We start from the raw sequence: 102,822 nt of genomic DNA, 5'->3' as shown, positions 1-102,822 counted from the left end.
GTCCCTGAGTCTGTCAGGCCGGCCAGGACCGCCCTTCACCTCAGGGCCTCGCCACAGCTCCTCCCCCTCCCCCTCCACCTGCAGGAGCCCCCCCCCCCGCCGGTGGGTGGTGTATCTCTGTTTCCCTGGGAGCCCCCACAGTCAGGGAGACTGTGCCCACCCACCCACCTCCAGTCACGCCTGCCTGGGCCCGAGGCAGAGTGAGCCACCCCGTGCTCCCCAGGGTCGGCCCCCTTGCACCCCTCCCGTCGTCGTCACTCTTTCTCCTCTTACCAGTTGCTCCCATTAGCTACAGATATGCTGTGGAAATCCCGTCTGGTTTTTTCTCCACATCTCTGAACTCTGCTGTTTTTCCTTGAACTAGCCGTGATGAGACCCTTGCCCTCAGCTCTGCATGGAAACAGGCGTTGTCCATCATCATGGACCTCGGTGGATAAATCCCGCAGCCAATTTTCAGTTTTCTTCTCATCGGCATTCTTGGAATGTCCTCTTCATTTGGCTTTGGTGAAAAATACTCTGGTTTTCCTCCGGCTTCTCAACTTCTCTATTTTTGGTGAATCTATACTTTTCTGATACCGTAAGTGTTGGGGTTCCTGGACCTCTGCACTTTTTTCTACCTTTTCTCCTATACTGACCTCTGGGTGATCTCAAGTGTTTCCATAGTTTTTAAATATTGTGCTTAGGGCCTCACGAAGTTGCTGGGGCTGGCTTTGAACGTGTGATCCTCCTGCCTCAGCCTCCCTCGCTGCTGGGATCACTGGTGTGCGCCGCCGTGCCTGTGTTTCTAGGTCTCCCCCTGAGCCCGTTCTCATTTCTGGTTGTCTCCTCAGCATCTCTGTTTCGATATTCAGTATGCACCAGTCTTCCCATTGCCCACAGTAAGCTCTCAATTCTCAGCCCTTTTCAGACCTCCTGCTTCCAGTTTTCCTCCTTGGGATGAATCATACACTGTTCACACGGTTGCTTAGGCCGAGGGCTTTGGGGTTACCGTCGAGTCCTCATCCAGTGTATCGATGAGCCCTGTTACAGTTTGGACCTAGAATGTGTGCTGCTGCCTGCGTCTTGCACTTTCCGTCCTCTAGAACTATGACAGAATACACTGGTTTTCTATTAACGACCCACAGCGCTCTGTCCTAACAGACTGAGTCAACAGCACATCGCTGTCACCCCATGCCCTATGCCGTATAACAGGTCACTGAACCTTGTTCTCCTAACGGCACGTCTGTACATTGGCCAGCATTTGCCCTGACGCCACCCTCCTATCCCTTCTCACCATTCCTGACCTGGAGTGGACCAGATCGCCCCTGAACGTAGTTAGCCATTCCCCCCTCACCCAGCGTCTTCCCACAGGCGGTTCGCCCCTCCCAGGATGCCCCTAGACACCTGGGGCTCTCAGCTCTCCGTGGTCTCAGAGGCCCCCACACTGTCCCGTGTAGCGGATCTCCGTCCCTCCCCTCCCCTCCCCTCCCTCTAGCCTTAGTTACAAAGACTCCGACCCTCCCAGCTAAGTGGGTTTCTCTGCAGATCACATTCTTGCTGGAGGTTTTGAAAGGTTTGCTTTCTCATCATCAGAGAGCCCAGCCAGGGACATGGTTGTCAGTTTTATCACCTTGTGTGTGAGCCATCTTGTGTCCTCCAAAGAGGACATTACCACCGTTAGAGGCAGAGTTTTTACCTTGATGCAGAATTTCACCACCTTGTATTATGGGCTGCACTGTGTCCTCCAAAATTGTGTAGTGATATCCTAACCCTTAATACTGGAGATGTATTAAAGAAGTAATTGAGGCCACAGGGGTGGGCCCTACTCCAACAAGAGCCTTGTCCCTATAAGAAGAGGAAATTAGGGCACAGACCCAGGGAAGACCATGGGAAGACCCTGAAGGACGAGACCTCTACAGGCTGAGGCAACCTGCCCACACCTGATCTTGGACTTCCAGCGCCACCAGGAGGAAGTTAGCTTTGTTGTTCTAGCTTCCGCCCTGTCCTGCTTTCCCATGCCCTTGGAAACGATGGGCTGCACCCTGGCTTTTTCCCTCAGGACTTATCTGTGCGGATATCACCCATCAGGGCACTTATTGGTGTAGTCCCCTGCCCAGGGTAAGTTCCAAGAAGGCAGACTGCCTCGCTGCTCGCCGGTCCCCAGCTCTAGAAGAGAGCCTAACATAGGGCAGTGCCCAAACCTGTGAACACTCAGTGACATGCCCCGTCACTCCTGTCTCGTGCCCACCCTCCTCGTGTACTGTGGTGGTTTCCTGGTGGGCCATGCCCTCTCGCCTTCCTCCACCCTCCGTCTCTGGGCCTGCTCACCTCTCCAGGCTGACCGTGGAGACTCGTCCTCTTTGCCTGGTTCGACCCTCCTGTGTCTCCGTCTCGTCTGTTAATGTCAGTCTGCAGCCTATTTCAGGATTGGTACAAAGTAGACCTCAGCCAAGCTGTCCCCAGTAACTACAGGAATGCAGCACGAGGAAGACCGCTCGCCTGCACACTTCCCCGTCCACCACCAGTGGGAGGCCTGGGGCAAAGGAACCACCCAGGCTTCTTCTGGGGGTCGGGTTCTGATCTGAATCTGTTTTTCTCTGTGACCTTGGGTGGGTGTCTCTGAGCCTTTTCCCTGTCCTGTAAAATGGGGGCAGTTATGCGTAATAACTAGGTGCTTGTGAGGATTCATTTTAAACACTCGGGGCCTCAGGTTCTTTCCCTTTTTCTGCTCCTTCCTCTTCTGATTGTCTTCACTGTGAGTCTTCCTCAATGGAAGGAAGCCTCCAGGGTCCCGCTCCCCCGCCCTCTTCAGGTGGCCTTCTGTCTGCTGCCCTCCTGGGCAGAGTGCCTGAGCGTTCAGGGGTCGCAGTCAGAACGCGCTCCCTCACCTCTTGTGTGGCTGGGCCAGTCACTCACCACTGTGAGCCTGCTTCCCCGGGCACGAAGCGGGGCTCGTGTTGGCCACCGGCAGTTCGACCTGAGGAAGGAAGAGGAGGACGGGAGTGGACTCCCTCCAGCCCCGTCCTGACCCCCTTCTCCAAGGAGTCCTCAGAGTGCGCTCAGGTTGGGAGAGTCTCTAGGAAGGGCCTCCGTGCAGAGAGTGGTCACCCTGTTCCCCTCATAGCTGGGCTGGCGTGGGTGGGAGCCATCGATTCGAGGTTCGTCACACAGATCTTTCTGAGGGTCTCGGCTTAATTCACAGACTTCTGGCTCCAGCAGTCAGTGGAATGAAATGGCGGTCACTAGAGAAGGTCAGCCACTGCCATGAGTGATTCCCCTTTAACAGTTTCTCCTGGACAGTTAAAAAGGGACCCACCTGGAGAGCGGGGAGGAGCGAGTTCCCATTGCATCCCACCGACCCCAGTCCCCAGGGCAGGGGACCAGGCAGCTGACCTGCTGGTGTTCATGGTAAGAAGCTCAGGAGTTTGTAAGTTATCTGCACCCTTTTCTCCTCAGCTGGAAGCTTCCAGAACAGTGCCCTCTGCCTGCAGAAGAGGGCGGTAGCTCGGTTTGCTCCGGGCTAGGGAAGTACCATTTTCAGCCTTGGGACTGCTGTGCCAGCGACCTGAAGTGCTGGGCGGAGGGTGAGGTTCTGGGCTGCTGGGAATCCCTCTGGGAGCCAGCGGTGTGCTGCCCTCTAGTGGCCAAGGGACTTGAGGCTCTGGCCCTCCCAGTCCACCTGCCAGCCTCTAGCAACCTGGGACTGTCCAAAGCTGTCTGCAGGGAAGACCAACACTTGCCCCAGTAAAGGAAAAGGTCCTGTCTGCCTGGCCCATGGCGTCCACCTGAAGGGAGAGGTGGGAGGGGCCTCAGCAGGAGTCCTGGAGCAAAGGTCCAAACGAAGGTCTGAGAACCAAGGAAGCATTGAGTCGTGAGTTCTGAGTTAAATCCTGTCTCATGTGCACTATTTGTTATTTGTGTGACTTTAGGTGAGTCTATTAATCTCTGATAATAAGTCTGCACAGAGCTGGGGCATAGCTCAATGGTAGAGCATGTGCTTAGCATCCCAAAAATAAAAACAACCAATCAATCCATCAGTCTGCCCATCTGCATTTTTAAGTAGGACTCTAGCATCCCACTGCATCATGGCTTTTGCAGGTGTGTGAAGCACTTCCTAAGACACAAAGGGTCATATCATGGGAGGCTTTGTTCATGCTATTGTCAGAAAGAGCCTCTTCTGGGCTCCTCCCAAGTGTCCTTCAGGCAGCTATGGGTAGCCAGCGCCCGTCCAGGATGGATTGCCACTTGGTGGTAAGATTTGGTGACAGAACCTTTGAGGTTTGTAGGGTTGTTGAAGCCACACAAAGGTGGTAGAGGAAGCATCTCCTTTGCTTGGAATTGAGAGCCATGTACTGAATTCCAGATCTGCCACTTCCCTGGGCCCTCCGACCTCGGCCATTCCTGTGTGTTGAGGGCAAAGATGCTGACTGCTGGGTGGGGCGGGGTGAGGCGGACCACTGGGAACTCGTCTGGAACCCGCTATCTGCTCAAACACAGATGTCACATCTGCATCTTGAATCTGGGGCTTACAGAACTCAGCAGCTATGAATGCCCGGAAGCTTGAGTCATTCCTCGTGGTGCAGAGATTCTTAGAGAAGGCAGGACTGTGCTTTGACAGTCGAGGTACAGCCCAGGTAAACCAGCAAAGAAAGTGGGCGTGAGGTCAGGGCCAGTGGAGGTGGAGCCCTTGGTACTGGTAGGAGTGAGGCGGGCGAGATGTGGGGAAGGGCCTGCTCTGAATCACGGCAAAGGACAGCATTCGTCAGAGACTGATCTGGAAGGAAACTGTGAAGTAGCAGCCAGGCTCTCCACTCTGGGCACCGTGGCTTAGGAACCCGGGCAGAGCTTCAGAGGCTTGCCAACGCCCAGCCTGGGGGCACCTCCGGAAAGCAGCCAGGGGATGCCCAGACACAAGAGCCGAGCTCGGGGACTGAGTGTGTGATCAAGGGGAGGGCTGTGTAACCCTCAGTAAGTGGAACTGGATGGGGTCAAACCAGCAGGGCTTCTGGGAGAGGAGAGCAGCCCAAGGCGGATAGGCGACCTACACGACGGTAGGCACAGCTTACCTGGCCTTGGGAGGAGAGGGCCAAAGGCTGAGGGAGCGGTGGCCCCTGGGTCAGAGTGCCCACAGTGCCTGACGCTTCAGCTCTCAGGGAGAGGTCATATCACGGAGCCACGGAAACCGACAATCAGACAGACCGACTTGGCCAAGATCACTTGGCGGGATGGAGACTTAATGGAGTCCGGTCCTGGCTGGGCAGCAAGTGTGTGTCACACTGACGGAAGCACTGGAAGCAGACTGCGCGGTGGGTAGGGGCAGGTGTCCTTGGCTCATCTGTGGGGCCCGGGAGCCTTCCCCGCGTCATCTTTTGCAGTGTATTTGTGAACAAGGTGGATCTGTGTGGCCGGTGCTGAAGCAGTCGGGCTGTTCACAACTGTTGAACACCACCCTGAGACCCCAGGGTGTGAATCCCGTGTGGCAGGCCCGGCCGGCCCCTGACCCCATCCCCACCATGCTCCCTTTCGCTCTCCCCCAAGATCTCCACAAGGCGACTCTTTCCTGTCATTCAGGTCTCAGCTGAAAAATCACTCTCTCTCACCTGGGAATACTTTCTTGTGTGTGTGTGTTTAATCGAGTGGCGATTTTTACACAGAGGCAGTAGAAGCCCAGACTGACACACGGACTCTGGAGGAAGAGTACCTGGGCTGATGTTCCATCCGTTAGGCTCCATATGACCCGAGCAAGGGACTTCTATAAGATGGAGTAATGATAGCGATTACCCCTTAAGGTTTTGTGAGGAATAAGCATGAAACATTTAAAACAATGCCTATCATCTAGGAGATGTTAATAAACGTTAGCTATTATCTGTTTGTTTGTTTACTGCAGCGCTGGGGATCGAACCCAGGGTCTGTGGGTGCGAGGCAGGCCCTCCACCACTGAGCCACAGTCCCAGTCCAGCTGGTCTTTATTCTTAAAATGTCTCATCATCGTCTGTCTCCCCCTCTGTGGTCAGCAGTTTGTTCACTGCCTGTTCTTTGCTGCAAGCTGTGAGCACATGGTCTGCTGTAGGAGATCATGACTGACACATAGTAGACATTCAGGACACACTTGTTGAATTAATTTGAGAAATTAAAATAAATGGTGGTTTGTTGTTCTTCAGGAAGGTGTTTCATGGTGTTTGATAGACTGCTGCCATTTCTTCTCAGTGATTTGCTTAAAAATATAACTGAGGAGAGACTGGTCACATTTACTGAGCACACAAAACCGGGAGGAGGATCTTACTGGATGCCAGCTGCCTACCTGAATGAATGAATGAATGAATAGATGAAACACGTTAAGTGTGTTCTACTGATATTTCTGGGTCCTATCACGGATATTAGAAGGTGAAACTTAACAGAGATAAATTCAGGGTGCTAATCTTGGGTCCTCAAAATCAATCGCCCACAGTTGGATAGAGGTTTTCCCGAGCAGTTTGTTCAGTGTGGATCAATAGGATGATGTTTCGCTCAAGACTCTAAATGGATGCTGGCTGTCCTGGTACCTGGAATGAAGGACGGGATCATCCTGGTCCACCCTGCACAGCTTAGAGCACACCCAGAGACCTGTGCTCTGACCTGGGGGCCGGACTTGGTAGCAGAGCTCCACAGACTCTGAGCTGGAGAAGGACATCAAGAGGCTGAAGGCGAATCAGAGATCCCAGACCCATCCGCAGACCAGAACCTGTCAGTCACAGGACATGAGGCTGGAGATCAACGCAAGGACGACCTTGAGCTGGGTGTGGATGTCCCCTTGTCACTGGAGGGTCACGAGCTGACACTGGCATGTAGCCAAAGCCACATCCGAGACAGTCTGCCTACCCGACTCTGTGGTTCTAGGGTCCACCGCGTCCTTTGATCCCTCTGGTCAGTTTCAGTCAGAGGCAGGCCTCATTTTGCTCTTCATGTGGTCAGGGGCGAAGTCTGGTTCTCTAATTTGATGATTGTGAACTTAGGGGACTGGTGGCCCTGGTGTGACCTCATTAAAAAGACTGCTCTATCCCCATCTGGGCTGGCCTGGCTTTGGGACTCCAGGGAGTCAGCAGCCTCCACCGTCCAGCTTGGAATTTCCCGTGACAACCCCTGAAGGTTTCCTGGGCGACCCTTCAGTGCCCAGGAAGCAGCAAGAGGACTCTCCGGCCTCCTTCTGGAAGGGGAAACAGGGTTTAGGCTCCAGCTGGGACTCCTGGCTGGCCGGCCGCCGGCCTGTGAGTTCTGGAAGTGGCTCGTTCTCTGCACCTCAGGAACACACGGCGGCACAGTCACAGGACACTGGTTTCTCAACACAGCGGGGGCACCCGCCTGACGCTCAGAGAGTTCCCAGTGGACCCCCCAGAGAGGCAGAGGCAGGACTGAGACCCGTCGGGGGCCTTGGATCCCCGCCTCTCGCCACGTCTCCACCCCTTCCTGGGGCAGGGCTCCCCGTCCCCCCACCGTCTGCCCCTCGCCTGGTGGTTGCTGACCTGGCACTTTCTGGTCTCCTTCCCAAGCCCACTCCACCTGTGCCCTGAGTCCTTGCCTCTCCTTGTGACTTCCTCCTCTTCAATCTTCCCTCCATGGTTCCTCCCATTTTAAAATGGTGTCGTGGTGCTCCCAGCTGTGCTCGGGTCTGCTCTCTTCCTAAGTGCCCTCTTGTCCTCTTGCCTGGTGCTGCCCAATCTGCCAACTGTACAGACTTCCCTCTCCTCTTTCTCCCCAAGCCTTCCCCGCACACTGGCCTTTCTGTCTTCTCCTTACCCACTCTGGACTCTGGTCTCAAGAGCCACGCTGCTGCCCTGCTGTGCCTGGTCCCTCCCAGCCTCTGGCCCTGGGGCCCTCCGGCTTCACTCAGGCCACTCCCCTGCCCCTGAGGATTTAAGTGACTCTCTGCTTTTGTAGCTACTTTAGTGGCTGATTCTTTTTTATCAGGAAAACCATTTCCTCGTCAATCATGTGGGAGAGGAGGGCGGATCATTCAGAGATTTCCTTCCCGTCTGTGCCTTTCCGTGTCTTTGCTGGAACTTCTCCCCTTGGGATGGCGGACCCCTCCTGGCTGACCCTGGAGCCCCTGCTTTCCCCTCCTGCCTCCCTGGGAGCGCCCAGAGCTCTCAGACAGCCCACTGCCACCCTCACACAGGGCCACACCCTCGTCTTACCACCACCTCCTCGACCTGGAGGTGGGCAGAGGGGAGGCCAAGGACTTTATTTTACAAAGTAATGGAGTAAAACAGGCCATATGCGGTTCGTGGGGGCGGGGAGACTTACCAGAGAAGAACAAGCAAGGCTGGCTGGTTCCAGGTCCCTTCGCTGCCCTAAAACTCTGTCCTAACCAAAGACCCTGTCTTCACCACAGACGGCAGACAGACCTCGTGGGAGCCACTGCGCCGGTTGCTTCTGAGTTCAGATCTACCCTGAGGTAGATAAAGAAGCTGTAAAAGGTAACTGCAGACAGCATCTAGGAGAGATTCAAATACTCTGATTTCCAGGCTCAGAGAACCAAAGTACTCTGTTTTTAAACCCACCGTGGACTCCAGAATCTGAAGACGGGAAGACCCCCAGAAGAGTCTAGAGTAGACTTGTAAAGAGAAGTCTCTGAGCAGCGATCCTCATCCGGAACCAGTACCTGGCTGACGGATTTCCATGTTCCTCTGGGCTGACAGACCAACAGGAGAAGGATTCCAGGGGGTTTGATGAGATCTCTCAGGTTAGGCCACGCTGGCCGGCCTGACCTGCGAGCAGCTTCCGTTTCTTCTTCTGTGCTGTGCTGGTGCCTGTGATCACTCATTCCACGTCCCACTTCTTCACGAGACTCTGAACTTGGTGACAGAGGGGTAGACGATCCCTGGCTGGTTTGCTGTGTCTGAAGCGCCTACCCTTGTAGGTACCGATTAAAATAATGAATACAAGAACTAATTACCCAGTGGGTAAATGGATAATGTGAACTGGAAAATAGACTTACAAGTGATTACACAAGTTTATTTAAATTTTTAATAAGTTACCAAATTGATGTCAATATAAAGATTAGTCCTAACTTATAAAAGTCAGGGGAAAAGCTCCATGATATTGGATTTGGCAATGATTTCTTGGGTATAACACAAAAAAGACAGGAAACAGAATGAAAAATAGATAGGTTGCACTTCATCAAAATAAAAATTAAATGAATTTTAGTGCACCAAAGGACACAATCAAAAAAAGAGAAAAGGCAGGCCATGAATGTGAGACAATTTTTTCAGATTACATGTCTGATAAGGGATTGATATTCAGAATATATAAAGAACTCCTACAGTTCAACAATAACAAAAATTTATCTCAATCAAAAAATGGGCAAAGGACTTTAACAGATGTTCCCCCAGTGAAGACATAAAGGTGGCAAGTGAATATATGGAGAAGACACTCAACATCATCATTTATCAGGGAGATTCAAACCAAAATCACAATGAGAGACTACTTCATGCCCTTGGAATGAAAGCTTTCATTAGGATGACTTTGCTTAAAACAAAACAAGCCACGCCCCCTCCCTTCCAAAAAAAAAAAACCCACAAAAATAACCAGTATTAATAAGAATGTTAACAGTTAAGATCCTAGTCCATTCCCGGGAGCAAAGTAAAATGGTACAGCCACTATGGAAAACAGTGTGCAATTCCTTAACAAAATTAGACATAATAAAATTTCCATATAACCTAGTACTTCTGGGTATATACCCCAAAGAAGTAAAAGAAGGACTCGGATATTTGTGTACCCACAAAGTCATTCATGTGGGTCAAATGAAGAAATTAACATAAACACCATGTCAATGATGAATGGATAAACAAAATACGATACATACATATAAAGAAATATTATTTAGCCTTAAAATGGGAACACGTCTGCCATGTGGATGAACTTAAAATCAGACACAAAAGGACAAGTATTCTATGATTTCACTCATGAGGTATCTAGAGTGGTCAGATTCATAGGGTCAGATGGTAGGAAGGTGGTGTCCAGGTCTGGGGAGGAAAGAGAGGGAGGTTCTTAAATGTGTACGGAATTCCCGGTTTGCATTATGGAAAAGTTCCAGAGATGGATGGTGGTGACAGTCGCGTAGCAATGTGAGTGTACTAATGCCTCAGCATCTTCATGTGCACTTTGAAATGGTGAAAATATTCAATTTTATGCTAGGTGTTTTTTTTTACAACAACAATAATAATGATGATGATGATATAATAATAAAAAAAGAATGAGAAAAGGTACCTCTATAAAGCTTCACAATTAGAACTTCAGGACTTTATTCTGGGCTCTTTCATCACATGGATGAAAATCATAACGGCTTTGCTTTTTATTAAAAAATAGAATCAATATAAAGAATGTTAGAAGAAGTTTCTAAGGAATAGCAGATCAAAATAAATATTGGAATAAAATAGGAATAACTAATTCTGAATACAGGCTAAAAAAAGCCAAAGAAAATATAAGATTGGGAGTAAAAATAGTTTTATATTAAAAAGATCTTGGAGTTTTTTTCTTTTCCTAAAATTTCAATGCAACCATATAGCAGAAGGAAAAAAAAAAAAAAGGTAAACTTTTGGTATGAGTAAAACTGTGTTTGGATAAAAGGACATGATAGCCTCACTGTGTGAGATCATACAGATGAGACCAGGCACCAAGTATTCTCTGCTGCCCCTTTAAAGTAGGTCTAGCTGTGATAAAATAAGACCCAACTATGAGGGAGCCTGGGAACTCAAACGGGATCTCACCGGTCGTGACGGGACTGGGGCGTTGGCCTGGCAGACTACTAGGAGGGACATGATGACCGTGGCCAGCTATCTGAAAGGCTGGCGTGTGAATCAGGACTCCCTTCTTCTGTGTCCACATCTAAGGGCAGAATCAGTACCAATAACCAAGGCAAAAAGTCCCAAGAAGTCCGATTCATTAGTGGCAGGATTTTCTGAATATCAGAGCTGATGGCACTCTCAGAGGGCCTCCCTTCCTGGGTGGCTCAGATGGAGACACTGTAGAGCAGCGGGTCGGTTCTCTCCAACACCACGACTCTTCCTTCGGGTTTCACTCAGAACCTGGCACCATGTCTGACTCCCGCATCTTCCCCCCAAGGTCTATGAAGCTGGCTGTCCTCCCTTCACCGTCTCTGGTTTCACTCTTTACTCTCCTTGTGTCACCAGGAGCCCCGCCTCCCAACGCAGTCGCCCTTCCAGCCTTCGGTGCCCCTTGCCTCGGTCGGTTCTGACTACGGCCAGTCCCGTTCGATGACTTACTCACCCTGTGATTTCCTTGATCAAGACCATGAGTGGTCCAGTCGCTTTCCTTATCGAGATGAGGTTCCTCTTCTTGGCTTTGGGGCCCTCCTTCTCTCCCGCCCTCTTCATTTCACATTCTACCACTGTTTGGTGAACCCGTCAGCGCCCCTGACTTGATGGTCCTGCCCATTCACCCCACTTCCATTCCTTCCTGATGTTCCCCTGTGTGACCCGCCTCCAGCCTGAGGGCAGGGTTTGCCCCGTGTACATGAAATCTGTCCTGGCCACCCAAGCTCAAACCGGTCCCTCTTTCCTCATATTCATTTAACAAGTATTTACTGATTTCCTCATAGAGTACAGATACTATGCTAGATGGACAGAAGAATTGGTCTTTTATCATACCCACTCCATGCAAAGTTTCTATGAGGACACAGATATTGTGATACAAAGTGTGCGTGTGTGTGTGTGTGTGTGTGTTGGAGATGGGTGTGTGTTTTGATGGGGTAATCAGGGAAAGCATCTTTTAAAAAAAATTTTTAGCTGTAAATGAACACAATATCTATCTTTATTTTTATGTGGTGCCGAGTTTTGAACCCAGTGCCTCACACATGTGAGGCAAGTGATCTACCACTGAGCTACAACCCCAGTCCCAGAGATGGCATCTTTGATGAGGTGACAAATAAGCTCAGACCTAAGAATGTAAAGGAGCCAACCACAGGGACGGGCTGGTGTCAAGGGACCTGGGTCCCTCCGTGTGTAAAAGAGAGAGCTTGGTACATTGGAGGTACTGAAATTAAAGTGGTTTGGCTGGAGCATAGCAAGGTGCCTTGGCCCTGGGAGGCCACGTTAAAGGTCTTGGATTTCATACATTGGGAACGCGTTAGGGCTCTAAGGAAGAAAGCGGCCTACGTGATTTATAGTCTTTGAGATTTCTCTGTCTACAGTGTGGAGAATAGACAGAACACAGCAGGAGTGAAGGTAGATTAAGAAATGGGGGCTGGGGCTGGGCTCAGTGGTGGAGCACTTGCCTGGCATGCCTGAGGCACTGGGTTCATGCACCACATATGAATAAATGAGTAAAATAAAGGCCCATCAACATCTAAAAAATATTAAAAACAAAAAAGAAGTGAACACCATAGAACTGGTAAAAGATGGTAACTTGAACAAGTGATGGAGAAATGTGGGTGGATTTAGACATGTTCTGGAAAAGGTCACGAGAGGATTGTCGAAGGCTTTATTTGAGGAATAGAGAATCAGGAATGACTCCCAGTGTGTGACACTGCACTAGGTGGACTGGAAGTTGGGAATGGAGATCAGATCTGGGGAAACTGAGCCGTTCAGTTTAAGACACTATAAGTTTGAGGTGTCTGGCACCCCAGAAGCAGCATCAAGGTGCCAGTTGACCAAATCTAGACTCATATAAATCAGCTGAGAGGAGATAGAAATTCTAGTTGTCAGCATCCAGATGATGCTCACCGACTGTGACTGGCTGGTGTTGGCTGCTCAGTCCCCAGCCTCAGGAATGTTCCTCTGCCGATGGGGGAAGACGTAGGAAGAGGGGAGGGTCATAGTGCAGAAAGGGAGTCACAGGTAGGACTGCTTTCTCACCATGTCCAAGATAGCCATCGCTTCCCTGTGGAACGTGAACACAGAATGTGGTGACGCTGAGCAGGGAATCCAGTCTTGTCGTCCCTCGTGTGCATCTCTTCAGCTGGACAGAGGTTCCCACAGCAGCTGTCATACCCACTGTGCCTAGCACCGCGCGGCGTGTAAGGTAGATGCTCAGTGCTTTCGTCTAAGTGATGGTGATACTGCCTTATAAAGGCCTGTGCTAGCATCATGGATCCTGCTACACTAGGCTAACAGCTAGATAATTTCTTTCTTGGACCAGGTGACATCTGGCTCATCCTTCGTGTGGATTTGATCTTTGTATTTCCTTGTTGGTATTATCACACACTTAAATAATCATGATTGTATTTTAAAGGCCTTGCAGGCACCAAGTATGGTCAGAATAAAGAGAAAAATAAATTAATTGCAGTGGGTTGACATTTCAAAACTGTCATTTAATTACTTTCACATTTTACTCAATTAAATGTTCATATATACTTGTATAAATAAATCTGTGTGTGTATGAAACTTTTCAATAGCTCAAAGACTAGGAGACTTTGTAATTTGGAGAACAAAATAAATCACAGCAATCCTCCATCCCCTGTAACCAATACATTTTGACTGAATGTAATGGTGATGACCCCATCCTAGAAGGTGCCGGGCCCAGCCCCTGATTACACTTGACACTGAGAACTGAGCAGCCAAACCAGAGCCGGTGAAGCACATTCTCAGGTCACAGACGGGCTCCTGGGGACAGGCACAGTGTTCAGGAGAGGTCCTCACAGGGTGGCTGTGGAGTCCCTAAACGGGAAGTGAGGAAATGAAAGCCCTGGAAGCTTGGTGAAGGTCAGAAATAGACACATGGTCCCAGAAGATTTTACAGAAAGACCTTTTCTATAGTAAACAAATAAATAAAATCTTGAAACTGAAACTCACCCTTAACATGAATTAATTGGAGCCAGACACCACTGGGACTTGTGAGCCATTCTGCCTTCTACCCTGCTCTGGCCACTGGAGGAAGGAAGATGGCAGCCTGCACACAGCTGTGCGCTGGGGGCTGCTTCCCAAGTTAAAAAAAAATTAAATTCTTGGACTTCACCTCTCACAAGGTATGAGGAGTCCAACCCCCAGGACCACACTGCACACACAGGTCAGCCAGCCCAGCTGCCTCCCACCTGTGGCTCCAAGCAAAGACTGACTTTCCTATGACTGGGTTTCTTGAACCAGTTCTTTGGAATCCTAGGGCCCTCAAAATTGATTGGACTCTGAGTGGGGTATTTTGCAAGGGAAGCCTGAGTTCTTTTGCATTTGGTGAAATAAATGAATTCTTCATTTAACTTTGTGTGAGGGAGCGTGTGTGAGACAACCCCTGTGAAGGTTCTCTTTGCCGTCTTTCTGTGGTCGCACGCCCACTCCCCTTCCTCCTCTAGCAGGGTTGGTTGCCAAGTGCAATTGAGCACTGAGCCAGGAGCTGACATTGGAGTGTGGTCACTACAGGCAGAAAGCAGATTCATACCCAGATAAGAAGCCAGGTTAAATAAGAGAGGGAGGGGGAGAGGGAGGGGGAGACAAAGTTTATTACAATCCTTATAACATACTTTCCTTTAAACATTATTATTTAACTCCCTCCATGAAATGTTTGGCCATAAAGTGGTTTTTGAGCTTTTTAGACTATTTGCTTTACATGTGTTATTAAAAATTTAACCGCCAAATTAAGATTATATGATTTTTCTTAAATGTAAGAGTTTGTGACTTCCAAAAAAATTACAGATCTGAGCGAGAGAACAGAAAGTGGCATTAAGATTCAAATTGTCTAAACAGTATGGGAAATGTGATGCAATTTGATGTTTTTTCTTTTTTCTTTTTTTAAAGCAAAAGGGATGAGTCTTGAGTTTAAGGATTTTGTAAAATAAGCAAGTTTTACTAGTGATCTTCCTGTGGTTCCCTCCCCCAGCCCCCAGCTGTCTTCCACACATTCCAGTTTGTAAATTTTATGAAAAATAATCTGATTGAGCTGGGGCTGCAGCTCTATGGTAGAGCGCTTGCCTAGCATGTGCAAGGCCCTGGGTTTGATCCTCAGCACCACATAAAAATAAATAAAAATAAAGGTGCTGTGTCCAACTGCAACTAAAAAAAAAAAAAAAAAAAAAAAAAAATCTGATCACTTCATTCCGTTGCTTAAAACTGATTTACAAATTTTGTGGTTCAGGGATCAAACTCGGGGCCTCACACATGCTAAGCCCCACCGCTACCACTAAGTGACACCCTAAGCCTTCTTGCTCAGAACCTTGAAGTGGGCCGCTCCAGGGTTTCAGGACCGCCCCTTCCTCTGGGCTCATGGTGTACTCTTCCCCCCTAAAGAGACCACCCTGCTGTTTCCCTTTCCCCCACCAACAGGAAACTCCCTCCTTCAAGAGTCACACAACATCCCCTTGGCTTGAGGCTCTATGGAGACGGCCTGTTGGCCTGCTGGACCAGGGTCAGCACTTTCACACCAGTGGGGACCTGTCTGTTAGTGGTTGATCCAACATCGGCTGTTTCATCCCAGCCTTAGCCCAGTTCTTACATACAGTGGCTCCTCTACCAGTTTTGTTGAATACACGTGTCCTTGGATTAAAGACGATTTCCTTCTCCTTTCACGACTTTGAAAGTGCTCAGAGAAAGAAAAGGAAACGACAAAGGGGTACACAGTTTAATTGGAACATGACTGTCTAGCTGGGGTGCTCCCAGCTGCTGGTTAAGCAGAAAGTAAGAATAAATGCAGTGCCAGGCACGTGGTGCCCACCTGTGACCCCAGCTACCTAGGAGACTGAGGCAGGAGAAGCACAAGTTTGAGGCTAGCTTTAGCAACTTAGCAAGACCCCATCTCAGAATAAAAGGGCTGGAGCCGTTGGTCAGTAGTAGAGTGCTCTTCCAATCCCAGTACCAAAAAATGGAAATGTGCGGCACAATATCAAGAAGTTAAGAATTCCAAACGGTGACAGCAGATCATTAAACCAGTTGGGGTCTAACAGCCCCAGTGATGCAGCTGAACAGCAATCACAATATTGAGAAGTTGTGAGAGAGCAGGAAAACTGGGAAAGAGGTTGGATCAATTTTTTGAAGAGTAACTTAAATTTTATTGGGGGTAGAGGATGTAGCTTTGGGACAGAGAGCTTGCCTAGCAAGTGTGGGGCCTTGGATTTGATCCCCAGCACCACAAAATGAATGAATTTCATTTTCTCATGCCACATCCTTCATAAGATCACTACAGTATGTGTTCATTTACAACTGCAGAATCACTTTAGTTCAGATTGTGTTAGTGAAAATGCCACATATTCCTGGTTAGCTCTTAAGAAATAATGTCATGACCCATGCCCCACCACTTACCCGAGTGAAGCAGCAGGCCATGACTGACTGCATTTCCTCCATCCCATCCCAAACTCAGGGAGAGCGGGTAAGAGAAGACTGGCTGAGCCTTCACAGGATTGTGTATGGATGAGAAGTTTTTATCACTTATTGATTTTTTGTAAAAAAAAAAAAAAAAATCTTGCATCATTAGTTCCCTATGCAATCACATGAAGTCTCTCAAAATTTGATTTCTCCAAATAAACTTGGCTTATCAGACACATCATGATGAAATGTTGGCATATGTTGATAGAGTAAATAAATGAAAGATTTGTGACGTGTTTAAAAGCCTCAACTAGTTGGAAATGGGAAACTTGATTTGTACTGCAGCAATTCTCCAGAAGGGGGCAGCACTCCCTGAGCCAACTGTAACTGCCTCCTCAGAGGCTGCCCAACTCTTGCCTGCCCTCCAAGGTGGTACCTGCTCTGCAACCCTTTCCTGACTTGGCTCCCCGCTGCCTGGCAGGAGCAAGGGGACAACACACCACCAGGGACTGTGACACTATTCCATGGTTATGTGCAAGGAGCGCAGCTAAGAAACGAGCCCATGGACAAATGCCAGTCCCCAGCCTTCCTCAAGGCTCTCATCGCATGCTCCACATGCTTGGCTGTTACCCTGTCCTCTAAGAAAGAAACCTAGCGAGAAACCTAGCGAGATGGCTGAATTTGCAAAATGAAAACCTCTTACTATCCTAATTTCTCTAGAACGTAAAAAGTCACACCACCCAATACCAACAGAATAGATCTGACTGAGTTGGGTTTCTTAAACTCCTGAGCTCAGTTTTCTCGAGTGCAGAAGAAATCATAACCACCTCCTTCATAGGGCCCCTCAGAAATCAGCAGGACAACACAGGAGGTGACTGGGAGAGTAGGCGCTCTGACACTTACCTCCACATGTTTGCTCTCTGGGGCTCTTGTGTTGCTCAGGCTGGAAAACTGCTGAAGGTGAGAGAAAATGGCTCTTAAACGCACTTGTCGGAAAGAGCAACGTTCACAGATCAAACTCAGACCGTGAAACACCAGCAGAGCCCAGTTGTACGAGTTTGTCAGCAAATGGTGCTGCACCTGCTGCTCCTTGCTTAGATTCCCTCACCTAGAAACAAACACGCACACAGACGCCCACTCATCGGGGTAAAAATCCTATGACCAAAGAAATGCGCAGGCCAGAATAAAGTCAACTGCCCAGAAACACGACACAGAGGCCCTCAGAGACCCTGAGATGCTGCAGGCACGTCCAGTGTGCAGACTGCAGGGCCAGCAGGGGTGACAGGGAGTCGACGGTGGGGACGGGGTCAGGAGGATGGACACAGAAATCCACGGGCTGAGAACCCAGGATCTGCAGGTGTAGTAACGTTTTATCTTGGCAGGAGGCAGGGACACCTCACAGCTTGTTCAAATGGCTGAACATATCTTTGCCTTCTTAATTATTTTATACCATTAAACTGTCACCAAAAACTCCTAATAAAGATGATCAACCGCCGGAGAGGTCAAGGTCAGCAAGGGGACTAGGGTTGCTCTTCTGTTCATAACCAGGACTTTGGGGCTGAGACAGTACAGGATGAACTTCCTGAGTAACAACTCCTCCGACTCCTCCGTAGCAAGGAACAGGCTTCATCCGAGAAGGCACTCTTGAGACTTTTCCCTGTTGCCCCAGTGACCAACTCTAATACATGGATTCTTCGCTGCTGGGCACGTGGCAACCAGTACACCAACACGAAACACACAGGACCCAAGTGAGCAGAAAGGCAGTTCCGTTTTGTAAGAAACAATATAGTTTATTTTTCTGACACCACAGCTCTGGCGAGTGGTTTTGTACCAAATTTAATGGAGGTCACACAGAACGTTTTACGCATGGGAGGGGAGGAAGGGGAAGGAACCACAAAATCTAAAACAAAAACAAAATCCTGGGTAGCTTTTAGCATCTGTTCCACTCCCACATTAATAAAATTCACTTGGGAATTCCTAATAAAAAGAGAACAGAAAATGAGGTGGGCAGGGGGAGTGGGCTGGGGGTGGGAAGGCCCAGGGAGAAGGCCAAGGGCCCTCCCAGGACAGAGCTCCCCTGCAGGGCCAGGAGGACACTCGGCAGGAACAGGGCTTCTCTGGAGCAGTCCCCAGCAGAACACCAGGTATTGCAGCTGCCACAGGGGAGGGGAGAGGTGGGGGGCCGAGGGTCACCAGGGGGGCCCGAGGGAGGAGAAAGAACACACTTAGCTAAGACGGGAAGCGTGGGGGAAACAGAGAAGACCTGATGGTGGGTTTGTGTACTGGGAGAGACAGACAGTGCTGACGAGCACTCAACTGAAACAAATGTCCTAAGCTTCATTATTTTTAAAAAGAAAAATTTTCCCCCTCCCCCCACCCCTCGCTGAACTTAGTTCCTTTTTTGTGCTTTTCATTAATACTCTGCTCTGAGGTCGTAGTTTGGTTTTTCTATACACTGGAGTTGAAAGAAAATAGTCCAAAGTCTGAAGATGGATTCTCCACCTAAAGTAAACAGCCCAGCATTCCTGTTCTCCTCTTGCCCCAAAGACTAACGTCTCTGCTAAAATCCCTTTTACAATATAGTACAGTACACACAAAAAAATAAAGCCCAAATTTAAAAAAAAAAACAAAACATAAAAGAATCCTGGGAGAAGCCAGTCCAAAGGACGTAAACATACAGAGAACGGTGCAACACGTGACCGATGGCGATTCTCAAAGCACGGCTACAGATTCCCAAAAGTAGGTGCCATCATGGGATACCCAAGTTCACAAAAATAATTTTTAAAAAATAAATCTTAAAAAAAACACACCTGTTGATTAAATGAAGAATTTGTTTTCAGACAGATCCATACATTCTCGAGTTCCCCTCCCCCAAAGCAGCCCTCGGGTCTCTGTCCCCCTATTGCATGACCAACAGTAAGCACTCCTGGCGCTCCCTCTGAGCAGCTCTCAGGACCTGGAATCTCATCTCGACAAGCATCGGCACATCCAATCTTAGCAGCTTAAAACATCATGTTTCCTGGGTTGCCAGGTCCTTGGCTGAATCCACCCATGCCCACGTCAGCAGCCATGCCCCGGGGCCTCATCTGGGGGGGGATCATGATGTTCTGTTGGGGTCCCATCATGCCCTGCATGGACATCATCATTCCTGGGGAGCCCACAGGCCCGGGGTGTGTGTACAGCCCAGCAGGCCCCCGATCCTTGCCAGGAATCATGCCCACGGCAGCAGCTGGATTGCTCATCAGGGTGGGCTGGCCGGGCATTGTAGATTGTGCTGGTGACATCATCCGATGGTGAGGTCCCATCATGCCTTGCTGGAGAAAAGCTGGTGGTCTCATTGGGTTGTGGCCTGGCATGGATGGAGCCGTACCAAGAGGGATGTCCGGAGTTCCTACTGGCCCTGGACCTCCCATGCCAGGTAATGCTAGTCCCATTCTGGGGGCTTGATCACCCATCATCCCCTGCATGTGCGAAAAACCAGGTCCAGGACCCTGGGGCTGTTTACGGCCTGGGACTTCCCCTCGAGGGAAATACTGCAGAGTCTGGCTAGGTTTCTCAGATGGAATAATGCGGGACAGATCAAACTCGGGAATCCCGGTGGCTCCAGGTCGGATGACCTCCTGTAGATCTGGGTCTGTAAACACTGAAGGCATGCTGTTCCCCAGGACAGTGAAGGAGTCGGGACCCCCTGGGCCTCCAGGTTTGCAGAGTGCTGCATCTGCTGAACTTGGCGGCAGGTTGCTGGGGCGGCCGAGGGGGCCATCTCCTGGGAAACCCATCCCTCCTGGAAAACTGCCTTGTCCTCCACTGGGGCCATTGTGAGGGAACGGGACTTGCTGCGGAGGAGACTGCACTGGAGGGAAGCCCTGGGGGAAACCCATCCGTCCTTGAGGTACCATCGGAGGCTCCTGGGACCCATGCCCCATGACAGGGTTGTGTGACATCAAGCCAGGCCCCATTGGGACCCCATGAGGAGGTATGTTGGGTCCCATAGCATTCGGTGAGGGCATCTGACTGGAGTGAGAAAGTGGCTGGGTCATTCCCATTGGGCTGAGGGTTGGCATCGGAACCACGGGGTTTGGACCTGAAATTCGAGGATTCTGTGTATTAATGCCCATTCCTAGAAAAATAAAGATATCAAAGGAATCAACTCAACTAAAAGCAACTCAGAAAAACTAATAAATCAAATTAACAAAAAAAGTTATTTGGTGGGAAAACAAAATCTCTGCCATCAAAAGACTGAAACATACTTGGGGGGCGTCTGACCCACGCATATGACATGACTGTGCAGAAGACAGCAAGGGAAAAATTCTATGTTAATAAGCAAACAGTGTTGTCGTCTTCACTGGAGACAATTTAACACAGGAAGAAAATAACCTGCCTGAACGACTGAAGTACGGCCCTTTGTGGAGACAGAGGATCATTGGTTCCACAAGTCCAATGGTCAGGAATCATAACAAAGAACCCAAACGAGTCTTTTTTTCCAACTGACACCTGGCATTATTTTATGTTGCCTTCCCAAGAGACCATTTAACTCCAGGTTACAAGACACGTCAAGGCAATGACAGTGATGACGTTTAATGGAAAAGGGGAAGTGTCCTGTCTGCCAGTGTCTGGGATGTCTAAACTTCTGGCCTCCCTCTGGACCGTCACTGAGGGCGGCAGGGATGGCGTCTGTGCCCCTCACACAGCGCGGCCTAACCTGGTTAACTGGGATTGCCATCACCTTCACACTGAAGATCACGCCTTTTTTCTGAGATTAGTGGGGGCAGAGGTGGGGGTGGGTGAAGGAATGAAGGCAGACAGAGCAAACAGTGAAAGGAAGACTTTTATTATGGCCCTAGTTCTAAGAAAGGACTCGTCTAGGAGACAGGGGCTTTCCACTCTCTGGAACCCTGTGGTGGCTTGTGGCTCGAGGGTGCCCTTCCAGGAAACCACGTGAGAGCTAACGACATTCCCATCAGCATGTGAGAAGGAAAGACCTCAGCATGACTGCAGGAGGACCCCACAGGAAAAAGTCCAGAACCCGCCAGGTACACAGAGCAGGGAAGCCCTCTCTCAGCCTCAGAGGAGCTGATGAAGAAGGCCATCCTCCTCTAGTCGGGCACCTCCACTCCACTGAGACTGACTCTGACGGCACATGGCTAACTGTTCAATGTCCACCTGTCTCTAAGAAAACAATTCAGAAGTCTCTCCCTGGTCAGCACCAGTCCACCCCCCGTCTTCCTGGCTTCTTACCTGGCATGTTGTTCATTGACGGCAGGTTGGGAGAACGGGCTGGAGGGGAGTCGTCATCAGAGCTGGCCACAGTCTTGATGGCATCATGGTACAATGGGGTCGAACTGGGCATGGCGAACTTGGACATTCGAGACATCATGATCGAGAGAGGGTTCTGGGAGAGGGTTGGCTCTGGAGGCATAGTGTAAGGTGTGCTCGAGGGAAGACTTCCAGGGATATTCACAGAGGCAGGCTGGCTGGCTGTAGGCGGTGGAGGGCCACCTAGGAGAACAAAGCAAAACAAAACAAAGATGGGCAGGGAGTCCACTGGTTCTGAGAGCTACTGGGCCCTGTGATTATGAACTGGCAAGGCCAGGAAGGAGACAGATGAGCAGGACAGTGTTATTAGACCAAGGACACGAGTCATCAATCTTCTGGTCAAGCTCTCTGTGTGTGCAGAAGGAGACTGTGGCGTGATATGGAGATGACAGATCAGCAGATGTGAAGACAAAACGCAGCAGGAATACATTAGAAAAATGAGATTACAAACAACCATTTCATTGAAAAGAATGTGAAATATAAATAGAACTCTTTCCCTTGCCAGTCACAATTTAGAACTTGATCCAGGTATTAGAACCCCATGAAGCCAGACTAGTGCCCAACCCCAGGACCAGCCATATCACCCTACACAAACTCTTCGTTTCCATGACTGCTACGGGTTAGAAGCTCACATGTAAGACAATGCAAGGAGGTTTGGAGAAACAGTTGGGTCACAGCCTTAACCTAATCAATGAATTAATCCCTGCTGGGACCAACTGACTAGTAGCTGGAGGCCGGTGGGCTGTGGCTGGAGGAAGTGGTTCGTGAGGAAGTGGCTATGGGGTATGTATTTTTTATCTGGAGCGGGCAGTCTCTCTCTCTCTCTCTCTCTCTCTGCTTCCGTCTGCCACACTCTTCTGCCATGATGTTCTGCCTCACCTTGAGTCCCTGGGAATGGAGCCAGCCTTCTATGGACAGAGACCTCTGAAACCATGAGCCCTCAAATAAACTTTCCCTCCTAAAGTTGTTGTGGTCAGATCTTTTAGTCACAGCAGCAAAAAAGCTAACTAAAACAATGGCCATGATGCTTGACCTAAGAAGGTCCGAAGCAGCTAGCTATTCCACTGTTTTAATGACCCGCTTACCCCAGAGGATGACCCTTGGCTTGGCAGCACAGGCCTCCCATCTTGTTCTGGTTCTAGTTTTCTCAGGTGGAGACTGTACCAAAACTAGTACACACCCCAGAGCTCTGGTTCCACCCACGAAGCTACTATCATCAGTGAGGGTCTCTCCCAAGAAGAAAATATGAACAAACTGCAGCTGATCTGAGGAAATGGAGTTTTCTGTGGGCAACTAGTTACAAGAACCAAACAAGTCTTAGAATAGCTTCCCTCCATGTGTGGGACAAGACTCAGTCATAGCCCCTTGAAGTGGGTGGGCCCAGGACTTGAGGAAGTCACATTTCCCCACTGTTAGGACGTTCTATCTCACCAGCCTTGTTCACTGTGCTAAGGTTAGTCACTGTGGCAACTGACACACAGCGTCCCACTCCCTTCCTCCTTCCACAGCACCCACCACACACAGACACTTTGTAGGGCTGGGTACTTGTGCAAACGCCTAACGCAGTACTCAGAATGATGCACCTTGCCACGAGTTTTGGCAAAGGCCACTTCCTCTGGTTACACTCAAAGACACCAATTTTCTTAAGCAAAATCAGGGTCTGGCAATCTCCAGGTATGAGTGCGACTGTGAGGATGCCGACATACTGACCTGACTCTACACTTCCCAGCATGGCTGGGGAGGCCATGGTGAGGGGAGCTTTATGGTTTGGAGGAATCCCAGGACTCTGAAGGGGAGGTTTGGGAGAGGAGGTCCATCCAGGTGACGGGGCAGGAAGTGATGGAGACTTGAGGTGAACAGGCGAAGCAGCAGCAGACCCCAAAACAGGGGGGGACTTAATGGAAGCAGCAGCAGCTGGGCCTGCCAGCATGCCTGCCAGCTGCGACGGAGTCTGGGGGGACTTGAGGTTCCCCGAGGGTGAGCCCAGCATTGGGGACTGGACTTGGTGCATCGTGGGAGACTTCAGAGGGTTGATGCCTGGGGAATGCACCTGGCTGGCTGCCACAGATATATCCAGGGGCTTGCGTCCCAGGCCACGCTGGACGGGGGGAGCTGGGTTGAGGCTGGTGGGGTTACTCGAGGGGTTGAGAGGTAGTGGTGGCATATGACTGAGCCGGCTATTAGTCCTTTGGTCGGGCCCAATTGATTCTCTGAGATTCCGCAAGCCACTGCCGCTGCCTGGACCCTGAGACATGGGAAGGAATGGCCTGGGGCCCATGCCATACTCCTGCTGAGGGTGCTCACCAAATGGCAGGGGAACCATCTTCTGCTGGGCAGGCAGCATGTCTGAGCCGCCTGGGCGGGACTTCATCGACTCCTCAGGGCCTGCGCCAGCCTCTCTCATCTTCTGAGGTATCATCTGAGTGCTGGGCCCCAGGCTGACATTCAGATGCACGTCTCCCTTCATCCCACCAGGAACCATCCCAAACTCAAGTTCCCGACCAGGGCCTATCTGTGGAGGCATTCCTTTTGGAAAGTCGCCCCTGGAAGGACTCAGCGGGCCCTCGACTGGTATCCGTGGGAAGATGGGATTGTTCCCAGGCTCCATGTGGCGCTGGGAGCCTGGGATCACCCTGTTCACCTCCATGCTGGGCCTGATGCCTTCCATGCCCATCCCTGGGGGGAGACCCAGCTGCTTCTCTGCCAGCTGCTGCTGAAACATCTCTTCAGACAATCCTTGGGGGTTTGGGAAGCGCTCCCCTCGGCCAGGACCGCTGAAGACACCTTGGCCGGGAGGAAAGTTTCGACCATCTGGGATTTTTGGCACATCGTCTGGCCAACTGACTCCAGAGAGGCCTGGTCTAGACGCAGGGTTGGGCACATTTGGCCCTTCCATCTCAGAGTTTATCATTCCTGCAAATCCCGGGAGGCGCATCTGGCTCCCTGGCATGTTGGGATGGGGAGCCATGCCCCTGGGGGGCAGAGAATGCGAAATGCTGATTCCATCAGAGAAGGGCTCTGCAGCCCCGGGTGCCCAGCCTTCACCAGGAGTCACCTGGTAGGGAGGGGGCGGCCCTCGGCCCACGGCCCTCGGCCCGTGCGGGTGGACCAGCACGTCCTGCAGGGAGCACTGCTGCACCACCACTTGCTCCTGCTTCCTCCTCTTCTCCTCGTAGAACTCCTGCTGCAGCTTCAGCCACGCCATCTGCTCAGGGGTCATGTGCTCCAGGTGGTCAGGTCCGATGGGCCCAGACTGGGAGTTCATAGAAGGTGGAACCATTTCATCTGGAGAAAAGGGCACATCTCTATGTCCTTGAGGGCCAAAGGGAGCTCCCACATCTGTCCGGGGCCCAGGACCCTTACCCAGGCTTTGGGACTGAGCCATCATGGCCTGGATTGGCCCTTCTGTTTTTTTCTGAGGTCCATCTAATACCCCAGGATTCTGCTGGGGCCCCCCACTCTGTCCTCCTGAGAATTCTTTCTCATCGGGGAAGAGCATACGCTGGATGTCTCTGAGGGTCTGCAAGGAGCGCTCACGGTGCTCCAGCTGCTCCTGAGACAGGCCGTCAGGGTTTTCTCCCAGTGTGGGGGGCTCGCCACTGGACACTGATGGGGGTGGAGGGGCTTTGGGATCTGCCGAAGAGCTACTGCTCCCCTGGGAGACAGGGGTCACTGCTCGATTGTTGGGCGTTGAGTTTGGCCCGGTGCCGTCCGGGGGCAACGGAGTGGAGCTGGCAGGACTGCCAACAGGAGCAATCAGTTTATTCTCCACCCCAGGACTGTCGTGGTCCAGGGGACGTGGGGGTGCCACAGGCTTGGGTGCTGGTGCCGGAATGGGTGGAGTTGGCTGCAGTCTGGTGTTCTGGGAAGAATTCTGGTCCTGGTTGGCTGGAGCTGGGGGTTGTTGTGGGAGAGGTTTCGGATCATTGCGAAGGGCAGATATCTGTGTATTCTGAAGATAAATGAGATTGTTTAGATCATTGGTAAACTGAACGGAGGGGCAATTAAAAGAGCAAGATATGTTATAAAGGACTTGTCCCAGTGATATAACTCTATACTGACACTTGATTCTGAAATTATTTACGTACAACCCTTCTTTGGACATAGAGATGTTTCGATTTTTTTTTTTAAACCTTACTGTCCAATGGCATCCTCTTTCTCTTGTTGAAGATCAGGTTCCAATAACTGTATAAGCATGCCAGGGGAGAGCCACTCTGCCAAAGAGAATACATCTGAGTCTCTATTTCGAGGAACAGGTTTGATATCACATGTCTACTATGTGTTTTTGATTCTGGGAAAAGATTAGTTCCTTGGTATGTGGGAGGTTACACCTAACACCTTTTTCTTTTTCCTGGAAGTACAATAGGGTATGCAGACTTATCGTCATCAATCAAAAGGTCCGATGCTTCACTTGTAGCCCTGTGCTCTGCCAGCTGGATGCAGCGGGAGGCCACTCCATGTCACATCCCCTCCGGTAGGGTGACGACTGAAGTGTCCCCCTCCTTGAGCTTCCAGGGGCCTCACATCTATGGTTTCTGTTTTTAGTTTGTGATCACTGATTCCCTATCTGATAAGAATTTGTACATTAACTGTAGTAGGATAATCGGCAGGAAGGAAGCGTTTGCACACAAGTCTGAGGTGATCTAGCTCGCGGTGTCCCTTGATCTGTTCCTTCCAATGGACAGCAGGCTGCCCTTTTTAACTTACTAAGTACTACTGCTCAACTGAGTCCTGGATAAAAGCTCCCTTCCCTACAACTGGTGACACAGACACCAGGACTGTCTGGAAGAAGGATGTACATGTTCCGGGTCTCAACTTTAGCACAGCTGAGACTTCAGAGGGTTAAGAAGGGCCTGGTCTACACCAGCCGTCAGTGACCCTCCTAATCCCTTTCTGGTGTTCATTTAATCCATTCTGTATTCCTAAACCCACAAGGCTCTTAACTTACCTCCCCACTTACTCTCTGGAATGCTTACCTTTGGGTAAATCTGCACATGAATTATTATGTGTATCTACACATATGAAGAATTTATATTTCATATAAGCAAAAACATCTTTGAGTATTTATACTCTGTAAAAAATATATACACAAATGTTTCATTTGGAAGTACTGATGCACATTTGTCTGTAGATAGATTTGTATGGGTAAAATCAGCTCAATCTGTTTGACTCTGTACAATTCCACTTTTGCAACTCCTCAACTGGAGCATGGAGGTCACCCGAATTTTCCTTGTCGTGCAGTTTCAGGTTTGGTTTGGTTGGCCAGGTTAGAGGTGGGGTCAGTTTTAATAAAGCAATTACAGTCAAGGAAACTGTTTCTCACTACCCCTTTCGTTTCAGATTTGGAGCAATGGATTATTACTAATTCCCTCCTTAACTCCAATTCTGATTACATTTTAGCACCAGAGAAGGCAGAGGTGATAACTGTATTAAGCACTATCATTAAGTCAATAAAGCTCGACTGAGTTGCAAGGTACCCAGTGGTCCCCCAGACAACAAGCACTTTAAATATAATGACATTCACTCTCCATCTGAGTAGTGCAGATAACCTGGGAAATATAAAATTCCTCAGTTCAGGAAAGCTCAAGCTCTGCTACGTCCACAGAGATGGAGATTTCTTTGATACACATAGTAGACATGATGGCACCGATTTTATCTGGAATTATAACTTTGCTTACTGTCATTTAACTTTCCCATGATTAAGACTCATACCAGTATTAGAGTTCATGCTCTCTGAACACAGGGACTGTATCTTGAGCTTCTTAGCATTCCCCACAGCATCTGGTGCAATGCCTGGACAATGCCAGACACCAGAAACGTCGTTTGGTTCAATTTAATCAACTATATGCATTAAAATAAACACTGCATATTTTTTCTTCAACTAATTCAAGAATGTTATTTTTTTAAAAATCTGCTCTACACATAGGTTGAATTTAGATTTTCCTAGAGATGGTGACTCTGAAATATCTGTGTAACTCCTCTTTTGTTTAGCACCTTCTTCCCCTCACACGTCATCAGTTTACCAGCATCTGATAGAAAGGCACAGTGTGACATGCTTAAGGTCCCACAATGCCAGGGTCACACTAGATATCCAGAATACAGCTCCTTGTCAATCACCACCCCCTCCTGGGCAGTCACTGTGGACCCACTTCTCAACCACATACCAGAGGGGCTGTGCTTCTGTCCGCCTTGCTGCTGGAGATGTTCTGGATGTGGAAAGAGACGATGGTCTCAACCTGGCCCTTCAACACGGCTTCGGCAGCTCTGCAGAGACAAAAGGGCAACATGCTAGGCCATGTCTCTGTCTCACTCACTATGACCCCAACTGGACCCCACGCTGGACCTCTAAGGGAGTGAAAGGAGAAGCACCAAGAATCACCAGAGATATTGGATAAGAAGAAACCAAGGGGCCAGGGGTGGCTCAGTGGTGGAGCGCAGCCTGCCATGTGTGAGGCTCTGGGCTCTCGTCTCAGCACCATATGTAAGTAAGTAAATCAACGACTAAAAAATAAATTTAAGAACAGAAGAAGAAACCAAGGGAAACATTTTATTATCATCAAACACCTGAAACTAAAAGACAGCCATGAATGTACCCCAAAAGAGGCACTAAAAAAACAAAAAACAAAACCCCAAACTTTATTCTTCTTAATGAACCTACTATTAAGGTATTTTATAGAAGATCCTAGTTCAAAATCCCAAACTGAGAAGTGTGAACACTAAAATCTCAAAAACACCCAGGGATAGGGAAAGTTTAAGTTTGTTAAGATTCACTTTTTATCTTAAGTGAAAAAGAAAAGAAAAAAAGTGCACACAGGGTATTTTTTGACGAATAAACGAATAAAAATCGATTCAGCCATCCACTCAGAACATATATAGCAAGACGTTTAAGGTAGTTATGTTTAAATTCCAGAGGTTTTTCTTTTTAGTGTTTTTTAAAAATTTTAATTATTCCACTATAGACATTTACTACTTGGGGCATTTAAAAAATAATAATAAGCAAATTATAGAAAAAGTGTTTATTATACAATCACTCTTCTATGTTTAAAAAAGGTAGATGTGTATATTTGTATTAGCACAAAAAATTTCTGAAAGAAAAGTCAAAGAAGTATTATCAGTGGTTGCCTCTGGGGAGTAAGATGGGGAAGGATTTACATTTTATTTTATCTCTTTTTGTACTGTCAACTTTACATGATACAAGAGGGAAAAAAAAATCAATCTGCAAGGGGAAGGGGAATAAGAATTAAGGTCCCCTCTCCGCACACACATAAGTGACGTTCAACAGCAAGACAGTGCCATCAACTTACTTATTGGCCATCTCAGTAGAAAACACATACACCACTTTGGCTGGAGTCTTCTGAGCAGGTGTGGGCTCTGGGGCAGTAGCTTGGCCATGGGAAGGGGTGGAAGACCTGGGGACTGTGGCGGCTGACGGGGTCATGGAGTGTGGTGTGTGCTGGGAATCCTGGGACTTTATATGGTCAGCAGAATTACATTCTAAAAGAATAAAAGACTCATTGTCATGGAAAGACTGACACTCTTTTTTTTTCTGCCAGCATTTACAGCATCACAACACAAACCCACCTTGAGAATTTCAAGGAGAAATTATCTTGTTAAGAGGAAACCTTCTTTCTACTTATAAAATTTCAAACACTCTTCTCCCTACATGACTCATTACAAAGCACCCTCCCTCCTCATTTCGGTAAATAGAATACATCCTTCAGATATCAGTATAACTGTCCCGCCCTCCTGGTAACAGTTTTGAAACTTCTTGGACTTGCCTAGATGCCCCAGCTAATGGAATTCATAGTCCCCTAACTTCTCTTACTTCAGCATTCATGAAATTTCATTGTTTGTTTAACGATCAGCTTCTAGATACACTCAAATCCTTAAGGACGGCTACTGCGTCTATCTTATTGACCATGGTACCCCTAGCATCCGCACAGTGCTGGCCCTCATAGTAGGCCTCCCAAACTTAAGGAGGCCTTCCAACACCTGAGGAAGGAAGGAAAGGAAAGAAAAGAAAAGAAAGGAATAGAGGTAGGGAGGAAAGAAAGGGGGAACAATCACCCAGGTTTTCTTTTTTTTTTTCTCACAATATTGGGACTTGAACCTAGGGCCTCTGAATGCTAGGCAAACGCTCTACCCTGAACTAAAACCCCAGGCCTTTTATTTTTCATTTTGAGTCTCCAGGTCAAAGACATGCATAAAAATATGGCCAGCCCTGTGAGGTACCCCTGTGCATCCCCCGGGCAGTACTCAACAAGGTGGTTCCAGACTAGGCTCCAGTGAGTAGAAAAGTGAGAAGGAACAGTTCCATTACACATCACTAAATGGCCCAGGCTGGCCTTGAACTGATGATCCTCCTGCCTCAGGCTCCAGGCTAGCTGGGATAACCATGAGGCCAGCTTTTGCTGTACCTGGCAAGGTTTTCCATTTTTCATATGGGTTCCAGTTCTTGAAAACTAACTTCACATTCTGGCCTACAGTTAGATTTTTGTTCTTACACTAGGAGGAAAAAAACCTAAAATCACATATCACACCCCTTTCTGGCTGACTCCACTTTGGTACCTGCCAAATCTCTACCACATCTGGTAGTCCCTCATTCCTGCCACAGTGAAATCAGCTGTGACAAGTCTAGAGTACTGTCAGGGCCACCAAGGCTTCCTCTTGTGTCTGCAAGCCTGGCAAAGTGGCAACCAGAGAGCACAAACCCAAGCCCAGGGGGACTACTCGGATGGAGAACAGGAGGGGATGCCACTTGCAGAGAGGCTGGAGCTACTGACTGGAAACTGAAGGAGAATCAGCACAGAGGCCAAAGACATGTATAAAAATGTGGCCAGCCTTGTGAGGTACCCTGTCAAACTGTGTGCAACCCCCCAGGCAGCACTCAACAAGGTGGTTCCAGACTAGGCTCCAGTGAGTAGAAAAGTGAGAAGGAACAGTTCCATTACACCCTGGGAGAACTCCTGAATCTGACTCCTGTTCTCCCCACGTGACCGAGCTGGCCTTTCTGGCCTCCAGCCCATGTCAGAGGCTTTCCCTCAGGACACGACTTCCCTCTGAGTCTCAGGATCTTACAGACATACCTTTCATGTCAGAGTCATCGTTTGGAGTCCCAGGATCTCTCTGATCAAAGGAGTCGGCGGAAACACTTCGCTCCCTTTTCCCCTTGCCCTTGGCACCATTTCCAGCCCCATTCTTCAGCCCCATGCTCCCACCTGGGCCAGGGAGTGCTTTAGGGGTATGGCCCCCACTCTTGGAGTCACAGGGGGATGGCTGGGATTGGCTGGCTGAGCCCCCCTGTTTACCCTGATTGGAGAATTTGGAATCCAGCTGGGGGTTTCCAGATGGGGACATCACTGTAGGGGGACGGACCATCACCTCCTGCTTTGACTTAGGGCTACTAGAAGAAACAAATAACAAAAGGAGGTAAGACACCAGGCACAGGAGCAGCAATTTCCTCAGTGGGTCCAGGAAACCCTAAGGACTAAATAACCACCCCATGTTGCACCTCAGCCACTTTCGTGTTCCCATTTCAGAGCCATCCACAGAGGAGGGCTGAACACAGTGGACTGCCAGGTCTCAGGAACCCTGGTCACATGGGGACCCATCTCTAGGCCTTCTGTCAATAAAGGACAACGGTTTCTATGTACATAGGGAAGTGACTCTCACACGGAGACTAGTTTAGAGTCAACAAACATGCACCCCCAGCCTGGTGACAGACAGCTGTGAGGAGAGGCCAGCTTCCCTGCTGGGAAACGTGGACAGTCCCAGAGAGCAAGAGGGAAACCCACTGGTGCCTGGAAGCTTAGGGAGATCCTCCAGGACGCGAATCCCTCCCAACAGTGCATTTTACCAAAACAGGGTAGACCAACCACTGCCCCAGTGGGGGAAGGAAAGGCTCCTTTCAAAATGAAACTCAAGAACTGGGTAGCAGAGGGAAAGCTGGCATGGGACTGGGGCAACCTCAGGCCCTCACCTTGCCAAGTTTAGCAACTGTCCTGTTGGTCTTTGTATGCGAGTTTTGGCAAGGTGTGCAGTGGTAAAGAGGAGAGGTCCGAGAACGATGAGTAAAGAATACTACAGGGAAACGACATAAGCTTTGTCATTAGCCCGGTGACTCTTCTGTTCCTATTTACTATTCCATTTCCCTTCCTTTCCCATTTGGGTGTCATCTGTTTCTAACCCAACACACCGTATCATCAGTAAGTGTCTGTGGTGCACCAGGAATCCCCAAGGGGCCGTGGGGAGTGGCCCTTGTCCTCACCTCTGTGCGTTTCCTGATGGAGAGTTCCTCACTTTAGGGTTACTGGAATGCATTGATTGAAATCCTGAGCTTGCAGTCACAAACAGGGACGGGCTCACCGAGTTCCTCTCGGGCTATCGCAGAAGCAGCTGCTGGGAGCAGCAGCAGTGGCCCACTGCTTGCTTGGCGTGTCCCTTAGCACTGACCACCTGTACACCTTTTTCCTCCTTGTTTTTCTCTGCTGGGGAAGTGGGTCCTTTCTCCTTGCAGCTCCCGCATTCTCTGGGTGTGTGCCTCCTGCTGCCAAAGGAAAATCTCGCATCTCCAGGGCACTCTACAAGAAAAGAACACCCCAAAATGGTGAGACATAACAAAACACTGAAACATAAAACCACATCACAACAGGATCAAGAGGAAAGCACCAGCCAACAAAGAGCCAGCAAGATCATCCCTCAGCTTCCAGCAGAGTTAAAGGAAAGGGCGACACTCCTATCCTGGCCACAGGCTCTGGTGCTGAAGTAGCTGAAGAGTGACTAAGACCTTATCCCAGCACACAACCTCCCACCCAAGCAGCAAGAACTAGGCATCTGTAAGCAGAGGAGAAATGCAGTTTAATCTTTAGCCATTTAGTCTCCTTCACATTTCTCTACTTCTGAATACAAAATCCTCAAAAACATTTTATTCTTTTTTTCTTCTAAAACAATGCTTTGAAACCACTGGGAAGTGCAGATCCAGTGACTCTCTGCTATTTTAGCTCTGATGGCGAAACAATGGCACCAAAATGTAACAAACCCACCCCAATTTCAAACCACGAATCCAATGAATCTATGCTTATTTTCTTAGGGCCTCAAGGGCGAGGAGACATGAAAGGAGGTACTTCTGAAAACAAATATTGAGCCAATACTAAATACAATCAGTTCTGTTCCTGACTTCCATGATCTTTCTATTAAATTATGCCAAATATGTGTCTTGTGTTCTCACTGCTTAATGACAGGGACTTTAGGCATGGGTAAGCAAGGGAATGATCCATAATTCTGAAGGTAAAAGAACATCTTTGAAGGCTAATATATTTTTTGAGCCAATTTGCAAGGCTAATGTGCAGCATAAAGGTCAAGTAAATATTCCCAAACCTAGCTAGAGAATAAATGAGAAAGCCCTTTATTTAGGGAAGCCCAGACTGGCTAAGGGAAAATCCAGGTATACCCTGAGTCAGTCCCTCCCCTCCCTCCCCTCCCGCTGCTGGTGTATTACTTCAGAACACAAGACTGAAGGGGGAGGTTATTAAGTGCAGGATTAGTAGCTGAAGAATCAAAACGTGTCACAAACAGCTCAGGTGTTGCAGCTTACATGTGTTTCCAGAGTTGAAAACTGGACTAATACTGGGAGGGTCAGTTATTTTCTAGGTTTTGGCAGTATGATCATTGCCAAGTGTCTATTTTGTCATTTAGAAATTTTTACAGTCCCAACCACTTTACCTGGGATACAGAAGGAATTCATGGAAGTTCTGAATATACATATAGAGAATATATATCTGTATAGAGAAGACAGGAAAAAGAACTATAACAAAACATAGGGAATGTTGCTAGGCTAAACATTTTGTTTTTAATTTAAGGTTGTATTTTATCCCTATCACATTTCAGCCTTTTTGCTTTTCCAGTTTAAACTATAAAATGGATTGTGTTTGTCCAATCTGACAGAGAATCATAAAGCATTCTGTAACTCCCCAACAAACATCAGCAACCTCTGGTAGGGAGGAAGCAGCAAATGCATCCGCACTCTGGTAGGGAGGAAGCAGCAAATGCATCCGTTTGGACAAGGCTATTCCAAACCCTTTACCTCGGGAAAGAAAAGCATCACCCCTGTACAGGGCCCGTAGCTCCTGGTGCCTCCCATCTGTGTCGCACACTGCTCACTCCGTGTGCGTATCATACCCCTGTGTGAAGGCTGTGTCTCTGAAGACGACCCTGTTTCAAGGCCTTTGGTTTTTCTGTAACACTCAGCACAGCACACTAAGAGGGTTGGGTCTTGTGTGACTTACTTGGCTTCTCACTGAATGGAAACACCCAGCATCTGTGCTGCAATCTCTTTCCAAAGAAATGCAAGACATATCACAGATATCAAATCTCTATTAATCTGCCACCAATCTATGAGCTGGTAGCACAGACTCTTTCTAGTAATAATGCTGTAAATAAAAACACTTTTATTTTCAAAGTACTTCTACATAGAGTTCCTTATTCTCTGATCACCCCAAGCTCTAGGCCTTCTGACAGTAAGAACAAATGAGCAAGATTCTCATCTTTTTGTGGGGGATGGCAGGGGGTGCCAGGAATCGAACCTAGGGACACTAAACCAACCCTTTTTATATTTATTTTGAGACAGAGTCTCACAAAGTTGCTTAGGGGACCTCACTAAATTGCTGAGGCTGACTTTGAACTTGTGATCCTCCTGCCTCAGCCTCCCGAGTGATGGGACTACAGGCGTGCACCATGACGCCCAGCTCATCTAGATTCTGCCAGGGATCCCTTCCTTCTTGAAAATGACCTCATGTGGTCTCCCTCGTTTTCTCCTAGCGCTCCAGTCATTCTATGCCTGCTTCCCTGAGGCCTCTTCTCCACTCAGGCTCTAAAGCCCCAAGCTCCTCAGGAGTCTCTGTGGGCCCTGGCTGCGCTCATCCTGGAGTCCTCTCCATGCCGACAGCTCCCAGATCCCCACGGCTCAGCCTCCAACTGCGACTGCACCCACCCATACACTGCACACTTCCCCAGACAGTTCCAACCCGACAGGATCAAACATGAGTTCTTGTCTCTGTAGTCTTCCTCCCAAACGACTTTCCTTCAGTTTCCCACACTTTAGTCAATGTCTCCTTTATCCACTCAGTTGCTCATGTCAGAAATCTGGGAGTCACTCCTGACACCTGACACTCTGCTAACCCCCACGTCAAGTTTGCACATTTTTGTTTAAAGAATGAAGTCCCAGCTTGTTTCTTCTTCAGAGAAGGAAGGTTCCTTAAAACCAGGAATCCACACGGGAGTCTGCATCACATTCTTCTCACAGCACCCTGCGTTTTCCGTGTTTATGACCACATGTGTGATCATGTGATCATCTGTGTGACATTCATCTCTAACAGCACCAGAAGCTCCCTGAAGGGGGGGACGGAGACCCACCTGTTCATCCCTCTACTCCCAGAACTTACTACAATGCCATGAAAATACTGGTTTCATCCACCCAGAAAATGATACCAACATGGAGAAGAAGTATCTGCATTCTCACACTCACTATAGCATTTACAATAGCACGATGTGGAATCAACTCAAGTATCTGTCAGCGGATGAACAGTTAAAGAAAGTGCGTTGCATTCATGCACACCCTCTGGAATACTATTTGACCTTAAAAAAAGATTGAAATCCTGTCATCTACAACATAGATGAAACCAGAGAACATTACTTTAAGTGAAATAAGCCAAGCACAGAAAGACAAATACTGCATGACCTCACACACAGAACTGGAAAAAGTTGAACTCAAAGAAGTAAATAGTAGGATGGTGCTTACTAAGGGACAGGAGGTGAAGAGGGGAGTTGGGTGATACAGAGGGGAAAAGGTCCGTGAAGCAAAGCCCACACTTCCTCAAGACCACCTCTCAAAGCCAGGCCTGTGCCCCAGTGCTCTCTCCACCAGTGTACTCACCGAAACCCCCGGTCACGACACTGCACTGCTCATCCTGGAGGTGGGGAGTCCGGGAACCCCTTTCTTAAAGGTGATCTCACCTGGAAGACGGTAAATAGTGGGAAAAAATTCCTAAATAAATTTAAAAAAATGAACCACATCAATTTGTGACTAAATACCTTAAGAGAAAAACAGGTTTCCCACTTATTCTAAAATATTAATTGACAAGAAAATTGACATTCCATGTAACAGAACCTACTTCCAATTATTAAAGGGTAGATACACAATCTGTAGATAATTCAAGACCCTGTGGCTTTTCCTCCTTCCCAACTGCATATTTTACTTTCAGACACTAGAGAAATACTGGGGGAAATCAAAATTTATTTTTCTACTTTTGAAGTTTCTGGGCATTTGGTTAGGGTACTTTTGCTTCTGCCCATTTCTTATGAGTATAGAGAATTGAGCACTGACTGTAAAGGTGAAAAGACAAAATTCCAGACGCGCTTTTGAACTGACAAAGTGAAGACCATTCATGGTTCCTCCCTCCTCTCAACTGTATCTCTACAGGGCAAGCATCTAGCAAGAAAATGTATTTTCATAGACTGGAAGGAACTTAGGGCTGAGCAACCTGGCCATGTGATCTCCTTTTATTCAACCCCTACTATGTGCAAAACGCTTAAGATTAAGCCAGCAGAACAAATACTGGTCAAGGAGAACTATTTTCAATATTAGTCCTCATATACTAGAGTCATGACACTGAGCCCCCGCCTTTGCCCAGAATTTATAGTTCTGAAACTGCAAGGAAGAAGAGTTCCAGACTGTCTTACGGCCAGATTATTCAGAATTTTTAAAAGGAGACTCTGTAGGGTTGGTGTAAAGTTTTAGGTAAATTCACAAATAAATTTGACCAAGCTCAGAATCACCTCTAAAATTCCAATTTCAGCTCTGACAACGATGCTTTCCTACTTTCCTATTCCAAGTTTATTAGAACTATGTCATGTTTAACAAATTTCATTTCTATGCTATGACCACTACTCCATAAAAGGCATAGAATCAAACTTAGAATGTGGAACTAAAAGGCCTCAGGATTCCATTCCGAGCTCATTCTTAACTTGTGGCCTGCCAACTAATAAAAGGCTTCTTCTCAGCAACAGTACACAATAGGAAAAAACCAATCTCTCCCCACCAGCAGGAGGACTGCGGAGGAAAGTAAACTCTACCTAGGGTATGTCTAGACCTTGGTCCACATAGAATATCCATGTATGTTTTAGTGCTTATGAGGTAAAATGTATCTACTGACCTTCAATAACTAGCAAACTTTCAAAGAAAGAAAAATTCATATTAAACTGAAGAATCTCGACAACATTCAAGCACTTAAAAGTGAATTTCAACTATTGATTTGAATCATTTAGAATAATGGCTACCCAAAGTAGTATTTAGAATAAATTTCCCTTCTCTGTGAAATTCTCCTAGATTGCCAACTGTCCCCCATATGTCCGCTATGGCCACATAGCATTGTATTAACACTACTATAACACCTATAAAACTGTGGCACTGTTATATATAGACAGGGGACTCCCTGAGGACCATGTCTTTCATCACCTCAGCACCCGACACCCAGGAGAAACTCAATAAAAGCGGGTTGACGCATGCATCATAATGGGATTGAGCACTGCCACCTTCACCTTGCATTTCTAGAAACCAAAGGTGACGGGGCAAATGCCTGTTCCACCCCCTACCACCTGTCTCACTCCTCAGTCTTCTGAAGTGACTTGCGCTCAGTCCCTGCTCACAGAAAAGTATAAGGTAACTGCACTTGTAGTTTTGACTTGCCTTTATTTGATGACTTTTACCTTAGGAACTGCTAGAATAATGAACCAATACAATCTAGCTTAGAAGCAACCCTATGGATACAAAAACAAAAACCCCCCAAATGCAGACCGAATCCCAGAAGTTATGGGCTTATTATCAAGTTCTTTACCTTTCAAGGTGTCCAATCTGCCCTCTTCTTCTACATCAGGACCCAAGAGCTTTCTGAGAATGATCTCTGAACCCAAACAGAAGGAAATTTTTAAATCAAAGTGGAAGGACACTAGCTAGTCCCACATTCAGTCCTACAAGGACAAGATGAAAGTTAAAGTTTATACCCAAGTTCATACTGATTCCAAAGAAAACCCCCCATTCCACAATTTTCTGTGGTCAAAGCACTATCTGGAAAAGGCAATAAAAAAAGCAGCCTGGTCAAAAATGGGAAAGGAAGGCAAAACCCGCTAGAACTCAAAATACAAGTTGGAGATACATACCCTGCAGCCCAGATTTAGCCCACTGAGCAACAGTTATGATTAACAGGTAACTGAGAGCTTATAGAGCAAAATCCACCAGACACAAAAATTTCATATGAATTATTGTTTTTAACTTTTTCCACAGTCAAGAATAGCCACCATAGGTTGTAAAATGGACTTTTATTTCATATTTCCCTGTTTTTCAAGTGGTAGAGATACTGAAAGATATCACAAAGCCTAAAAGGCAAGTGTCCATAAGAAATGATAATTTAACTTCCCAAAATTGCTTTGTCTAGGAAAAAAACAAAATCCACTGGTCTGCAGCAGGCATTCCCCAACCTGGGAATCACTGACTCCCAAGGCTTCTGTGGAGAGACTTCAGGGAGGAGGTGTGTCTATGGACTCTTTGGGAAAAACTTCTTCACCTGTGGTTATAGTTAAAATAATTCATAAAAGTATTAGCAATCCTGTGACTATGCTACCAAAATAACCACAAGACATTTTCATGTCAACTTATAGTTGTTGTAGATACCCTAACATAACTTAGTACAGTCATTGCTACTTCAAAATTATAGTATCATTAAACCTGAGGCTACATTTTATTATTCAGTGTGTTATAAAGAACAACATACATCACTATACCACAATTAACATTTTGATAACCGTTTACATTTCATAAGCAATTCTATGCATTTTATTTTGTGCATTTAAAAAATATTTTCAGAAGGGGTCCTTTGTTAAATTGCTAAAGGGGTACATGGAATATAACAGTAAAGAACCCCCAATCTAAAGCAAATAAAGTTTCTACAGATTCAACCATCATATTCCCCGAGGCCGACAGAAGCTAAGTCATCCCACCACACTATTTCATAGCTGGAGAAAACTAAACTGCCAGGAAGCACAGAAACAAATTCAAGGCTACATGTACACAGAGTTAGCAAAGCCTAGGTGAGAACTCACAGCATCTATCTTTCCATTCTCTCTGGGTGACCTTTGCTTACATTTCTGCAATTTTCATCAGTATTCCTATCTTGCCACTAAATGGACAGAGGTAGTACCTTTCAAAATTAATATAAAACCAAAACTCAAACAGAACAAGACAGCTTGATAAGCTTGTTGTTATAATTGTTATTACAATAGCTGAATTTAGTGTGATAGTGAGATGGTAATTTTGTAGAGGTGAGAAAAAGTTAAAACTACATAACCTCATTCTTAGAGGTGTTCAAAGTACTTTGCAGATAAGCATTAACTTGATAGGCTGAAATGCAGTTATGTGTGGTTAGAGCAGGTAGCATTACCACTTCATAGATGGGAGAATAATAAGAGATTTGTTCAAAGTCACCATAAGGCAATTGGAGAGCTAAGGATTCCACGTTCAGGCTTTAACCACTGATCCAAGTCACCAGGATCAAATATTTAGTTGATTATATGCTTGTGAAATCTTTTTTTCTCCCACAAACCCAGAGTATTTTTCTTTTGATTTACAAGAGCAGACACTTCTGAAGGCTAAGGGGGAAACATCTCATACAATAAATTTCAATGTATACAAGTACTTTTTGCTTCTGCTAGTTATCTAAACATCCAAGTTAAGAATGGTTTGCACAAGGGCCAGTTATGCACTACTTGCCTTATAAAAAGAGAACTACATGAAAACTGTAATTTCATCTTTTAGCCCATGACCTCCATGTCTGTCTATCCTATTATCACCTTAAATTCAGTACAGTTATTACAAAAGAACATGCTAATGGTTCAATACCAAATCTCTAGGTCATAAAACTACCAAATGTCACATACACACCCCACTCTCTGAACTTTTCTAAAACTTTAGATTTTCTCTTCTTATCCAACCATCAAATAATTAATGGAACCACCAGTTAACTAACAGCTCCTTTTATTTACCCCTCTAATAGTCTGGGTCTTTTTCAGCAGTAAATAAAGAGGACTGTCTTAAATTTTTATTTAGGAGCATTACGTTTATATACACAAATATTTCTTCCTTGCTAAACTTCCCAGGCACTGGGAATCAAACAGTCATGTTGCACAGTCTCCACAATCGCAGGTTCTAAACACACTAAGTCTTACTATCTAACATTCTTTTGTCCCCTCCTTCCACCTTTCAACTATTTTACAACTTATACTTTCTGTCTGCTAATTCTGATTCATCACTTTGTGCTCAGTGCACAAGAACCCAAATCTCTGCCTCAAGAACAAACATTTAGCCCGGCATGGTGGTGGGTGCCTGTAAATCCCAGAAGCTCAGGACGCTGAGGCGGGAGGATCTAAAGTTCAAAGCCAGCCTCAGCAACTTATTGAGACCGTGTCTTAAAATAACAAATAAAAAAGGGCTGGGGATGTGACTCAGTAGTTGAGTACCCCCCCCCCCCCCCGTTCAATCCCTGGTACAACAAACAAACAAACATTTAATTCCTCAATACATCAAATGCTAACAACTGCTTCATCGCATAACACTGACCAAAATGTGGCTTCTGAGCCCCCCATTCCTTTTCCCACGGAAGCACCTGGGTCCACCTGACACAGGTGACTGGCGTCGCTGCTGGCTCACCTTGGAGACTCTCCCTAAGGCTCTGGTCCCCTGGTCCCCCGTCCCCCGGCCGCCGGTCGGGTAACTTCCCTGGCCCCGGGGCTGCCCCTCGGGCTCGCCCCCTTACAGCCGTTCCTTCCCGGCTCCCCCAGCCCAGGGTCCAGGCCTCCTCCTCAGAAGGCCCCCAGCTACACTGTCGCAGGCCTCGGCCCTCCCCTGGGGACCGGATGGCCGGGCCTGCCGTGCTCTCCTCGGGACGTCTCCATTTCGCCAGTCCCACCGACACTCACCGGTGACATCTCAACAGTCGCGGCAACTTTGGAAGCCGGCGGCGCTCCGCGGCGGGCGCCCGGGGCGCCGCGACCTCACCTGCCGGCCCGCCCCTCGGCACCCGCCCGCCGCCCCGCCGCCGCGGCCCGCGAACTCTCCTGCGCCGCACGCTCCCGGGTCCGCGGGTCCCCGCCTCGGCCGCGGCCGCGCTCCGCCCCGCGTCCCCGGCCCGGGGGGCGCTCCCGTGGCCTCCCCGGCCCCGCGGCCCGCCGCACCCCCGCGGGCGCCCGCCCGGCCCCCGGGCCGCAGCCCGACCCGCGCCCGCCTCCCTCCCCGGGGCCACTCACCCTGAGGCGGGCGGGGGCGCGGGCGGCGGCGGGCGGGGCGCGCGGCTCTCAGCCCCGGGGGGCCGGGGCCGGCGGCAGCGGCGGCGCGGCGTCTCCCCCCGGCGGCGGCGGCGCCGTCCCCCTCCCGCGGGCACACATAGGCTCCATTGTCCGCCGGCGCCTCCCCCTTTCCGGCTCCCCCGCCCGGGACCGCCTCTTCCCTCCCCTCGGCCCTCCCCCAGCCGCGCCGCGCCGCCGGAGGGACGGCCGGCCCCGCCTCGGACGCGGGCGCAGCAGCCCCTCCCCGGCCCGACATCCCGCCCGGCGGGGGAAGGGGCCGCCCCGCCTCGCGCCGCGAAGGGCCGCCCCCTCAGGGGAATGTCCCCGGCGCCCCTCCCGGAGCGCGCGCGATGGTACCAACCCGCCGCTCGCTCCTCCCCCCGCCCTCCCGCGGAGGACCCGCCCCCGCCCCGCCCACCAGCGGCCTCGCCGACTCAAACCCTCCCGCCCTCCCGCGGAGGCCCCGCCCACCAGCCGCCTCGCCGCCTCCACCCCTCCCGCCCTCCCGTGGAGGCCCCGCCCCTGTCCCGCCCACCAGCAGCCTCGCCGCCTCCACCCCTCCCTCCCGCGGAGGCCCCGCCCCCGCCCCGCCCACCAGCAGCCTCGCCGCCTCCACCCCTCCCTCCCGCGGAGGCCCCGCCCCCGCCCCGCCCACCAGCAGCCTCGCCGCCTCCACCCCTCCCTCCCGCGGAGGCCCCGCCCCCGCCCCGCCCACCGGTAGCCTCGCCGTCTCCACCCCTCTCCGTCCCCGACGTTTTACTACGGACCGCCCTACCGGCACCGCCTCCTGGTTGGCAAGGACCCGCCCGCCAGGTCCCTTCCCAGCCCGTCCCCCGGCCAGAGGCGACGCCCACTCCTCACCTTAAAGTGGCCGAGCCCTCTTTCTCCACTGAGAGCGCCTCCCGCGGGCGGTGGGGTGGGCGGTCCTCTCCCGCACCCTGCTCCCGCGCGCTCTCCTGGAGCCCCGGCGCCGCCCGCAGCCCTGGGAGCAGCCGGAGGAGACGGGAAAGGCGACGAGGGGGAAGGGCAACGGGGAACTGGGCCATCTTGGCCGAAACCGGTCGCGAGCTGCTCAAGGCCTGGCCCTCGCGCGGCCGCCTGCCCGCACCTGCGGCGCGCTCCGCCCAGCCCTTCCCGGCCCTCGCGTCGCCTCGGGGCTGCCCGGCGGCTGCAGCGCGTCCCCTCCCTGGGGCGGCCCGGGTCGCACCCCGCCACCCGCGCCGGAGCGGATTGTCGCCGGGGTCCTGCAGCCGGGGCCGGGGGGGGGGGGGGGGGGGGGGGGGGGGGTGTCCTTCCCCGTCGGGCCGGCCCCGCCCCGCTCGGGCCGTGCTACCTGGAGCCACACAGGGACCCTCTGTCCTGGTCTTGGAATCACTTCACCGCAGTACGCTCCCCCCAGACCTCCGGAGTGGGGGCTCAGAGCCAGCGGACCCCGGTTCTGTGCCCAGTGAAGTGAGAGGTGGCTGCTGAGATGCACTTTTTCTCAGAAGGAAAAGCGACGGCGTCATGGTTAACGCCTGTTGCTGAGTCAAAGCTCAGATGTGGGCGACTCCTTGTATCTGCGTGGCCCTGTGGCTGCCGAGACCCACCGTATTGCACACCTGCTGCCCTGCAGCCTCCCCCAGGTACACTGCCGTTCATCTCTGCGATTGGCTTTGTGGGTCTTGACCTCAGGTGCTTCTGCAACTCAGTGCACTGGCCCAACAGCTCTGGGAACTCAGTTAAGCGAAGTCTGCCCAGGTTAGAATGTGCCCTGTGGCTCCCCAAAGACAGACAGGCAACACACCAAAAGACCTAGATTTTCTTCTGCTCTTGCTTCTGTTACCCATGATTTTAACCGGGATGCCTATTTCTGTGTCAATCTCCCTGTCTATAAAATAGGAAACCTTCCTTGGGGCACCCTTTTAAGGAATGGTTCTGTGGTAAAGAATTGTACAAGAGAACCCTAAATGTTAAAGCTGATTCACTGCTTTCCAAACCACTTAAAACTCCTAACTGGCCATGTAAGTTTCTATGCCATACCTCCCCCACAAAGATCCTATGGAAGATTTTAGCAAGATGTTTTCTCTTTGTCTTCTGTTGTGACTGAGGATATAAATAAAGAAACCAATAGTGGTTGTAAACAATAGAAATCTAAGAGCAAGTGAGGGATTCCAAACAGGGAATAATTAAAATAAAATGCTTTTTGGTCAAGTTTTGTCTATAGAATATGTGATGTAACATAGCTAAGAACTTCTATAAATGCTTGGGGGTGGGGGAGCCAGGTATGGTACAGATCTAAGAGAAAGACAACCAAACCCAGAACATGCAAGACACATTTGGGATTTCCAATGTAGGTGGAAAGAAGGACTCATAGGGTACATAGATCAGATTGTACCTTTCAGTAAAAAACACTGCCAAAATAAGCCTTAAATTGGGGTCTTCCAGACTAGATCACCTCTGCTCAGCAAGCTCACAATACTCATAACAACACAAATTAAATATTCTTAACTGTTTTTGCTAGGCATTAAACCCTCATGCAGTCTTATGTGTCAGAGTTCAAAATTATTTTTGTTATTGGAACAAAAATACAAAGGAGTATTAAGTGTAGAACACTAGAGTAAAAGGTATAATATCAAGAATTGTAGCATGCTCTGTGCAACCAAAATAAATGAATGTTTTGTAAGGGAAAAAGAAGAACTTAAGCATGCTAAAAGTCACAAAATCTAAAGGTTAGAGTCTCAGTAGTAACATTAATTTAGTTATAATACACATGGGATGGAAATGTTTTTAAATGTTTATTCTATTAAATAGTTTATTTTACTAGAATATTTGCCTTCTAAGTTTTTTAACTTCCATTCCTTTCCATGTCACTTGAGAAAGAATTCTATTTTGGTATACAAGGATCTGACACTGTGTGTGTGTGTGTGTGTGTGAACACTAATGGATAATGGTGAAGTCATTTTTAAAAGCATCCTATAAATAAATGCTTCAAACTGTTTTGGCTACTGTAGAAATTCTAAGATAAGGAATTTTTTTAAAAATCCAAATGGTAAAATTGCTTAAAAAAAAAAGGTTTTTGACACTAAAGAAACCTAGCTTTGACTTTCTTAGCTACTGAAATTTGCTTCTCAGGGATGATAAATAAGCATTTGCTGATTGCAAACATGGGAGGTGGAAGTTTTGCTCCAGCATTTGTGTTATTATTTAGGTTGGCCTCCAGTCTTTCTACTGTGTGCTACACTTTGAATTGAAGGAATAAGTGCTTTTGTTTCCTCAGCTCTTGATAAACATACCTGAATATTAGAATTGGAAGGAACTCCATTCCATTTCTCAGATAAGAATGCTGACCTGGAAGTCCAGTGATCTGCCAACATCATGCCCTCTGTTAGGGATTAGAGTCTAAGTTCAACCCTCCACAGCACTGTTCTAATCTCCCAGGATTGTTCCTTCCTAACAGTACTTATAATTGTGGAAAGAACATGAAGTTCTACCTCGGGAACAATGAGATTAAGACTGAGCAAGGTCGAGCCCACTCAGCCAGCTGGTGTGAGGGTTACAAGAGGCTCTAATGAATTCTTCCCATGGTCAAAGTCCTCAGCTTGGCCATGGGTCCCTGCTGCGCGTACTACTTATGACCAGTTCATCTACATCACTGTCCAAACCAAAGCTAGAGAATCTCAGTGCCAAGGAAGACAACCCAGGAAGTCAAACTGACTCACATTGAAGGGTTAGAGTGGAACGGCATCTCCTGCCTTTTGTGCTGCTGGAATAACCTAGGCAGGAAACCATTTGTTCTTTGAGTTGTCCACGGCTAGAGAAACTCACCTCCTGGCCCTGACTTTCACACTGAGGGCCATGGGGGAGTGCCAGTGTTTCATTCCTGCTGGGGAATGGGGACCAGCTGTCTCTGTGTAAGGCAGAAGTCAATATCCCCCTCCTTCCTCCTGTAGCTTCACCTGGAATGACGTGTGAGAGCTTGGGCACTGCTGTGTGCCTTCCCCAACCTGGGAACGGGAGGCACCCTGTCTGTTGTGTTCTGGTGGATTTATGGGACGACCTCCCATCTCTTGAGAAGTTTGCACCCACATTTCCCTCCTTTATTTTCATGCTTAACCTACACTGTTGTGCCTCTTAGCTCTTGTCATTCTGCCTTAGAAGATTCAAGCTTGGTGACATTCAGCCTGCCATTTTCCTGGGTCCTAAATGCCTGGGACTTCAGTGCTGATGCCCTCCCCACTTTTCAGACTCCACTGTGTGGTCCATTATGGCTTCGCTTGAGACTCAGTGAGTGTCCCATGAGCTCCAACCATTTCTCCCCAGATTGATCCATCTTCATACCAGGTCTTTACATGGGTTCTTCTCCCTCTTCCCTCTTCCCCTCTATTTCTACTGATTTATCATCTCATTTCTTATTCTTTACTGCTTTCCCACAGGCTGGGAAAGTGCCCCTCCTAGTTCATCTGATCTCCTCCTAGATTTACCTAGGAGATAATAAAATGATTTTATTCTTCCAAGTTCTGCATTTGCTGCTGTACTCTTCCCACTTTGCAAGATCAACCTCTTCCAGTTTCTCCTGAATTGCTTCTCAACCATTTCAACGTTGACTTCACGTTTCTGGTTTGTTTCCAGGTCGCTCTCAGAGCCACGGTAGCTAGATAGGCAGGACTGAGTCGTACGCAGGACTGACCACCACTGCAGCAACGGAACACCTAACGCTGAGATGAACCCACATTTCCCTCCTGGGCTGCCAGACAAGAAACCAAGAAAGCAGATCCCAACCAAAGCAAGGAAACAAACTGAACTCCATTTCTTACCACTTGGCATTCGCTTTATGGAGTCTTATTGTTGCCTGTGACATATTCCAGAGAAATTATTTCAAATTTTATCCATACTCTTCTGTATTGCAGGACCAACCTTGTTTTCTCTTTCCCCTTCTGAAGGGCCTGGCTCAGTTTCTCCCCTCCAGTGCCTACCTACCCTTTGCTTCAGTATCTTCAGTAAAATCCTTCCTATAGCAAACTCCATTTCCCCATTTTTACTCCAAACTTATTTAAATAGAAGCTGCCACCACAGTTCTTTCCTTCCTGTCAATAACCCAACCACTCTGAAGTGATCTCTTTAATAAGACCAAACCTAATGGCCAAATCCGACTAATGAAGACCCCCACCGTTTTTCCCTTTAACTCTGGATTCTAAGAAGTGATGATATTCATGTTTTGTCTTCTTTATTGATTCAAATCACTTCTTTTATCTCCAAACCGTGGGTGTTCCTTAGAGTCCTCAGTTCTTTGATCAGCCCTCTCTCCAGTTTCCCCACTTCAGCCATCACCTCTTAGAGTCTAAACAACACATCTACAAGTCTAACTCGGGCCTCATTTGAACTTAACCCTGCATATCTTTCTGCTCCTCGCCCATCTAGAGGGACTTCGCCTGTCAAAACAAATTCACCCTCTTTCCAAAGTCTCCCCCCTGAATTTCCTGTCTTCCACCTAACCCAAAACTTTGGGAGTAATCCTGACTCCAAATCTCCTCTTGTCCATGGATCTTCTCAGTCACCAATATCCACAAATTCCCTTCTTAAATCGATTTACTGTTTTCAGTTTCCAGATTGGGATTGTCACAACAGATGTTCCTGCTTCTCCCTGACCAGTTGAGTCCACGTGCTTTCTCCAGATAGATCTCCCTAAAGACCTATCCATATATCTTATTCCAGTTCATGCAGTGTCTTTTCCTCTAGAATTATTTAAGCCACACTGATACTTCAGGACCCATCTACTCTAAGATCCTAACAATATGGTGTAATAGAAACAACACTGGCTTTAAAGTCATATGGACCTGGGTTTAAATTTTGAGCTACATTTTATTAATCAAGAAACTTTAAGCAAAAACAAAACAAAACAAAAAACCCTTTTTTTCTTTCTCATCCATTTTAGTGGTAGTTGTTTATATTATCAATTTAAACAGCTTAAATATGCAAACGTTTAATAGCATCCAGTTTTTACTGTAGGTCCCAGAGTTCCCCCATATCCTGTGAGTAGAATCTCATGCCTGCTTTTGAACAGTTTATTTTTGTTATGTTTATTGAGCATCTATAAAGTGCATAGCATCTTTGGGATCCAAAAAATGAATCAGACATGAAATTCTACCCTTGCATGGATGGTTCATGTGTTTTAAGAAGTTTTTCAGTAAGCATCCAGTGTGTGGCAGGTGCAAAGGACTGAGTGAAATTCAAAAAACATAAGACATGTTCCAGGATGTTGGGATCTGGGATCTATCTAGTTAGGAATACTGACAAGTAAACATTCATAAACAATTATAATAAGTGCTATGATATGGAGAAATACCAGGGGTTGGGGGTATAGAAAAGAGGTGTCTATCCAATAGGAGTGTAGGGAATGCCAACAAACCTGAGCAGAATCTTAAAGAAGCATAGGAGTCACCAGGCGAAGGACTCAGCACCACACCCAGACGGGGCTGTGGACACAGTGTGACAGTGTGCGTAAATGGCAGAGGCACAAGTGAAAGGGCAGTCAGAGAAGGAACGTTATTTGAGGGGGAGGAGATGAGCAAAAACTGCTCCTTGGAGGTGCACGTGTTGGAGGTGACCTGAAGGTCAGGTTGAGGCCTCTGTCTTCTCAGCACTGCATGCAGTGCCCTGCATGTGACAAGGACAGCCCCCTGTCTACTGTAATGACGACAGGGATGGTAGCTAGGTCTTTCTCATGAAGTTTGTTCCTCTATTTTCCCAGGATGCTTAAAAGGGGAGACTCATAACAGCCATTTCGGGGTAGAGGGGCTCTTGGTTAGACTGCCTGGTTTTGAATCCCAGCTCTGCCATTAGTAAGCTGTGTGACCTTAGAAAAATTACTTAACAATACTAGGATTCATCAAGTGACATTTTCCACCTGCTGCAGTAGGGGAATAAATGAGCGACTATGTAGAAACATGAGCCAGCAGAGCCTGGTACATGGGAAGGATTCGATAAATGCTGGTTATGGCTATTACTGATGTCCTGGTTACTATCATTACCCAAAGTGGACCTGACTGTAGGGGAGATTGTAGGGCCATCCACCACCTTGACACTTGACTTATTCTCATGCTCCTGACATGCCCCTTTAAATTCTGCCCCTAGAAATTCATACCTTTGGGTTCAGGGTACCACTTCCCCAAGCAGACAGCACGATAAAGGGTCGACTCTGGTTTGTTTTAAGAAGTTATCTGGCTAACTGCACTGAGGGAATATTGTGGGGAAGAAAGAAAAGGCTGATTCTGAAGCTTGGAGACCTTTCCCCAGAACTCAAGGCAGGAGGCAAGACACTCAGAGGCCTTCTGGGATTGGAGGAAGGGGTGGAAACTGAAGAGAGATGCCAGGAAGGGACGAGGAGAACAGGGTGGTTTGTGCCAGTAAAGACAGGCCTGCTAACTTACACAGGGTGGGCCTTGGTCTGGGGACTCCTCATCAACACCCCTTTCTCCACTCTGTGCTGTGCTTTGGAATTAGTGATCTTACTCAGAGCCAGTCCTCTAGCAGAGGATGCTGGTCAGGTGATCAAGGAACCCCTGGCTTAAGATTTCACAACGACTCTACCTGTTTGCTTTCTTACCACTTATCATACAAGAGTTGATAAGTACCTACTATGTGTCTGGTGCCAAAGAAGTAGGACGAGAGTTCCAACAGAAGCTGAAGAAATCTTACAGTCCAGTTGAGGAAACAACAAAAATAGGAATACTGACAAGTAAACAACTAGAAAAATAAATAAATAAATGTTAAAATATGTCTCTGCAGACACTTGTATGTGGATAGCCCTAGCAGCATTGTTCCTAATTAGCTCCAAAGTGGAAACGACCTAAATGTCCACCAACCGATGACTCGATTAATAAAAGATGGTACAACTATATACAGTGAGATACTATTCAGCAATAAGGAATGAACCACTGGTACTACAACATGGAAATGCCTCAAAATCACTATACCAAGTGAGATGCAAAGGACCGCATGTTGTATGATTTCATTTACATGAACTGTCTAAAAAAGGAAAATCTATATAGACAGAAAGCAAATTAGTTCAGGTAGGAATGAGGATTGGTTGCAAATGGATATAAGCTTCTTTTTCATGTGAAACAAATATTCTAAAACCAGATTTTGGCAATGGTTACAAATTTACAAAAAAAAAATCATTGAATCATAATGCTTAAAGTGGGTTCAGTTTAAGATATATAAATTATACTTCAGTCAAGCTGGTGTTTCAGAAAAGTAAAGCTGATTTGTGAGGGAGAAGAGAGTTAAGTTTTAGGGTTATGATTGACAACCAGACAGGGAAGAGAGACGTCCTTCTAGGGGAGAGAGTAGGCCAGGGTTATAGAGGTGAGAGCCGAAACCATAAAAATGAAGGAGCTCAGCAAAAGAAAATGTTTGCAGGAGAACAGGAAGATGCCAAGGGCAAAACTTTTCCATGTCACTACACTTGGGGGCAGTGATGGTAATACGGCTGAGCTGATATGGTACTCACTTGGGAAAGGACATATCCAGCCCATCATAAAACTCAGTTGTATTCTCAAAGCTCATATCCACTGAGAGCAGAGGTATGTGCCCCTCAAGAGTAGGGCAAAGCTCTCTAGGGGGAAATTGCCTTTAAGTGATTAAAATACACAAAGATAACTGTGAATGGACTGAATATGTCCCTTGCATTTTGGTGTTAAAAGCAATTTTATCCAAATTAGAAATAGGGAATGTGGACTTTCAAGAGCCATGCAATGATATGTCATTAACTACCAAGATGGATATTATGTTGGACCACCCCTGGAATCAGGCTCTTTGACCCTAACACAAACTTCTGAAATTAGAAGAAGCCTGTCCAGACTCTTGGAGAAACCCTGCAACTTATTTCCCTCTTCTGAATTTGGGGCAAACCCTCCTCCTCCTGCCCCGCCCCAAGCTTAAAGGCTTCAGAGAGGGGACCCTCCCAGGCCAGGGGACTAGAGACCCTCTCTTTCCAGTCCCGACATCTCAACTCCTCAGCTAGTGGAGGGAAAACCCAGTCATTACTGTCCTTGGTTGTGAAATAAAGAGTAAAAAGGATCTGGGGCAGGGTCGGGGGAGTGCTGGGGAGTGACATTCGCCAAATTACATTGCTATGTTGTGTGCGTGTACAAATATGTAACAAATCCCATCATTATGTACAACTATAGTGCACCAATAAAAATGTGGAGAAAGAAAGAACCCGGGAGTTTCCGGTACAGAGGCAAAGGAGTGAAGGAAAGAAAGTCTAGGCTGGGAACAGCACTGACTTGGGACCACCAGGTCTGTCAGCTAAGCAGTGCTGGTCTCGGTCTGTGCTGGAGATGGGACCCCAGGCAAGGGCTCTACCACTGAGCTAAATCCCAGGCCCTAAACTGGGGATGAAGACTAAAGAAGGGGTGGAGGCAAGTTTTCCCAAACTTCTAACTGACGTTGATCATGTTCTTCAACCGTAAATACAGGCAACAGAATAGGATGGTATAAACAGTCTGCGATTCTTTTTTTACCAATACAATCACAGATATTCCAAGTACCAATGATAATCATCACTATGACAAAATTACAGTAGTTATTAAACCTGCCAGTAGACTTTATTGATGTTTTAATAAAGAAGCATAAATAATATGTATTTCAATATGTATTTCAATATGTATCACTTGTGTTGCAATACAAGTATGGATCGCAAATCTGATGCTTTGAATATTTAGATCATTGTAACTATCTTTGTAATCTTATGTATTTAATTTTATGTTTAAAAGCATTATTCTATCAGTAGAATATCCTATCAGTAGGCTTCACCAGTTTGCTAAAAGGACCGACAGCAGAGAAAAGTCTAAGAACCCTGGGCTGGAGGAATTTTTCCTAGTCCCCATCTAGCACCATTAAAAAAACAAAAAAAACAAAACAACCTCCCTCCCAGGCCTGAAATCCCACCATTAGAGAACGTTTCCTTTGGGTTTTTAAGATTCCCATTAAAATGCAAATGCCCCCCAAGGAGGAGAACTTCCCCGTGTTAGGAGTTAACCCCTTAACCGGGGCTGTCTAGCAGCTAGCCGAGCAGGCCTCCTGCAATTCACTCAGACAAACGGGGAGGGAGCCGGCGGCGAGGGCGCAGACCCTCCAGACCCCGCTCCGGGTGTCTGCAATCTAGGAGGGGACAGGTCAGGGGGACAGGTCAGGGGGGCAGGTCAGGGGGACAGGTCAGGGGGGCAGGTCAGGGGGGCAGGTCAGGGGGGCAGGTCAGGGGCACGGCTTCCCGGAGCAGTGCCGAGAATCAGGGGCCGGGCAGGGTGGCCCGCGGGGTCCTCGGACGCAGCCCCGGAGCAGGTGGACGCCCCTTAGAGCGCCTCCGCTTTCCCCGGGTTCCAGGGTTTGGGGACGCGCAGGAGGAAGTGACTGCGTCCTGCGGGGGCGGGGGACTGTGGGTGACGACCGTGTCGCTGAGGAAGTGACCTGCGGGCTGAGTCCAGCAGGGTCAGCCTGGGGGAGGGGCGGGGGCGTGGGGGAGGGCGCGCGGCGGAGTGCGGGGCAGGGGGCCGGGTGGCGAAGGGACCTTGACTTTGTCGCTCAGAAGTTTGCCTCCATCCCTTTGCGACGGTCAGACGAGGCTTCACGGAGCTGGGCACTGTCACAGGTGGGGATGGGGCCAGGCACGTCAGGGGCCAGCGTGGACCTGGGGACGTGGTAACCAGTCCGCTCCCCGCAGAGGGGCGGTGGGGGGCGTGCCTCGCCCCAGAGTCGCCCCCGAGTCGGAACTGCGCTGGGCCATCTTGGTCTGCGGATTCCACGGCGCTTTTTACTGTTTTGAGTTCTGGATACTGCGGACTGCGCGCAGGGGCAGGGGCGCCGGCCTCCGAGCTGCGTCCCCAGCCCCTTCACTGTCACTGCGCCCAGGGTCTCCCCAGCTGCTGAGGGCCTCGCGGCTGTGAACTGGGCTTCCCCTGCCGGCCTCTCGGATTGCAGGCTGCCCCGGCCCTGCCCACAGGTGCTCTGGGGGACTCAGTGGAGAGAAGGCTGAAAAGGAGGTGGCTCTGAGGGCAGAGTGAGAGCCTGGACTGAGGTGGCTCCTGAGAACGGGCCCAGTGGGAGAGTGGTCTCCATCAAGACCGGTTACGGCAGGCTCGGGGGACAGAGGATTAGGGTGGACCGAGCGGAACGGATAAGGGCTCTCGAGTGTCCAGAGAGAGCAAGGAGGGCTGGTTAGTAGTGGCAGAGGGAGAAGAAGCGAAGAAGGTAGAAGGTCTCTGGGTGGCAGATGGTGCGTGGAAAGGCTGAGTCACCCAGGACCTCGTCGGGGAAAGAGCAGGGCCTTTGGGAGAGAGGCAGAGGAAAAAGGTGACTTGGTGAGGCAGGTGATGCGCTTAGACATCAAGTGCCCAACACAGAAAAGCCAAAGGAGGGTTTTCATCCTGAGTGAGCATCCCACTGTGGTTAAGTGGGAAAAGGATCAGCCCGGGGGGCACATCAGCTCTAAGTTCAGGCAGGGGAGGGTGCCCAGGCTGAATGTATCACCATTTTGTTGAGGATCCCCTAACAAGGTGGCAGCAGCTCTGAGCTCTGAGCTCAGGCAATTCCTTCTCTTTTCGGGAGCTCCCTTTTCATTTTCTTGTTGGAAAAGCAGACAGTAATAAAACTTATCACCCACTCCTCTCTTGGGAGTGCTGCAAAGAGCAACCAATATACATACATAAATAAGTCTGAACCTCTGGGCAAGAACACAGTGTGCTAGAAATGCCGAACAATAATAAATCCACCTCCCCTTTCACCATGATAGTAAACAAGGTGTCTTTTTTTTTTTTTTCCTTTTTAAGAGCAAATGTAATTAACCAGGTACTAACTTTGAGGTTGTCTGTGTAATCTCCTAACAACCAGTAATTAAGTCTAAAATCTTGATTTTTCAAGAGTTCTCTCATTAAAAGGTCTTAGAGTGACCCTACTACCTCCATCAAACAAGGCTCATATAGCAATTAACTAACATGAAAATCACTTTATCATCCTTTCTGACTTCTTAGTATACATAGGTGACTACCAGCAACATACAAGCTGCAGGCAGTCCCCTCCATCTTCTTAAACTGTGCTCCTTGTCACACCCCTGAGGTCCGCCTCTTGGCAGAATGGTGCCGTATAAAATATTCAGATCCTGGATCGGATGTGTGCAACCTACACGGCAAGAAGGCTGTCAGACAGAAACACTGAAAGGAAAAGCGCCCCTAGAATGACAGAGAGGGAAAATCCAGCTTTAGAGGGGCACACCCCTAATTACACGTTCCATGCATAGCAAATCTCTTTCAATAAATCCCATCACAGTCTCCGCTCCCCTAAAGAGCAGGCCTGATAGGGAGCAACTCCCCTCCTCTGTGGTAAAATCCAATTTTCACACCTGGTAAATGAAATGACTCCGCTGTGAACCAAGGGCAGGTTGGGGTGAGCCATTAACAGAAGGTTAGGGGCTCTGCATCGTGTAACAGCTCTTCTGGGAACCCCTGCTGGAGACTGGCTCTTTCCATGCCAGTTGAGGCCACCTCCCAGGCCGAGGCGCAGGCCTTCATCGTCTGGAGTGGTGGAGAGGAGCACTGTGGCTCAGGTTCACCTCTGTGGAGGCCTGGCCCTGGCCTTTCTCTCCTGACTTGTGGGAGGGTTTCTTACTGTTTGTGGACTTGTAGAAGATAGGCTCACACTGCATTCCTGACAAGATGACCAACAGAAGGGACAACTGCAGAGGGATAACACATGGGAAAAAGGAACTGAAAAAACAGAAATCCAGCCGGGGTCTGCATCCTGTGAGGACCTACTAAAGGTGGACATCACAGGGAATCAGCAATGAGAGCGCGCACGTGCGCACGCGCGCGCACACACACACACACACGCGCGCGCGCACACACCCCTGAAGATCACTGGAATGCGGGCCAAGAACACATCCCAGGACACATACGTTTGGAAAAGGTGATGATCACAAGTAAATGGAGAAAGGAAGGATTACTTAACAAATAATATTGGAGTGATTCTTCTACTTTAGGGAGAAAATTTATGATCCTCATTTCATGCCATACAATAAAAAAAAAAAAATCCAGAGTGATTAAAGAGATAAGTATAAAAAAAATGAATCAGAAGAAACAGAAGAAAATATAGGTGAATATTTATCTAAAGTTGGGGACAGGGAAAGATTCTGAGAATGAAATCAAAGGAAAAATAATGAATAGATTTGATTTTCCATACAAATGTAAAATTCTGTATATAAAATAATCATGAAGGTCAGACAACATAGTGGAAACTAAAATATTCCAAATGTAACTGAAAACAAATTAAAATTTTTAGTATATGAAGAGCTAATACAAAGAGATATGAAAGATATAAATGCCTTAGTTGAAACTTAACAATTTTTCCTTTCTTTTGCTCTCTCTCTCTCTCTCTCTTTCTCCTCTCTCTCTTACACACACACAGTATTAATAAAAAAAATTCTCTTGAACTTATGGAAAAAGCTTATAACTAGTCATCAAAGAACTACACATAATTTGTATTTTCCATGAGGACTTGGCACATGGAAAATACTTGATAAATATTTGTTGACTTGCTTAAATTAACGAAAAAGAGAATTCCAATGTTCAGTGTTGATGTATGTGTCAAAGGAACACTCTCATAGCAGCTTGTAGGATTGCACACTAAAGCAAGAATCAGTAAAATTGTTTTTTTTTTTTTTTTTTGTACCAGGGCTTGAACCCAGGGTTGTTTAACCACTGAACCACATCCCCAGCCCATTTTATATTCTTTTTAGAGACAAGGTCTCACTAAGTTACTTAGGGCCTCGCTAAGTTTCTGAGGCTGGCTTTGAACTCTGATCCTCCTGCCTCAGCCTCCCGAGCTGCTGGGATTACAAGTGTGTGCCACTGTGACCAGTTGTCAAGTATTTTTGTCGCAGGCAGATCGTGCATATTTGGGTGTTTACAGGCCATACAGTATATATTGATACTACACAGCCCTTACACTGTAGGGTGAAAGCAGCCGCAGACAGTGTGTAAATGAATGATAATGGTGGTGATCCAAAAATACTTTATGGACACTTACATGTGAATTTCACTTAATTTGCATGTGTAATGAAATATTATTTTTCTTTTGGTTTTGTCCTAAGCATTGAAACATGTGAAAACATTCTGAGCTCATGGGCTGTCCAAAAGCAAGCCACAGGACAGATTTGGTCCTCGTGTTTCATTATATACTGTGCCATCTCCTGTACTAGAGCCACATTTCTGGAAAACAGTTTGGCATTAGATTTTTTTTAAAAAAGAGAGAGAGAGAGAGAGAGAGAGAGAGAGAGAGAGAGAGAGAGAGAGAGTTTTTAATATGTATTTTTTAGTTTTCGGTGGACATAACATCTTTATTTACTTTTATGTGGTGCACAGCGCCCCGTGCATGCCAGGTGAGTGCTTTACCGCTTAAGCCACATCCCCAGCCCTGGCATTAGATTTTAAGGTTCAAGGTCACATGGTATAACTTTAATAATTAGACTTTAATAAGGCCATACACAGGCTTGTAGGTATTAAAATAATCAGGAACAAATATCTTTTCAAGTATTAAATTAAAAGTTCATATTTTGTCCTAATTGCTCCAATAATTCCTTTTCAAGAAATAGTTTATAAGGCAAAAGGAAATTTATACAAAGAGGCATCTAAACATCTGGCAGAATGGGGATGGTATATTAGCACTTGGTACGTTCATATGATGAAATACTATACAGACATAAATCTCTCAACAAACAATATTTTGTCACATGCAAAAAAAAAAAGTGCTCATGAAAAAGTTATGTGGAAAATCAGGATACAAAACATGTACATTATTCTACCCCAGTTTTGCAAAGCACACATGCACATAGGCTTATGTGGAGAGAAACATATAAGCATAGAGAAGAGATGGAAGGAAATGCGATGAAATGTAGATCATGCTCTGGAGGCTGTTGGTGACTGGCTGGATCTTCCTTTATCCTTTTGTTTGTGATTCTCCACCATGAACAGTCATCACTTTTGTAATTAGGGAAATACACAAATGCTGTATCTTAATTGGAAAAAAATCCAAAATCAGAAGTTCACATAGAATAGAGAAGAGATAAAGAAAAGGCTTTCAAATTCAACCTGGATGTAAAATCCCGAGAAAACTGCAATGAAAAACAGACCCAGGCAACTGAAACTCGCCCGGGTCTAAAATCCTTGCAACATCACCACAGGAGGAAAACAGTTCTGACCAAAAGCAGCCGAGGCCTGGGGTCTCCAGCTGACTCCACACTGAACGTCTCACCTCTGCAGATCCCTGTGCACAGAGCGGCTGGGCCCTCGGAAGGCTTCCTTTCTCCTACCCTCCCGTCTCCTGCCTGCTGCCCCCAGAGAAAAATAAACCAAAACCAAAACAACACAAAAACAAACAGACAACCCGACTCTGCTTTCAAACTTTAGAGTAGTGGAATTCTACAGCTGACCCTGGCTCTGTGTCACTGTTAAAGATGGCGGTCTCTCGTGGTGTCTCTCTTCTGAGTGTTAACAGCTGGTTACACCTTGATGCATCTTTGCCTGGACGAGAGGAATCAGGGAGGACGATTTAAGTAAACGAAGGGCTCCCTTAACCAGTCCAGGATTTCACAGCTTGTTGCAGAACCTGACTGACTGTAGGGGAGCCCACCGTAAGCCAGTTCTAGGCTACGCCTGTATACATTTTGCTTTACTTAATTCTGATAAAAAGCCAGGATGAAGGTCTTTCCCAAAGTCACCTACACAACTGTCCTGCCAGACAGACACGCCACATGAACCTTAGAAGGTCAAGTGATTTGCTCTGGGTCATCTTGATAGTTAGCCACATAAACCTGAATTTCAAGTTTGTGACTTGAAACACTTCTAAAACGGCTGAAACACTTCTAAAATCAGGTTTTAAAGAAGCAGGGCAGAGCGCCGGTGCTACCATTAAACACACTTGAGTATAAGGTTCAAAGGTCACACGGTATAACTTATAGGCAATTTTTTAAAAAAACTTACGTTTTCTCACCATAAAAATAGGAGTATAATAAGACCTCTCCCTTAGAAATGATACAATGGAAATGGCCAGCACTCAGCGGGCCCTCAGTAAAACGTGGCATTAGGGAACCAGAACTGCTAATCTCCTTGGCCAAGGCAAAACATTCACAGGATTGCCATCAGGAAAACAAAAAATTACAATAAAGTAGGGAGATTGTGTAGATTATGGAAAAAGGACTTTTTCTTCCCTTTTACTTCTCAGAAGTTTAATTTTTTTCCCTTTCTATTCAAGATAAGGAAGCACGTTTGAGACAAGAGGTTTGGAAATGGAGGTACTTCATAGCATGTTTGTGCTTTTGCGACCAACCTAAACCACTGTGCGTGGTGCTTTTGTGGATGGCAGGAGTGATGGACTCCTATAGGAAGCCTCCGTCTCACAGAGCCCCTGAGTGAGCCAGAGGAGAATCTTTTACCCACAAAGAGGAAAGTGGTCACATCCTTCCCTTCCTTTGTGGTTTTGACCTGAACCACAACTCCTCCCCTTTAGTTAGAGTGTTTTCTTTACATACCTTCAGATGGGATTTGGTTTTCTTCCATCTAACATGTCGCTCCCTTCCCTGACTCACAGAAGCACATCCCACGCCCCTCTTTGCCGAGGCAAGCCTGTCCCGTACACAGGAACAGTCTGCGCTGCTCTCACAGCCATCTATTCTATCCTCAGATGCCTGCGAGCCTAAGAGTCTGTCCCCGGAGTCTCCCGGAAGATTCCAGGGTACTTCCATTGCTCGGGCCCATGGCTTGGGGCAGGAGGGATGAGCTCATGTACTGGGCACTGCTTAGGCAGAAGGGAAGCCAGGGCTGGGGTTGGGGCCCGGTGGTGGGGCACTTGCCTCGCACGCACGACACCAGGCACTGGGTTCTATCCTCAGCACGGCATAAAAATAAAATAAAGATATTGTGTCCACCTAAAGCTAGAAAATAAATATTGAAAAAAGAGAAGTAGCCAGCTGAGCGCCTATGATCCATGTGCTCAGGAGGCTGAGACAGGAGGATCGTGGGTTCAAAGCCAGCCTCAGCTATGGCCAGGCACTAAGCAACTCAGTGAGACCCTGTCTCTAAAGAAAATGCAAAATAGGGCTGGGATGTGGCTCAGAGGCAGAGTGCCCCTGAATTCAACCCCCAGTACCAATAAATAAACAACAAGGACTAGGGCCCTGAAATGAATGCGACGTTGGGCTCTCCAGGTAGGGATGATTGGGGGAAACACCATCTCTTTTGTGTTCTGGAGATAAGAAAGAATGAATGAAAAGGGAGAAATAAACACCATGCTCAAGCCACGAAAAAGAAAAATCAGAAAAGACCCCCAAAGTGGTAGGTTCAGGAAGGTGGGCAGACGGCGGTCTCCTGACGGCTGCTGTGGTTCCCAGTTAATATTTGCCAGATTCAGCATTCCTGTGAGTGCCGCTCACGTGAGCTCTCGTCTCACGGACAGGATTCCAACCACGTCACACACAGCTCTCATTACTTGCAAGGAAATGATCTTACTGAGGAAAGCCGCACAGACCATACACACACGGACTCAGGAAGAGAGAGCTGCTAGGTGTGCCCTGTGCATGACTGACACAGCTCCTCAGTCTCCGTTGCCGACGCCCACGCCCAGGAGAGCATTTCCAGGGTGGATCTGAGAGCCCCTTGAGGACACAGGTGGCAAGACAGACAGTCAGTTTAGCTGTCTTGCTAGAAGGGGTGGAACGACAGTCATTTTCTAGTTTATTAAGCACCACCAACGTCAAGACGGCTTCTACTCCAAATAGTGGGGAAAAGAAGACCCTCTGCTGTTGAGGGGTTTATGATCTTGTTAGGAAACTGATGGCACAAAGTCAGAATTCTAAGGCTAGAAGGGACCCTGGGTGTCATCTGATCCAGTTCAATCTCACGCCTCCATCCAGCTTTTTGGTTGAAAGTTTGATAACTGAGATCTAGGGAGGCCGAGTGCTGAGTGTCCTTCCCACTCAATAACAAGCTAACAGGGATGGGACCAAGTTATCTAACTCCAGTCTGGGTACCCTTCCCTTGTGCTTCAAAAGGAATAACTAGAACAGATAACTATGTGAGTTAATATGACAAAAACCATGTGCACAAGAGTACTGTGGCCTGTGAGGTCTGGAGTCAGTCCGGAAGGTCTGAAGGATGTGTGCAGGAATTGTCAGAAATGCACTTCAGCTCAGCAGCCGTTTCTGAATGCCTAATGTAGGCAAAGTGTTTGATAAGGAGGGGAGGAAAGCCAGGCAGGTGGGTATCACAGAGACCTGTCCTACAAGGCAGCTGTACCCACTGAATTTATGAGTGGAGGGGAATAACTGAAGTAAGCCACACAGACAGTCCTCAGGCAGCAAGAGGGGAACGGCCCTCAGAAATACTGCGATGGCAAAGAAAAGTGATCAAGACCTCGGGAGTACGGCTTGACAGGGAGAGCTCCAACTGCTATCCAGGCATTGGGGAAGGTTCTCTAAATTCAAGCAGAGTAAAGAAGAAAGCATCAATTAACTTATATATTAAAACTATTTGGAGTTTGTCCTTATAGACATAAGGTCTTGATTTTTTATATTGATCATAGCCACGTTCATTCAGCTTGATATCATGAAGACGTTGAAGAAGACATTTACACGCGCACACACAGAGCATTCATAGGAAAACCTGGAAGCACGCTCCAAAGCTCATATGGTAGACCAGGAGGACACCGCAGACCAACAGGGACCTTGGAGGTCATTACCCATGGAAAAATAAAGGTCCAGAGGAACAGAAGGAAAACCCATTTGGTCTTAGCTCTAAGGTTTATATTTTTTAAGCCAAAAAAAATCAGGAGATGAAATATAAGCACCGTATGGACACAATGGAACGTGATATTTTTTGTAATATACATATATTTGTAGTTGTTGATGGACCTTTATTTTTTATTTTATTTTATATGTGGTGCTGAGAATCAAACCCAGTGCCTCACACATGCCAGGCAAGTGCTCTGCCACTGAGCCCCAGCCCCAGACCCTGGAACACAATATTTTAAATAAAGGTACAATTTACTGTGGCATTAGAGGATGGTTACAGAACATTCCACTGCTTTAGTCCTTTGGTTTGCCAAAGATACTTTCCAGAGGAGAATCATGGTCTACTCAGTCATGAGAGCCTTCCATAGTCTTTACTAAAAACAACAACCACAACAAAAATCAATCTATCTCAGTCCACCACGAGCCCATGGTAAAAAAAGAAAAGCCACAGGGAATACAGACACATCTTTGATAAATAAAATGAGATGATAAATAAGACGATCAGTTCACAGGCCACCAAGTTTTCTACAAAGCCTAGCATGTGCAGGGCTCAATACATTCTAAATCGAAACTGTAATAGGCTAAAGATGACCTTGACTAGTGTGCTCTTTGGATATCATGATGCTTATACTGCTGTAATATTAACCCAGTCAACTATTACTTGCCCAAATGTCAATCTAATTATTTTACTATCATAGTTATTTCTGGTTATTCAAACGCCAAAAACAATCCCAAATCTTAGTGTGATAACTATTGGAAGTTGTGTGGAGGTTCTTGCACTAAGATAGCCCTCCAACAGATTCACCAGCCCCGTCCACACAAATGACACGACGGAGATGCCCTTCATGTAAACAGACATGTCTCTTCTGACAGCGATAGAGCTGCGTGAATTCTCCTCACTTTCTCACCTTGCTCCTGCAGTGACAAGAGGTCAGCAGTAGGTGAAATCGCTAACAGTGACCACGACCTAGCACCTCAGTCTCATTACTGCTGGTATTGAGAGAAACAGCAGCAGAGAAACCTCATCTCAAGAATTAGTCAAAAGAGAAACCCAGGAAGATCCAGGAGTCATACTTGATGATGTCACTATTGTCAAGAGTCAAGCAGCACTTCTCATTCATTAGTTCCATATTTCAAATCCCAGTGTATCATCAAGATGTTTCATAATAGTTTTTGCAGAAAGATAGACTTACGGAGCTTTGTTCTTTGGTTTCTACGCAGTGAATTCCTCATTCTTCCCGTTTTTGCCTGGATGAGGAAGTGAACTGATTCACCTCTGTGTTCACTGTGTACTATGGTGTTCTGTTAAGGATAAGAGTGTGCAAAACTGGTCATCTCTGGAGTAGCCGGGTGTGGGGGAAAGTTGGAAGGGAGCTTTTTCACTTTTAGATGTTTGTGATAATTTTATACTTGACGCAAGTATCACTACTTGCACACCTATAGTCCTCGCACTTGTGAAACTCAGGCAGAGGGTTCCTTAAGACCCAGAGTTTAGGGCCAGGGGAGGGAGAAGAGGGGGTGGGGGGATGGTGCAATGAGACAGACCTTAGTACCCTGTGTACGGGTGTGACTCCAGGAATGGTAGGACTCTACCTCATATACAACCAAAGAAACGGAAAGTTGTGCTCCATTTGTGTAAAAAATTAAATTCATTAAAAAATTTTTTAAAAAGAGTTTAGGACCAGCATGGGCTATAGAGTGAGAACTTGTATCATAATAAAAATAAATAAGTAAGTAAATAAATACGTTTTCATAAAGTAAGCAAAAATTCTTGTTGAGTTTCTCACTTCCCGGAATGTTTCAGCAGCGAGCAAGGTTAATAGCAATGATTCTCCAAGTTTAAAAGGCACGGGCTCCTCTCTGGTCTCTTGGTCCTGCACAGTGCATCGGGGGCACTGTTTCATTTAAACATCTGGCAGAGCTAATTTGACACAAATATTCCCCCAAATTTTGTGTTCATAATAAGTGAACATTCTTGAGGTTTGCCAAAACGTAGCTGGTAATTGCTGAAACACAGACTCTGAGAGTGTTAGGTACATTTAAAGAATTTGCAGAATCCAGTGATGTGTAAATGCATATAAATTCTATCTGGTTTATTCCAATTCTCTTAGGGTTATTAAATTCAATTACCAATTATTAGACTATGGGCAAAAATCTCTAAATTGTAACATAAGGTTGGAACGTTAAGCAGATAAATATTAATGAGTGGTTAAGGGAATCTATTGCAAAATTGTGAAACAGCACTTTGAAATGGGAAGAAAGTGTCTATTCCTCTCTCCTTTCCCCAAATGAACATTATTATGTTTGTATTACCTAGAAACTTTACCTTTGATTTTTCTAACATAAAGAAAGGAAGCAGGATGTCATGGAAAACATGGAGTAGAGAGCCCCACAGACCTGGTTTGAATCTCTGGGTGACTGACGAGCTGGGTGATAGTTCGTTTGGCTCTTTTTGGTCAGTTCCTGAATACTGCTGGCACTTCACTAGGTGCCGGGCACTGGGCCGAGAGCAGTGGCAGAGGCAGAGGTTAGATCAGAGTTTGATGGGGGAGATGGACAATTAGACTCTGATAGAGTGTGAGGAAAAAGTCACAAGGAACTCTGGAGGGGAACTAACCAGGTCTGGTGCTCAGAGGTGGCCTCCAGAGAGCGATGAGAATGCAGAGCTGAAGGATCACCCAGACTCAGCCAGAGGAAGCGACCCCTTCCCTCCAGGAAGAAGAGTCGTAAGATGTGGAGTTTAACAAGTTATCTCAGAGGGGTCGCTGAAGGCTCAATGAGTTCTGACACTTAAAGCATTTAGCATAGCATCTGGCACATAGTAAATGCTCAATAAATGATAGCTATTATTCTTTTTACAGCCTTCCCTGTCTGAATCCATCCTCAAAAGTACAGAAACTGACAAAGTGACCTTCCAACCAAATATTTACCTTCTCCTGCTTACACTCTGTGGAGCAGGAGGGTTGAGCAGACGGAAAGCAGATCCTATTGGCCCAGGAATATTCTGCACGCCCGCAGCTCAGTGTGGGCCCTCACCTTGACCACAGAGATAGGTGTCCAGATCTCTTTTCATGGGGTTAACATGTTACGGGAGTCAGATCCACATTCTGGCCCCTTCTACGGCTGCTGGTTCTCCCTGTTTAATCAGACAGGAAACAGATCGCGTGCTGCGGCAGAGGCGTACAAACACGCTTTAATTACAATATTGTAACACCAATTAGAGATCTATCTAATCGAGGACTCTGCACTTCCTGCTCGGATATTACTCCCATGTTGGGATAATTACTGCTAATTAAGCTTGGAACTAATTAGGCTAAATGATCTCATTTATACCAACAAAGATGACTTCTAGGAGTTCATAAGAAAAACTAGGGTGATTTTATCATTCCTGGACTATTTGGCATTTCACACTGGAAACAGAGCACCTTCCCCTGACGTCAAGTGGTGCGCCTGGTTTGTTCCCCTGGAACTCTGGTCCTGAATGGTGGTAGGTTCTTTGTCTGCAGATTCTCTCAAACAGGGAGACAGCACTGTCCACTCAAATTACACCGAGTTCTTCCCCAAGCGGCAATCGTAGTCTCATGAAGGGGCAGCCCCTGAGAGCAGTGACCCACCACCGCCTTGTCTCAAGTCCCTTTTGTCTTGCGTTGCATTCACTGTGCCTCCAGACCCTGCCTCAGGTAGAGGAAGGCACGGTTTGGGGGCTCAGTGCCTTACTCTTCCTAACCTCCGTCTCCGTCTCCGTCTCCGTCTCTAGGGTAGGGACAATAATAATGCCATGTAGGTTTCTCTGAAGACAAATGAGCTCATACATATATGTGGTAAGCAGAACAGTGCTTGGCACAGTAGTTCTCAAAAGAACAGGATTTTTCCTTCCTTTAGGGCACCATTATACCCACATCTGAACTAAGCTGCTCACCTCACCTGCCTGCAGGGGCAGTGTCAAAAATCACCCCAGGGAGCTAGGGTTCCTAGTTCATGTCTACCTCTAACTAGCTGTGTGACCCGAGCAAGTCCCTTCTCCTGGGAAACCATGACATTCACTGAGCGTGTTGCGCCAAGCACTAGGGGATAGTTGACATGGACTTCCTGTCTGAACCTCACAGCAGTTCTCTCCATTTTAGAGGTAAGGAGACTGAGACCTAAATAAATAAGTTATTTAAGAACAAAACGATCCATGCTACCTTTAAATGGCAAGGTCAGAAATTTAAATTGCATCTCACTTCAGAGCCTGCTCTTTTTGCACTGAAGATTGAATCCAGGGTGATTTACCACTAAACTGCATCCCTAGCCCTTTTTAATTTTTTTGATTTTTTCTTTAGACATTGATGGACCTTTATTCTATGCATTGATTTATAGGTGGTGCTGAGCGTGGAACCTAGTGCCTCACACATGCTAGGCAAGCGCTCTACCACGGAGACACAAACCCAGCCCCCCCCACTTTTTCTTTTTTTTTTCTTTTTTTTTTTTTATTTCGAGAAAAGATCTTGCTAAGTAGCTGAGGCTGGCCTCGAACATGCAACCCTCCTGCCTCAGCTTCCGGAGTGGCTGGGATTAGAGGCGTGTACCACTGGCCCAGCCAGAGCCTACTCTCTTAATCTTTGTTACACCAGAATTTCTCCCCGAGCCCATTTTTGACTGATAGAACTGAAGTCTCCAGAGTGCCTTCTGGTTCTAAGAGTCTGGTTCTTGATCTGTGGTGCAGGAATCTTATTTTTAAGCAGCAGTATTAATCAGTCATGAAGACTTTATTTTTATTTCTCCATTTTATGGAGAATAACATAGCCCAACACAACGCCCTGACATATAAGTCCAATAAGGTCTGCACAGATATGAGGGCACACTCACGTGTGCTCATGTGCACAAACAAACAGCACACGGAGGAGGGAGGGACAAACCCCAATAAACAGAGCCAGCTTCTGTCCTTAAATATCTCAACCTGTGGACCTTCCTCCGACGAGGTGTTCAGGGGACCGCCGTGCACTACTGGCTGGTCACCTGGGTCAGCTCAGGCCAAGAACTTCCTCCACCCACAGCTGTAGCCTCTCCCAGAAGTGATTTCAATTAAGGCTGAAACTCGGATGGAAACACACTGGTCACCTGGCTCTGAGGGGCCTTCGCTGAGAAAACCTGCCCTGGTCCTGGCCTCTGGTTCCCACCCAGGAAGACACGGTTTCGTATGGTTTCATCTCCAGCCCCCAACAAGGCCTGCCATACAGCAGATGTTCAGTAGAGGTCCAGCATGTAGAGCAACGAAGAGAGCAAGGAAAGACACTGGAGTCCGAGCAGGGGTTGGGGCAGAACGGGGGGAGCTCATGCACCTCTCCGGGCGTGAAGGTCCTCGTTCTGCCCTTGGATTCTTATGCCTGGAGAGTTGCCCACAGCCACACCTTTACGTCAGTCCCTGGTTATTCTGTCCTTCTTGGATCTCTCTGTCGGGGAAATGGAGGTGGGATTCCTGCTGAGAAAGAACTCAGGACGTCAACAGAAGCTGAGGGACACTCCCCACTTCTCAGACGGCTGAGTTCCTGCCTCCCTGGGGCTTTACCCTGAGGGACAGGAGGCCTTTGCAGCTCAGCCGGGGCCCGAGGGGGAAGAGCATGACCCCCCCTGCCCAGGAGTGTGGCAGGCTGGCCCTCACAGCCTGATGGGAGCAGGAGTGCTGGCGGCCAGAAGTCCAACGGGGACGACAAGAGCAAGAGTCGTGAGAACCGAAAGAGATGGCAACTGTCACAACTGACCCCACTCCGCTAATCGTCCACGCGAGAGCTGTTGCCTCTTGGTCAAGGCTCTTCTCTCGTGATGGAACGCTCCTAGGAATGGTGGGACCACTGTGTCCTCAGAGGCACTTGGTGGCCCACGGTATACAGCCAGGTGGACGGAAGACAAGCAGGTCCCCTGGCTCTACCAGAGACTGGTTCTGGCTGCCCATCTGGCAGGTGGCCCAGGAGCCTTGGGTAGCTATCAGTACACCTGGTCTTCCTGGGCTCCACACAGCCCTCTGCGGGGATGGGTTCATAAGGGTGGAGACCGGGAGGAGCTGCGGAAGCCCTCCTTGTTTCCTGCTGTTTACAGGGTGGGTTCCTACCACTCCAGAGAGCATGAGCCGCCTTGGCGAGTGAGGGAAAGACCCTTGGTCACAGGGAACCCCAGTGTGACTTATTAGAACTCACTTTTAAGAAACCTGAACGAGGGCAGCAACCTACCTCTGAGGACAGGCCTTAAATATGATTTAGGAGAATAAAGATGAGTAGATCAAGGCTTTGGTGAATCACGGGAACTTCTGTAAGGTGGATCAACAGGTAACCCCTCAGTTCTCACTCTGTATTTTGTGCGTGCACGATCTTAACACGTCGTTTTTGTTTCCTTAATACGTATGTGATCCTCTGCTCCCTCTGCTGCCAAGACGTGCCAGCCAGAGACGAAGGCCTCTGGGCTGAGGACGCTGAGAGGCCTATTCAGAACCCCAAAGCGGCATGGTGCTAAGGCAGAACTCGGTGCAGTCGACCAACGCTTTCATTTGATGATGGAGAAGTTGTGGCCCAGAAAGGCGACATGACGTGCCCAGGTTTACTCAACTGTGCCCTCTGAAGACAGGCTACTGGGATACTGCCTGAGAAAATATGCCTGCTTTCCCCGTGTGAGAAGAAAACCATAATGTTTGACATCTGCTGCTTTGGGGGGGAGTCAACAAAGTTGCCGAAAAACAAGGCCAAAAATCCCTCGTGGGGGACTCCCATTCAAGATAACTCCTACAAATGACAGGAAGGATGCCGTGGCCCAAGGCAGGTGTGTTAGGGAGCCCAGGTCCCAGCTATTCCTCCCCCCACAGGGCCAGGATGAGCCTCAAGGAGGGCTGACTTCTTCAGGAAAGGAACACGCCTGTCCCTGAAACCTCATCCAGTTATTTGAGTATGTATCTCTCCACATATCTGAGGGCCAGGCACGGTGGTGCCTGTCTGTGATCCCAGAGACTCGGGAGGCTGAGGCGGGAGGATTGTGAGTTCAAGGCCAGCCTCAGCAACTTTATGAAGTCCTAAGCAACTTAGCAAGTCCCTGTCTCAAAATAAAAAATCAAAAAGCGCTGGGAACGTGGCTTGGTGATCACGCACCCCTGGGTCCAATCTCCGGTACCCAAGTAAATAAATAAAGGCCCAACTTGGAAATGGGTCTTCCTAAATAGTCTTTAGAATGTCCTTCCTGGTGTATAAAGTGGTCCCCTGGGGATCTCACTGGCCTTCTCTCTGCATCCAGGCTCATTCACTGATCACCTGGCCCTGACTGGGTTCCTGTTCTGAGCTGCACAGGATAGGCCTTGGGAAGCCCGCGTCCTTGCAACGAGAAAGTAATTGCTCTCCAGTAATTTCCCCTACCTCCACCCGCTGAGGACGGGGTTGTCTATCACGCTTCTTATCTGAGAAGTATCAGCCTCTTTTGGAAGGGGAAGGAGGGGAAAATTCAGAACTAATTGGTTTCATGTCTCCGATCATCAAGCTAGCAAGCTCACGTCACCCAACTACAGCGACAGTGACAAGCTGGGGGTGGGCAGGTCAGAGAGAAGAAATGGCAGGACTGCAAGCAGAGAGGGGTTCCATACGCCTCTGGACGGCAGAACAGATGAACAACAAATGAACAATGAAAAAGTCGAACTGTCATGATTTGGACATGAGGTGTCCCCCAGAGCAGGAAGATTCAGATGTAAAGTGACTGAACTAGGAGAGCTGTGACCCATCACTCCCTCCTGGTCTGAATGGCCGGACTGGGAGGTAACGGGAGGCAGTGGGGCATGGCTAGAGGAGAGTCGCTGGAGCACACCCTGGGAGGGCTTTCTTCCCGTGGCTCCCCCTGCACCCCGTGCTCCTTGATGCCAGGAGAAGAGACGGTTGGTTCTCTTTGCTGCTCCCTGCCCCCAAGACATGTTGCTTCATCTTGGCCCAGAGCAATGGGCTGGTTGTCTATGAACTGAAATCATCTGCCCCCAACACACTGTTGCTCCTCTAAGTTTTTCTTGTTGGGTATTTTGGTCATGGTAATGCAAAAGCTGCCTAAAACAGAAATACAAAAATACCCAAAACCTTATTCATTCATTCCACAAATATGTGATGAGCACCTGCTAGGTGCCAGGCACTGTACTAAGGGCAGGGTTCTGAGATAAAATGATCTTATTCTGGAGACTCTCAGGATTTAGAGGAGGAGACGTACACATCCTCAAAATCAAGATGACATGAGTCCTAAAGGAAGTATATATGCAGTGCTAGATGGAAAAAGAAAATACTGAATCTGGAGACATTTTATAAGTACCGCGCGCTAACCGATTGCGCCACTGGAGCTCCAATCTGGAGACGTTTTAAAGATGAAGTCGAAGATTCTCATGATTATAAAGATGCAGAATCCAGGACTGGGTTGGTCAGAAGTCTTTACCTCTTTAAGGTGGTATCATTTAACCAGGAAAGGGAGGGTAAGAGGAGGTGTAGGTCCGGGTTGAGATGTCCCAGGGCAACTGAAAATGTCTGGAGCTCAGGAGAGACGTGCAGGTGTCAGGGAAGCCATGCAGACGTAGCCGTGGGGCCCTGGGCAGCTGTGGCAGAGCACAGGGACGGGGAGTCGGTCAGTGGTGTCGTGTCGGGGGAATGGGAGTAGGGCAAGGGACAGGTGCGGACAGGAGCAAGAGAGAGGACAAGTGTGATTCCTGCACCTAGAGGCGGGGCTGGGCTGCGGCCTCGGGTGAGCCCCGCCAGGCACGGAGGAGGCCCTGGGTTCCATCCTCACACCACGTCAGATAAAGAAATAGATAAAGGTGTGTTCATCTACATGATAATGCAAAGCTTCTACCCATTCCTATTTGATAGAAACTGCTTGAACCTGAGTCACGAGTGCACTAGGGACTCGTCCATGCCTCTGTCCATGCCTCTTGAAGTTCTCCCTCACCTGGCTTCCGTGACGCCATCTTTCACTTCTTCTCTTGCTCCTCATTTTTTTTCCAGCTATTTCTTTTACCTTTTCATTAAGTATCAGGGATCCCCAGAGTTCTACCTGAAGACTTCTCTTTTCATTCAATGTGCACTTTCAAGGGATTTTGCAAAGTTTCATTTGCTGCTTATGAACAGATGGCTTTTAAACCATATTTCTAGTCCAGACATCCAGTCGAACACAATATCTGGCATATAGAAAGTAAGCAATAAATGTCGGCTGAAACCACCGGAGTTCTAGCTGGATTTTGTTCGGGCCACAGACTCCAGTGGCCATAATCATCAGGATGTCCCAGATTATGCCTGTGGGTCTTCAGATGCATCATAAATGGAAATAATCTTCTGGGCCTGATCCTTCTTTCTTAACTTTCCCCCTTGGGGAAGTGGCATTTGTTAGGAAGGATTTCTTTTGTGGGTTTTAAAGCCTCTCAAGACTGTGGCACCTCATCTCTTAGGAGATGGTCTGACCATACCACTTTGCCCGTAAGCACTTCCATCCTGTGGCAGAGCCTGTCGGGAGAGGTTCCAAGACTACGACTTTTCCTGAGGATCAGGGGATAGCTTGGACATTTCTAAAAAATCAGGCATGGACCCCAGAGGCGGAATTGTCAGCCTACCTCAACGCTGGCGTGCAAAGGCTTCCGTGAGAAAGGCTGCAGCGCGCCCTGTCACGGAGAGAGGGTGGCACGTGCTGGCGTTGACATGTGCCTGTGCCCATGGGCGGACGCCGAAGTCTGCAACAGCCAGCAGTTGGGCAGGAGGCAGTCTGGTGTGGGTCACCAGCAAGGCCACCTTCTAAGTAGATAAGGGAATCTCTGCGTTAGGGGAGGGAGAGATTGGTTCCTGAGATGGGTGGGGAGGACTAGAAAGGATTCTAGGCTTCACTGTGCAGGAACACTACTTGCTTTCATTTCCCGGGTCTCCTTATTTCCCCACATGCTTTCCTTCCACAGAATCAGGCATTATTCTCATTTGGGGTCAGTTACACGCCAATTTTGATGCTTAAAAAAAAAATAATGGTTTTGTACCATTAATTGTTGAGGATACCTTTTTTTATAAGTGAAACATTCTCTCCTTGCTTTCACTTGACTCAGAAGTAAATGAATGGGTTCCATCTTGTCTTTCCCTCTTACATGTGCCTTGGGCATTTGGCAAGTACGTAAGAAATGTCACCTCAGTTAGAATATTTTGGAAGTAAGTTATCTGTGATTATGAAAAGCAGGCCAGAGTACAATTCTCTTCCTAAACTCACTGACAACATTGCTGCTGCACTAATAGCAACAATCTCTTAAGATTTTTAGAATATTCTCCTCTGAAAGACCTAAGTCAGTTTCCTAAATTCTGCCGTCTGTTGGCTTCACTCTGACAGAACATTGTCACCAGAGCCAATGGGCCTGTAAAATCCACTTGTTGAAACCCTGTTCGTTCGGGGTGGGGGTGGGGGGTCAGGAGAGGGAGGATTGAAGAGAGCTCTCAGGGTGCGGTATCCCTCGGTCAAGTAAGACGGGACTGCAGACAGACACCGTCAGCACTGGGTGCCACACGTCCCCACGCTGGGGGATGCTCAGTCCCTGTAGGCTTCCCAGCCACCAAGGCTCTGTTCCCCAGCGCCCAACCTTCGCATTTTTCTCTTTCTCTTTCCCCTCTCCCTCCCTCCCTCCCTCCCCTAGCTCCCACACAAGGTGAGGTGATGGAAAGTGCCTGATGCCAGAGGTCACCCCTCCCGAGCCTCCTGTGCGCCCCTTCACCCGGACGCTCTCTGTGCATTAGAAGGAAAGGAGCCACACTCAGGCCTAGAGGTAAGTCGAGACCCGAGGACCGTCGGCTTCAGGACCTCTCACTTTCACCGAGCTCTTGCAAGGCCCTTTTCTTCAGGAGGTCCCCAAATGGAATAGCTTCCGGCCACATGCACCTGGACTCGGCTCTGCCTGTCCCCGTAGTTCACTCTCAAGTGCTAGCTGACCTCTTCCTCAGCAAGACCCAACATCCATTTCACCTGACAACGAACCCCACAGTTGCTCAACTGAGACACGTATTGGAGGGACAGAGCCACCACACAGTGACGTTTCCAGCATGATTGCTACTTCAAATGTTGGACCCTATTATCTTGAGATGAGCTTTTATACCAACCAGATCCTTTGATTTGATGCGAAGGGTCTTGACAAATTTTAAAAGCACCCCCCACACTTTTATAACTCTCAGCTTACTGCTTATTCAACCATGGTCTTTCAATGACAACTAATCAAAGAGATAAGAATTTTAGGAAACTGTAGTTTGGGGTTCTAGTACATGGTAGCATTGGTGGCAACCGTAACTGCAAGCGTTGGGTTGGTCATCTTGGAAAGGGCCAGCTGGTGAGAAGACGGGGCAAGGGGTGGATCTGGAGGGAAGAGAGTTAAACCTCTACCAGGAACCTACGCTTTACGAAGACCTGGCATTTCTTACAATCATGTTGCATGTGATCCTGGGGGACAGCAATCCCCATCCCAGATTCCCCAGACGTTTGCCAGAAGAGCAACTATTTCAGGATTGAAGTGAAAAGAGAAAAAGAGGAGGTAAGGCCAGTCCCAGGGTATTGGCCTGGGCCTGGGAATTTATTCAGGTTCCAAGGCACTGAATACTCTGTCTAGAGCACTTGTGGTCTTGCAGAGGTGGGGTGGACGTTCAGCGTATCTTTGTTCTAGCACAGTGAGAGCTTGCCAACAGCACTGCGCCAGGCAGGCGGAGAACGGCCCCTGGCACAGCAGGCAACCTGCAAGTTCTGTCTCAGGCCCCTTTTCTTCTGAGACATGGCAAGAGGAATGGAAGCCGGTCTCCGCCATAGTCACCCTGTGAAATAATAGCAGGGGGTCCACGTAGAGCTGGGTAGGCGTGCAGGTGCTCTCAGCCCTTTGGGCTTACAGTTTCTCAGGTATAAGGTGAAGAGATTGGAATAGATGATGGCTAGCTAGCATCCTGTCAACTCTCGACATTCTAGGATTTAGTCCTTGAGTTTAGTGCATTGAGTAATTAACTCAAAACAACCAGCTTGCTTTTATGGTACCTATAGGATCAGGAGAAAGTATGGGGAAGTGGAATTCAAGAAAATTCAAGAAAAACAACAATGTTGTGCAACAGAACTTTCTGCAAAGATGGAAATGTTCTCTGTAAACAGTGTCAAAAGTGGTAGCTACTGGCTATCTGGGGCTATCAAGTCTTTAAAATGAAGCTGATGCGACTAAGAAACTGATTTTAAAATTTTATTTCATTTTAATTATTTCAAATTTAAATGGCTTTTTGTTAATAGTGGCTATCATATTGAATAGGGAAAATAGCCATTTTATGTGAGCCAAATGTCAGGTATACAGATCAAATAGGGAATGGGTTGAGAACTGTTCAGTTGAAGAATAAAGAAAGGCATGGGTTTAATTTTGGAAAGTTACAAATAGAGCACAATTATTTTATTTTATTTATTTTTTTGTTGCAGATGGGTACCATATCTTTATTTTTATTTATTTATTTTTATGTGGTGCCGAGGATTGAACCCAGTGCCTCAGGAGTGTGAGGCAAGTGTTCTACCACTGAGCTACAACCCCAGCCCACAATTATTGTTTTAGATCTTCTAAGAAAGAAGAACAGACTCTCAGTTTGTAGGGAAGGAAATAATAATGAACCTTGTGATCATATATAACCTCATGCTCTCCAAGAGCCTTTCATGAGCATAGTTTGATATTCAAAACAACTCTGTGATGTTTTCTCATTTTACAGATGAGGAAATTGAGACCCAGATGTTTGTCCAAGGTTGCAGGCTTCAAACAGTAATGAAGAAATGTTTTGAACCAACCCATCACTTCCGGCTTCACTTTTCTACTTCCTCTCCCAGACAGTTCAACCTCCAATCCCTCCCCTTGCCTAGCTTCACCATGGAAATGGTCACAAATTATAAAATATCCCAAAATATAATAAGAATAGTAAAGATGAGCAAAAGAAGGGCTCAACAGTCCACCAAACTAGACAATCAACCCTGAACAAGTCAAGAGTCCGTTATATCTCAGCTGGGCATGGTAGGTAGCTGCAGAAGGCTGAAGCAGGAGGATCGCAAGTTCAAAGCCAGCCTTAGCACCTTATTAAAAAAATACTGTGATATAGCTCAGTGGTAGATGCCCCTGAGTTCAGTCCCCAATATGGGGACAGCAGGGAGTTGTATCTCTTAGAGAAGAGGAAAGGAGTAAAATTTAAGTTCCCAGTACGTGTCGGGCATTGAGAAATCACTAGCTTGAGCTCATACACCAATGAAATGGCACAACTGGAATTCTGTCCTGCCCTCCTGGCTGTTCCCACAGTCATGTCCACATTCAGAGCAAGGAAGACTTCTCCCTTTTCTCTTCCCACGGAGAATGCTGCCAAGAAGCCAAGCATGCAATCTCTGGGGCTGCCAGGCCTGGACTGGACCTTAGATCCGGCACATTCAGAGGGTTCTACATTTCCAAATCCCCCTTCCTCAACTGCAAACCTGGGGAGACATTCTACCAATTTATAGGGTTATAGTGGATTCAACCAAATTAAGTTATAAAAAACACAGCATAGTGCTTGGCGCACTTGCAGAGTGAACAGTGGTTATTAATATTTTACATTTTTAATGTGCTGCAGACTGTTGGCAATTCTAAAACAGGAGTTCCCAAAATTACTTCAGACAAGTAGTGTTTTTGCAAAAATCCACTGAGTAGATGATCTTTGAGGACAAAGGACGCTCAGTTGGAGGATGGGAGTGAAGTTGAACGGATGCCACAGATTTCAAAACGGTCATTGGCAGGATCAGCGACCGAGACGGAAACAGCGAGGTGATCTTGGCTCAAAGGCCTGGGGTTGCTTTCTGACCCTCTCTTTCTCTATGAGTTGGTGTCCCCATTATCCCTTCTGGAGTTCCCATATCCACTCCTCATTGCCTGTGTCTACCTGAATGTCACACCTGTATGAAAACCACATTCCCCAAAGAACCATTCTTTTTACTCATTCAGTAACTACTTATGAAGTACCTCCTGTGGCCAGGCTCAGTCCTGATAGTCAGAACTCAGCAGTACACAGGACAGAGGGAGGGGACAGACACAAAGTGCACAGATGGACAAGATCCCTACAGAACGCGGTGCTATGGACAGCAAGAAGGAGAAAGCTGGGCTTGTAGGTAAAGGGCCAGACAGTGGACGGGTCAGGAGAGGCAGAAAGCCAGACCTGCAGGACAGGGAAGAGCCAGCCTGCAGGGTCTGAGGGCAGCCGATTGTGGGCAATTGTCACAGCAGGTGCAGGAGCCTGAGGCAGAAATGAGCTTGGTGCACCTGGGGGAAGGAAAAGGCCAGCGCGGCTCAGCTGAAGCCCCCTGTTAGGAGATGAGGGCAAACACAGTCGGGGCCAGAGCATCAGGCCCATGCTCCGCCCTGGGAAGGAGTTTGTTCTAAATGCATTTGAAGGCCACTTGGATATTATTAAGCAGGGGAGCGATGAGACCTGGTTTGCCTTTTAAAACCATCACTCCTAAGCCTACCCCCGGCCCAGCTCTGAAGTGTGAGTGCACACGTGCACGCACACCCCTTCTCCTAAGAGCACCGCCACTTTCCAGGCACCTAGGCCTGCCTGCGCCTCCCCCCGCCCTTCAGCCCGTGCCAGAGCCACCAGGTCTGCTGCAGGAGTGTTCCTGGCTCAGCCTCTTTGTATTTCCCCGCCATGGCCTAGCCATGTCCTTGAATAAGGTCTGCTAATGTCACCTTCCCCTTCAGGAACTCCAAAGACCTCCCGTCCCCAAGAACCCAAGTCAGAATTCTCTCACCCTCCCGTGTCATCCTGAACTGCTCTTCTCTCCTTCTGCGCTCACCTGTGTCCTTCTGTACGCCACCTGTATAATCCTGTGCTCCACCTGTACACATCCTGTGCTCCACCTGTATACATCCTGTGCTCCACCTGTATGCCTTCTGTGCTCCACCTGTATACCTTCTGTACTCCACCTGTATACATTCTGTACTCCACCTGTATACCTTCTGTACTCCACCTGTATACATTCTGTACTCCACCTGTATACGTCCTGTACTCCACCTGTATGCCTTCTGTACTCCATCTGTGTCCTGTACTCCACCTGTATACATCCTGTGCTCCACCTGTATGCCTTCTGTACTCCACCTGTATGCCTTCTGTACTCCACCTGTATACATTCTGTACTCCACCTGTATACGTCCTGTACTCCACCTGTATACGTCCTGTACTCCACCTGTATGCCTTCTGTACTCCATCTGTGTCCTGTACTCCAACTGTATACATCCTGTGCTCCACCTGTATGCCTTCTGTACTCCACCTGTATACCTTCTGTACTCCACCTGTATACATCCTGTACTCCACCTGTATACATCCTGTGCTCCACCTGTATACATTCTGTACTCCACCTGTGTCCTGTACTCCACCTGTGTCCTTCTGTACGCCACCTGTATACATCCTGTGCTCCACCTGTACACATCCTGTGCTCCACCTGTATACATCCTGTGCTCCACCTGTATGCCTTCTGTACTCCACCTGTATACCTTCTGTACTCCACCTGTATACATTCTGTACTCCACCTGTATACATTCTGTACTCCACCTGTATACGTCCTGTACTCCACCTGTATGCCTTCTGTACTCCATCTGTGTCCTGTACTCCAACTGTATACATCCTGTGCTCCACCTGTATGCCTTCTGTACTCCACCTGTATGCCTTCTGTACTCCACCTGTATACATCCTGTGCTCCACCTGTATACATCCTGTGCTCTACCTGTATACATCCTGTGCTCTACCTGTATACATCCTGTGCTCCACCTGTATACGTCCTGTGCTCCACCTGTATACATCCTGTGCTCTACCTGTATACATCCTGTGCTCCACCTGTATACATTCTGTACTCCACCTGTATACGTCCTGTACTCCACCTGTATGCCTTCTGTACTCCATCTGTGTCCTGTACTCCAACTGTATACATCCTGTGCTCCACCTGTATGCCTTCTGTACTCCACCTGTATACCTTCTGTACTCCACCTGTATACATCCTGTACTCCACCTGTATACATCCTGTGCTCCACCTGTATACATCCTGTGCTCTACCTGTATACATCCTGTGCTCCACCTGTATGCCTTCTGTATGCCACCTGTATACATCCTGTGCTCCACCTGTATGCATTCTGTACTCCATCTGTGTCCTGTACTCCAACTGTATACATCCTGTGCTCCACCTGTATGCCTTCTGTACTCCACCTGTATGCCTTCTGTACTCCACCTGTATGCCTTCTGTACTCCACCTGTATACGTCCTGTACTCCACCTGTATACATCCTGGGCTCCACCTGTATACATCCTGTGCTCCACCTGTATGCCTTCTGTACTCCACCTGTATACCTTCTGTACTCCACCTGTATACATTCTGTACTCCACCTGTATACGTCCTGTACTCCACCTGTATACGTCCTGTGCTCCACCTGTATACATCCTGTACTCCACCTGTATGCCTTCTGTACTCCACCTGTATACATCCTGTGCTCCACCTGTATACATCCTGTGCTCCACCTGTATACATCCTGTACTCCACCTGTATACATCCTGTACTCCACCTGTATACGTCCTGTGCTCCACCTGTATATGTCCTGTACTCCACCTGTATACATCCTGTGCTCCACCTGTATACGTCCTGTGCTCCACCTGTATACATCCTGTGCTCCAGCTAATCTGGCCGACCTGCTCCTCTTGCTCCTCTGGCTGGCTTTTATTTGCACTATTTCCTGGGAGTGAACTGACACTCCTCAATCACATCTACTGAGGTCTTTGCCATCCAGTCTCTGGAGTAAAAGGATGCTGTCTCCTCAACACTGGCTCTGCTCTTTCTGACTAAATGTGAACCTCCCGCAAGATTTTGTCTGAACCTTTTAGAGTATTTATTATATTCTTCTTTGTATTACAGTTAATTCCCCTACCAAATTATTAGCCCCTTGAGGATGGGCACTGAATACTATTCATTTTATTTTTGTTTTTTTAGTTGCAGATGGACTCAGTGCCTTTATTTTATTTATTTTTATGTGGTGCTGAGGCTCAAACCCAGTGCCTGACACATGCGAGGCAAGCGCTCTGCCACTGAGCCATAGCCCCAGCCCGAATGCTATTCACTTTTTATGGCTGTTAGTATCTACCAAAGAACCAAGTGCTTGCAAGAGGTACCTGATGAATACGTGTTGAATGGATGAATGAACAATGGAATAAATAGACAATAGATTCTAAAATTCATCTTTGGGCTGCATCACTCAGCAAGATACTTGTAAGGAACCCTGGGAACACCAATAAGCGTGGAGACAGTTTTCCATTGCTGTCTGTGGAATGGGAGTCAGGAAAAAGTCACTCGGGAGTTGCTGGGAATCATGCCCTGTGTTGACGGGCCCAGGACATGGACTCCAGTCTGTGGCTCCCCACTACCCACAGTCCTTCAATCCCCACGGTGGATTTATGGGAAATAATGAAAAACCATTTCCCTTAGCAATTAATTTTGAGTTGAGCAGTTCCCGTTCTGAAAAAAAGACAGAGGTTTCAGCTGATTTCCCAATTCTTCTCTGTACTATATTAGCATCCCAAAGATGATCAGTGTGTTGGGGTTTACCTCAATCAATGGCCCTGGTGAGCTCATTTATTTTAAGTGGCTTGGCTTTGGAAGAAAGAACTCACTCGTGGAGCAGCCTTCTGTTTCTTTCTTCCTTGCTTTTTAAGAAAATGGGGGCAACATTTGCTTGGGAAACAACAAAGCAACCTCTCCTCACTATCTCTTGCTTCGTGCATTGACCTGGACTCTTTTTGTGAATAAGATGGTGATCCCATGGCATTGTTGCTGTTTAAATGACAGGGACTCTTAGTACCTTGCTTAGATGAAAGCGTCTGTGACTGATCATATCTGGGCGTCATAAGGAACCGATGAGGTGCCTTGTTTTCATCCCTTTGTCACAGCTTAGGAGACTCCTCCTAGAAGGTGAAGGGATCCGTGCAGATTGGTCCCTTTAGTGAGGGGAACGCAGCAGTAGGTGGCTCCTGGGCTGCGGCTCCTCCTGAGTCCTAGTGAGGGCTTGCAGGGAGGGGTTCCCCATCATCATGTTCATCCACCTTTCACTCTGAAGTATGGAGTCCTGCAGGAAGTGGACAGAGGCAGGCCTTTCCAGGCTGGTGTCCAGAGTTTGGGAGCCAGCTTTCTACCAGCTTCACCTCTCTGTTCTCTGGCCTTAGTCCCTGGCCCTAGAGAGCCGACTACTGGTTGGAGAGTCCAGGAAACAGTCTTCTTTTACAAACATTTTTTTTCTTTGCGGTGCTGGGGGTTGGACCCAGGGCCGTGTGCACTGAGGCAGGCCCTCTACCAGCTGAGCTGCATCCCCAGCAAACACTGTTTCCATATGTACGTGAGGTCGGTGGAGAGATGCAGGTGTGAGCCTATCCTTAGGGATGAGGGTCCCTTCTTTTGGCTGTGGTTCTCTGAAGGAAGGGGAAGAAAGAGCCTTTTTATTATGACATTTGGCTCCTTGGGGTCGGAAGTACTCTCCTGCAGTTCAAGGAAACCAGGTGGAAAACACTCCGTTTGCATTCTCCATTCTCAATGGGATAGGAAAACCTGGATGCAACCCTGGTTCTGCTTTTAACAAACGTCTATGGATCAGTTTGCCTAACTGTAAAACAGGAACAAAAATACCCGTGTGTGAAGGTTTTGCCCAGGTTACATGGGATGACAGGTATAGACAAGATAGAGAAATACAGGGGATGACAGAAGAATCTGGTGGGCTGGAAGCTGAACAATCAGAAGATTTATCGTGACCTCCCAAAGCCTCTGTCTTTGGACCTGTCCCGCTCAATTAATATAGAAATGATTTGGTTAAAGCTATAGAAAGCATTTTTAAAAATCTCATTTGACAGAGGATGAAAATAAGGGATGACCTGTTGGCTCCATTTCTTATCACAGTGCTAAAACTCCATTTGCTGACAGAAAAGAAGAAAAAGAAAAAGAAAAAAAAAAACTCATTTGAAGATGCTATAAAATTGGTAGAAATGACTATTAAATGCAAATAATAAACCAAAAAAGCCTCAAAATGTTAATTCTAAAAAAATAAATTTCAAAATAGATACAAGCAAAAATAACTTAAATCCAATATATGAATCCATAAGTCCAGGTTGCTTACACAGCAGCCTGTGCTGAGTAAAGGAGATGCGGGAGCGGGGAGGAGGCTACACCAAGAGACTGTGACACCTAACGCAGGGAGGTGAGGGTTCTGCATTCCCATGGAGACAAGTGATCAGCTTTGAACGCCTCTCTTTAAAAGGAATACAGACAAACCGAAGGGCATTCAGTACAATGGCCAGAGAGAAAAGACTTACACGGTGTCCTATAAGGAACTAGTGTTCCACCTGGAGAAAAGAAGTCTCTTGGGGACCCTCAGACCTATTTCAAACATGGGAGGACCACCTGTAGTTAAGAGGGGTGAAACTCCTACGTGTCTTCCCAGGCAAAGCCAGGACCAGTGAAAGATGAAACAAAGCTCAGGAAGGTTGCACAAAGCTGCCCTGTCCCCACTGGTCCTTCTACAGACTCTGTGTGGCCCTCGGGGGGGAGTGTCACCATCAGAGTACAGGCCCCCGACAGGAGACCAGACCAGAGGAACCCCAGAGTTTCCTTCTACCCCTCGGAAGTCATGGCTGCCCCTGATCTTTGGGAGACAGATCCAAAGGTAAATGCTTTTAGTGAAATATGTTTAATTAATTAATTAATCAATTTTTAAAAAATCCCTGCGTTCTGGGCAAGTAGTGGTTTCGATCACCAGCCCAGGACTTTGGAAAAGGCACTTCAGTGGAGACAGACAAGTTTGGGTCAAACCCCAGCTCTGACACCTGCGCTTTGACTTTATGCAAATTACCCCACGACCCTTAGCCTCACTTTCTTCACCTACCCATGTTAGTACTTAGCTTAAAGGTCGTTGGCAGGATTAAATGAGGTACCGTGTCTCATGGATTCTAAGATGCACATGTATTTGCATTTTAATTGCTCTGAAATGAAGATATTAAAATTCTAATATTGATGGTACATATAGCATACATACAGTTTAATTGGAAGTGTTTTTTTTTTTCAAATTTCGTGGTGACAGATTGAAGTGGGCCTCACAAAAATCAATAGCAATTTATATTCAAAGGAATACACCAATGTGTACTAACAATTAGCAACATGAATGGCACACAGTGTGCTCAGTACAAGGCTGTTTCTGTTCTTCCTTTTTTAAAATATTTCATTTGTTAGCTGTAGTTGGACACAAGACCTTCATTTTATTTATTTACTTGTACGTGGTGCTGAGGGTGCAACCAGGGTCTTGCACGTGTTGGGCGAGCGCTCTACCGCTGAGCCCCAGCCCCGGCCCCCGTTCCTTCTTTTCTAGACACTTTTTCAAGACCTCCTGGGAAACAGGAAGCTCCTCCAGGATTCATAGCTGGAACTGGCTGACAGATTCCCAAGATGGCAGACGAACGAGGATGTTCACTCTCACCCCATCTCTAGGAGGTCATTCCCAACTCCCCCTCACACCTACACACACTTAGGTCGGGGTACAGTGTGTCTACTCCTTCCCTCCCCGTTCTTCCTGTGGTCATGGAGACCTTCTGTACCTCCCAGCTCTGCTGGCTCTGCATACTCGAGTTAAACCGAGCTTCACTTACGAACGCCAGGCCCGACGCGCCTGCCGGCTTTGTGTGAGGAGAGATCCCTGCCCTCACCAACGCTCTGCTCCCAGTTTCCCAAACCCGTCACCTGCCACAGATTCGACTTCTTCCCTCTGCTGGTGCTCAGCTCAAGGTGTTCGCACAGAATGAACTCAGTGCTGCAGGGGCACAGCAGTAAGGGAGATTCTTTCTTGACCTGGCTGGCCCCCAACATGATCACCAGAGAGGTCTTTCTTTCCTTCTTTGTAGTCAGAGACCATGGTTGTCAGTGCAGATTTTTCCTCATGTAGGAACATATCTAATCCTTTACAAACGTTACCAAGCATGTTGCCTCACTGTTATTTTATGTCAGTGAAGTTGGCCAGGTAAAATACATATTACAAAATCCACCTCTCTATAGCTACCTCACATTTTTTAACTATTTAATGGTATACGCCATCTAATCTTGCAGCAATATTAGAAATTCATTTGCTAGTGCGCTCTCTCGCTCTCTCTATCTGTCTCTCTCTCTCTCTCTCCCTCTCTCCCTCCCTCTCCCCCGCCCCCCCCCCCCCAGCCCAACTTCTAGACAGTGGATTGCTGCTTGGTACCCCCAGCAGAGGGTGTGCAGAAGTATGGTCAGTGAGCCGGAACTTAGTCATTTGACCCCTTGTATGTCTGTCATCACGCTAGGTTCTGGGACTGAGGAGAAAGGCCAAAGCTAGGCCTTTAAGGCATTCCTCTTCTAGAATAGAGATATGGAACAGAAGCCTTACTGAGCAGCATTTCCTCAAGCAATGACGCTTGCTGATCTGGCCGTGGTCTCCACCCCCTCGGCATGTTGAGCCACAGCTAGTGGCAGTGGGCTGCCCTGGGATCCCCATACTCGGCTGCAGTCGTCTGTTCACAAAGATTCGATGCGTTTGTTCCTAGACCTATCTGTGCTAGTTCTTCTTATTATTGTAATCATATGATTTAATCAAACTTTTTTAAAGTAGAGAAATACAGGTACAAAAAAGAAATTGTTTCTATAAGATCTAAGTTGGATATACGAGAGAGACATTAAAAGTGAGTTACTAAAACCAACAACCACAAAACTGTGCTGTCAACGTAGGCATGGGAGAGCCAATTGCAAAACATCGTTTAATTTGGGAAAATTCATTTGTCCCACAACTGTCTTTAAGGTCTTGCTCCACTTTAAAGAAACCAAGACAAATACACATATATTATTTATATATAATAATTTATATATATGGAGAGAGAGAGAGAGAGAGAGAGAGAGAGAGAGAGAGAGAACGCACCTCAGAGGTGCAACTCCAGGTCAGAGGGCTAATCGGAGGCCTTAGACTCCAAGGTGAGGCTAAAGGTCAGGGAATGATGCCATCATTTGTATGCTTCAACTCTCTTGTTCAACTAAATCACTAATTATCAGTCAAGTCGGTAACGAATGGGTTTCTAACGTTGCTAACATAAAACGTTGAGAATCAGACAAGATGGCCTCTTACGGGGAAGAGAGTGCACGGGCAGACTCCACGGGAAGAGGAAAGTCCTGCTCCTTGTCAAAGGGGTCCGAAGTTCCCAGGGAAGTAAGGAAGGCGAGTCTCTTCCCAGGGGAGGACCAGGTGAGTCAGTTCTAGATGCGGCTCTGTTTCCTGCCCCGTGTTCTCCCAAGTCACCGTGCCTCAGTGTGGGCGGAAGGTGAGGAGACAGCGGGCACTTCAGCGGGCTACTGTGAAGATGAGGTGATCGTGTAGTGACAGAGGTGAGCAGAAATCATTCTAAGACTTTTCAGAAGTAAGGTAATAGGAATGCTGAGGATGATTCTGGAGATGCAGGAGATATTTCGTTTATTTCTAAGTCCCGCACCAAGAACATAAGAAGAAGTATGAGACTGAAGAGAGGAGAGGGTGGACATAGCCCCCAGAGGCTGGGAGTTCCTAAGACTGGCACATGGAATGGAAGACACTCTTAACTAGCACTCAACTTAACTAGTACTCAACTCAACTCACCAGCACACAACAACTGACCAGACTCTTCCAGCAAGCCATGACCTCCACTTGTTTTTCTGGGTGGGGACACAGGGTGGTGCAGGTGACCAGGGGACGTTGATGGCAGATTCTATATGCACTCCAACTTCCCAGGCCACCTTCTCTGGAGCTGCTCAGTTCACAACCCTGTGCTGGGCTGTCTCGTGTTTATTCATTTGTTAGAACTTTTGGTAGGAAAGGGAGCTGCAGCTAATGGCTGAAATGAGGGAGGGCTGGAGATCACCGAGGATTTCAGTTATACTGCCTACCTCCAACCTCCATTACCAGGGATAATCAGAAGCCAGCTCTAGCAATTTTCCGCAACTTTCATTAATTTTAAGTAAATTTATACACTGTCATTTTCCCCCCTTTACCCAGATTAAAATGTCCTCGTCTTTTCAGTCTCGTTGCAGGCAGACCCCTTGCATGTCTTTGAGACTGTCTGTTGTTTTTCTCTGGATCCTTTGTATTTCTGCTTTATTTTCTTTGAAATGAAAGGACCGAATGCTGAATTTTGATTTTAAGGTGAAGTCATAACATCAATGTATATCATTAAAATGTTTTATTGTAATTACAGAAATATTCAATGCCAAATTATGTGCACTATATTATTTTCTGCATTATTCTTTACTCCATTCTCAAAGTTAATACAGCCTATTATATCTCATTCATTCTTCTGACTGCTGCTGCGCAGCGAGCAGATGTCTCCATTGAGCGATCCACAATGAATCCGAGATCTTTTTCCTGAGCACTTACAAGTAGAGTAATTCAGAGCCCATCAGTGAGCATGAGCTGTTTCAATTGTTCCTTCCAGTGTACATTAGCTTGCACTTGTCTACATAAAATTTCAAAGAATCATAGATATTAAAGATGGAAAAGACCAGTTAGTTGATCAGGCCTTCCCGCTCTGCCAGCAAAAGCAGGCAAAGGAAGGAATTCTATCAGGATGTACTATTTTAATGATGCTGATTAATAATGATTACAATTACCGTTCATAGTATGTGATCTCTTTCATCCTGAAATCAGTTAAAAGACTTTTTAAAAGCAGCATTTCTCTTTTAAAAGGAAACCAGGCACATATATCCACGTTACCGTACTCTAAGTCAACCCAAAGAAGCCACACATTCAATTCAGTTGCCTGCGATAAACAACTCCTGCCCTTTTGTGTACCAGCTACTAAGTGGTTTCTGGCAGTGACACATAAAGCTATCAGAGTCATTCTGAGGGTCGGAGATAGGGGTTGGGGTGGTGGCTCAGTGGTGGAGCACTTGCCCTGCCTGTGTAAGGCCCCGGGTTTGAGTCTCAGCACCACATATAGATAAAGGTCCATTCACAACTAAAATAAATATAGATTTTAAAAAAAGAGTTGAGGACAACATGGACACTCTGGGGCAGAGTTTCTCCGGCTCCAGGAATTGAGAAAATCTTCATGAGGAAAGTGACAACTGAGACAGGCCTTAAAGGATGAGCTTGAAGTCCGTCGACAAGAGTTTGGGGGAAGGGGACGTGAATAAGGACCAACCAAAACAAAGCTAGAGATCGTCACTGGGTCTCCACTTTACAGTATGCACTTTCTCACTGCATGTGAATGAAGTCTACTTGACCTCTTAGAAAGGGTCAGGATACAGAGACTCAACCTGACCAATCACCTTCAACAACAACACAACACCTGACTACCGGTTGTGGTACACTTATGGAAACAAGACAGAATACCTTAAATAGGACTCCCTAAAAATTTTTTTCGGAAAACCTGGTATTGTATGTAAGGAAAATTGGGACTTCCCAGCTAGAGACTAAATTCAAATCAAAGAGTAGATGCATAGACGATCTACCTGTTGGTGCCTTCTTACTCACCGAGCAACACACGAGAACTGATACTAGGGCATCATTGGGTCACTCCACAGATTTGTGGGTCCTTGTTGGAACACTGTACAACTCTAGAACACAGAGTTGGGGATAGAAGCATAGAACAGGAGGTCTCATTTTCTGACTCCTTCAGTAGGTATCTGTATAAGTATAGACCAGGAAAAGGCCAATACGTTCTTACACTGAGTAAGAGTAGATGTTTCTCTACTTTCACTCAAAGAACCTAACCTTTGACAACCCTGTCAGCATATCCGTTACTTACTACATTCGTTTCTTATCAAGTTAGCTATTAATGCCTTTTTCATAACACCACTGGTCTGAAGAAGGAGGAGACAGCTGAAGACTATGGCTCCTCCACATTTGCCCTCAAGGACCTTGCAAACATCTCCTACGTGAAGCTTAGCAGTTTTCTGCAAATTTCATTGCCAGATTAATCGTCCTCTGCAACAATTGACTCCTGTAGTTCTTTGAGAATTGCTATGTGCTTTACAACGTGTGCGATCCTCTCCCTCCGACAGGATGGGAGCACCTTAAAGGAAGGGTTTCATACTCCATTCATCTGCATTCCCCACGTGGCTGAGCTCATTTTTTGTTGCCTGACACACAATAAATATTCACCACATATCTGTTAAATCGCTTCTCTGGGTCCTGGAAATCTTATTTTGACATATTTAAATTATTAAGATTTTTTTTTTTTTTGTCTATAACCTTTCCAAAATTTGCCCTAGTCTGTTTGATCATGTCACTCGGATTCAGATGCCAGCTCCTTGTAGGTGGGTGCCTAACGCGATCCTTCATTTAATCAGTATGAACCCTGGTAGGGAACTGAACAAGCCCTTAACAAGACTTGAACCTTGACTGAGTCACTTGTGACTTTGCAGAACCTTTGGAGTCACATGAACCTGGGTTTACACAGACTTTATATTCAAGCTATGATTGTCCTTCACTAGTTTTATGACCTTAGTTGTATGAACTTGGGCAAGTTACACTCTCTAGACCTCAGGGTCCTCAACGAGGAAATGAAGGTATTAGCAGCATCTGTCTCAGTTTAAACGAGATAATGTACGAAAAAGTCTAGCTCTGTCCTTGGCACAAAGCAAACGATGATCATTGTGGTATTCTCATTCATCAAATAGAAATAATAATACAGGTGCTTTAGGATTATTGTAAGGAATTAGTAAAACAATAAGTGAAAATTTACTTATCACACCATTTCATAAGTGCTTCCTTCTTCGTAAGGAGCTAAGATAATGCTACAATTGGATGAGGACCTATCACACGCCAGGCTTGGTATGTGATACAGTCACCTTCAATATGTGGGCCCATCTGATTTACCTCTTATGACAAGGTATCGAAATGATGATCATCATCCTTATTTTACAGTTAAGTGAGTTGAAGAGGGAATAACCAGTCCAACTTCACGTAAGTGCTTCGGATTATTCCAGAAGCTACAGATGAGAAGGATGAGGGGTAGATGGGGGAAGTTTAGGAAACACACACAGAAGACATGTCCTATGGAGTTGGGCATTCTATCTGCTCTCATCCTCGGCCTCCAGTTCCAGAATCTGCTTGCTTCGTGCCCTGGCCCTGGACTCCATGTCAGTATGTGTGCACGCTCACTCTTCCCCTACTCCAGCTGTTAAACAGATACATGAAACAAGGCAACGATATCATCCATCCAAGAGTCGACCCTCACCCCTCCCTCTCCCGGTCGGTCTCACTCGTGAATCTGCTGTCTCCATGGTTGTCTTTTCTGTCCACTGATTATCACCCATGAGACACTTAATTTTAATGACCTGGTTATCCTTAGTTTCCTAGACTTCCATATGGACTTCCATTAGGTACGTCAAATGTACAAGCTGCCACTACGGGGGAGGAAAACGGCCCTTCCATGGTTCCTCCTAAAAAGCAGCCACCCCAGCCCTGCCCGCCCCCTGGCCCTGCCCCAGCCTCCTGGACCAGAGGGGAGCGTCCGACCTCTGGCCACTCCAACACAGCCATCTGAGGACAGAAGGCGTCCCAGTGGGAAGGAGAGTTGTGCTAACTGGGTTCTTCCTTGGGATCTGCATTACGGAATTCTGCAAGAATGAAGAAATTTCCAGGAAAACAACAACCGGAAGAATATAAAGAAAAACCATGAGAAAGAAGCCATGACGGGGGGCAGAGTAGGGAGGCAGAGTTCTGGTGTGGGAGTCCCCGCAAGTTGAAAAAGCTACAAGTGGGTGTCAGCGAAGGCCACAGACTGAACCAGCAGGTGCCGGGGAGACGCGAGCAAACAGCCCGAGAAGGAGGCTGGGGAGCAGGAGGCCTCCTGGGCTGGCTCAGGATGAGAGCTCTGCAGTCTGACTTCCAGCCTGTCTCGAGTCTCCTGTCAGCGCATGCCCCTGAGTCAGTCCTTTGCACCTGGAAGCCCTTTTCCAGAGCGTTCAGCACTTAAAGTGTCTTGGAGAACTGAAGCGTATTGTTCCCTTCTGCGTTTCTGAAGGTCGCCACGCAGACCCCTGGACGCCAGGCGCCCCTGGCTGCTCTCGGATGGCCTTTCTCAGACACCTCTTCATTCTCCATTTCTGAGAGAGGAAACTTGCCTGTACCTAACACCTAGATATCGACCAATGGTCCTACCAGGGTAGGACAGGCAAACGTGACCAAATCATCTATCTTCAGTGATTCTTCAGCAGAAGAAAATAAGTCATCGGTGAAGAATCAGAGGCCCCGGAACGGGAAACGTGAGAAGCAAGCTTTAGGGGAGACCAGCTGGAGCAAGAAAGGATCCCGGGCACACAAAATACTTGACTACAAATGTCAGTTTATTCTTCGCAATGAGAGAAAAGGATGAAGACCTTATGGAGATTTCCTTTTTAAATGTGAAATATAATGCTTCAATTCAGGGTTTTTTTTTAAATTCCTTTTGCATTAATTAATTAATAGGCTCTATTTCGATGTGAATTGTTTACTCATTCTACAGCACTTATTGATCACCTGCTTTGTTCCTCCCCTTCCTAAGCATTAGGGGTCCAGACACTAAAAACGTCTCGCCCTGAGGGAGCCACTGCCCAGAGTGGAAGGCGGAAGATCTAGGACAGGTGCTCAGGGTGACAGGGTGCATGCCCAGCTCGGGTGGGGTTTCCAGAAGAAATGCCCAGGATTGAGGCTTGCAGGCAGCAGGAGCCGGTGTGGAAGGAAGAAGCAGAAGGGCAGACCAAGGAGAGGGGCAGCCTCTAGGTCACAGTTGCCTTAGACACCCTAGTGTCACGCACCTCTGTGTGGTGAGCCACCAAACAGGCATCCGTAGAGCCTGTGCCCTGACCCTTATTCGGAGTCTCCTGGCCATACCTTCTCACAAAATCTCCCTCCTCAAACACATACCGACTGCACAAGCCCGAGAATAATAAAGAATCCAACATGTCTAGTGTGTGACAAGATAGAACTACCTCCAGGTTCACAAATGTCTCTTCTGAGCTAAATGATGGCTTGGTTTCTTCCAAATGCTATTAATGGCAGTTTTGAGTTTGTATATTTATTTTTCAGGCAAAAGGGTGATTATGGTTTTTTGTGGAATTACTAAAGCTTTTCAATGCTTTAGACCAAAGGCATTTTAAATTTTGAAGTGAATGACGTAAAACTACTTTTGATAACTACTTAAGCCATTAAAAATTAGATTGGCAACAATAATAATAAATATGTAGAATATGCTTTTCTTTTCCTTTATAAAAGCAGTTAGCATTCATCAATAATAAATATTTTACATATTACTAGAGTATATTTGTATGTTTTAAAAAGCTTGCTGATATACTCGTTCTGCTTTTCTATCTTTAAAATCAATAATACATCACTCTTATGCATTTGCCTTTGAGATTGTAATGAAATTAAACAAGATACCCAATGTTAGAAATCTTAAGCAACCCAGAATAAAAGGATCAATATAAGTCAAAGATAATTATGTATTAGTATATATGTGAATTGTTTGTTGTCTTCAAAATCTCCTTTCCCAATTAGGAAGTAATTATATCTTATATACTATTTTTTTTTCAGATGTGGGGAAAAAAAAAAAAAAAAAAACAGACCATGAGGCCAATTAAGAGACTCATTGGTTTACTGACCGTCAAGGCAGACTTGAAAGGGTCTCCCTTGCTACAAGCAAAATGGTCTTACTAAAAAATGACAGAGAATTTACATTGGGTCCTAAAAATCCCATTAAGAGCTATCGTACAAAATTTTAAAATCATGTCTTTTCAATGGTCGAACCAGTTTTAAAGAACTAGTGCCTGAAATGGCTCAGAGGGTGACATGATCGATGGAAACATGGTTCGTTCCCTCTCTGCTCTGCCTCACCCTCAGCCCACTTCAGAAGCAGTCTGTGACTCACATCCTAGAGGCATGTACAACAGGCACACACACAACACCCATGTACAACAGGCACACACACAACACCCATGTACAACAGGCACACACACAACACCCATGTACAACAGGCACACACACAACACCCATGTACAACAGGCACACACACAACACACATGTACACATCAGCAAGTCTTCATAATGTCCTCATAGACTGTCAATAGTCTTGTCGTCCCCAAAGCTGAGTGTCACACACACGGCACGTATCACCAGCACTACAGTCGCTTAAACTGGTCCTTTGCACCTAAAAAAACATGTGAGCATGATTCAAAAAGAAACAGCCTGTTTTTATGAAAAGGCGTAAGAACGGAGAAGCGGTGGACCCAGTGCCGTCCGTTCAGATTCATACTTATTATACATGAAGACATGCATCGAAGCAGCCTATTCTTTTGAAAATGGTTCTTTAGTCTTGCACATGTGCCTGCATGCTGACTGGCAAATTCTTTCAAAATCCATAAATTAAGACCCTACTTTTTCCCATAGTGCTTTCCACCTCAAAATGCCAATGTAGTTTGTACGGTGGATGCACAGGAATGAATCCCAGCATCCACAGAACCCATGGTTCTTGAATTGGGCTTCTTGACCAAGACCCCAGATTCATGCTGTATTCTTTTCACAGAATCAGAAACTCTGAATAGCTGAGCTGGAAGGAATCGTAGGGATGATTCAATCCAATTCTCTCATGGAAAAGAGATCTAGAGAGCTAGAATGCGGATTCTGGCAAAACCAAAACCCGAAGCTGCTGCAGTGTACCCTGCAGAAAACATGTCATTATTAATCAGATTTGGGGATCTTTTTTTCCCTTTAAATCGAGGGCTGGGGCTGGGCTCAGCAGTTGAGTGCTTGCCTGGCACGTGCCGGGTGCTGGGTTCGATCCTCAGCACCACATAAAAATGAATGAATAAATAAAGGTATCGTGTCCAACTACAACTAAAAAAATTTTTAAAAATCAATACTCTCTAAGTCCTAGTATTTAAAAAAAAAAAGTCTGTGTGTGGGGGGCACACTACAGTCATCATTTTAATGCCACGTCCACACGTGAATAGTGCGGTGACTGCCTGTTCTCTGCTGCTCGTCACCGATGAGAAGACCTGGCGACTGAATCGCCACCCACACGTTGCACCTTGTTTTCTTGAGTTCTTGAATGATCATATGACCTTACTCAAACATAACCGAAGGACAACAGTATCACTGAGTTCACAGTCTCTTACAGGCGATGACCAAGCAGGTATTCTAGAGTGCATTGAAATATCAGGACTTACAAGGAATGAAGACGTTTTCTATTTTATATTTTGTATTTACGTCTCTTAGGGCTGGGGTCCAAAATTTCCTTCAACCAAGCTGTATGCAGCACAGGATTTGGGACTGAACAGCCTGGGGGTGTCCTGCACATCGTGTGAGTTTTGCCTTTAGTGGGACTAGAGGTGCCAGCATTTTTACTTATACCCAGCACATGCACATTGAACCTTGTAAAACATCATAAGAGTCTTCATTTTTATCCTCCCAGAGTTGAGGACGGTCTGTTAAACCTTTCCTCCAACCAGGTCCTTGTTTTACTCACGTCTCAACTGCCCACTGTTTTTGGATTACTCTTCCAGTGCCAACTCAGATTTCCTCTGCCAGAGGCAGCTCCCTGGTGAGTAACATGTTTGGGAGGCAGAGTTAAATCGGAAGTGATCAAAGACTTGCAAATAGAGTGCCTCCTGCCCCAAGAAAGAATTGGCCTCAAATGCCAAAGGCAGACCATGGCAAGCTCTGATTTAGGGAGTGGACAGTGTGGGTGGGGCACATCGCTCCACAACAATATGGGGTGCACAGGAATGACGCTCAGTTTGCTCACGACGTGACTTAACCATGCAATGTGTGTGTGCAGGTTCCCAAAGTATACGCACCAAACCTGTGATTCAGGTGTGGGTGGGCATGTCTATCTTCTTTTTAAGCTATTAAATTAATCTTTTTTTTAAAAAAAGACAGATTGACAACACTGAAGACAACATTTCCTTGCGTACTAGAAAGAGACACAATGTAGAAAATGGTGATACAGGCACCAACATAAATCTGCCTTCTTGCAAAAAGGACTAGCATTTCAACATACCCTCTCTCCAGGGAGGACGGCAAACGGGAGCAGGGATGGGGAGGTGGCCCTATCTTTGATATCACCAAACTGGGAAGGGTTTAGTAACCCAACCAAAATGGAATCTGTTGCTGGGATTTTTTTAAAAAAATCTTTTCTCTCTCTATATAGGCATGTTGGGAAGAGTGGGAAAAGCCACTTCACTACCCTTACTACCTTTGAAATTCCAAGATAACAGTAATAATGGTGGAGTTTCCTGCAGCCAAGTGTTAGTATCAGCCCAGGAACTATGGAATAAGTAAAGCGAGGGGAAAGCCTCCAGAACCACAGTCCCCTCCAACGCCTATTAGGATTTAACAGCGCTCAGAGGCTACCGCTAACTGAATTACCCAGATAATGACTGTTATAAGGCCGGCTCACAACAAGTGTTAAGGTATTTAATAGTACAAGTGTAAAGGGTTAGCAGATGTTATTTGAGTCTTTGCTATGCTGTGTGCTGGGGTTGGGGGTTGTGGGGGGGGGAGAGGGAGAGGGAGAGGAAGAGAGAGAGAGAATTTCCTAAAGTCTTTGTCGTTGCAATTGCTGGGCTCCATGATTAGGAATGTCACCAGTGGAAACGGGACTGGCTGGGGCAGGGGAACCTCAGGCCCAAAGAGAAAAGGACAGTCAGCTCATATCCAGTTAGAGAATTTAGGTCGACCACGTGAATGTCTTATTATGGCGTCTGCATGCTGCTGTTGAATCTATATCATGTTGTGATCCCTATCAGGGTGCCGGGGCACACTTTCAATCCCAGCTATTCTGGGGACTGATGCCAGGGACCATAAGTTTAAGGACAGCCTCAGAAATCCAGCAAAATTCTCTCAAACTAAGAAATAGAATGGACTGGGATGTGGTTCAGTGGTAAAGTGCCCCTGGGTTCAATCCATAGTATGAGAAATAAAAAATACAATAAAAAGAGCTGGGTTGTGGCTCAGTGGTATAGCACTTGCCTAGCATGTGAGAGGCCCTGGGTTTGACTCCCAGCACTAAAAACAAAAAACAAAAGTTTTAATTACTGATCTGTGGAAGTATGTATTTAATGTTGATCATACCAACAGCTCTACAAGCTCCCTAAGGGTAGGGGCTTATCTGTAGTGCTTTTCCTATATCCAGAGTGCCCAATAAGGTGCCCGACACATAACAAAGGCTCCCAAATATTAGCTGAGTTAACAAATGAATACATGAGTGGGTTTGTGCCAGTCCATGTTGTGGCCGTGTTTGCCGTTTGTGCCCGGGACGGCAGAGCAGGGCAGAGAGCTGCTAGAAGCTCGCATGAGAACCAGAGAAGTGCCCACTCTTGATGGCCCAAGGCTGGAGGGTGTGAGATGGAGTGTGGGGGGGGCGAGGTGGGACTACCCACAGGACACTCTGAGCCCCAGGTGAGATCTGCATGACCCCACAGCTTCGTGAGGCCGCCTCGGATCATGAGTTGCCTTTCCTGGGCTCTAACAGCCTCATCTAAAGCTTGATGAACCTGGGCTCAGTGGGGCACATGCGTAACTCCAGCCGCTCAGAAGGCTGAAGCAAGAGTGTCACAAGTTCTAGGACAGCCTGGGCAACGTAGGGAGGCTCCCTAGGCTCCATCTCAAAATAAAAATCAAAGGGCTGGAGACATAGCTCAGTGGTGAAGCCCCCTGGGTTCAACCCTGGGACTGCAATGAAACAAATGAATAATGAAACATGATGAGTGACCTTTCTTCTCCATTGCAGTTCTGAAATTCTGACAGGTATCTGAGCCCCAAGAGCTTGCCAGCGACAAACCAGGCTAAGATCTTCTGCCTACGGAGTAGAAGACAATGAAGTTTTAAGATATAAAGTCTCGCTCTCTTCCAATAAAACAGTCAATGTGGGTTGGAGGGGGCGGGTATCTTCTTGCCAGATTGAGACCAATTGAATGTCTTTCAGACATCATCCTTTCCCTGCCTAGAAATCAGTTTCCAGGCCTCCTAGGAGAACAACCAGGCTGGCCTTAGCTTCCACCTCTGGCCATCACAGGGAGGCCGTCTGATAAACACGTTAGGATGGAAGTAGTCACAGCCTCCCAGACTTTCCAGATTTTTTGGGGGGCAGGTAGCAGAGTCATAGGAAACCTAGAATTAGGTAAGAAAGCAAAATTCCCCCAGAGAATTCAGAGAGAGCTACAACTGAGCATCTTAAGCAATCACTGTGTAAGAGCAAGAAAGAAAACCCACAATTCAAAAAAATGCAGATCTATATATGCATGATTTTTTCTTCCAAACAAACATCTTAGAGATGACTATTAGGTACTAATTTCAGCTTTCTACTCCCACATCTCAAGATGTCACTTTGAAAAGCAAAAGGTTTTATCCACAAAACCACCAGTGAGTAAAGAGCCGTCACATTCCTACCCTCACACACACAGTAAGGTATCTACTCTCTGACAAACGGCAATTGTAAATAAATCTCATTTAATCTCTAAAAGCCACAATAAAAATCTTCACCCTCCACGACAGAGCTTACAGATGTGTGTGCAGCCCTGCCGGGGCCAGAACACAAGGTCTCGAATCAACTACCACAACAGGAGGCACATTTTCTTCTCAAGCATCTTACATTGACCTTCTTTTTAAAAAAATGTAGGAGGGAGGAGGAAAGGGGAAAACCCAACCCCTCCCACCCCATTCTCTGTACAAATCGGCCAATAAATCTAAAGACACAAGGGAGAGGGACAGGAGCCAACAGGTGGAAAAGGGCTTTTTGTTTCCTTAGAAATGCTCAGACACTGGATCTGTGCTCGGGGTGTTGGCCTCAGGGTGTCCTTAACGATGGTTTGTCATCACCATGGTGGTCAGGAGTCATGAGGACACTTACTCTGTGATCCCACACCATCTCTAGCTTGGCGACTTCTCCACGTTTTAGACACAGTGATCTGGGATGTTTTGCTAAATCCCGGGGAGATGTGCAGCATCCCCAATCAGCTTTCTCTCCTCTATACAGGTGGGGAAACTGAGGCTCGGGCACCCCGGCTGCTTTACAGTGCCTGCGACTGGGGAGATCCCTGAGGCTGGAAAAGTTTGAGGATTGTCTGGTGGCAGAGTTCTCTGGCTCTCCCTTCTCGCCTGCCATGCCGCTCTTCCTGGGAGAGTCTGGGCGGGGGCTGAGGACTGGGGTGACTCCCCTTCACCACAGGCGTGCCAAGGCAGAGTGTGGGAAGTCCACACTCCCACAGACCACGGCAGACTTGCACACACAAAGCTCGGTGCAATCTCTGCAGTCACTCAGCACAGCCCTGCCAGCCCTGGCTCAGCCTGAGAAGGCACAGCTCGGAGCCTGCCAGGCCGCCCGGGCTCGGGCTGGGCTTCCCGAAGGAGGGCTCTGCCCTCTCTCCCTGTCTCCCTGTCTCTCTTTCAGGCTTCTCTCCCCCTCTCTCTTTCCCTCCCACCCTCCACCCTCCTCCCACCCTCTCCTTCCACCCCTTTCCCCCACCAACCCAGAGGCGAGATCGTGTTACTGGGGTTCCCTGGAAAGAGGGGCCATCCCCAGCCCTGAGCGCCTTGGAAAGACTTGCAGGGGCAACGCGGGAGCTCCAGGCGCAGGACCCCAGCGCTCCTCCTGAGCAGCGCAGGAAGGAGACCCCCACTTCCAGGCACAGGCGAGCCAGCCTGCACACAAGAAGGAATTGTTAGGGCTCTTACCTTTTTTATGAGGAGAAATTCTGGAGAATCATTTCAGAAACTGAGGGGGAAAGTGAATGAAGACAAAAAAGGCCCTTTTCCTGCAATCCCTGGCCTCCTGGTATCAAGACACCAGGACAACATCAAAGCAACTTAGGGGGAACACTTTAGGGGCCTATTGTCTGCTCTGGTCTGATCTGTTTTCCTTCTGACTCCCCCTCTCGCTGCGGTGACACTTGGTACGGCCCAGGCATTCATGCCAAGTAGCTTTCACACATGGAAGCTTGTCTGAAGCAATTGCTGACAAGCCACAAACAAGACGTTCCCCTCCCTTCTCCGCACCCCCACTCCCCCTCCACCTTTCCCTCCTCCCCTCGGGTCTCCCTCCTCCTTTCTTCTAAATGCAAACTAAAACTCTCCAGTGACAGGCCCGGCTTGCAGGCTTGGCCTAGCTGCACAGGCAGGCACACACACACACACTCACACACACACACACACACACTCACACTCACAGGCAAGCAGCTCAGCTAGTTGCTGCTGCACTGGTGGAGTTGAGAGACAGGAAAAAGCCCAGGCTGAGTTGGGGGCAGGGAGAGAAAGAGAGGGAGAGCCAGAGCTGAGCTGCCTCCTGTGTCCTGGTAAGATGGAGAAGAGCCGGAGCCCTTGGAAACCCAGCAGGGCCACCACGTGTGCCCATGGACACAGACTCCAGGCCAGCTGAGCTCCAGGAGGAGTGAAATGAATGACAAAGGAAAAGCAGAGTCCCATCAGCTTGGGATCAGGGGAGGGGATGAGAGGGGAGGACCCAGGACTGGGTTTGGTGAATGTCTGCAGGGTTCCCTTCTCTCCTGTTGAACCCTGAGGACCCGGTGTCCTTGGCTGTACAATTGAGCACAGACCTGTGCACTAGGTAGAATACAACCGGGAAATGTGTAAATGTGTGAGTGAACTTAACTGTGGGCTCAACTTGTGCCCAGGATATTTTTAAAGTGGAGCTTTTCTTTCTTTCTTTTTCTTTTCTTTCTTTCTCTCTCTTTTTTTTTTTTTTTTTTTAGCAGAAACCCTAGAGAGCAGTAGCAGAGAGAATAGTAACAAGTAGTATGAGCTGGGAGAGCTGTGAAGTGTGATGCTAAAGTTACTGACTGTCAGGCTGCTGGAATTTATGGAGGGTGGGCCTGGGAGTTGGAGGGGGAAGGGTGAGTCTCTGTGAGCTGTTTTCTAGGAATGAGGGGGATGAGGTAGGATAATGAATATGGCAAGAAGCAAGCAGGAATTTGATTGGTGTGGAGGGAGGAGATGGGGGAAAGGGGGGGAGAAGAGGGAGGGAAAGAGAAACATCACTGCATTAAAAAAAAGGAGAGAGAGAGAGAGAGAGAGAGAGGCCCAGAGACTGAAACATGCAGCGTAAATGGGATGGCAAAGGAAGCATAAGATGTGAGCAAAAAAGCACAAAGGATGTGCAGATTCACAGCTGGCATGAAGTCAGAGGGCCCAGGAGACAGGAGGGGGACGGCAGGGTGACTGTGAGTCAGCACTAGGTCTCCTCTGCTGAGGCCAAGACGGCTGTCCTGACAGGCCAGGAGCCCCGCCGAGCTCAGCCCACCACAGGTTCCTTATACCCTACCCCTCAGGATTTTTCTCTACAAAATGCAAATTATGTGAGTGCACCTCTCTCGTTCCTTCATAGGCGTGGAGCAAGGAGGAACCCAGGACTTTTTGATACTAGCTGAATGACCTGTCACTACCTAGAACTCACCTCGTTAAGGACTTCTTGCTCCTTTCCCCTTAGCTTGCTTCCTCACTATTGCTCATCCCTAGAGCTGTCTGACTAGACTCCCGGGCACCGTGACGATGGCGGTGGTGATGGTGGTGACCATTACCTTTTACTGAGTGTTTACTTGTTCTCAGCATTTTCCCAAGAATTGACACCATGAAGTAATTTCTACTAAGACCTTCTCCATTTACAGATGATTCTAAAATGAGGCGCACAGAGGCTTAGTAAATCGCCTGAGATCACCTGGCAAGACAGAGGCAGAGCTGAAATCCAGCTGAGCTCCGTGTGATGCGCAGCCTGGGCACTTGCTCCGAGCTGTGCTCCTCACTTGAGCAGCCCAAGTTCTCCATGACATTCCAAGTCCAATTGGCCACATGAGCCCACAGTCCTGCACCCTGGACTGGGTTGAATCTTCTCACTCTGAGCCAGGGGAACTTCTGACCTTCCCTTAAAAGCCACTGACTCACCCCCGGCTTCTAAGTGGTGGTGACTCACTCTACACAATGCGGCCTAGACGGCAATTACATGAAGGGTCACCTTAACCTTTCGTGACAATTTAGACTGCCAGGCAACGGAGAAAGGCACCTAAGACCAGAAAAGTTTCCCTTCCTTAAATAGAAGAACATATTTTCAAAATTTAAAAAAAGCAAATAACAACCACCCACAAAGTGCTGCTCATACTGATGACCGCGAGCATGTATTCAGCGCTTATATGTGTATTAGAAAAACCTCCATTAGGTAACAACTCGTATTGCTTCCACTTGTGAGATGAAGAGGCTGAGTCATGGTTGAGTAACTTGGCAAGGTCACGTGGCCAGGAAATGGTGACTGAGACCTGACCCAGGCAAAGGACCTTTCTAGAGGTAGAGGATCCACAGTCTGCTGTACCTGCTAAGAGGACAAAAGAGTGGCTCTAATTATTATTAAATGTAATTAATATTAATGATAAATAATTATTTGTATTATTATTACTAAATGCTCGATGAGAGAATTAAAAGGGAAGTACCCCTGCCCTAATGTTTTTGCAGGTACTTCTAAGCCTCATGATCTCTCCCATGGATAACGAGTGTCTCCTACCTGGCAGAGGAGAGAGCAGGCTAAGCCTCGGGGTCAGGACACGCAGGCAGGAACACCAGGTCAGACTGGCAGTGTCTTTAGCACCAGTGACTTCCACCTGCCAATCTAAGGAGAAAAGAAAACCCAGTGGGTAAGTGAACAGGCAGGTGGGTGCACAAATGTCCCCAAGTTCATGTCACAAGGCCTGAGTGCTGAGCCTGGAGTGTAGACAATGCCCAGGTCCTTTAGCAGAAGACCTGGATGCTAATGCAGATGCTGCCTCCCATCAGTGTGGGCCTGGGCCTTGTTCTCTGAGCCTTGTCTCCTCAATTACAAAATGAGCCTGTGCTATGTGCTGTAAGACCCTTTCTAGCCCCTGGTGGGATGGTTCCAAAGTTGTCAGGTTGAGCCAGGTGCACTGTTGCCTGCCTGAGATCCCAGCGACTCGGGAGACTGAGACCTGAGGACTGCACACTCGGGGCCAGCCTCAGCCAGTGAGTGAGTCCCTGTCTGGGGATGTAGCTCACCGGAGAAGCACCCTGGGTAAACTCCAGGGAAAACAATGATAATAAGATGAAAAAGGGATTGTTGGGCTGATGAGGAAAGGTCTGGAAGCCACGGTTGCGGGTGAGATGTGTGTTTGGGCTCGATGTGCGTCTGGGTGCTGGAGCGGTCGGTGGCATAAAGGGAAGGGCAAGAGGCCTCCTTGGGCTCGCTAGCCCTAGTGCAGCAAGGCCTTGTCCTAAACACCTTCTGCCTAGGGCTGTTTTTCACTTTATTCTGTCTCACTCCAAGAATTCCCACCATTACCAATTCACTTGCAGTGATAACGATCTTTTTAAAACACAGATGCCTGGGCCTCTGGAAAGGACAGAGGAAATGAGCCCTTTAGGCTTTAATGTGAACTATTTCACCCTCTCCTTTCCTGCAAACCCCAAGTTCATGTCAAATACCCATTTAGATTAGAGGGTAAAAAGGAAAAAAACAGGAGAAACAAATAGATAGCTTTGGAGCTTAGGAGGCTCTTTGGTGTAAGGTTGGCCTGGTTGTGTGTGGGGGTGTTACTCAGAGCAATAGAAAGATGAGGAACACTAGGAAAATCCTGAGGGGCTGGGAGACTCTCGGGACTTGATCTGGGACCAGCTTGGATTGAAGGGACCTGAGAGACCTGGCTTCATCTTTCCCATTCGCCTCCCTCCTTTTTGGTGTCTGGCACAGGCTTAGGATGGCTTCCCATGGCTTCATCGTGGGGCTCAAGTTCCATTCAAAGTGTAGGAAAAATGCTCACATCTCTAGACGTCCAACTTACAATGACCCTTAAAAAGACAGCCCATTCCCAGTTTGACTTCCACCTACCTGGGATTGAACAGCGGGGGAGAATGTGGGTGTCAGGCAGAGGGGCTTCTCTCTCCTCCACGTTCCGGAAGGAGAACTGTCTGGGAGAAAGGAGAGATTCAGCAGGAAATGAAGAAACAAATTTCAAGATTCACCAAGTTAAAGCCACAGTTTTGAGGCAGGTAAGATTAGAACCCACTAATCTGAAAATAACCCATCTCGAAATAACAAATGAAATATATAAAAACCGCGATTAAAAGGCAGGGTGAGGCTTGCTGCACTTTAGAAGTAAAAGATTTGGATCCTGATATCGGGGTGCTCATGAATGAAATGAACTCAGTTGAGTTTTTTAACCTTTCTGAGTCAGTTCCCAATGAGTTACTTTGTAAATCGTCTTTGTCAACAGTAAAATTCTATACCCATTTTAGCAGGTAGCATTTAATAAGAATAATACGTAATAATAGTGCCAACAATGTGCAGGCATATTCTTTGCTTGGGTTATCTCGTTTAATACTCCCAACTCGCCCTATAAGGAGAGTAGTACCCCAAGGACACAATATCAACACAGTATAATGCGGTATTTATGAACTTGGTCTTTACAGCCAAAAAATGTGGCATTGAGCTATGGGCTCTGCCATCCTGAGATTGTGGACAATTTACCCAACCTTTCTGAGCTTCGATTTCTTCATTTGTAAAATGAAGATATTAATAGTACCTTCCTCATGAGATTATTTTGAGGATGAAATGAGATAATGAATGCATGTGACAGAATCAGCACAGTGCCCAGCACATAAAACGTAATCAACAAATGTTAGATGTTCTATTTGTTCTCATTTTACAGCCTTAGTGAGATCAAGTGCTTAGCTCAAGGTCGCACAGTTCATAAACAGAAGGGGTTCAAACTTGATTCTGTTTGATCCCAAACCCTGTTCTTTACTGCTGTTTTATATTGTCTGTATTCCCATCGATCTTTCTGACCACAGATAATTGAAGGGACACACTATTTACATCACCTTTTGTTTTTCCCTTATTAGATTCTCATGATCTGTAGAATACTCTGTAAACGTACTCACGGAAAGTATTTTCCATATAGGGATCTTAGAGAAATTATGCTATTATTTAAAAAATACTATTTGAAAAGACCCCTCAAAGTAATCCATATTGGAGTTAAGTGTCTCAGAAGGGCATGGTGACAGACTCATGTTTTAGGACTTAGAAGTTATGCGTTTACTTTTCGCCTTCTACTCAGCTAAGCTTCGCGTCGGGAAGGAGCATTACGTGGCGGAAGGTCGGGTACAGAAGAAAGGGCAGGACATGGAGTGATCCACAGACTGAAGCGCGCTTCGCCCAAAACTCTGAGCTTGTAGAAAATTGAGAACTACATTGTTTACATGTAAAACATGTGTCAGGAGACAGGAGTCAACCTTAAAAGTATGAATTAACAAAAGGTGCACATTATTGAGCTTCTGTGAGGTAAAAATAGACTGTCATCATAGTAAGGAAGAGAAATTTCCCTCTCCTTCAGAATAAATGAACACAACTTGATTCTTTCAACCTGTAACTAGTCAGGAGAGTAGGCAATGAGTGCACAGGCTGAGAGGCTATTCATCCTGGAATCGGACCAAAGGCTAAATGCCCCAAGATCTTAACATGTCATTTAAAAAAAAAAAAAAAAACTTTTAAAAAATCTTCATTTCATTTATTTATTTTTATGTGATGCTGAGGATCGAACCCAGTGCCTCGTACATGCTAGGTGAGCACTCTGCCGCTGAGCGACAACCCCAGCCCAACACGCCATTTTTTATACACATTTATTATTCTTGCTTTATCTGGGTGACTTTTTGATTAAGTTCTAATTTCTACCAAATGCCTATGAAATGCTTTTGAAGGGTCCTTTTTAACTGATAAAGAATAGTCAAAGAGATTTGCTCGAGGTCATGTGTGTTCCCTTCACATGGATGATTGTCACTTGAGTGGGTTAACTAAGTAAAGTTGAAGTTGTGTGAATTTCATTAAGAGACGTCGTAGCACACTGAGTGTGCACTCTCACGCACATTCCTCTTGGGAGGGAGATCAGCCTGATCATACATTATCAAGTATCCCCAATACAAAGGTCGTAGAGTGTCTATAGGGACAAGACACATCGGCAGTAACACTGCTGACATTTTAGTGGGACAGAGAAGCCTTTTTGCTCCGCGTTCCCCACCCCCACTTCTAACTGGGATGTAGAAGGCGGAAAACTCTGAGAGGCCTTAGGATCAGTGTTGACCAAGGCGAGGAGGGTCCCCACCAGAACCCAGGGCGGTGGCTGTAGGCTGTTTGTAGGCCCCTTCCTGGAGATCTGCCCCCCTGGAGAGCTTGCCCTCATCAGAGCAGGAAGAGGCAGCAGAGCCACCAGGGGAGCCACTGGGTTTAGTAAACAATGAGCCAATTCCTCCCCCAGGGAGCAGATCAGAGGAGACGTCATGGACTAGGAGAAGCTCTCCAGCAGTCAGAGACAGCCAGGAAGGAGGCCGCCTCTTCTGATCAAGCTTGTCTGCTGCCCTGGCATTGAACACGGGCTTCCTCTGGCCTTGAGGAGTGGACTGGGGATCTAGATGTGATCTGGGACACCGAGGGCCAGGTTAGAGCCCTACAGAGGCAGCGGCTCCCGGACCAGCAGCCATAGCTAAGCAATGCTCTGCTCAGACCAGCCCGGGTTCAGCTGAAGCTCATCTGAGAGGGTTCCTTAAAAAGGGCTTCTTACCAACCAGCCCCAGAGTTGGAGTTGTCTGCCTTACAGAGCTGGAAGGAGATAATCGCTCTGAAACTCTTGTAGCTTATGTTCATAGTTCATCTGAGCCTGAGGTTGTTGACCTCACCTCCTGAAGTGGAAATAATGCAATTATCTCAGCTAAAGACAACTTAATAATAGAAAAACAGTACTGAAGCCAGGAAAGGAAACTTCTATGTCTTCTGCCTACAATGGAATGCATACCTTTCATAAAGATAAGAAACGCACTAAAGGCTGAGTAGAGGTGGTGTTTTGAATTCGGTGTTTTCTATTGTGTTGTGTGCAAAGCATTGCTAGGCTGGGGACACCAAAAAGAGAAATACCCTGTCCCTGTCCTAAAGGGACACTTTCTCTAGTGGAAAAGAGAGATCCATCAGTAACCATCATGAGTTAAGTGAAGCCAGCAAATATCGTAAACATTTTGAAGTGTCTACTCAGCGTATTCCTTCCACTTAAAAAATAATAATCCCTGAACTATCCTTTTGGATAAACTTTTCACTAATATTTATCCTATGCCACCAGTTCCCTTGGCCAATCAGATCTCCTCTCCCAGAAATTTAAAACGAAGACTCAAAGAAACAAGCTGATCTCTATTAGCTCTTGAACCGAGAGGACTGCCCAGAAAATAAAAAGTAATTAGATAAACCTGCTGGGAGAGGTCAGTCTCAGAGTCATGTGGCCTGAGAGAGAAGTCTGATGTGGGCTCCCTGGATTCGGGGTCTTTCAGATGTTCCTGATTCCCAGCCCCGGACCCAGCCTAACGCGTCCCTTTTCTTGCACTCAGTCGAGGTGGGGTGAAGCTCAGCGGTTCAGCCCAAGCCCTCTCGGCGGCCAAGCCTCCTCGCACACTTCTGAATGTGCGGTGGGGAAAGGGAACACGCAGGGGGTTTGGGGCCCAGTAGGGATTGGATGGGGGGAAGCACAGTATATGGCAAAAGAAGTGCCCAGAGGGCTCTGAGCAGGAGACAGCTCTGAATTCTTCAGAAGAATTTGGGGGGAGGCTTCCCAGAGGACGTGACATTTGACCTAACCCTGGACAAGTGAGAGGTTTTAACAGGTCTGGTGGGATAATGCATCTCAAGGAGAGGAAAAGGCGCTTCCCACTGAGAAGGCAAGAAGCTTGTATTAAGATGTTACTTCTACACTTCATTTCCCCTCTAATTTCCAACCAAGCTCCAGAATGGCAGCCTAGTCTGCTCCCTGTGACCTGCAGGGCAAATCTGGCCGCTGCCTGTGTCTGCATAATATAGACTTCAAGATGAAAATGGGTCTTACATTTTAAAATAGAGGTTGTGGAAATCAAAAGAAGAAGAATATTTCATGACACGTGAGATTTATATGAGATCCAGACTTCAGTCTCCATAAATAAAGCTTGATTGGAACACCACCGTCCATTCATTCATTCATTCATGTATTGTCTACGATTGCTTTCCATTGACAACCAGAGAGTTAAGTG

At 47.4% G+C, this 102,822-nt stretch overlaps 1 protein-coding gene, 1 long non-coding RNA gene and 1 other non-coding gene across 11 annotated transcripts; 1 reads left to right on the top strand and 2 right to left on the bottom strand.

The window, feature by feature from the left end:
- Positions 1 to 18,563: 18,563 nt before the first annotated feature.
- Positions 18,564 to 31,864, bottom strand: LOC143386512 (B-cell CLL/lymphoma 9 protein). 6 transcript variants are annotated; one of them, XM_077109814.1, is made up of 8 exons: positions 31,786 to 31,863; positions 31,498 to 31,598; positions 30,605 to 30,921; positions 28,823 to 29,012; positions 27,683 to 27,782; positions 23,229 to 25,470; positions 21,441 to 21,701; positions 18,564 to 20,322 (listed from the first exon to the last, which is right to left on the bottom strand). In XM_077109814.1, exons 3-8 carry the CDS (start codon positions 30,894 to 30,896, stop codon positions 19,205 to 19,207), a joined length of 4,203 nt encoding a protein of 1,400 aa, XP_076965929.1. In that variant the 5' UTR covers positions 30,897 to 30,921; positions 31,498 to 31,598; positions 31,786 to 31,863; the 3' UTR covers positions 18,564 to 19,204. The 6 variants fall into 6 exon arrangements, with proteins under 6 accessions (XP_076965929.1, XP_076965926.1, XP_076965928.1 ...); XM_077109811.1 differs by lacking the exon at positions 31,498 to 31,598 and having other exon boundaries at positions 31,786 to 31,864; XM_077109813.1 differs by lacking the exon at positions 31,498 to 31,598 and having other exon boundaries at positions 18,564 to 20,286; positions 31,786 to 31,864.
- Positions 31,865 to 31,879: 15 nt separating this feature from the next.
- On the bottom strand, positions 31,880 to 94,604 carry LOC143641874 (uncharacterized). 4 transcript variants are annotated; one of them, XR_013155538.1, is made up of 4 exons: positions 94,450 to 94,604; positions 37,409 to 37,474; positions 35,449 to 35,528; positions 31,880 to 32,098 (listed from the first exon to the last, which is right to left on the bottom strand). It is a non-coding gene; the product is annotated as an uncharacterized LOC143641874 (long non-coding RNA). The 4 variants fall into 4 exon arrangements; XR_013155540.1 differs by lacking the exon at positions 94,450 to 94,604 and adding an exon at positions 40,869 to 40,941; XR_013155539.1 differs by lacking the exon at positions 94,450 to 94,604 and adding an exon at positions 40,542 to 40,640.
- LOC143642016 (small nucleolar RNA SNORD71) lies at positions 78,610 to 78,695 on the top strand. The gene has a single exon (XR_013155565.1). It is a non-coding gene; the product is annotated as a small nucleolar RNA SNORD71 (small nucleolar RNA).
- Positions 94,605 to 102,822: the final 8,218 nt, after the last annotated feature.

Source organism: Callospermophilus lateralis, chromosome 7, assembly GCF_048772815.1.
Source record: "Callospermophilus lateralis isolate mCalLat2 chromosome 7, mCalLat2.hap1, whole genome shotgun sequence".
Classification (NCBI taxonomy): Eukaryota; Metazoa; Chordata; class Mammalia; order Rodentia; family Sciuridae; genus Callospermophilus; species Callospermophilus lateralis.
Note: the sequence above shows the minus strand (reverse complement) of the source record. Positions and strands in the feature narration are given on the sequence as shown.

Excerpts from the sequence above, each read along its gene's own strand:
- LOC143386512 (XM_077109811.1), bottom strand. The coding sequence starts at position 31,838 with ATGCATTCCAGTAACCCTAAAGTGAGGAACTCTCCATCAGGAAACGCA. Across the intron at positions 25,471-27,682 it reads ACAGAAGCACAGCCCCTCTG|AATACACAGATATCTGCCCT; the intron begins GTATGTGGTTGA and ends ATTTATCTTCAG. Across the intron at positions 21,702-23,228 it reads GCTGGGAAGTGTAGAGTCAG|GTGGCCCTCCACCGCCTACA; the intron begins GTCAGTATGTCG and ends TTGTTCTCCTAG.